At 47.4% G+C, this 144,179-nt stretch overlaps 1 protein-coding gene across 1 annotated transcript; it reads right to left on the reverse strand.

The window, feature by feature from the left end:
* Positions 1–1,668: 1,668 nt before the first annotated feature.
* CCDC24 (coiled-coil domain containing 24) lies at positions 1,669–119,622 on the reverse strand. Its single transcript, XM_069227726.1, has 9 exons — positions 119,531–119,622; positions 94,212–94,457; positions 81,485–81,663; positions 77,196–77,375; positions 67,577–67,681; positions 29,518–29,572; positions 17,391–17,460; positions 8,261–8,375; positions 1,669–3,371 (listed from the first exon to the last, which is right to left on the reverse strand). The coding sequence occupies exons 2-9, from the start codon at positions 94,377–94,379 to the stop codon at positions 2,714–2,716; spliced, it is 1,530 nt and encodes a 509-aa protein (XP_069083827.1). The 5' UTR covers positions 94,380–94,457; positions 119,531–119,622; the 3' UTR covers positions 1,669–2,713.
* Between the last annotated feature and the right edge of the window lie 24,557 nt (positions 119,623–144,179).

Raw genomic sequence — 144,179 nt, forward strand, 5'->3', positions numbered from 1 at the left:
ACTCTGGCACACCCAGGTGGCCTGCCACTACTTCATTAGGGTAGCCACAGTTCTCCCTCAGGTAAAACAAAAGTCTTCTGGCACCAGTCCTAATCAGTCTTGAGTAAAAGAAGGACAGGAGTTTCAGTAGATGCAGTGGAAGCATTTCACCAGGTCAAATATATACCGAACCCCAAAACAAAAGTCACTGCTTTGAGGTTAGTTAATCTCACAAGAAGAACAAATTATCTTTCCCCCAAGATGTCAAATGGAAATTCAGTGCAAATCAAAGTACCCACTACAAAACCACAGCCGCTCAACTCGTCTAATCTGTGACACAACTAGAAGGCTTTTCAATTAGTAGGTGAAAGAGTGAGAGATCCTTCTCTTGTGGTCAGTGGCTACACAGGTGCTGATCTGAGGCCAGCAAATCAGATGAGGGAGTAAACCAGCCCAGCACAGCAAGGGATACATCTGCCAGAAGCAAGCTATGCTACACCCAGGGGAAAGGAGCATCTCTTCCCACAGAGGTGGAGCTGTAAAGTACCTTGGGGACCAAGTATGCTCTCTGGTCAGAACTCTGTTTCCTGCAGTGTCACAGCAACTGAACCCATCAGCACCCATTAGATAAGAGCTTTTTCGGTCTTCCACATCTACTATTGTTGTGAGTGGCAGGGTATCGTACAATACATGGCATGTTACAGAAAAGGCAGCCTGAATGTATACAAACATGACTGCAATGTAATTTACCGTGTAATAAGTACAAGACATAGAAAACAGGCTGTTTGATTCAAAATGCTAACAAGCGTGTGCTTGATCGATATGTGCTCAGTTACTCTTCATACAAATCAAATACCAAAACTCTCAACTTCTCAGGTGCATGTGTTGTAATCGTGCCTGAAAAGGTAGATGACCTTGTAGGGATCAGATTGGAAGGCAGAAGGGAATAAGTCTGGTTCTGAAGAGGTGTGTTTCCACAGTTTAGGAAGAAAACAGAAGCTGAGCAGAAGTAACCCCAGCGTGCTCCAGATAGCATTATTGGAGATAAAGGGGTATAAGGCAATGGTGCAGGACGGGCTTAGACACAAGCACCTTTTGGTGAGGGAAAATGCTCCGACCTTCAGTTCCAACCGGCGACCCCAGGACAGCATAAGGTATGCAGGCAAATTATACATGGTTTGGTAAAATAACACAGCCATATAAGCTAGATGGTAGACAACACTTAGAGAAACAATCTGGGTCAAAAATATACTACTAGTCTAGGAATGTATGGTCCAACTCAGCATAACTCACTGGAGATAAAGTGAGACACCTGCCTCCATTTCTCTGAAAGGGCACATTTCCTTCTGGGGCGAAGGAGAACTACCAGGTGTGACCCCAATAATATTGGGATGAATGTGACAATATACCATTTTTTAAATAAACCAATGCATGAGCTGAATCACGCTTAGCATGGACAGGACAACCCTCTACTAGTTCCATGAAAACCTATAAATATTGTCTTTACCACAGGCTAACCACAAATCATACATCACTGGTAGCACAAGTGATGGGCGGTGTTCGGTGCAGATATTTCTGATTTCCAGCACTCAGGATAATCTTGATTGGTTCTCAATTCCTGCCCTGGATCAATGGCTTTAGACTCTGGAAAGACTCAGCACACTAAAGGAAGCACAACTGGAAGAGGTCTATACAGAAATACGTATATTGTGTCAATCATGGTGCAGCAGTGGGCTTGGTACACTTGAAGTGAGCCGAGTACTCTCCATAGTACCTGGCGCGTTCGGGAGGGGGGCTAGCCTCTGCAGATGAATCTACCTTGCCAACACTCTTCCACCATTGTCTCTGGGTCACGCAGAAGAAGATGCATGAAAAAGACTGAGTTGAATGTAGATGGTGGTTCACTACATATTGCAGAAAGTGAAGACTTTGGGGAACTAATACCAGTTATGGCCCTAACATATTCTCTCATTAATTCAGGACTGCCTCTTATGGCATCCAAGCTCCTCCTATGCCTTGAAGGTGTCATAATACCAGTGTAAGAAGAGATTGGAGTGTAATAGGAGTGTAAGATGAGATTGCAGTGTAATAGGAGAGTAACATGAGATTGGAGTGTAAGAGGAGAGTAAGATGAGATCAGAGTGTAATAGGAGTCTAAGATGAGATCAAAGTGTAATAGGAGTGTAATGGGATCGGAATGTAAGATTAGATCAGAGCGTAATAGGGGTGTAAGATGAAAACAGAATGTAATAGGAGTGTAAGATGATATCAGAGTGTAATAGGAGTGTAAAATTAGATCAGAGTGTATTAGGAATGTAAGATGAGATAGCAGTGTAATAGGAGAGTAAGATGAGATAGGAGTGTAATAGCAGATAAAGATGAGAGTTACAAGGGCCAAACCTCAATCAGCAGCCATCCACTGTGGGAAGAGATTCAGTAGGAAAAGTGGAGAGGTGGTTTGGACATGATGTAAAGTATTAATATCCTACCACAGGATTTTAATTCATGGGAAACGTTGGTGGTGAACTGGGAAAGGTTTAAAAAAGGCCTTCAACACATCGGCCAGTCCTGCAGCAACAGTCTAGTTTCCCGCTCATCAAAAAGGGCTCGATTTGGCCAACTCCCACAGCGCATTATGTAGCCACTATTTTTGCTGTAATGTATATATTTTTCTAAATTCACTCTTCTGTGGACCTGCATTATATTTCAGTTTGTAAACTGAAGCAGCCTTTTTCTATGCAGGCTGGTTTGACTTCAGCATCTTCACCCTACGGTTCGGAGACGGAGCAGGGACTGAGGATAAGGCTGATTTACCCACTGGACGATGATTAGGTGGCTTAGGCGGAGGTGTGGGTATAAAAACCAGGCCCAGGTTTTCTGATGCGAGTGTGGCACTTTGGAGTCCCTGGACTCCACCAACAGGCGCTAACAGAGTTGAGCTAGCTGGCATGACATGGGAGAGCCTGGCTTTCAGGAAAGGTGTCGAGGACACTGTAAGAACTCCCAGTGGACCTGTAGGGACTTGCGTGATGCAGTGCTCTACACCTGGAGGGACCACAGAGTCCACTTTTGGGATGCTGGAAGAACGATGGACTTTGCTTCCAGTCTGTAGATGTGCTAGTTCAGAAGTAGCCACCTCTGGTCTCCTCATCTTAGCTGTTCCAGGAGGTGGTATCTTAGGATGTGACATTGTTGACCCATCTCCAGAGTCTTGTGTGGTAATAGGAGTCCTTGCAGAGCTGCTCACTCTGTGAAGTGTCTCACTTTTGGTCCTGGCACCCCTTGGACATGGAGGAGTTCTGTTGTCAAATAAAGAAAGAGCAGATGAGGTTGTTGAGGGCCTTGGACACTTGGCTGTCTTTGCTGGTATTCTTCCTGATGATTCCAGTGGCCTGTGAATAAATAAAGATATGGTGAACTGCCACGGAGTGACATTGTGTGAAAGCCCCCCCACATTGAAAGTCCAGCAACAGCTCTTCTCAGGTTTATGCTTTTTTGTAGGATGTACACAAATCATTGATTCATTAATGCTTTCTGTAGCACAAAATAACACAACAAATAATATTCGTAGGGCAAACGCCTTAACAACAGGTGTAACACCAGAATAAGGAAGAGCAGCAAACATCATAAACCTGATGCTTGCCAACAGTAACCCCAAAAGAAGGAAGAACTGCAAACATCCTAAACCTGACACTTTCCCACAGTAACATGATGATAAGGAAGGGCACCAAACATCATAATAATGACACTTTCCTACAGTAACATGATAATAAGGAAGAGCAGCAAACATCCTGAACCTGACACTTTCCCACAGTAACATGATGATAAGGAAGGGCATCAAACATCATAATAATGACACTTTCCTACAGTAACATGATAATAAGGAAGAGCAGCAAACATCCTAAACCTGACACTTTCCCACAGTAACACCAGAATAAAGAAGGGCAGCAAACATCATAAACCTGGCACTTTCCCTCAGTCACACCAGAATAAGGAAGCACAGCAAACATAAACCTAACACTTTCTCACAGTAACACCAGAATAAAGAAGGGCAGCAAACATCATAAACCTAACACTTTCCCACAGTATCACCAGAATAAGGAAGTGCAACAAACATAAACCTGACACTTTCCCACATTAACACCAGAATAAGGAAGCGCAGCAAACATAAACCTGACACTTTCCCGCAGTCACACCAGAATAAGGAAGCGCAGCAAACATAAACCTGACACTCTTCCACAGTAACACCAGAATAAGGAAGCGCAGCAAACATAAACCTAACACTTTCTCACAGTACCACCAGAATAAAGAAGGGCAGCAAACATCATAAACGTAGCACTTTCCCACAATAACACCAGAATAAGGAAGTGCAGCAAACATAAACCTGACACTTTCCCGCAGTCACACCAGAATAAGGAAGCGCAGCAAACATAAACCTGACACTTTTCCACAGTAACACCAGAATAAAGAAGGGCAGCAAACATCATAAACTTGACACTTTCCCACAGTCACACCTGAACAAGGAAGCGCAGCAAACATAAACCTAACACTTTCCCACAGTTACACCAGAATAAAGAAGGGCAACAAACATCATAAACCTGACACTTTCCTGCAGTCACACCAGAATAAGGAAGCGGAACAACCACTTTAACACAGTTACACCAGACGAAGGAAAGGCAGCACACATAAACCTGACACTTTCCCACAATAACACCAGAATAAGGAAGCGCAGCAAACATAAACCTGACACTTTCCCGTAGTCACACCAGAATAAGAAAGCGCAACAAACATAAACCTGACACTTTCCCGCAGTCACACCAGAATAAGGAAGCTCAGCAAACATAAACCTGACACTTTCCCGCAGTCACACGAGAATAAGGAAGCGCAGCAAATGTAAACCTGACACTGTTCCACAGTAACACCAGAATAAAGAAGGGCAGCAAATATCATAAACCTAACACTTTCCCACAGTAACGCCAGAAGAAGGCAGAGCAGCAAACACTACAGAAGGAAAGCAACATTTTTCTTTCTTTTTGGAGACACCTGGTAGCAGAAGTGTTTGCACATCTAGTAGGCTTGCTGTAGGATAACATGTGAGACAGGGTCAGAGGGAAAGGAAAAGAAAAATATAGGTAGGAGAAGATGGGAAACGGAGGGGTGAAGTTTGGAAAAAAACAGGGATTAACAAGGTAACAGCCGACTTAATAGGTGGGTCTTTTTGTATTTCTTCTGATACATTTCTATTTCCTAATGACAGGCTGGTGATTGATTCATCTGTGAGGCTCGTGCCCCTCCCCATAGGTATTTTGTACTTTTGAAAAAAAAATACCTTCCAGTATAAGCAAGTCTACATTACGGGATGTTAAATACATTCCACTAACATTACGTTATCTATGCACATAGGCGGGATCCTGGGAAACCACAACAGTGAGAACCCATCTTTCTCTAAAGCTCTCCAACCATAAACGAGCAATGTTTATGGAAAGGCAGTTTTTCCTTTTTACAACAAAATGAACACAGACTTTAAAAAAACAACAGAAAATCAAAAAGTCGTAAACTTATAAAAGAAGCTGAACTGCAGTTCATACCTTTTTCAGATTATTTTATATATAAGTGAGGGGAAAAAAGCAAACTTTTTCATAGGCACGAGGAAAGGGTCTGTGGCAGCAACTCACCATTTAAGTTAATGATCAATATTTCAGAAGCTGACTCCTCTAGAAACTCAAATTAGCCCTACTGTTATTGAGATGAATTTCATATGTCATCTTTTTTCCAAAGTGAAACCAGTCTTGGGTTGTTTGGGTTCAGGGAGGACCTGGCCTGGCAGTTTGGGCTGCACTGTTCCCATTGGAGAAGAGTCAAGACTGATTTGCATATGGCTGGGTCTAAACTGAGGTGGCATGGTGGCAAGAATAACAATGGATTGGGATACGGCCCGAGATTAATTTAAGCATTCCATCCATCACTTTTGGTAGACATCTGTAATCAGCTGGCACGTTTTGCTAATGTTTTTATGAGGTGTGTATGTATGAAATGAGGTGTGTATGTATGTGGTATTTTTTTAGCGCAAACCTAGCCAAAAGGCAGGCAGAGCACTGTACAGGGCAAAAATATATTTTCGTCACTAACCCTGACTTTTCTTTTGTCCCATAGGCATGGCCTTTCAAAGGAAAGATGGCGGTGTGACCCTCCACAATCTCAGTATGCATCAATGTGGGAGTCCTGACCTCGATTGGATTTGAGGATCTCCCCAAGGAAGCAGGAAACTTTCAACTTGTTTATAATCCTTTGCCTGTACTACGTAGAAGAGTGGATTGTTTCTGAATTTAATGAAGACACATATGATGGAGAGCTGGCATTATTTTGTCCTCTTCATCATGGGGTCCCCAATAACATTTATGGACAGCAGAATACAAAACCCCTTTACAAGTAGAGGGCGCATGAGGAAGGGACGGGACCAACACATTTGACTTATATTTTCAGAGGAACCAGGACTCGATGGAACTCGCCTTTGGAGCCCTGGTTAAAGCAATGAGCCTGCTTGAGAGCTTGATGGACAGGGAACACAGCAACACTGATAGTCCGCCTGCTTTATTTAGAGTCAGACATACTGCAATGTTTGTCTCCTCATGGGCCGACGGCTCAATGGACATGGGGCAGTCAGTGTATGTACATCAGAATGTCTGCCCTATTTAGGTCTGATGTACGTTTTTCCTGGGTGGGACCTCCAGGAAAAGCCTGGTAGTCCTGAAGGAAAAAAAGAAAATGATCCTCACGTCCTGGAAGAAAATTCTCAATTTTTTGGTTTTACAAAAATAAGCTTCCCCTTTGAGAGTTTATTAAAGTTCAGCCCAAAAAGTTTCCTGAGCAGCTGCATGAAACATGGCATCCACTCAGCAAACATTTGATGCCTTCAGGCTCCTCTGAAGGCACAGAAATCTCTGCCAGGGAGGCAGGGGAGTACTTTACTTCTCTACCCTGATAAAAAGAGCATAGTGTGCCAGGGTCTAAATGACCCCCCACCAAAAGTGCTTCTTTGTTGTTTACAGTGCTAGATGTTAGCCATCTGCAGCCTATGATTTCTCACAACTAAAGGTCTACACTGCTGATTTCTGCACTTAAACTCCAAGGTATTCTAATTCATCCTCCCCACACATTACTGGAAGGCATAGAGGTGGTCTAACAACGAGGACCCCCTTGCACACAGGTACAATTGCTGGTAATGAATAACCACTGAGGTACATCAGTAATTCATGAATAAAATATGTTTTTAGCTCAAGAGGGAGACATAATTGTCTGTCAATGGCTGACAGACTTCGAACCACGTACTCCAGCACTCCAATCACTATCCAATGTACAACAGGTTACATTAGAAACATTGAAGACAAGTAAAAAGAAGGAACCCTACACCACCCCAAAGATTAAACAGTAACTGAGGCCAGGCAAAGAAGCTACAAGTGAGGCATATGAAAGAGGGGAAGACTTGACCACCCTAAGGCAATTGTTATGTAGCACACTAGACCAGTGGCGTCAGTGAGCTGTAAACTTAAATACCTAAAGCAGAGCATTTTACAAGAAACAGATTAAACTATCCAACAAAATTCTTATGACAGAGGTAAACTTGAAATATTTAAAAGAGGATACAAGACAAATATGGAAAGGTGAGAGACTGGGTGAAGAGTCTGAAGTGAGAAGAGAGTTAATTAAAGAGAGAGAAGCTAGGGAAGAGACTGCAGCAAGGCAAGAAAAAAGGAAGACACGTCAACCACTCCCAGAGATCATGAACATAAATGAAGATCCCATGATTGAGTGGAGAAGACTGTTTTGAGGCACGACCAACAGTGAGGAATCATCAATGTCTATGTATCTTGAAAGCTGAGGCAGTCCAGTGGAGAGAGACATTGCTACATCTTCAAAAAGCCCATTAACTGAAAACCACTATGGCAGGCCATAGTGTTTCAAGGGATAATCAGGCACATTCAGGACTGTAAGTTTAACCTAGGCTGTGAACATGGTCATGGACGGAAGCTCTCACCAACTACTGTAGAGTGAGTGTGCTGCAAAGGACAAAATCAAAAGTATGACCTGCCTCTCGCTCATGTGGATGTTGGATTTTAATGCCTACTTTGCAGCATTGAAGACAAGCCTAAAACAGAAATCAAGCCCCAAAACATCCTGTCTATATCAACACCTCATAGTAGATTTACAGTTAATAAAGGACTACTTTCAGCACTGTTCACTTCGATGGATCGCCCAAGGTTTAGGGATAAATATGATTTACCTTGAACACTGCTCCAAAGGCTTCTGGGATAACTTCTTACTAGCTGGGAAGGCATTGGGCTCTGATTGGCCAAGCTGCAGGTCCCGTTCAAGAGCCCTTCGCTCCTCTTTCAGCTCTGCACAGGGAAAGGCCAAAAACGAGGTTAGGACATAAGAGAGTTGTAGGAAGCTGGCCTGGTGTGTGGTGGGTACCTAAGGCACTTACACCTAATACCAGGTCCAGGTATCCCCTATTTGTGTTGTGTAGGCAGTGTCTAGAAGCCATGCTCTCTAGAGGTAGCTCTGGATGAGCAGTCAAAACTTGAAGACACGCAAAGCTCACGCAATACCACTGTAGTCACACTGCACATGCACACATGAAAGAATACATTCAGTTTTACACAAATGAAGGTACTTAATTATGGTAACACAGCACCAGAAATACTATAGAGGCAATACTCTCTTAGAAGATACGTAATAAACCAGATATATACACTAGTTGTCAGAAATAGGCATTAGAATAGTTAGAAAACAGTGCAAAACACAATAGAGAATAGTGACCATAGGGGGAGCACAAACCATATGCTAAAAAAATGGAATGCGAGAGTTCGACCCCTACCTAGGTAAGTGGAGTGTGTAGAGGGGCACTGGGGGTACCAGGAAAGCACAAAGGTAAGTACCACAACACCTCCCAGCGACCAGGAAAGCAGGAGTAAATCATTAGAATTTCCCCAAAACACTCACTTAGAAGAAAAGAAGAGAATTTCAAAACCCAGAGGTGACTGCAAGAAACCAATGATGGATTCCTGAGAGGAAGAGGAAGACCTGTGGAAAGAGGGGACCAAGTCCAGAAGACACAGCAGAGTCCAGTGGGGGCAGGAGCCCCTCCCACCAAGCTGAGGATGCAGGAGTTGGTCGACGGTGGGGAAGGAAAGTCAGCACTGCAGCCTGGGAGTCGGAGTCGAGTTCCTGGAGGATGCAGGTGATGTCCCACGCCGGGAGGAAGATTGCAGTCGGGTTTGCTTGTTAGGATTCCACCAACAAGCCTTGGACAGACAAAATTCACGGTTGGCAGACAGTGGTGCTGCTGGGGACCAGCAAGGCCCAGGAGGACTAACCCCAGGAGGGGGAATCAGAGGGTGCCCTCAGCGTCGCAGAGAGCCCACAGAAGCACAAGGAGCACGCACAGGAGTCCCTCAGGACAGGGACACAGCAGTTGAAAATGGAGCCCACGAAGCACTACGAAAAAGAGTCCCACACCGCAGGAGAGCCACTCAGGGAGCTGTGCTTCACAGGAAAGAGCAGTGGGCCCTGGAGCTACACAATGCATGAAGACCCCTTGGAAGAAGTGCCAACAGGCCTTGGCAGCTGCAAAAGATGCGGTGCACAGGGGTACTGTCCTACATAGGAAGGCAAGGGCTTACCTCCACCCTAGTTGGAGAGCTGGTAGAGAGGACCGACGGGACCACTTCTGACCACCACCCGTGATGCAGGATCCATGCAGCTCAGCAGGAGAGGGGAACCACGCAGCCGGTGGTCATTGCTGTTGGTGCCTGCAGATGCAGGTGAGTGACTCCTTTACTCCAAGGGAGATTCCTTCTTCTTTCCTGTGCAGACTAAAGACAGGCTGTCCTCAGAGGATGCACGACCGGGGAAATGTTGCAGAAGCTGGAAGGAGCCTTGGAAACAATGTTGCAGGCAAAGTCTTTGTTGCAGATTGTCGGGTTCTGGAGAGTCCAGATGCAGTTTCTTTGGTCAAAAGTCAAAGTGGAGGTTGCAGAGGAATCCTGCTGGAATATTGCAAGCTAAATCTGAGGAACCACCCAAAAGAGAGACCCTGAATGGCCCTGAAAGGGGGATTTGTCACCTAGCTGGGTGACCACCTATCAGGAGGGGGCTCTAATGTTACCTGCCTGACCTGGCCACTCAGATGCCCCCAGAGTTACCTGCCAACCTTGGATCCAAGATGGCAAAACCCAGGAGCCCTCTGGAGGAGCTCTGGCCACCGATCCTGGAGTGGGGATGGACAGGGGAGTGATCACTCCCCTTTCCATTGTCCAGTTTCACGCCAGAGCAGGGACCAGAGGTCCCTGAACTGGTGTAGACTGGTTTATGCACAGAGGGCACCAAATGTGCCCTCCAAAGCATACCAGTGGCTAGGGGTCGCTACCCCTCCCAACTCCAATAACACCTATTTCCAAATGGAGAGGGTGAAACACCCCTCTCCCAAAGGAAATCCTTTGTTCTGCCTTCCTGGGCTTGAGCTGGTCAAGCAACAGGAGGGCAGAAACCTGGCTGTGAGGTGGCAGCAGCTTGGTCTGCCTGGAACACGTCAGAAGGCTGTAGGAGCAATGTTGGGGGTCCTCTAAGGAGCCCCCAGAGTGCATGAAATCACACAACCAATACTTGCAAAAGTATTGGGGTATGATTCCAACATGTTTGATACCAAACATGCCTAGGTTTGGAGTTACCATTATGTAGCTGGACACAGGTAGTGACCTATGTCCAGTACACGCATAAAATGGCGTCCCGCACTCACAAAGTCCAGGAAAATGGATCTGGAGTTTGTAGGGGCACCTATGCTATTGTAGGGGTGCCCTCACACACTGGTACTTGCACCCTGCCCTCTGGGCTGAGAGGGCCTACCATAAGGGTGAGTTATAGTGACCTGGTGCAGGCAGTGAATTGGCAGTGAAAGAGTGCATGCACCTTTTCATGCAGGCTGCAATGGCAGGCCTGCAGAACACTTTGCATGGGCTCCCTATGGGTGGCATAATATATGCTGCAGCCATAGGGATCCCCCTGGTACCCAATGCCCTGGGTACCTATGTACCTTATACTAGGGACTTACATGGGGGTACCAATATGTGGGGTGACTAATGTTCCAGCAACCACATTTAAAGGAGAGAGCATAATCACTGGGGTCCTGGTTAGCACACACTGACAAACAGGTCAAAAGTGGGGGTAACCATGCTAGAATGAGGCTACTTTCCTACAAGAGTGTGGGTACAGGTTTCAGAAAGTGTGAGTTGGCGGAAAGAAGGTAAAGAACATGTGGAGACTCTAAGAGCAAGATAAGTATAATACAGGAAGGTGCAGGGGATGATGCTGAATACCCATGGGTAAGATGCAAGTAAGTGTAGAGTAGGGATATACCATGAGTAAGGTGAGGGTGGAATGCAAAACGTAAGATGTGGGAACCCTGTGATTATGATTAGAGTACAATGTAACGGAGTGCAGAAGAGAGTGTGGAAGCCCTATGAGTAAGATTGGCATTGCTTAATTTGAGCCAGTGGTTTCCAGTGCTCAGCACTGGTATATAATTCTCAACACCAACACTAAAGATAGTCTACCAAATGGTGGCCACTGTCTGTCCAATATTGTGATGAATACAACAACATTGTTTAATAATTCATTGCTCATTAGAAAATAATAATACCTGCCATGCAAGGCATTCTTATAGCTTTGGAGCCTGACGTAGTACAATTTGTCACACTTGTAGGAATACAATGGTTTGTAGTTATGTTGATACTGTCTGTGGAAGCGCTGGTGTGGCAATGGGTGGTGCAAGCTGCAGTGTCCTCCTGAGAAGGGCCCTAACACTTACTGTTTAACAAATTAAGCACTGAACACAGGCTTTGCCCTATCAGTGGTTTTTCTCACTGCCTGTCCTAGAGCTGGTACTATTAAAGCTCTTCTCTCTGTCCTAGCATTGGTTCCATCTGCAGCTTCTCACTTCACAATCTTCACGGGAGATTGTTCACTATATTCATATTTCCTTTTATTCATATATGTTTGAATGTTACTCCTGATCCTACTCACACCAGCCCAGGAAACACCAGCCCTGGAAACACCTGCCAGATCGCTCTGCTGGGTGTTTTTAAATACCAGACACCGGGCAATAGACATCCTGGCTCCTGATCTTACTTAGTATTAAAAGCCACCAGATATGGGTATGAGAAGGAGCCTAGATGGTTTTAAAAGGAGTAACAAAGTGTGTAAAGCACATTTGTGGTCCTACTCTAGTGGTTGCAGTCACTGACTCCTTGGAACAACCTCTCACACTCCCAGTAGTTGCCGCCTCTGCATGGCAGCAGCAGCCATTTGGGCCTGGGTCCTGCTGATGCTGTCAATCATAAGACATAAGCATAACTGTATAAGGAAGGGCAAGGAAGCATTGAGTCTCCTCAGCCCAGCCCGGAGTGCTGGGAATAGAGTCACGTTATTACAGTTAGTGCCCAAATTCTAAGCATTATGATTGGCTGCAGAGACACTACTGTTCTCCAGAGTTCTAATATAACACTATGGCCCAAGCTGAAGGGCTACATTAGAATTTTCTAGCCACTATTACTGAAAATATGGAAAAAGGAGAAGGCCCACTTTTGCTAATGCATGGATAAGAAGAAAAATGTGCAGAATCGTACATGGTCAGAAAAAAATACAGGCCTAGAATGTTCATGATGTCCAAATAGAGAGCCCAGGATAGAGAGGATGCAGGGGTGCAGGGACAGGGACAAGCAGAAACATTTATTCATAATGCAGCTGGAAGAAGAAGGCCAAAGAAAGCTTGAGCCATAACTAGATAACACACGCAGAGGGAGGGTGCACATTCTGATCCTCGTTCACAAGGGAAGTGTACACCCTGGTGGTTTTGGAAAGGGAACACGATAAGCTTTGATGCTTTAAGGCCAGCAGCTGTGCAAGGGAGGACAGACAGAAATGTTTCCAAGCGTTAAGTTAGCTGAGGAAGGACGTACTGCTAGGCTTCAGAACATGAGATCAAAAGGCACTGTGGTTATTAGCAAATGTGTCGATGACAGATATGTAACCTTGGCCTTTCTGTAAATGCGTAATTAGATGCTTTCTCAAGGAGAAACGTGGCTTTGTGCTAACGTAAGTAGAGATAACAGTGTACCAAGCAAGCGCTTAAATAAAAATGCATGACAAGTGATAAGATGCATTCAAGGTATCGTGAGGATATAAAAGAAGCTGTTTGTACTGACAAGTTTGAGTGCGGTATCAGTCACAGAGCTGTGCTGCCCTCCCGGACGTTATTCATAAATGCTCATATTATTTGCCAGAGTTGTGTCGTTCTTTCACTTCCTTACCCTACACCACCAACAAGGGTAGGATGTTCTAAAGTAAAAAGTGTAGGAAAATAGCCTCTTTCTAGCAGTTACCCCCACTTTTGGCCTGTTTGTCAGTGTGTGTGACTGTGTCTAGTGGGATCCTGCTAATCAGGACCCCAGCAGTTATGCTCTCTCCCTTAAATTATGGTTATTGCATACTGGTAATCCAGTATTTCACCCATAATTGCCATACTGGTGCCTCCTTATAAGTCCTTAGTATATGGTACTGATGTACCCAAGGCATTGGCATTCCAGAGGATCCCTATGGGCTGCAGCATTTCTTTTGCCATCCATAGGGAGCCCATGCAAAGGCTTCTGCAAAACTACCATTGCAGCATTTGTGAAAAGGTGCATGCACCCTTTCACTGCCATTTACACTGCACCAGGTCACTTATAAGTCACCCATATACCAGGCCTTCCAACCCTGAAGGCTGGGTGCAGAGTACCTGTGTGTGAGGGCACCCCTGCACTAGCAGAGGTGACCCATGTCGTCCAGGACCATTTTCCCAGACTCCGTGAGTGCGGGGACGCCATTTTATGCATGTACTGGACATAGGTTACTACCTGTGTCCATCTACATAATGGTAATTCCGAACGTAGGCATGTTTGGTATCAATCATGTTGGAATCATACCCCAAGGCTTTTGCAAGCATTGGTTGTATGATTTCATTCACTCTGGGGCTCCTTAGAGGGCCCCCAGTATTGCCATTGCAGCCTTCCAAGGTTTTCCAGGCAGCCCTAGCTGCTGCCACCTCTGACAGGTCTCTGCCCTCCTGTTGCTCAAGAAGCTCGAGCCCAGGAAGGCAGAACAAAGGATTTCATTTGGGAGAGGGGTGTTACAGACTCAGGAGGGGTAGCTTCCCACAGCCTCTGGAAATGCTTTGAAGGGTACATTTGGTGCCCTCTTTGCATAATCCACTCTACAGTGGTTTAGGGATCCCCAGTCCCTGCCCTGGCGTGAAACTGGACAAAGAAAAGGGGAGTGACCACTCCCCTGTCCACCACCACCTCAGGGGTGGTGCTCAGGGCTCCGCCAGAAGGTCCTGGCTATCTTGGATTCCAAGTTGGCAGGGAGCTCTGGGAGCATCTGAGTGGCCAGTGCCAGCAAGTGACGTCAGAGCCCTCCCTTGATAGGTGCTAACCTGTGTAGCTGACTAATCCCCCTTTCGGGGCTATTTAGGGTCTCTCTCTTTGGTGGTTCTTCAGATTTGGATTGCCAGACTCCAGCAGAAATCCTCTGCATTGTTTACTTCACCTTCTTACCGAAGAAACTGCATCTGGACCCTCCAGGAACTTTACAAACTGCAACAAAGAAGCAAATACGAATTCAGCAACATTGTATCTTCAGCTCCTGCCAGCAACTGCAACTGTTTCCGGGTTGTGCATCCTCTGAGGACTGCATGTCTTCAGCCTGCACCAGAAGAACGAAGGAATCTCCCTTGAAGTGAAGGAGTCACCCCTCTGCAGCAACGATCGGTGGCGTGGGTCCACTCTCCTGACGAAGTGCGGGGATCCAGCAACACGGGTGGTGGACTGAAGTGGTCCTGACGTCCAACTTTGGTGGAGGAAAGAGCTTGCCTCCCCACACAAGACAGTACCTCTGTGCAGTACTGACTGTTGTTCTTCATCGTTGGTTCTTCTTTTGCACCATCCTCTGGGTTAGCAGGGGCTCCTGTTCTCCCTGAACTCTTCACTGCTTCTTGGACTTGCTCCCCTTCTTCCACAGGTCTTCAGGTCCAGGAATCCACTGTTGGTGTCTTTCAGTCTCTTCTGGTTCTTGCATAATCTTCTTTCTTGTGTTCTTGTGTGTTCTAGGAAAGTTATTATGATTTACTCCTGCTTTTCTGGGCTCTGAGTTGGGTTCTATTACTTACCTTTGGTGTTTTCTAATACTCCCAGTGCCCCTCTACACACTACACTTGCCTAGGTGGGAACCTGACTTTTGCATTCCACTTTCTTAGTATACAGTATGTGTTCCCCCTAGACCCATTTGTAACTATTGTGATTTTCACTATTTGCACTGTTTTTGAACTGTTTTTACAGCTATTTCTGCATACTAGTGTATATAATAAGTGTATTACTGACCTCCTAAGGGAGTATAGTCTCTCTGGTATTTTTGGCATTTGTGTCAGCAAAATAAAGTACCTTTATGTTTGTAACACTCAGTATTTTATTCATGTGTGTGGGTAATGTGGGTCTACAGTGGTATTGCATTAGCAAAGCTAGATAGCCTGGCTTCTAGACACTGACTACATTTCACTAATAAGGGACAACTGGACCTAGGATAAGGTAAGTGCCTTAGGTACCCACTACAAACCAGGCCAGCCTCCTACAAAAAGGAAGACCCAGAAAGACAAACATTAGAAGATCTACACCAGCAATTAATGGTACTGATTCCATTGTCCTCAATAGAGGTCTCAACATCCCAATGTCACAACATAAATTGTGAAACATCATGTACTTTATAATGCATTCAGTTTCCATGAGGGATTTACCTACTTGCAGAGCGAGTAGGGGCAGTTCTAGCACACATTTGATTGAAAGGATGGAAGTTACAGAGATTCAAGTGTCTTCTAACAGCGTAGAACAGATGCAAGAAGCATACTGATGGAAATGATTTCAGAATGGGCTCAAGGGAAGTATTTAGATCACCTCGGGGTATTCCAGGTAAGATGATGAGGTCATTTATTGATTATTTGTATTCTGAAGTTTAATTTAGAACAAATCAGGCCTCAGAACGCATTTGAGCGCTGCACTATTCCCTGCATGGGGACAGGTTTTGAGGAGGAGTGTTAAATAGTGAAGAACCCTTGACAACATATTCAACAAATAGGGGTAATTACCACCTAGCACGGCAGATGGGCCACAACCGAATGACAGAACAATTAACATTAGATGCGGTGTCAGTGTTTACACAGAAGTCATTGTCAGGCAGTATACAACAGTATGACAGGGCAATTATCAGAAATAGGTGAGAATGTTAACACCTAAATAATCATCAGGCAGTATAGAACAGCTTAACCGGACAATTATCAGATGTAGGTGCAAATGTTTATGCTGAAATAATTGACAGGCAGAGTAGGCAATATATGACAGAATAATTATGTACTTTAAAGCAAGTAGAAATGATTATACAAGGACTGACAAATGATCATCACAAATTTTACATGCTCCATCATAAATTCCATAACATGGGGTCGAAACTAAATTCAGCGTTTCGGAGGAGGATAATTCCCCACCCAACTATACAAATTTCTCAAGTGCATCAACACCTAAGTGGATTGTTGCCCTGCATCCCTCCTCCCCGTGATAAATGGAAGCGGATTGGTCCCTGGAGTGGTGCTGTCGTGCGATTTGGACTAGGTAGTTCTAGGTCTGCAAGTTATTCTCCATTCTAGGTGGCAATAGTTGAAACAGCCTGGTTTATGTGTGGGGATACAGGCCAAAAACATGTTTGGCCACACAATATCTACACACAGAAATTTGGTGACCACTTTTCTGGGCCCACGTATGTATGTAGGTCTGTGGCATTTGTATAGCATGAGCCTGTCCAAAAAGCAGCAGAGCACGGTACAGGATTAAAGGCAGAGATACAGTTAAATTGTAATTGTAGGGGTTGTTGGTTTCTCCTTGCTACACCGTGATGTAGTGTTCTTCAAACTGATGTGCCTCCAGATCTTTCCTAAATTGGAGCCGGGTGGGTAATTCCGATGGATACGGACAAGTTGTAAAAGATCCTCTGTGGATACATGGAAAAGGCCTGTAGCTCTGTTCATTTAGTTTTTTGCAACTATTTGCCTCCATTCTGATGCTGCTCTGCCTGCAGGTAGGTTGAGTGCATCTGGTGATGATGAGCTTGTCAGTAAGGTAGGGATGAGTTCTGGTTGCATTAGAGAGATGTGTTATGTATCGAAGACTAGTGAGAAGAACATTCTTCTGAAAAACTGAAGCCGCTTCCGAATCCCACTGTACTCTCTGCTGATGTTCCACAAAGCACTGCACTTTCTTAAGATTTTCACTCACCTGCAAGTGTCGGCTCTGGTGTCGGGGCCATGAGTTCAGCAGCAAAACAGTGTTCATCCTCCAGGCAGTTCTGCAGAGACAAAGAAGTTGTTCACACAGAAAGCTGCTGTGCTTGGCCATACATAAGATACACATTATTACTTACTTGTAGTCCTGGTCCAGCATCATAGTGGTCTTCATTGAAATCTTAAACTGTAGAATAATTCCCCATTTTATGCGGGCAATCTGTAAGATTTTTTTTTCCCAATTTAATCCAAGGCGGGTGGAAATTTACCATGCCCCGAGTGGAAATGACACCATCTACATAGCCAAGAAAATAAACGGGTACCCCACAGAAACTGATAAGGAGCAAGACAGGGACAATCTCACAGTAGAAACGCAAAACCCATCTCCTATAAAGGTTCCAAGAGGAATCCAACCAATAATTAAGTTAACTTTGAGCCTGAAAAGTAACTATCAATATATATATTTGATCCAATACACATATCTATTTATTACAATAGTTAAAAAAAATATATATCACAAATATAATTATATAACCAAACATTTTAAGACAAACTGGACAGCTCTCTTACGATAAACACTCATATTCATTTATACCCCATTCAACCATAAAGAAAATAAAACAATAAATAATAGTGGCATATTATTGAATATGTGTCAACCCTGATTATTATTTCCAGAAAAATAATGTTATCAAACATGTTTTTCTAACTACACTCGATCTGATTGTATCGTCGGGACCGATTAAACGCCCTTTTGGACAACCGTGCCCTTCTCGGACCTACTGCATCAGAGGCGTACGGATCGGACTCCGTTTCGATTCTGCCATCGGTACCACACTGAGTTCCCCTACACCGACCAACACTTGGTGTGCAGTTGCTGCCTCTCTCCCGATCATAAGGAAGAAACCTGTGAGGACTGCCAATCCTTCCGTCCCAAGAAATCTCTGCGGGATCGTAGGGCGCATCGGCTCGAGATGGCATCAAAGTCGACCGAGCAAATGCCCGACATTTTCTATGAGGAACAACCGCAGACTGCAGTTTCCATCGCAGACTCTGATTCCAACCGTGACTCCAGTAGGGACAGCCAAGTGATTCCTGCGACGCAGTACATGAGTACGCCAGTCCCTTCCCATCAACAAAAACATTCCAAAAAGTCATCACATTTGGTCTTGGGTCCACCACCGCTTGCCGGCCAGGGTCGGACCCGAAAGTTACATCCCGACGACCGGCCCTCGGGTTCGGCATCAAGGAAGACCAAAATGCATTCGACCGAACAGACTGCCACGCCTGTTTCGGGATTGAGTCGGAGCGTGGCGGCTTCCACTTCGGAACGAAGCATTCGTCTGCCATTTCGGAGCCAAAGCAACCAAGCTCCTCTTCGGAGCCGAAAAAAACTTCCATCTGCTTCAGAGTCAACATTTTCGGCCCGATAAAAGCAGTCAGTCACCAAGCTTTCGGAGCTCAAAACTGTGGGAAAGAAATATGCTTCATCTGTAGAAGAATCAACAGACATTAGGTCCATACTTGAAGTGATGGACCATAAACAACGAAAGATCCAAATCCATAAGGATACTTGAAAAATTATTGTCTCTCCTCCTTTTATAACCAAAAGGAAACTATCTTTCCAAGAGAGTTTGGAACCTGGGCCTTCACCTGCCAAAATGTTCAAACAAAAGGAGAAACCAAAGGCAGCACATCAGCCTTCACCACTTCATTTTCCTTTGGTTCCCACTTCTCCAACACCTGATACTCCACCACCACCACTTTCACCTACAGTTTTCTATGCAATCTCCTGCCTCCTCACAGGGGGATTACATGGGTGACAATACTTATAGTGTAGACTCATGGGATTTGTATGACCCAGGTCCTATACCATCTAATGACCCTGATATATATCCCACTAGGCCATCTACACCTGAAGACACCACGGTCTATAATCAGGTAATTGCAAGAGTAGCCACATACCACAATGTGCAGCTGCACTCAGATCCTATAGGGGATGATTTTTAGTTAACACGCTATCCTCTACACACAAAGAGTACCAATGCATCCAGGCATGCTAAAACATGCTGAGGACATCTAGTAAAGGCTAGGGTACTGACACCAAGAGTGGATAAAAAATATAAAGCTGCACCATCAGATCCACTCTTCATCACTCAACAATTGTCACCTGATTCTATTGTTGTGAGTGCAGCGAGTAAGAGGGCAAATTGTCAGTCCATCGGGGATGCTGCTCCCCTGATGAGGAAAGCAGGACATTTGATGCAGCAGGCAAAAGAGTGGCAACTCTAGCTGCAAATCAATGGATAATTGGGACGAGATGCAGGAGTTCCTGCAATATCTCCCACCGGAACCCCAAAAAAGGGCACAGCAGTTAGTTGAAGAAGGACAGGCTATCTCCAACAACCAAATTAGATCTGCCTTAGATGCAGCAGACACCGCAGCTTGGAATATAAACACTAGTGTAATAATCAGGAGGCATGCTTGGTTACGATCCTTAGGATTCAAACCTGAGATACAGCAAGCGGTCCTTAATATGCCATTTAACAAACGGCAGTTATTTAGACCAGAGGTGGATACCACCATCGAAAAATTAAAAAAGGACTCGGACACAGCTAAGGCCATGGGTGCCCTTTACGCAACACCTGTTTGGGGTACTTTTCGCAGGCCCCACTTCAGAGGGGGTTTAAACCCGAAACATCAGAGGCCTCTACGTCACAACAAAAGCAGGAACAACAATAATCTTCTAGAGGATTTTTCAAATGATCCTATAGAGGACACAACGTTATAGGTAGGGGGAAATCTACTGCCACAAGAGGTGCCTCCAGCTCATCAAAGCAGTGACGTTCTGAGCATCCCCACACAGCACACATCTCATGTGGGAGGAAGACTGCAATATTTATACCATCAATGGCACAACATTACATCAGATCAATGGGTACTGTAAATTATCCACAATGGTTATTGCCTAGAACTCATCTCCACTCCACCAAATAGTCCCCCTCACTCACACAGCACTACATGCCACAAACAGATGTACACTGGGTAAGTGACATTTTCCTTATCTGATGTGATAAAAAGCACCAGGATTCTGATAAACTGGGTATCAAGGCTGGTGTGGGGTATGTTTGGGAATCCTGGGTGCCACTATCTCGGATGACCTCCCATCATAGTCATAAGATGTAGCTAATCTGTATCCACTGGTGGCGGAATAATTTTTAGAGAGGATGAGTGGGCCGTTGACACCACTTAAATAAAGGCAGAGGGCATATTTGTCAGGTTGTCTCTGAAAAACAAATGCTACCAACAGCAAAACATTTGAAGGGCCCCTTTATTGTTCATTCTCCATCTGCAGCCCTTGTTCCAGCGCCTTTGCCTTTATGTTGCCTAAAATGCAATTTTTAGACAGGTCTGGTTTAAATTGTCCTTGTCCACAAGTCACGCCTCGGTTCACCACCTAGAACTCCCTTTATTTAACGTAGATACAACATGTGTACAGTGCACATTACAGCCTGTGAGTGAAACACTGGCCTCTATATATTAAAGAGAAGCACCATCGACATTAGTGCCACGTTAAAAAAAAAAAAGATTAGTATAGCATAGAGCATTGAAGAGTACTGGGGACAGACTACCCTCAGAAGTTAGCAAAGGGTTATGGACCTCTTTTAGAAAGTCTAAGCACACTGAAACAAGTTTAGTGCAGAAAAATGATGCTTGAGTTGCTGTTAACCTTAAACTCTTCTGTTATCTTTGTGTACGTCGTGTGATTCCCTCAATGAGGCTAGGGGCACTGGCATTCCTAGGGAACTAGGGGCTCTCTATCAAAGGGAGGGAGGAATACAGCAAGTATTGGTGAGAACTACCTGCCACAGGATAAAGAAATACTAAGGGGACAATGTCACTCAGCAGCAAAGTACATTCCCAAATGTGATCAATTTGTGGTTGATTTACCACTATTAATCCAACTTACATAAAATACATCTGGCCAAAAATAGTGTTTTCTAAAACAAGATTAGCTCTGAAAGGTTTTTGAAAGGGAGAGCACTGGTAACAGCTGGCAAATTCCGAACCAGAGTCTTGTGTGGCCACAAAACTCAGGAGAAGATAGAGTACAATATCCTGAACCCGAACCATTAATACTCTATGGTTGTAGGCATCATCTCAACTCTGGCTGCACTATTCCAGCCTTGCGTCATTAGTACCAGTAAAAACACCCACTCCACACCCACATGTTCATCTTCCAGCAGAACATGGAAGCCTGATGGGAGCCACAGGTTTCAACACACCCCTATCGCAAGCTCAGGTTGTATCCTGTCCTTGTTTTCCCACACCAGCAGCACATTTTATTTTTATTATTATTTACAGCAGTAAGCATGGGATCCGCTTGGTGAACTAGACAGCGGTATCCAGAGTGGAACCCATCAAAACACATCCATTTTTTATAATCATATAGTGATGACATTCAGTGACTACATTTTACATTTGTAGATACTATGCTAATGCTTTCGACTTATTATGAGTTGTAAATAAGGGTTTGGAAATGCAGACAAATTCAAACAATGTATAAATGTCCATATGGATTTATACATTGGATAAAGTACCACTTACCACACATTATATGGATGTTGCAAGTCACTTAGGAGTTTCTCTATAAAGTAACAGATGGTGGAGGGATATTCCGACTTCCAGATGTGACTTGCAATATCCTTTTTAGGCAAGGTGGAGTTATTTTATTAATTATAATACATAGTCATACATTTACTCCACCTTATCCATCCCCCAATTACTCCTGATGAAGAGAGTAATACCCTTGACTCGAAAAGCATTGAGTTACTTGTTGGAAACATTGTTAGATGGAAAACAACACTGAAATGTTGATTCCAAAGAAGCTGGCATAACAAACATAGCATGTTTTGGATTCATTAATAAGCAGATTAATTGTTAGTCCATGATAAAGTTAAGACCACATTAAATTGTCACTTAAACCTTTCTGTAAATGAATCAAGAAAGAAAAACTCAGGTGGACTTGGTTAGTTTGAGGAGGAGCTGCCTTTTTCCAGGTACCGCACATGTTGCACCTGGCCCTTTTTGCAGGGTCATCCCCAATCTTTTTGCCTCCTTTCTCCTAATTTTTCTGACCAGTTTTTGTTGGCTTTAGGACTCTGGGCACTTTACCACTGCTAAAACAGTGCTAAAGTGCATATGCTCTCTGTGTAAATTGTACTGTTGATTGATTTATCCATGATTGGCATATTTGATTTACTGCTAAGTCCCTAGTAAAGTGCACTAGAGGTGCCCAGGACCTGTAAATCAAATGCTTCTAGTGGGCCTGCAGCACTGGTTGTGCCACCCACATTAGTAGCCCTGTAAACATGGCTCAGACCTGCCACTGCAGTGTCTGTGTGTGCAGTTTTAAACTGCCAATTCGACTTGGCAAGTGTACCCACTTGCCAGGCCTAAACCTTCCTTTCGACTACATGTCAGGTACTCCTAAGGTAGGCCCTAGGTAGCCCCAGGGGCAGGGTGCAGTGTATGTTTAAGGTAGGACATATACTAGTGTGTTTTATATGTGCCAATAGTGAAATACTGCCAAATTCGGCTTTCACTGTGCAAGGCCTATATCTCCCAGAGATTAACATGGGGGCTGCCTTTAAATAGCCTTAAAGCATAGATTCCCTTTGAGAGCAGATACAAAGGTGGAGTTTAGGGTCTCTGAACTCACAATTTAAAAAAACATCTTTTAGTGAAGTTGGTTTTTAAATTGTCTGTTTGAAAATGCCACTTTTAGAAAGTAGCCATTTTCTTGCTTAAGCCATTCTGTGACTCTGCCTGTTTGTGGATTGTATGTCTGGGTCAGTTTGACAGTTGGGCTGTTTTTCACCTCTCTAGACAGTGACACAAGGGGGGCGGGGGTGTAGCCTGCATATCATGATGAGCCATCTGAGCTGGAGGGGAGGGAGGAGTGGTCATTCACACCTGAAAGGACTGTGCCTGCCCTCACACAATGCAGTCTCCAACCCCCTGGTGTGTGTCGGGGGCCTGGCCTGGACAAGGAACGATCTCACAAACACTTGAGACTTTGCTTTGAAGTTTGCCAACTTCAAAGGCAGAAAGGGGTATAAGAAGAAGATCCAAAACCCCAGACTTTTAGAATCTTTCTGGAATCAAGAGGAACCTCTGCCCAGGAGAAGAGCTGGAGGAGGAGTACTGTCCCTTTGCTGTTTTGCTTTGCTGGACTGGCCTGCAGTTGCTGCTTCTGCCTGAAAAGAGTGCAAAGGGTGAACTTTGCTGTGTGTCCTGCTTGAGAAAGTTATCTAAGGGCTTGGAGTAGAGCTTGCCTCCTGTAGAAAGTCTCGGATATCAAAGATTTCAGTTTCCCCCTCCTACAGCATTGGGAACTGTGTTTTGTGCTGTTCAAGGAAAAAAAACATTGTGACACCGGCGCCGCTGCCTGCACCGTGGCCTGTGGACACCACTCGCGAGGTACACAAAGCACCGTCCCGTCGGACACCGCAGACCCGGTCCACCGATGCCAGCACCATCGGCTCCACTCCAGTGTCGTCACCAGTCCTCCCTTCCTGCACCGTGGCCTGTGGACACCGCTCGTGAGGGTCACAAAGCACTGTCCCGTACCGCTCTGGCGGTTTGAGCCTACCGACGACAGCGCTTCAGCAACGTCGCCGCCACTGCCTGCACCGTGACCTGTGGGCACCGCACATCGCATCATCCCACTTCGCACCGCAGCCCCAACGCCATCCACGCCAGCGCTCCTGACTTCATCAGCCTGGAGTTTGATCTGCAACGCGTGTGACTTCAAGGGCCTGACAACTCCCGCACCGACTCTGGAACCGACACCGCTACGCCAGCGACACCGCTCTCCGGAGCTCACTGCGAGGATCAGGGCGCCCTGCAATTCCAAAGGTACTGTTGGTGGGTCTCCTCGATACCGTAGCTGGCCTGCGACCCCACGGCCGGCCTGAACTGTTGGTTTTGTTGATCACGATGCCATGATAGCCACAGGTGGAGCTATCGACTTCAAGGAACTGTATTTTTGAGTAAATCTTCCAAAATTCATATCGTTAGCACTGTATGTTGTATTTTTATTGTTTTGGTCTTGTTTTACTCAGATAAATATTAGTTATTTTTCTAAAACTGGTGTGGTGTCCTTTTGTAGTGTTTTCACTTATTACTGTGAGTTATGTGCAAAAGCTTTACACTTTGCTTCTGAGATAAGCCTGACTGCTCGTGCCAAGCTACCAAGGGGGTGACCAGGGATTATCTGAGCAGGTATCTCCCTTATACTGACTAGAGTGAGGGTGCCTACTTGGCAGGGGTGCAAACAGACTGACAACTAGAGACCCCATTTCTAACATGCCCCCTAAGACCACTCTCCTAGCTGTGCCAAGATACCTAGGAAGGACAGTTTTTAGAAACTACAGAAACCCAAGGCCCCGCCCCCTTACATTATGTTCCTGCAGCTGCCTTCCTGGTCCTAGAGATTGGCAATGCCAAGGCTATTGGTTACTGTCATTGGCCTCTCCAGATCGATATCTGTGGTTCTACTCTCCTCGTGCCAAGCACCTGAACTGCAGTACAACTGGTGGGCTAAAAATCTATCACCGTTCCATACTGCCAGCCTGGCATCTGAAGCTTCACCTAAAAAAGCAAACTAAACCATTCGAAGCAATCCTGTCCTCTGCTGGAAGCTGATAAGACCAATCTACTTGCTGCACCTGGCAAATCATAGAGGACTTCTCTAACATGTCTTATTCCAGCCAAATTCTGGAGAAGGTAACAGGGCAACTTCAAGAATACTTGGAGGATTACCATCTGCTGCACAACTTGTAACTGAGTGTAGGAAAGTACCATCTTGCCTGGCATGTTACCCCCATATTTCACTGTATATATGTTGTTTTAGTTGTATGTGTCACTGGGACCCTGCCAGCCAGGGCCCCAGTGCTCATAAGTGTGCCCTGTATGTGTTCCCTGTGTTATGACTAACTGTCTCACTGAGGCTCTGCTAACCAGAACCTCAGTGGTTATGCTCTCTCTTTGCTTTCCAAATTGTCACTAACATGCTAGTGACCAATTTCACCAATTCACATTGGCATACTGGAACACCCTTATAATCCCCTAGTATTATGGTACTGAGGTACCCAGGGTATTGGGGTTCCAGGAGATCCCTATGGGCTGCAGCATTTCTTTTGCCACCCATAGGGAGCTCTGACAATTCTTACACAGGCCTGCTACTGCAGCCTGAGTGAAATAACGTCCACGTTATTTCACAGCCATTTACCACTGCACTTAAGTAACTTATAAGTCACCTATATGTCTAACCTTTACCTGGTAAAGGTTGGGTGCTAAGTTACTTAGTGTGTGGACACCCTGGCACTAGCCAAGGTGCTCCCACATTGTTCAGGGCAAATTCCCCGGACTTTGTGAGTGCGGGGACACCATTACACGCATGCACTATACATAGGTCACCACCTATGTATAGCATCACAATGGTAACTCCGAACATGGCCATGTAACATGTCTAAGATCATGGAATTGTCACCCCAATGCCATCCTGGCATTGGGGAGACAATTCCATGATCCCCCGAGTCTCTAGCACAGACCCGGGTACTGCCAAACTACCTTTCCTGGGGTTTCACTGCAGCTGCTGCCAACCCCTCAGACAGGTTTCTGCCCTCCTGGGGTCCAGCCAGGCTAGGCCCAGGAAGGCAGAACAAAGGACTTCCTCAGAGAGAGGGTGTTACACCCTCTCCCTTTGGAAAAAGGTGTCAGGGCTGGGGAGGAGTAGTCTCCCCCAGCCTCTGGAAATGCTTTGATGGGCACAGATGGTGCCCATCTCTGCATAAGCCAGTCTACACCGGTTCAGGGATCCCCCAGCCCTGCTCTGGGGCGAAACGGGACAAAGGAAAGGGGAGTGACCACTCCCCTGACCTGCACCTCCCCTGGGAGGTGCCCAGAACTCCTCCAGTGTGCTCCAGACCTCTGCCATCTTGGAAACAGAGGTGCTGCTGGCACACTGGACTGCTCTGAGTGGCCAGGGCCAGCAGGTGACGTCATAGACACCTTCTGATAGGCTCTTACCTGTGTTGCTAGCCTATCCTCCTTCCTAAGTAGCCAAACCTCCTTTTCTGGCTATTTAGGGTCTCTGCTTTGGGGAATTCTTTAGATAACGAATGCAAGAGCTCATCAGAGTTCCTCTGCATATCTCTCTTCACCTTCTGCCACGGAATCGATCGCTGACTGCTCAGGACTCCTGCAAAACCGCAACAAAGTAGCAAAAACGACTACTGCAACCGTGTATCACTGATCCTGCCGCCTTCTCAACTGTTTTCCTGGTGGTGCATGCTGTGGGGGTAGTCTGCCTCCTCTCTGCACTAGAAGCTCCGAAGAAATCTCCCGTGGGTTGACGGAATCTTCCCCCTGCAACCACAGGCAACAAAAGACTGCATCACCGGTCCTTGGGGTCCCCTCTCAGCACGACGAGCGTGGTCCCTGGAACTCAGCAACTCTGTCCAAGTGACTCCCACAGTCCAGTGACTCTTCAGTCCAAGTTTGGTGGAGGTAAGTCCTTGCCTCACCATGCTAGACTGCATTGCTGGGTACCGCGTGATTTGCAGCTGCTCCGGCTCCTGTGCACTCTTCCAGGATTTCCTTTGTGCACAGCCAAGCCTGGGTCCCGACACTCTAACCTGCAGTGCACAACCTCCTGAGTTGTCCTCCGGCGTCGTGGGATCTTCTTTTGTGACTTTGGGTGAGCTCCAGTTCACTCCTCTTCATAGTGCCTGTTCCGGCACTTCTGCGGGTGCTGCCGGCTTCTGAGTGGGCTCCTTGTCTTGCTGGGCGCCCCCTCTGTCTCCTCACGCAATTGGCGACATCCTGGTCCCTCCTGGGCCACAGCAGCATCCAAAAACCCTAACTGCGACCCTTGCAGCTAGCAAGGCTTGTTTGCGGTCTTTCTGCGTGGGAACACCTCTGCAAGCTTCTACACGACGTGGGACATCCATCCTCCAAAGGGGAAGTTTCTAGCCCTCTTCGTTCTTGCAGAATCCACAGCTTCTACCATCCGGTGGCAGCTTCCATGCACCCTCAGCTGGCATTTCCTGGGCATCTGCCCAATCTCGACTTTGTCGCGACTCTTGGACTTGGTCCCCTTGTTCCACAGGTACTCTCGTCCGGAAATCCACTTTGGTTGCATTGCTGGTGTTGTTCTTTCTTGCAGAATTCCCCTATCACGACTTCTGTGCTCTCTGGGGAATATAGGTGCACTTTACACCTACTTTTCAGGGTCTTGAGGTGGGCTATTTTTCTAACCCTCACTGTTTTCTTACAGTCCCAGCGACCCTCTACAAGCTCACATAGGTTTGGGGTCCATACGTTATTCGCATTCCACTTTTGGAGTATATGGTTTGTGTTGCCCCTATACCTATGTGTTCTCATTGCAATCTATTGTGACTGTACATTGCTTGCATTGGTTTCTATTGCTATTACTGCATATTTTTGGTATTGTGTACATATATCTTGTGTATATTTGCTATCCTCATACTGAGGGTACTCACTGAGATACTTTTGGCATATTGTCATAAAAATAAAGTACCTTTATTTTTAGTATATCTGTGTATTGTGTTTTCTTATGATATTGTGCATATGACACCAGTGGTATAGTGGGAGCTTTGCATGTCTCCTAGTTCAGCCTAAGCTGCTCTGCTAAGCTACCCTTTTCTATCAGCCTAAGCTGCTAGACACCTCTTCTACACTAATAAGGGATAACTGGACCTGGTGCAGAGTGTAAGTACCCCTTGGTACTCACTACAAACCAGGCCAGCCTCCTACACTGAGCTTCTACGAAGACTACACTGGTTAATGTCAAGGAAGACCTCATCTTCATCACCCTAGGTAAAAGGAAAGCAGGCCAAGGTAATACTCCTCAGCTTGTTCACAACTTGCAAGCGAGCTCCAAGGAAGATTGCATTGGCCAAGGCAGGGGAAGACCTCATCTTTCTCACCCTGGGTGAAGGCAAGTAGGTGTCATTAATATTCCTAGCACTGTTCACGGCCTGGCATCACATGAGCCACAGGTTTCTACTGAAAGACTTGATGAACGGACCCGCGTAGCTGACACAGCCCTAACATGAATCTGTTCCTTCCTTGTAAATATGGGTCACCATGCATGATGTGTCTTCGAGGTCCACCCAGTGGCATATGCTGTGAAAATGTTTGTCTTAAACTCAACAATGAAGCATGGAACCAGGCTGATATTATAGAATGCTTAGCTCATACATATACATGAATCATATCCATACACCACCCTCCCCTATATGCACACTGGAAGAAACACCTACAGTCTTCTTGTGCCCATTGGAAGAAACTAAACAGTTTTTGTCTCATTGGAGCCAAACTAGAAACCCTGGTATATTGGAGATCTGGCCAAAACACACTTCCTGTGAAGAGGGCTACAAGCCGGGACACTTGTTCAATGGTCCACCATGTTGTTTTTGTTACAGACCTGATATCTGCCTCAATCACAGAAGCTGCTGAGGATACGGGTTGTATATGCAGGGAGCCCATAAGGGCTCACAAGCAGATTGGCAAGGTTTCTAAATTAGGCAGCCACATTTTGTTCAAACACTCAGATATGAGGTTGTGCAAGATCACCCCTGAAAGCACTCTGCTGGCTCCCATTTAAGCAGAGGATCACATTTAAACCTCTTTGCAGCATCCACAAGGCCTACTGTACCAAAGGCCTTGGCTGCTAGCAAACGTCAGCTCATCAGTCAAACCTCATTCAGAGAATCTGCTCTAGATTCGTTACCAAGTCTTCCAACAAACTATTTAGAGACACATCAATGGTGGTTAATGCCCTAGACTGTTAAATTCTCCCATCCCACCTTGATAACAGAACCTAACTTTCTCAGTCTCAAGAAATACCACAAAACTGAACAATTTAAACAGACTTTCTGAGGAAGCCCTATGACTACAGGGTCTATATTAGCACCTTGCAGTGTGCAAATGTGAAAAAGGCCTTTTATAAAAATAGATCCATATAAATAATACAGCAAGAACGGCAAGCGCACACACACACACCCAAGACTTTGAAATCACCAGCTTACCTGCATGATGGCGATATCCTTCTCGAGCGTCCGGCATTCCTCCTCCAAGACAGATCTGGGAAGAGAAGGAGAGCCAGTGATGGGGACAGGTATAAGACTCGATCATCCTTTCACCAATACACATAATGACTAAACTAGCATAATGTGTGGTGTCAGTCGTAACCAATATAGGGAAAGAAACCTTTTCAACAGGTTGTCCTGTTTGTTTAAATGATGGAGTAACCCAACACGTGCCAGGGAGGCAATAGACAAGTGGGACAAAATCTCTTTCCATCAACACTGAACAAACAATAGTCTCAAAACCTAAGGAAACATTTCCTTTATGGTGTTTTCAAATGAAAAAAAGATTCTAAAAAAGAATGCAGTCACTTAAAAAAATGTGGAGTGTTTTATATGCTTTGTTTATGTGTGTGTGTGTGTGTGTGAGCACCACTCATATACGGATTCACCAACCAGAGCAGCCTGTTCTTCACTGTATAGGTGTGCTGGGCCAAGGACCAAAGTCAGGCAGGGGTATAGTAGATTCTATGCAAGAATTTCAAGTGTGGCAGCCTATGCCCGACATTGAGAGAGCCTGTTGTGGTGAACACACAGCATTTCTCCAGTTGCTAAGACTGTGGAGAACCTTCTGGCTGGCAGTTTGCCCAGTGCTTGAGCCTTCATCGTCATGCTATTGATGTGCGATACCTGGCGCGTAGCCTTTGTACTTAATTTAACGTATGGCTATAGATCTGCAATAGCTGGTGTACAGCCTTCGGAGTTCCTCTTACATGAGTGAGGGTGACACTGCCCAGGACTCCAAGGGATATAATGGGTAAGCAGATTCTCGCAGGCTAAAATGTATGAAAACAGCCAGCGATATGGAACTTACCTTGCCTTTAATTACAATAATGTCATTAGCTATCTGCATACCCAGAAACTAGAGATCTCCACGATTACCATAGGAGGCCATTTTCTGCCACGTCCAGCTCACGCAGGCCACCAGCTCGTCGAATGTGGAGGGGTCTGAGCATCAAACACATCAAGACCATATTTAGTGGAACAGGAGATGCAGCGTTGATCTCAACTATCAAATCCGGTAGCAATGGAATCGGGGGGTACCAATAATGCGAGAACTGAGCTTGTACAGAATAAAAATGCAATTCTAAGTCTATGATGGAGAATTCCCATCTGCAGGCCCCGCCTCTCCCTCAAATCATATGGAGAATGAAAGGTTTCCATCTAATGCGTTGCAGAAGCCCCAGCTCCAGCAACACCCAGAAACTCAACGCCCTGTAAGCAATCGGCTCAGAGAACTACATATTCGTAGCGGACCTCAACTTCTATCTCAACAACCCCAGTGACGCCAGCTCCACCAACCTCCTGGAAAGCTAAAGCAGCATCGGCCTCAAGGAGCTCATCACCGACCCTACCCACATCGCAGGACAAATGCTCTAACCCATCTTCACCTCCAGGGACATGGTCAGGTACATCCACACCACACCGCACACCTGGTCCGACCACCACAGCATACACATCACCATCTCTGGACCCACATACCCCGGCACTCTGCCCCCCAAATCCACAAGAAGAATCTGGAAAAAGGTATCTGAATACCAGTGGAACAACACTCTCCACTAACACCTCCCAGACTCTACACACAACCCTGAATAAACTGCAAAGAGCCTCTCCCAGTGGATCACATAATGCGTTGACGACATCATCCCAGCCAAGACTGCCAAGGTCAAAGAACAAAGAAACTGCACTCATCCAAATCCAACTGCCAACATCTTAAAAGGAAGTTGCGCATCACAAAAAAAAACCAGAAGACTGCACCACCTTCAGGACCGCCCTCAATCAGTACCACAGCCTCCTGAAAGAAACCAAGAAAAAAACAGTGCATCAGTGTAGGAGGCTGGACTGGCTTGTAGTGAGTACCAAGGGGTACTTGCACCTTGCACCAGGCCCAGTTATCCCTTATTAGTGTATAGGGTGTCTAGCAGCATAGGCTGATAGATAATGGTAGCTTAGCAGAGCAGCTTAGGCTGAACTAGGAGACGAGTGAAGCTCCTACAGTACCACTTAGTGTCATATGCACAATATCATAAGAAAACACAATACACAGTTATACTAAAAATAAAGGTACTTTATTTTTATGACAATATGCCAAAGTATCTCAGAGTGTACCCTCAGTGAGAGGATAGGAAATACACACAAGATATATGTACACAATACCAAAAATATGCAGTATAGTCTTAGAAAACAGTGCAAACAATGTATAGTTACAATAGGATGCAATGGGGACACATAGGGATAGGGGCAACACAAACCATATACTCCAAAAGTGGAATGCGAACCACGAATGGACCCCAAACCTATGTGACCTTGTAGAGGGTCGCTGGGACTATTAGAAAATAGTGAGGGTTAGAAAATTAGCCCACCCCAAGACCCTGAAAAGTGAGTGCAAAGTGCACTAAAGTTCCCCAAAGGACATAGAAGTCGTGATAGGGGAATACTGCAGGAAAGACACAAACCAGCAATGCAACAACGATGGATTTCCAGTCGAGGGTACCTGTGGAACAAGGGGACCAAGTCCAAAAGTCACAAGCAAGTCGGAGATGGGCAGATGCCCAGGAAATGCCAGCTGTGGGTGCAAAGAAGCTTCTACTGGACAGAAGAAGCTAAGGTTTCTGCAGGAACGACAAGGGCTAGAGACTTTCCCTTTGGAGGACGGATCCCTCACGCCGTGGAGAGTCGTGCAGAAGTGTTTCCAGCCGAAAGACCGCCAACAAGCCTTGCTAGCTGCAAATCGTGCGGTAAGCATTTTTGGATGCTGCTGTGGCCCAGGAGGGACCAGGATGTCGCAAATTGCGCCAGGAGATAGAGGGGATGTCGAGCAAGACAAGGAGCCCTCTCAGTAGCAGGTAGCACCCGGAGAAGTGCCAGAAACAGGCACTACGAGGATGCGTGAAACGGTGCTCACCCGAAGTTGCACAAAGGAGTCCCACGTCGCCGGAGACCAACTTAGAAAGTCGTGCAATGCAGGTTAGAGTGCCGTGGCCCAGGCTTGGCTGTGCACAAAGGATTTCCGCCGGAAGTGCACAGGGGCCGGAGTAGCTGCAAAAGTCGCAGTTCCCAGCAATGCAGTCTGGCGTGGGGAGGCAAGGACTTACCTCCACCAAACTTGGACTGAAGAGTCACTGGACTCTGGGGGTCACTTGGACACAGTTGCTGGATTCGAGGGACCTCGCTCGTCGTGCTGAGAGGAGACCCAAGGGACCGGTAATGCAGCTTTTTGGTGCCTGCGGTTTCAGGGGGAAGATTCTGTCGACCCACGGGAGATTTCTTCGGAGCTTCTAGTGCAGAGAGGAGGCAGACTACCCCCACAGCATGCACCACCAGGAAAACAGTCGAGAAGGCGGCAGGATCAGCGTTACAGAGTTGCAGTAGTCGTCTTTGCTACTATGTTGCAGTTTTGCAGGCTTCCAGCGCGGTCAGCAGTCGATTCCTTGGCAGAAGGTGAAGAGAGAGATGCAGAGGAACTCAGATGAGCTCTTGCATTAGTTATCTAAAGTTTCCCCAGAGACAGAGACCCTAAATAGCCAGAAAAGAGGGTTTGGCTACCTAGGAGAGAGGATAGGCTAGCAACACCTGAAGGAGCCTATCAGAAGGAGTCTCTGACGTCACCTGGTGGCACTGGCCACTCAGAGCAGTCCAGTGTGCCAGCAGCACCTCTGTTTCCAAGATGGCAGAGGTCTGGAGCACACTGGAGGAGCTCTGGACACCTCCCAGGGGAGGTGCAGGTCAGGGGAGTGGTCACTCCCCTTTCCTTTGTCCTGTTTCGCGCCAGAGCAGGGCTAAGGGGTCCCTGAACCGGTGTAGACTGGCTTATGCAGAAATGGGCACCAAAAGTGCCCATGAAAGCATTTCCAGAGGCTGGGGGAGGCTACTCCTCCCCTGCCTTCACACCATTTTCCAAAGGGAGAGGGTGTAATACCCTCTCTCAGAGGAAGTCCTTTGTTCTGCCATCCTGGGACAAGCCTGGCTTGACCCCAGGAGGGCAGAAACCTGTCTGAGGGGTTGGCAGCAGCAGCAGCTGCAGTGAAACCCCAGGAAAGGCAGTTTGGCAGTACCAGGGTCTGTGCTACAGACCACTGGGATCATGGGATTGTGCCAACTATGCCAGGATGGCATAGAGGGGGCAATTCCATGATCATAGACATGTTACATGGCCATATTCGGAGTTACCATTGTGAAGCTACATATAGGTAGTGACCTATATGTAGTGCACGCGTGTAATGGTGTCCCCGCACTCACAAAGTCCGGGGAATTGGCCCTGAACAATGTGGGGGCACCTTGGCTAGTGCCAGGGTGCCCTCACACTAAGTAACTTTGCACCTAACCTTTACCAGGTAAAGGTTAGACATATAGGTGACTTATAAGTTACTTAAATGCAGTGTAAAATGGCTGTGAAATAACGTGGACGTTATTTCACTCAGGCTGCAGTGGCAGGCCTGTGTAAGAATTGTCAGAGCTCCCTATGGGTGGCAAAAGAAATGCTGCAGCCCATAGGGATCTCCTGGAACCCCAATACCCTGGGTACCTCAGTACCATATACTAGGGAATTATAAGGGTGTTCCAGTAAGCCAATGTAAATTGGTACAATTGGTCACTAGCCTGTTAGTGACAATTTGAAAGAAATGAGAGAGCATAACCACTGAGGTTCTGATTAGCAGAGCCTCAGTGAGACAGTTAGTCACTACACAGGTAACACATTCAGGCACACTTATGAGCACTGGGGCCCTGGATGACAGGGTCCCAGTGACACATACAACTAAAACAACATATATATACAGTGAAAAATGGGGGTAACATGCCAGGCAAGATGGTACTTTCCTACACAACCCCCCCCAAACGAAGGACAATAAGACTAGCCATGACCTGATGAGTCTTCATTGTCTAAGTGGAAATATCTGGAGAGTCCATCTGCATTGGAGTGGCTACTCCCAGGTCTATGTTCCATTGTACAGTCCATTCCCTGTAGGGATATGGACCACCTCAACAATTTAGGATTTTCACCTTTCATTTGTTTTAGCCAAAGTAGAGGTTTGTGGTCTGTCTGAACAATGAAGTGAGTGCCAAACAGGTATGGCCTCAACTTCTTCAGTGCCCAGACCACAGCAAAGGCCTCCCTCTCAATGGCAGACCAACGCTTTTCTCTAGGGGTCAACCTCCTACTAATAAAAGCAACAGGTTTATCCTGGCCCTCAGAATTAAGTTGTGATAGGACTGCCCCTACTCCTAATTCAGATGCATCAGTTTGGACATAGAATTTTTTAGAGTAACAAGGGCTTTTCAAGACAGGTGCAGAGCACATGGCCTGCTTCAGCTCCTCAAAAGCTTTCTGACAGTTTGCTGTCCATAATACCTTTTTAGACATTTTCTTGGATGTGAGGTCATTAAGAGGGGCTGCAATGGAGCCATAGTTCTTAATGAACCTCCTGTAATACCCAGTGAGGCCTAGGAAGGCTCTCACCTGAGTCTGAGTGGTAGGGGGAACCCAATCAATAATTGTTTGGATTTTCCCCTGTAGTGGTGCAATCTGTTCCCCACCAACAAGGTGTCCCAGATAAACCACCTTACCCTGCCCTATCTGGCACTTTGAAGCCTTGATAGTGAGGCCTGCCTTTTGCAGGGCCTCCAAAACTTTCCATAGGTGGACCAGGTGATCATCCCAGCTGGAGCTAAAGACAGCTATATCGTCCAAATATGCTGCACTGAAAGCCTCCAGCCCTTGCAGGACTGTGTTCACCAACCTCTGAAAAGTGGCAGGTGCATTTTTCAATCCAAAAGGCATTACTGTAAATTGGTAATGGCCTCCAATGGTTGAAAATGCAGTTTTAGGTTTAGCATCTTCTGATACATTGATCTGCCAATACCCTGCAGTCAAATCAAAAGTGCTTAGATACTTGGCAGATGCCAGTGTATCTATGAGCTCATCTGCCCTGGGTATAGGGTGAGCATCAGTTTTGGTTACCTGGTTGAGACCTCTGTAGTCTACACAAAACCGCATTTCCTTCTTTCCATCCTTGGAATGAGGTTTTGGTACAAGTACCACAGGAGAAGCCCATGGACTTTCAGAGTGCTCAACCACTCCCAGTTCTAACATTTTCTGCACCTCTTGCTTTATGCAGTCCCTGACATGGTCAGGCTGCCTAAAGATCTTACTTTTGACAGGCAAGATGTCTCCAGTATCTATAGTGTGCTCACACCAAGAAGTGGTACCTGGCACAGTAGAGAAGAGTTCAGAAAACTGACCCAGGAGATTTATGCAATGGTCTTTCTGCTCAGCAGTAAGACAATCAGCCAAAACTACACCTTCCACAAGAGCATCTTGTTCTGTGGAAGAGAAGAGATCAGGTAGAGGATCACTGTCTTCTACCTGTCCCTCATCAGTTGCCATGAGCAGGGTGAGATCAACCCTGTCATAGTAGGGTTTCAGGCGGTTGACATGGAGCACCCTAAGGGGACTCCTGGCAGTGCCTACGTCAACTAAATAGGTGACTTCACCCTTTTTCTCAACAATTGTGTGGGGTCCACTCCATTTATCTTGGAGTGCTCTTGGGGCCACAGGCTCCAAGACCCACGCTTTCTGCCCTGGTTGGTACTGAACCAAAACAGCCTTCTGGTCATGCCATTGCTTCTGGAGCTCTTGGCTGGCCTGAAGGTTTTTACTGGCCTTTTTCATATACTCAGCCATCCTTGATCTGAGGCCAAGTACATAATCCACAATATCTTGTTTTGGAGCTTTTAAAGGTTGTTCCCAACCCTCCTTGACAAGTGTTAGTGGACCCCTAACAGGGTGTCCAAAGAGGAGTTCAAAGGAGCTGAAGCCCACTCCTTTCTGGGGTACCTCCCTGTAGGCAAAAAGGAGGCATGGTAACAGAATATCCCATCTCCTGCGGAGTTTTTCAGGGAGACCCATAATCATGCCTTTGAGAGTTTTGTTAAATCTCTCCACCAGTCCATTTGTTTGTGGATGATAGGGTGTAGTGAACTTGTAAGTCACACCACACTCCTTCCACATGGCCTTTAAGTATGCAGACATGAAATTGCTTCCCCTGTCTGATACTACTTCCTTTGGGAAGCCCACCCTAGAAAATATTCCCAGGAGGGCCTTTGCCACTGCAGGTCCTGTAGTGGTCCTTAAAGGAATTGCTTCAGGATATCTTGTGGCATGGTCCACTACCACCAAGATAAACATATTGCCTGAAGCAGTAGGAGGGTCAAGGGGGCCAACCATGTCAACTCCTACCCTTTCAAAGGGAACCCCAACCACAGGCAGTGGAATAAGGGGTGCCTTTGGAGTGCCACCTGTCTTGCCACTGGCTTGACAGGTTTCACAGGACTTACAAAATTCCTTTGTGTCCTCAGACATTCTAGGCCAATGAAACAAGGGAACAAGCCTGTCCCAAGTTTTCATTTGTCCCAGATGTCCAGCTAGGGGAATGTTGTGGGCTAGAGTTAGGAGGAACTTTCTGTACTCCTGAGGAATTACTAACCTCCTGGCAGTTCCAGGTTTAGGATCCCTTGCTTCAGTGTACAAGAGGTTGTCCTCCCAGTAAACTCTGTGAGAGTCACTGACATCCCCATTAGCCTGTTTGACAGCTTGCTGTCTTAGACCCTCTAGTGTGGGACAGGTTTGCTGAGCCACACTCAGCTCCTCCCTGGCAGGCCCCCCTTCACCCAAAAGCTCAGCAGTGTCTGCTTCCAGCTCCTCTGGTGTAGGTTCTGCACAGGGTGGAAATTCTTCTTCCTCAGAAGTAGAATCCACTGTAGAGGGAGGGATAGTAGGAAGTGCTTTACTTCTACTAGCCCTAGCTTTAGGGAGCACTTGGTCCATTGTTCCAGCATCCAAGTTTCCCTGTCCTTTTTGCTTTTTGGCCTGAGCTCTGGTTAAACCACAAATATGCCCTGGGATGCCCAGCATTGCTGCATGGGCCTCCAACTCCACATCTGACCAAGCTGATGTCTCCAAATCATTTCCTAGTAGACAGTCTACAGGTAAATCTGTGGCTACCACAACTTTCTTTGGACCAGTAACCCCCCCCCCAGTTGAGATTTACAACAGCCATGGGGTGGCTAAGTGTGTTGTTGTGAGCATCGGTTACTTGGTACTGGTGACCAAGTAGGTGTTGTTCAGGGTGGACCAGTTTCTCTATGACCATAGTCACACTGGCTCCAGTGTCACTGTAGGCCTGAACCTCAACACCATTTATTAGGGGTAGCTGCTTGTACTTATCCATATTAAGGGGACAAGCAACTAAGGTGGCTAAATCAATAGCCCCCTCAGAGACTAACACAGCCTCTGTGGTCTCCCTAACCAGACCAACCCCAACTAAGTTACCAAAAGTGAGCCCAGCTACTCCCTTGGATTGGCTATTAGTAGGTTTGCTCCCACCACCACTGCTATTAGTAGGGACACTAGGTGTAGCAGTAGGGGTTGTAGTGGTAGGAGGCTTGGTGCTTTTCTTTGGACAACTGGGATCTGTTGTCCAATGGACTTTTATTTTACATAAATAGCACCATGGTTTCTTTTCTTTGTTTTTATTAGAAGAGGATTTGGGCCCACCACCCCCACCAGAGTGTTTTTGTGGGCCTGATGAAGACTCATTTTTAGATTTGTCCCCACCCTTGTCAGAAGACTTACCATCCTTCTTCTTGCCATCTTTGTCACCCCCTGTATGAACTTTTCTGTTCACCCTTGTTCTGACCCATTTGTCTGCCTTCTTTCCCAATTCTTGGGGAGAGGTCAGATCAGAATCCACCAAGTACTGGTGCAACAAATCAGACACACAATTATTAAGAATATGCTCTCTCAGGATCAAGTTATACAGGCTGTCATAATCAGTAACTTTACTGCCATGTAGCCACCCCTCCAAGGCCTTCACTGAATGGTCAATGAAATCAACCCAGTCTTGTGAAGACTCCTTTTTGGTCTCTCTGAACTTTATCCTGTATTGTTCAGTGGTTAAGCCATAACCATCCAGGAGTGCATTCTTAAGAACTGTAAAATTATTGGCATCACTTTCTTTCACAGTAAGGAGCCTATCCCTACCTTTTCCACTAAATGATAGCCACAGGATAGCAGCCCACTGCCTTTGAGGGACATCCTGAACAACACAGGCCCTCTCAAGTGCAGCAAACCACTTGTTAATGTCATCCCCCTCCTTATAAGGGGGAACTAACTTATGCAGATTCCTGGAATCATGCTCTTTTGCAGGATGACTATGTGGAATACTGCTGCTGCCACCATGGGTTTCAAAACCCAACTTCTGTCTTTCCTTCTCTAGTTCTAAAGACTGTCAATCCAAATCCAGCTGTTGCTTTTTAAGCTTCAGTCTGGTTTGTTCCACCCTCAACCTATTGAGTTCCCTCTCTAACAATCTGTCATCAGGGTTGGTGGGAGGGACATTCCTAGACACAGAAGTATGATGGGAATGAACAGAAGGAGACCTGTCCCTTACAGAGGGCCCCCTAACAGCTTGGCTGACAGTGTAATGTGAGAGCACACCATCTGTATGATGTGACTCCACCTCAGTACCAACTATGCTAGACTTTCTAGTAATGGGCAGGCTGAGAAGTTTCTTTCCTGAATCTTTTCCTGGGGGAGTCCCTGGATCAGATTGGGAACCATTAGCTACTTTTTCAACAGATGGGGCACTTTTAGCCTTATCTTGTTCTCTAAGCATGTTAAGTAACAATTCCAAGGAAGGATTCTTCCCTACACTCAAACCTCTCTCCATGCAGAGACTCCTTGCTCCTTTCCAGCTAAGGTGATCATATGCAAGTTTGGACAGATCAACATTTTGGCCTGTGCCAGACATTTTTAGAGAGAGTTAAAGTGATAGAAAAAGAGAAAAAAGTTTGTCAGAGCTTTTTAGAAAGACAGAAAAAAACTTTTTAAACTTTTAAGAACTTTTTGAAAGTTTAGAAGTACTTTTCAGCACTTTAGAAAAGAGTGAAAAGAGGAAATGCAAAACTTTTTAGTTATGTGTACACACACTGAACTTGTTTTGTATATTTTTCTCTTATGAAAAGTACAATGACAAGAGTGGTAAGTAGTCTCAAAGCACTTATCCCACCGCTGCACAACCAATGTAGGAGGCTGGACTGGCTTGTAGTGAGTACCAAGGGGTACTTGCACCTTGCACCAGGCCCAGTTATCCCTTATTAGTGTATAGGGTGTCTAGCAGCATAGGCTGATAGATAATGGTAGTTTAGCAGAGCAGCTTAGGCTGAACTAGGAGACGAGTGAAGCTCCTACAGTACCACTTAGTGTCATATGCACAATATCATAAGAAAACACAATACACAGTTCTACTAAAAATAAAGGTACTTTATTTTTATGACAATATGCCAAAGTATCTCAGAGTGTACCCTCAGTGAGAGGATAGGAAATACACACAAGATATATGTACACAATACCAAAAATATGCAGTATAGTCTTAGAAAACAGTGCAAACAATGTATAGTTACAATAGGATGCAATGGGGACACATAGGGATAGGGGCAACACAAACCATATACTCCAAAAGTGGAATGCGAACCACGAATGGACCCCAAACCTATGTGACCTTGTAGAGGGTCGCTGGGACTATTAGAAAATAGTGAGGGTTAGAAAATTAGCCCACCCCAAGACCCTGAAAAGTGAGTGCACTAAAGTTCCCCAAAGGACATAGAAGTCGTGATAGGGGAATACTGCAGGAAAGACACAAACCAGCAATGCAACAACGATGGATTTCCAGTCGAGGGTACCTGTGGAACAAGGGGACCAAGTCCAAAAGTCACAAGCAAGTCGGAGATGGGCAGATGCCCAGGAAATGCCAGCTGTGGGTGCAAAGAAGCTTCTACTGGACAGAAGAAGCTAAGGTTTCTGCAGGAACGACAAGGGCTAGAGACTTTCCCTTTGGAGGACGGATCCCTCACGCCGTGGAGAGTCGTGCAGAAGTGTTTCCAGCCGAAAGACCGCCAACAAGCCTTGTTAGCTGCAAATCGTGCGGTAAGCATTTTTGGATGCTGCTGTGGCCCAGGAGGGACCAGGATCTTGCAAATTGCGCCAGGAGATAGAGGGGACGTCGAGCAAGACAAGGAGCCCTCTCAGTAGCAGGTAGCACCCGGAGAAGTGCCAGAAACAGGCACTACGAGGATGCGTGAAACGGTGCTCACCCGAAGTTGCACAAAGGAGTCCCACGTCGCCGGAGACCAACTTAGAAAGTCGTGCAATGCAGGTTAGAGTGCCGTGGCCCAGGCTTGGCTGTGCACAAAGGATTTCTGCCGGAAGTGCACAGGGGCCGGAGTAGCTGCAAAAGTCGCGGTTCCCAGCAATGCAGTCTGGCGTGGGGAGGCAAGGACTTACCTCCACCAAACTTGGACTGAAGAGTCACTGGACTCTGGGGGTCACTTGGACACAGTTGCTGGATTCGAGGGACCTCGCTCGTCGTGCTGAGAGGAGACCCAAGGGACCGGTAATGCAGCTTTTTGGTGCCTGCGGTTTCAGGGGGAAGATTCTGTCGACCCACGGGAGATTTCTTCGGAGCTTCTAGTGCAGAGAGGAGGCAGACTACCCCCACAGCATGCACCACCAGGAAAACAGTCGAGAAGGCGGCAGGATCAGCGTTACAGAGTTGCAGTAGTCGTCTTTGCTACTATGTTGCAGTTTTGCAGGCTTCCAGCGCGGTCAGCAGTCGATTCCTTGGCAGAAGGTGAAGAGAGAGATGCAGAGGAACTCAGATGAGCTCTTGCATTCGTTATCTAAAGTTTCCCCAGAGACAGAGACCCTAAATAGCCAGAAAAGAGGGTTTGGCTACCTAGGAGAGAGGATAGGCTAGCAACACCTGAAGGAGCCTATCAGAAGGAGTCTCTGACGTCACCTGGTGGCACTGGCCACTCAGAGCAGTCCAGTGTGCCAGCAGCACCTCTGTTTCCAAGATGGCAGAGGTCTGGAGCACACTGGAGGAGCTCTGGACACCTCCCAGGGGAGGTGCAGGTCAGGGGAGTGGTCACTCCCCTTTCCTTTGTCCTGTTTCGCGCCAGAGCAGGGCTAAGGGGTCCCTGAACCGGTGTAGACTGGCTTATGCAGAAATGGGCACCAAAAGTGCCCATGAAAGCATTTCCAGAGGCTGGGGGAGGCTACTCCTCCCCTGCCTTCACACCATTTTCCAAAGGGAGAGGGTTTAACACCCTCTCTCAGAGGAAGTCCTTTGTTCTGCCATCCTGGGACAAGCCTGGCTTGACCCCAGGAGGGCAGAAACCTGTCTGAGGGGTTGGCAGCAGCAGCAGCTGCAGTGAAACCCCAGGAAAGGCAGTTTGGCAGTACCAGGGTCTGTGCTACAGACCACTGGGATCATGGGATTGTGCCAACTATGCCAGGATGGCATAGAGGGGGCAATTCCATGATCATAGACATGTTACATGGCCATATTCGGAGTTACCATTGTGAAGCTACATACAGGTAGTGACCTATATGTAGTGCACACGTGTAATGGTGTCCCCGCACTCACAAAGTCCGGGGAATTGGCCCTGAACAATGTGGGGGCACCTTGGCTAGTGCCAGGGTGCCCTCACACTAAGTAACTTTGCACCTAACCTTTACCAGGTAAAGGTTAGACATATAGTTGACTTATAAGTTACTTAAGTGCAGTGTAAAATGGCTGTGAAATAACGTGGACGTTATTTCACTGAGGCTGCAGTGGCAGGCCTGTGTAAGAATTGTCAGAGCTCCCTATGGGTGGCAAAAGAAATGCTGCAGCCCATAGGGATCTCCTGGAACCCCAATACCCTGGGTACCTCAGTATCATATACTAGGGAATTATAAGGGTGTTCCAGTAAGCCAATGTAAATTGGTACATTTGGTCACTAGCCTGTTAGTGACAATTTGAAAGAAATGAGAGAGCATAACCACTGAGGTTCTGATTAGCAGAGCCTCAGTGAGACAGTTAGTCACTACACAGGTAACACATTCAGGCACACTTATGAGCACTGGGGCCCTGGATGACAGGGTCCCAGTGACACATACAACTAAAACAACATATATACAGTGAAAAATGGGGGTAACATGCCAGGCAAGATGGTACTTTCCTACAATCAGCGCCAGCACAAACCTCAGCAAATAACTCTCCGCCATTGTGAAGAAGTTCACCAATCCTGCAGCCACTGAGAACTACATCATTCCCTCCCTGAAACTGTGCAACAACCTTGCTAAGTTCTTCTATGACAAGATCTCAGCTACCTACAAACACTTCCAACGCCAACCCTCCACCACAGACAGCATCAACCAGCTCACATGCACAAACACGAACCCCAAACACCTTCTCACCCACTGGGAACTCCTCACCACGCAAGGCACTATCTCCATCAAGAACTCCGTACCCTTGGGAATACCCATGGACCCTTGCCCCCACCACATCTTCAACCTCGGAAGCCAGACAATCGGTGACGAGCTCAGGAGGGTCCTAAATACCTCTATCACTGCAGCCTTCGTGGAGGTCTGTAAACACGCTGAAGTGAGGCCCCTCTCGAGAAAAAAAACACCTGCTGAATTAAAGAACTACCAGCCCATTTCTCTGCTCCCCTATCAGGCAAAAGTCCTTGAGAAAGCCATCAACCAGCAACTCACCCAACACATAGAAGACCACAAGGATTGTGAGCTAACCACCACACTGTGACAGCCCCGATTGTGGCCAGAGATGACATCAGAGACCTCCTAGATCGTGGGGAAACAGCAGCCCTCATCCTCCTGGACCTCTCCACCTCATTTGCCACCATCTCCCACCAACTCCTAATGAACAGACTCTACCATATTGGGATTCAAGGAAATGCCCTCAAATGAATGGCTTTGTACCTTACCAGCAGAACCCAAAGGTTCAGTCTCGTCTCCTATGCCGACAACACACAGCTCATCTCGTTCGAAGATCCCGCCACCATAAGCTAACTTCCACAGATGCATGATGAACGTAGCAGACTGGATGAAAGACAACTGTTTCAAACTCAACACCGAAAAAACAGATCTCCTCATCTTTAGGAACAACACCTTACCATGGACTGACACATAGTGGCCCGCAGAGCCCGGCACAACCCCCGCACCAACAGACCATGTTTGCAACCACGGCATCATCCTGGATAGTTAGCTATCCATGAAGAAACGTGTGAACGCAGCCTGCTTCCACACCCTTCGCATGCTCCGTAACATCTTCAGGTGGCTCCGAGCAGACACCAGAAGGACTGTCACGCAGGCCCTCATCAACAGCAGACTGGACTGCGGAAATACGCTTTCTGCAGGAATCACGGCACGCCTCCTGAAGAGACTCCAGACAATACAGAACTCAGCAGCAAGACTCATACTCTACCGCCTCAGAAGGACCCACATCACATTCCAGCTAAAAAACTACACTGGCTCCCAATGCAGAAGAGATGCAAGTTAAAGATGCTGACCCATGCCTACAAGGCCCTGCAGAACAAAGGACCAGCATACATCAACAAATGCCTGGCCTTCCACCAACTGACCAGACACCTCCGATCACCTTCCCTCACCCTCACAGACACCCCACGAATCCATTGAGTATCCAGTGGACAAGTGACCTAGGCGAGATCTGCTAACATAGATTTAAGGTTATGAAAAAAGGAGAGCGACAGGAGTCTTGATGTTTGTAAAAAGGTAGAGGAATTTCAGACAAATACCCATAGTTATCAGGGCAATTCACCCCTCCTCCCAGCATTGACAATGGAAGGGAGATCCAGTGGTCGACCTTTTTTTTCTACAGCGTACTATAGTTCTTGGGTAGAAGAACCTGATTGTCACAGTAGACACTAATGTAAAGTGTGAGGACAGTGGGTTATTATATGCCAACCTATCAGAACAAAAGAGCAGCCTCTCTTGTGTGTTTCCAGCATTCGCCCTTGAAAGGTGGCTTACCCAATGAAGCTCGCCTTTTAGGCTCCCATCATGTTTGGCCTTCATGTCAGGGAGAGTTAACACCTCTTACAACTGCAGGCCCTTTGTGTTCCTTCCTGAGAGTTGTTCACACCACCTCCCAGGAGGGCAGAAGGCTGTCTTGTGGCCAGCAACCATAAACTGTCACTGAAAAACGTTCTGCGACAAAGTGACAACTTTTATAAGTTGCCATTTACTTAAAACTTACACTAAATTCAACTTGAGTATCAGGTCAGGTATAATACAATGATTCTTTTGACAACTTCAAGTACCAACTTTAGTAGTCCCATTCAGACGTTAGCACAGCAGAGTGGTCAGCTTGTAACCCTGTACTCACCAATGCGGCTCCTAGCCTTTCTACAATAAAAACGACAATTTGTGGTTATGGTTGCTGAAACATGTAAAAACACATGTTCCACTTTTTAAAATGCAGCACCCTTTCCTAGAGCTTGATACGCCTGCCTTAGGGATGACCTAAGGTTTGGATTTTGTTGTCATTTTAAATGTCAGCACCGAGTTAGCAGTTTGAAAACTGTTCTGCCAGCCAGCAATCGCAGACTGGGAGTCATGAGTTGCTTTGTCACACTCGTGGTGGCAACATAAGTGCTGCACTCTACCAGGGACACTTTAACTTACAGACCCTGGGTAACCAGGACCATATTCTAGGGACTTACAAGTAAGGTAGCTTTTGCCACTTGTAGGTGAACCAATCAGACAAACATGTTTTCAGGCTAAGAGCATGGGCACTGAGGCCTGTGTGGAAGGACTCCGAGCAGCTTCAGAGTCAAAAAAAGAATCTAAACATTGCGAGTGATCATGCACAGGGGAGGCTGGTGCCTAGGAGGCACTACAGCGCCGCCCCTCCAGCACTTGCACAGCACAAGAAGAGAAGCTGCTCAGCTTCGGGAAGCAGAAGACAAACACACGAGCTGCCAGTTCTGTCTGCTTTGGTGTTTCCATTTCTGAGGCATGTGCTGCTGACAGCATAAAGGCCACATGTCAGATGCACAGGAGAGGAGACGTCAGCAGGGCTCCATGGATTGTGCAGGTTTGAAAGGCCTATTTCATGTGCGCATTCAGACATTCATAATCCATAGGCATGGTTTGCATGCCTTGTGCAGTGCAGCGTGCCTACGGATAGGTGCTTGCAGGGGAAGTGATGCAAACACACCCTTAAAACACAACCTAAACCCTATCAGGATTTAGGATAAGCAGGGGTGACAAATAAGGGTAAGTCCACCTCTCTATACTGAACTCTGACAGGCTGTCAGTAGATTCCTCGTGCTCCGATGGAGAAATGTGTGGAAACCGCCACTTGAGATACAATCCTATTAATTCTACATTTTCATTTTCATGATGGGGCATTTTAGTGATCTCAGTTTCTAATTGAGATTAAGGAAGGTAAACAAACCATGGTGTTGAGAGAGATCTAGGGGTGGGAAGGGAATTGGCTGTTGACTTACGACTTTTTCTACAAAGGTATTTGTTTGCTTAGTTTGGAAGAGGTCACAGTGTTAATTGTAGTTAGACCCCCACCTGCCCCCTCTCTCATATTTAGGTCTTGATGACAAGTAAACACTCTTGTCTTTCACAACAAACTTTGCTCTTATGGCTGCCAGCTGAGAACTGGATGCTGCTCTGGGAGAGGCCTGGACCACATTCTTGGATGGGGGGTGGACGAGGGGCTCCAAACCGGGTGCCGGTCTTAGCTTTGGATGGGAATTAGTAAAACATGTCAAAATAGCACAGTGGGGAAATGAGTCTGCGGTGAGGGGGTCCACCTAGCCACCCGTCTTCACAAGATCAGTGCACTGAGGAATGTTGTTGTTTGGCAAATGGTGGAAAGCACATGGTAGATGGCAAGTCTAATTAGGAGAGACCTCTTACATGTTCAGAGGTTGCTAAAAGAAAATATGTTTTTTATATTATCACTACTGCTGTCTGAGGCCCTGGTGTGACCTGCATCATCCTCTAAACTGTTTACTTCAGCTGTGCTGTATTATGGTATGGGCCATAGGCCTTTGTGTGACCCTAGCTTATGATCATGAGACTTTTATAAATGTTAATATTTCCACCCTTCTAAGAAGACATTTAGTTATAACATATTACTGAAAATCTACACTTAAGACACAGGGAAGAAAAGTGAAGCCAGGAACGATGCTATGTACATTTTGAAAAGTGGTTTTACAGGGGCGGGCAAGTCCAACACCCCTGTGGATGAAAAAGCTTGCCTGTCAAACTACAAGAATATTGGAATAGGTTATTTAAATTCTCTGGATTTTGAGCCATTGTAACTGAATACTGTACTGTGATATTTACCACCTGGCTGTGAGTTATAAGGCCTCTGGCTTACTCACTCACTTTGATCAGTCCCATACAAGGTAGGTATTTACTCCCTACCACTTTTAAAGTTCACCAGTCGCCGATGACCATGCAACAATTAGGCATTTCCTTACAGAACAACATCAAACTAAAGAGCTTTGTCATGTCAATGGAAAATCTAGAGAGCACTGGGCCATGCCTACTGTCAAAAGGGAACATCTCAGATTTATGCCAGTTTATCAGACGGTCAACTAAATGGCTGTAAACAATCACTGGGTCCCATACATACAATACCATGCCATGATTTAGAGTTTGGCAGCCAAGTTACTCCATCACAAATGTGACAGATATACTGTCTGCCTTATTACAAATGCATTACATCCGTTGGCACGAAGGCAAACATTTGTGATGGAGTAAATCATCTGCCAAACTCTAAATCAGGCCCTATGCAATCAGCAAAGAGGTAGTGTGGGGAAATGCGGTTTATTATATGGTGTGGTTGTGTGACATCACTGTGTAATAAACTCACAAACTTGTCTTCGGTCCAGTCAGGTTTGTCTGTAAACCCTTAGCAGCAGCCACTCCTCAGAATCCTTCCATAGGTCCAGTAGGGAAATGAAGAGTAGGTCTGAAGGTCAATTTTTTATACCATGGCACTTTTTTCCTGGGAAATGTTAGAGGCTTATGGAAAGGTTCTTTGAAGTGCATGGGCTTCCCTGTCTCTCTGCCCTGGCTCCAAGCTGGTTGCAGTTATAATACAGCCTTTTGTGTGGAGACAGGACATAGCCTATTCAGGAACAAGTGGGGCTGTGCTCAGTTCTGCCCATCCCAATCTGGCCAGTTGATGGTCCATTGAGGCACACCTAATCCTACTATTGTGTGACTGTGTGGGAAGAATTCAGAAAGTCTGTCAGCTACACCCAGTTATGTGACCCAAGAAAGGCTGCAGGCACCAAGGGCCAGATGTACTAAATGCAATTTTGCATTTCCTAAATAGCGACTTCCTAGAAATCGCTATTTGGGGAATGCAAAACCAAGGGTGGCTATGGGCAAAAGGTCTTTGCACATGGTTACCATTGACTTGAAGTCGATGTAAATGCATTTCCTAAATGCCCAATTTGCATTTAGGAAATGCTTTGTACACCTGAATAGGAATCGCAAAATGAGATTTCTACTGGGTAGAAATCGCAATTTGTGATTCCCTAAAGGGCTTTATACATCAGAAGAGACCATTTGCATTTCTTAACGACCCGAAATAGTGATTTGGACCATTAAGAAATGCAAACTAGCTTTGTACATCTGGCATTTTCATAATTGTATGGAAAAATCTGACTTTACTATTAAAGAGGATTTATCATTACAATTCCACTGGTACCAAACATGACATTTCTACCTCCTCTCAATTCGGAATTACACTTTATTGAATGAAATAAATAATCCCCAATTTTATCATATTGGAGGGGTAGGCCTCATGGTACTGAAAAATTAATTTGGGAATTTTACACTACCAGGACATGTAAAACTTAAAAGTACATGTCCCACCTTTAAATTACACAACACTCTGTTACACAACACCCTGCCCTATGGGCTACCCAGTGCCTACCTTAGGGGTAACTTAAATGTAATAAAAGGAGAGTTTAAATCTTGGCAAGGGGGTTTAAATGGCAAGTCGACATGGCAGTGTGACACTGAATTCAGGCTACATTGGCAGTTCTGGGATACGTTTTAGAGGGCTACTTAGCTGGGTGGCACAATAAGTGTTGCGAGCCCACTGGTAGCATTTAATTTGCAGGACCTGGTATGTAGTATACCACTCTAAAAGGAGGGACTCACAAGTAAATTCAATATACCAATTGGATGTAAGCCAATTTGACCATGTTTTAGGGTAGAGGGCACAAGCACTTTAGCACTAGTTAGCAGTGGTAATGTGCACAGAGCCCTATGGCCAACAAAAAAGGAATTCACCAAAAGGTAGGGAGTGACCCTGTAGAGAGGGCTAGGTCCAACACCACCAAAATTAACCAAATCAACTGGAAGGTTCCGGGGATATGAATTTTTAAGTGAATTGTACATCACTGGTTTTCACTCAAAAGTTAAACAAGCACTGGAAGCTACCTCGGGTACTTAGAAATCTTTTGAAAGGGGGCGTGGTCTGGCCACGCTACGAGGTGGCCACCTGAGCAAAGAGCTCTGCGCCTTGGGAGGCCCCAGACAGAGACTGGGGCGCCCTGGGGGGCAGTGGATGCCCTGAATGCTGGTCTGGTGTGCAACCCTGGAGGTGTGCCCCGGCCGGTAAGCTGAGACGCCGCACTCCAGCTACCGAGGTCGGCAACACACTGCGATAGAGGCAGTGGGCCTCGTAATGCAGTGAAGCAGTGGCCTCGTGCTGGGGCCAAGCGGCGGCAGCAGCAAGTCCGGGAATCGTAGGACATACCTGCCCTGTCTTGCCTTGTGGGGGGTGCGCTTGGAGAGCGGCACCCTCCCCCACACCTGCTGTTACCTCAGACACCGGGGGCCTCCTTTTTAGAAGCGCACCTCCCCCCGACAGCTTGCCTTTCATCTCCCCTCCCCCTTCCACCAATAAACAACGCAGAGGGGGTGGAAGAAGAGGAGAGACACAACAACAACGGTGGGCTCTACCCCACAGAAGGTGGTGAGCCTTGCTCCTGCGTCGCGACTCGATGCCAGCAGGACAAAACATCATTATCTGCCCAATCTGGGGGGCTGAATATAAAAATATAGGGCTGCCTACATGACATTCCTTTGCCCCCTTCTACACGAAGGTTAGAGGTAGCGGACCTGTAGAAGTACGACCAACGACTCTCTTCCTCCCGTCCAGATGTGAGGACCGCTACGTGGCGAATCTGGCTATTTCTACCTGGACAAAAGATGCAAAAGTGGTAAAGTCCCAACCTTTAATACCTGGACAGCGCCTAAATTAATATTGGGTACACCCCACAGCAGCTTGAACCTTGGGGGTACAGCCTGGAAATGCCCAACTGTAAATCCTCAGGAAAAATGCCCGGCAAGCCAGCAAGGCAGCTCATTTTTTCTGAAATCCTTCATCATTTGCGTTCAGCGGCCTCAGCTCCAGATCCGCAGATGGCGGACAGGCCCACCCTTGTAGCGGACACGGAGCAGGATAACACAATGGAGTGTATTCTGCAAGAAATCAGAAAAGTGGGCCACTGACTAAAAGGGATGGACTCTGCCATCTCTACGTTAGGGACTGAAACTAAATCCATTTGTTCGGACATTGCGAGTTTTCAGTCCAGAATGAGAGGGCTAGAGCAACAGGCCGGGATCAGGAACTCTTCTTTCTCCGTAGCAAACTCATTAATTTGGAGAATAGAAGCTGTAGGGATGATGTCCATTTCTTTAGTTTCTCAGAACGCATAGAGGGGCCGAACATCCAGGCCTTCCTCCAGAAGATACTTCCCGCCCTTACCGGCCTAACCTTTGATCCACCGCTAGAATTCCAATGGGAACATCGCCTGGGATCGAAAAGACCCATGTTCTGTTCCATCACAAAGACTATGAGATCCGCATGGCGGCAGACTTCTCAAAAGAGACGAAGTTAAATATGGCCTATTTGAACTGGCACGCATGTGGATCGCCAAAAATGTACAGTCAAATGACTTTTACAATCTGGATGACCTACGTCTCTTCCTGGACAGTCTAACAACCACAGCCTTGGATATGGCCCCATCGATACCACCCTCCAACCTACGTGAGGACTGTCTTTGCGACACTGTCTCCATATACCCCAGTGGATGGACGTAACAGCAGTGATGGCAGGTCCAGACAGAGGCAGAGACCTGGAGAGACTGACGAGACCCCATGGTGACAGAGGCCGGTGCTTTTAGCTGTGGCGCACCATAACCAACAAACAGACAGGGACAAGTCCATACCCCATACTGTTAGAAGGCACGCATCATGCTGCATGTCCGTATAACCTATGGGTCAAACTGAGCGGACTCTGAACTCATAATGAGGGGTGCATGTACGCTAAACTCTCTCTCACTGTATGTTAGACTGTTTAATCACTGGCTCATACTCTAATATTTCCCCTGCTCTAATGCTCTCTACGCCATCACCCATCTCCCAACTCACTTGTCTCTCCAGTGGCGGGTATGAGCCGGGATAAGGGCGGGTCTAAGTTTGTTTCACGTTATGTTCATTGTTGCAGGTTATGTTGTTGTATATGCAAGGATGTCCCACCGTTCCTGCTGCTGCTCTCGGAGAGAACAGGGACTGGTATCGTTATCGCTGTCAGTGCCTGCGCATCTCCCCCTCGCCTTCCACCCCCCCCCCCCAGTAGGTGAGCTGGGGGCTCAGGCCTCTACTTTTGATGTGGGTGTTCTTCATCCTCCAGATGCACAAAGGCCTCTCAATACTGTGCTTGTTTGTTGTCGTTTGTCCTTTGTCTTATGGATCTCGTCCACACCCAAACGTCCCATCCCCCACTCCTCCCCCTGACGGTCCCTTACCCTTCCTCGCCTCCACTTGCCCCCTTGGCGCCCTCTCCCTTGGTCTCCAAGCAGGGACCCTCCTGCAGGTGCGTTGTCTCCAAAGACTCAGACCCGCAGTCTACAGTACGAGTATCTGTTTTTTTTTTCCCACTAGAACCAGTTCCCGTTGTCACCTCAGTCAACTTTTTCTTTGCCTCACTGTTTCTCTCCCTTTTCCCCTCCACACTCCCTTCTTCCTCCCTCTCAATGTGGATCTTCTCCCTCTCTCCCCTCTAGTCTCTATCCCTTAGGCACTTCACTCTACTCCCCATACTCTAACTCACCCTATCTTCTTAGGACCACTACTCTATGATTGTCCTACAGCGCAGGTTAATTGCGGCGGCCTCATATCCGATCCTTTCCCGATCCACAGAGGAACGAGACAGGGATACCCGCTTTCACCTCTCCCGTTTCTCTTAGCCATGGAACCATTGGGGGGCACCATTCGGCAATCTCAGCTCATCAATGGGCTCTGCATACAGGGGGTGGAGGCCAAGATATACCTTTATGCAGACGATATTCTACTTCTGCTAACAAACCTAGATCGCTCTATTCCGGCCTTGCAAGAAAGCATTGACAGATTTGCGTCTATATCAGGGCACCGAGTGAACTGGGACAAAAGTGAGGCACTACCCCTTTTCACTTACACCACAAGGGCGGCGATTCATGGTTTCCCCTTCCATTGGATGCCATACCATCTTAAGTATTTATGGATCCTTTTTAACCGGGGACTGGATTGCATGGTGCTGGATAATCTGGACTCCCTTATGGCGCTTATGTCTCGCGATTTTGAGAAATGGGTCCACTTAGGACTTTCTATGTGGGGCAGAGTCCAGGCAGTGAGAATGGTTACACTGCCGCACTTCACCTACATGTTGGGCATGTTACCCATGCAAGTACCCCTATTGACCCGTAGACGAATTGGTGCAAAGATTTAAGCTTTCGTATGGGGCTCCTCCCGTCCCTGCCTGTCACCTGCTAAACTCATGGCCCGTTGCTCATGCGGAGGTACGGGATTCCCATCAGTGGAACAATACGCTCTAGCTCTTCACTTTTCCCAGCTGGCACCTTTGGTACCTGAAGCGCCGGACCTGGCACAATGGGTCCTTGTAGAACGTAAGAGCTCGCCAGCCAGGGCGGTTTCAGCTCCCTCTACAGAACCAGTGCCTCTAAGCTCAACACCAACAATCCGGTGATGGGGGCAACACATGCAGCCTGGTGCCGGGCACATTGTCTTCTCGGTTCCCACCCTTAGCTCCACAAAAAGGCCCCTATATGGGATAATGGAAGCATACGCATAGGTGGAGATACCATCCATTGGGCACAATGGAAGGTAGCTGGCATTAGACACCTAGACCAGGTTATTATAAATGGCAAACTTAAATTGTTTGCGATATTACATGAGGAATACGGCTTACAACCAGACCAAGCGTGGAGATACTTACAATTTCAGCACTGTCTTCAGCGCATAATGGGAGCCCATTCATGGAATCTCAAAACCTCTCCTGTTCTGTCCTACCTAGTGACATGGGGCAGATTTAACGGTGTGATGTCAGGTCTCTTTGAAGTGCTTACACATCACCTATACTCACGGCCCCTCCTGGATAGCTTACACTCTAGGTGGCAACTCAGCCTCCGAACGGAAATCGAAGAGGAGGACTGGACTGATATCATGACGGACCTAGGCAGGGGACCTCGGAAAGGCCGCCTGAAGTTCTGTCTCTTTAAAATAATTCAGGACTAGTAGTGGACCCCAGTGAAACTGCACAGAATAGGTCTCCTACCTCACGCGAACTGCTGGAGGTGTGCAGAGACGCGGTGCGATCTAACCATTATCCTTTGTGACTGTTCCTCAATACAGCCCTTGTGGGAGGAGGTGGGAAACACCCTTGGTGGCTCTATTGACATCAGCCAGCCGCTCTCCCCTTCTGTTATCCTTCTTCATGACCTAAGAGATCTACCCGACTTGTCTAGACCGCAGCGCCGACTGCTACACACTGCGTTGGTGACAGCTAAGATCTGCATCCTCCGTCGCGCTGTTTGGAGGCAGGAAGGAGGAGGCGGCAGTGGGAATCCCTTGAGGGCAGGAGCCCTTTAAAACATTTCATAGCGCTCCCGCCCCGCGAGATGCGCTGTTTGGAGGCAGGAAGGAGGAGGCGGCAGTGGGAATCCCTTGAGGGCAGGAGCCCTTTAAAACATTTCATAGCGCTCCCGCCCCGCGAGACGCGCTGTTTGGAGGCAAGAAGGAGGAGGCGGCAGTGGGAATCCCTTGAGGGCAGGAGCCCTTTAAAACATTTTATAGCGCTCCCGGCCTGCGGGACGCGCGCGGGCAGCGCCCGGGCAAAGCCCGGGCCAAGGGCGGGCCCGTCCTTCGCCCGTCCTTCGCCCGTCCTCGACCGGAAGAGGCTGGGCTGGGCCCCCCCTCTAACGTCTACTCCTCCCGCCTGCAGTAACTTCATCTGGGAGCAGTGTCAGGTACTGTGTGAGTCCATTTATTTTTAATGGGGAAGAGAAAGATTAATGTACAAAAGGGGGAAGGCGGGCCCACCTCCCTTCAGTCCTCCATTACTAGTTATTTATCTTCGGTGATGGGGGCCATCGAATCTGAACTTGAACATGTAGAAGAAAGGATTGGGGCTGTCCAAAGTACTGTACAACACCCCCCTTTGGATCCTATCGTCCACATATCAACTTTTCCAAGAACTGGTCCTTCATTACCGATCCCGCCTTCGAATACTAGACAATTGGGCGAAGATATACCTCCTACCTCTGATCGAATTAATTCTCCTCCTCTATTAGTTATTCCTCCTCTCGAAAGCTCTTGTTCTCAGGACGATTCTCCTCCCTTGAAGAAGTGGAGAGCCGGCAAAAGGCCCAAAAATACAAAAAAGGCCTTCGGCTCCAAAAATAGACTATCATCCCTCCTGGCTCAAAGTGCCTTGGTTTCCTCCCCTGAACGTCCTTTGAGCAAGGATGCTCCTGAAGACTTTTCTAGTATTATTGACTTGACACTCAAATCCTTTTGAACAACTTTAGAGGCAAAACTTATCACTTTGATCACTAGGAAGCTTGATTGCTTTTGTAACGATGTGACCAGTTCTCTATCTAATTTTTTTAAACCAGGTCCATTAAGTACGGGTATACACCATAGCCCAGAATCAGCCTATCAACCCACCCCTCCTTCTACCTTGGTACCTCAAGGAGTAAGTAATCCTCCGCTTGATCCACAAGCCGTCTCTGGTCAAGAAATTTTAGTTGACAATCCAGCATTAGGGCTGACAAGGGAAGTTTACTCCTCTAGGATGCGAGTCAATGGTCCAAAGAAATTCACTAACCACGCAGACTCTTTACATTTACCACCTGACTGCAACCCGTATGTTTTGGTTCTTTCAAATGTTCCTCCTTTGGAGTGTTCTAAACAAGAAGATACTAACTCCCTAATTAGAAAAGCTGGTCACTGGTTGAATTCTAATTATAAACCTAATTTCTCTCACAATAATAAGATTCTTATGGCACGTAGAGTGAGGAGGGTTGGATATTCAAAGGAAATGGAGGAGGGAGATTATGTTGTTTTACATTTTGCTAATCCTTGTTCAGTTGACTATCTTTTGTCCAACTTGGATCATTGCAGTATGTCAAGTAACAGGATTCAAATACATCCCCTGAGTCATTTCTACGACCCTGTGCTTTTACCAAATCGCATTGTTACTAATCCAAGTATTCATAGTACAGACCTAGAAAGGTTTCATTTACAGGTAAATGTACCCTCTAGCAATCGGTTTTCGACTCTTAACCACCTTGACGAGAACGATTGACTAATGGCGTTGGTCCACCCCTGTTCTTCTATCATGGAGAGACCGAAAGCTGTGAACGTCCATGTTGAATGTACCAGGGTCACAGAAATGCCTGCAATGGATTTGCCAGTTTCGATAAATACTAAAATGTTAATGTTATGTCCTGTGTCCAGACCACTAACCCTGCTTAGCTGGAATATAGCAGGGCTGAGATCTAAAATTGACAACTCGTATTGGAAGAGCTTTATTTCCTCCTACGACATAATTTGCTTACAGGAGACTTGGTCCAAAGATACGTTCCTTCTGAACGGCTTTACCTCTCTGTGTCAGCCAGCACTAACCTCCCAAATGGGGAGAGCGCGAGGCGGCCTTCTAGTTCTTGTTTCTTTACATCTTCCACTTTTAAATGTGTCCTTAATCTGGTCTTCCCCTTATTTCATGGTTGTTTTAGTTTCTATTAGCGGACAAAAGGACATCCTAATTTTAAACTTTTATAATAATATTCCTCGGGGCCTTCTTATGGGTCATTTGGAGGAGGTAACGGACCTCATAGACTCATCTCATGTTTTGCAGAATAGTGACCTAATCATTCTATGGGTGGGCGATTTCAATACTCCTCTGTGTAGCAAGGAACACATGGATCTGTGTGCCTTCCCTGCTGAGGGCAGAGAATCATTAATTCATTTCAATCATACTATTTGGTACACGTGATAGAGAAATTGGCTCCTGATGCCTGTAATACACCAACCTTTACAGGGAATTTGAAGGGGAGTATTATTGACTTTATACTTATTGGCTCCTCTGATTTTTATTTAATTCAAGATTTTAAGATTACGCCTCATTGTGCGAGCGATCATAACCCCCTTAGTATTATTTTGGACCTAAAAATTAACCAGGCACCTAAGAACAAAAGCCTGAGAGCTGCTACTGTCTATAACCCAAATTGTGGGCTACGTTTAAAATGGGACAAAATAGATCCTAAATTTTTTAACCAGGAAATTGTAAGTAGTAGGTCTGACTCCATTCATATGTGTTTGTCCCAGCAGTTAGATCCTGACCGTATAGTCCGTGAATTTGAATCTTTAAGTACTAATATTTCACGTGCCCTGGTGGTGGACAGGCCTTTGAAGGGGCTGGTGGCCCACAGATGGTTTGATTCTGTGTGCTCATCCGCCCCCCAAAAAATTAAAGACCCTCTTAAAGCAGTTCCTCTCTCCCGTCAATTAGTCAAATTAGCCAGAGCTGTCTATAAGGCCGCCCTTGAAAAACGGAAAACAGAAATTAGGTCTAAGGCCTGGGACGAACTTTTGGCTGCGTCTGAGCTGAAGGATACTTCTAAATTCTGGAAAGTGATAAATCACTCCTACTTCTCTGATAACCACTCCAAGGTCGATGATTGTCTTATTGCTGAGGACGTCTGGGTAACTCATTTTAGGAAAGTCTTTTGTTCAGGTATTCATGCACATTCTATTTTAGATTTTAGTACTAAGGCCCCAAATATTACCTTTGATCTCCATGAGGTCTTAAGCGCTATTAACAGATCAAGGCAGGGAAAGGCTACTGGCCCTGATGGGGTTCCCGTTGATCTTTTAAAATCAGAAATTGACCTTTGGGGCCCGCTAGTTACCAATGTGTTGAATAGTGTGGCAAATAGTAACGTGCCCATCTCATGGAAATCGGCTATTATTGTCCCCATCTTCAAAAAAGGAAACAGACAAGATCCTTCTTGTTACAGACCAATCTCTCTCATCGATTCGACTGCAAAGATTTTAGGCAGTGTGATCTTGTCCCGGTTAGAAGATTGGGTGACCGAGGCCCAGATTTTATCTCCTATTCAATTTGGTTTTTGACCCGGTATAGGCACAGTTGAGCAAGTTTTAAACCTGCAGCTGATACTCAGTAAATATGTGATAGTTAAAAAAGAGTCCATTCACATGGCTTTTATCGATCTAACTAGTGCCTTTGATATGGTCAACAGGTCAAAGCTATGGCAAATTTTGGGAGCTTTAGGCTGTGATCCGTCCCTATTGGAGCTCATCAAACGCCTACACAAACCTAATGGTTTCTGTTCAGGTCGGCCCACATGGGCAGAGAACCTCTCCCATTCCATCATCAAGGGGAGTAAGACAGGGATGTATCTTAGCACCCTTTCTTTTTCTGATATACATAAATGGGCTCTATGACTCACTGGTAAAACATGCAAAGGACATACCGAAGATGGGCCAGAGACTACTGCCAGTTTTATTATATGCTGGTGATGCAGTTTTGATTGCTCGTACTGCTAATGGTTTACAGGGACTATTGGATGCATTTTATAATTTTATGTTGAACCTTGACTTGAAAGTAAATTACCCCAAGACTTTTGTTATGACCTGTGGCCCATGTAACACAAAGTCTAAACAATTTATCATGGGAGGACATATTTTAAACAAGGTTAATAATTTTTTTTATTTAGGCATGTATTTGAGTTCTTCTCTGTCCTGGAAGACACACATTAATTTTAAGCTCCAACAGTTGATAAGGAATAATGAAGCGATATTTCGCTTTTCAAACAAATTAGGCCACAGACCCCCTGCACATATGAAAACCCTTTACAACTCTAAGTGCGTTGCAGCAGTCCTTTACGGGGCTGGTGTCTGGGGCTATAACAAAATACCCTCTCTCCAGAGCGTTGAAAATAAATTCCTGCGCAGATTATTGTTGGTTCCAAAATGTATCGCAAACATCATCTGCCATGAAGAACTTGGCCAGCGCTTTTTGGAGGACAGGGTCTCTATGGCCCCCCTACTGCTCTGGATCAGATGTTGGTCAAACCCTACGACAAAACTTGTCCAAGACTGTATCTCTGATTGTTTACAACTGGAAAATTCAAATAGGATCCCTTGGCTTATGTTTCTGTGAAATTCCTTTGTGAACCTAGGGCTTAGGTACATGTTTGACGAACCACATTTGTTAACTACAAACTCTAGGTCTGTTTTGAAGTCTACTTATTCCAACCATATATCAGAGCTGAGATTTTATAGTTCCCTGAAACTGAAATCTTTCGATCCCTATTCTCGGATTGTGACTGTTCCATGCCTTGAACCCTATTTGACCTGGTTCTCAAGTTTTAGAATAATTTCTCTTTTAACATTTTTTAGACTTAATCTAATTCATTTTAAGGTAGCTTTCCCTGTACCATGTCTTTGGAAAAAGGATTTACCACTTTGTCCCTGTGATTCCAAATCAACTCAGAGTACCTCGCATTTTCTTCTTTTTTGCCCTTTATATGCTGCTCCCAGAGGGGCTTTCATTCTACCCATTTTATGTCCTCTTAGACCCATTCATTACAAGGAAGCTCTACTATATCTTCAGAGATTGCCAGATATTCAAACTTGTCATCATGTATTAAATTTTGTTACAGCTTCTTTAAGTATCAGGAAAAGGCTTATTCCATTTTAAATTTGTTATATGTATGTATAGTTTATCATTTTAAGCAAATATTTGTATTTTTCTGATTTTGTGATTTTATTCATGTTTAGTATATTTATCTGTTTATGTTAAGGTGTTTTAGATTGAATGTTTATGCAGTGTTTCTAGTAATGGTTTTTAAGTTTTATCTGTGTTTTATAATATTTCTAGATCGGCAAATGCGTTCTGGTTCACACTTTTATGGCAATCGCCGAATAAAGTTATTTGACTGACTGACTGACTGCATCCTCCGTCACTGGAGATCTACTACTCCACCTACCCCAGAGGAGTGGCTAGTGGCAATGATACGTACGGCTGCCCATGAACGTGTCATCTATAACCTACATGATCAGTCTGCCCTGTTCACTCAGATTTGGGCACCCTTCCTTCCTGGGGAACCACTGAATGCTCCAATGAACGTTCTGGTACTCTCAGCGTAATCCTGCCGGCTAACGTCAATGCTAAGACTGCTTACGCTACTGTACCATAAACCTTTCCACGCGCATCCCTCACCTTACCCCCATTTTTTTTTCTCCTGCTGAGCCATTTGCAGATCAACAAGATTACAGGTTTGCCTTGCTATATCAGTCTCTGCTCCCCCCTTACCCACCCTCTTTATACTTTCCCCCATTCTCTACCCCTCCAAAACACCATCTATCGCTGGGTGCAACACCATACCTCCCCGCCCAACTTCCTTCCTCTCTTACACCCCCCCTAATTCATCTCCATCATTCTTCTATTTCTCGCACAGATTCTCTATATCTAATCTTGTAATAGGCTGTTCCATTCTGGTGTCATAGAAACTACTCTACTCAACCTGCTCACCCCCTACCTCCCATTCTCCTTCCATATTCTCTTCCAACCGATGCCCACAGAGATAGACGCGAGGTCTGGCAAAGTGGGAGGTGAATACGCTCTTTCACCCCACCCCCACCAGTTATTAGCGATGGGACGGATGCCTCAGAGACCGGAACGATACCCGGGGGGTAACTGCCATGAACCAGGATATTCTCCCCTTCATCGGTCAAGGTTACCTTCCGACTCCCAGCCCACACCGGTTAAGTACCCCTCCCCTGCTGCTCCTCGCTCCCTCTCTTCTTTTTTTTATTTTCTCTTTCTTCATATTCCGGATTCCCAGGGATAATTCCCCTTTACCAATGTTTACTCTATCTCTTTTTGCTAAATGTACAGGTATAAGGTGTTCTGTACTCATCTATGGTTATTATCTCTTAATAAAATTGTTTTTAAAAAAAAAGAAATCTTTTGGAAAACTATTTATAAAGCTGTGTAAAACTACTCTGGCCAACTTTGGGCAACCAGCTCCAGTAGGGAGCAAGTCAGGGGGGGGCAGTAAAGCTTAGCAGGACAGTTACCTTGCAGTCAAAAAAGTTTCCAGTTCAGTTTCAGGCTCTATGGGTAAACCACCACAGACATCAATGGAATGCTCCTGATGCAAGGGATACAAGATGGTGAAGATGCCGATCGGGTTGAAGAGGGCTTCATGGAGCCACCCCTCGGTCCACAAACATGGTATGGTGACTTTTGCCACTGAGGTCGATGTCCCTTGAAATCCAGCCAAATATTAGTTACCACTGAACTGCTGGTCTTCGGTCACAGCAAAACCAGCGATCACCTTTGACTGTGGCTAATGTCCTTCTTCTACCCCTAAACTGCACTTTGACAACTCTCCTGGGGTCAGTAGGCTTAGGTGCAACCTTGGAGTGCCAGGGTTCGGTCTCCTGGAATGTGTTTTGGCTGTCAGTGGTGAACCCATAACGTAACTTTATAAAGTTGCCTTTTACTCAAAAGTTATATTAAATTCGACTTGGGCGTCAAGTTGGGTTTCATGTAACAACTCTTTTAATATCTTGTTGTACAAACTTTAGTAGTCTCTTTCAGGAGCTAGCACTGCTGAGTTGTCAGCGTATAACCCTGTACTTGCCAATGGGGTTACTGGCCATTCTATTGTAAGCACAATAATTTGGGGGTTTTACTGTTAGGACATATGAAAATATACATTCTACTATTCAATGTACAGCAGCCTGCCTTAGGACTTGGTAGACCTGCTGTAGAGTTGACTTATATACATTAAAAAGGTAAGTCTGGACTTCATCATTAGTTTAAATGACAAAGTCGAGTTAGCAGTGTAAGACTGCTCTATCAGTCTGCTGTGACAGACTGGGAAGCAGCTTTTATTTTGTCACACTCACGGTGGCACAATAAGTGCTTCAGCCCATGAGAGACATTTTCACTTACAGGCCCTGGGTACTACTGGTACCGCATAATAGGTTAACTTTCTTACAATTCCCTATGTAAATTTTCTATAAGCATATCAAACATACACTTTTGAGGGGTTGAGCACTGGCACGGAGGTCTGATTAGCAGGCCTCAGTGCACTTTTTAAGTTGAAAAATCAGCAGCATCAGTCCAAAACATTCAGAATGATCATAAAAAGTAGGCATTTCCTTACATGTAGATAAGGATGCATTTGTTGATGATATTAAATTGGTCATCCTGGAAATCATGCCACACCATTTCCTGGCTTGAGATCGGCTGCAATAGCAGCCACTCTCTAGTCATCTAGCCAATCTATGGATTTGGGAAAGTACACGTCCAAAAAGTATATTCCTTGAATTAAAAATCATATTACAGAGGTAAAATGGAGCAGCCTTCCGGAGTTTAGTGACCTATGGGTCAGTCTGTATACTTTTTAGACAGTTCTCAGCAAAGGCAGTGCCCCAGATCTTCCTCTGTGGCGGTCACTAGAGCAGGCACACTGGTGAGTTGTAGGTTCACATTGGCTTAGCTTGTATAGGGATGGAGGCTTGGGGTCTTTTGGGCACAATGTGGCCAACTCCAAGAACACTCCCACTGTGACGGGCTTCCCCTGGTCTGCTCCTCTCTCCAGATTCAGCAGCTGGGCTTCACCTCCTCGGGTATACAGCTCCTGCAGGACAAGTCACATCTCAGCTCTCCCTTAGCATATGCAGACTTGATGTGGTGTCCCTTCATCCCCAGGAGACTGCCTCTCAGTGATATGTGCCCTGGATCACAGCAGCTCTCAGAGTACTCTCCTAAGCACCCCCATCCTCTGTCAGTAAAGAAGTCTGACAAAGTTTGGTCCCACTTTTATACACTTTTTACAGACAGGGGATGGGAATCCAGTGTCTGTCTCCAGGGACTGGTTTAGTGTGGTGATGGCTCTCCCAGCAGGTGGTGATGAGGCGGGCTCCAAGTAGGATTACTCATAACATGAGCACAATGGCCCTCATTATGACAGTGGCGGTAAAAACTGCCTACTGCCGCGGCGATGGCCAGCAAAAGACCGCTGCCACGGATACCAGCCGTCCACTATATTATGACCGTAGCCGGAATTCCGCCAGAAGGATGGTGGAATTCCGGCTGCGGTCATGGCGGTGGATGTCGGTAAGGTGGCACTGCTGCCAGCAGCAGCGCCACGCCAGTAGACCGCCACAGACCGTATCATGACACATGATATGGCCTGGCGGACGCTGCTGCTGGCAGCAGTGCCCCGTCCCGTCTCCTGCCGGAGGACCCCCTGAAATCAGGTAAGATGGGTGCTCCGACAGGGGAGGGGGGTGGGGGGTGTTGTGTGTGTGTGTGTGTGTGTGTGGATGGTAGGTGGGTGGGTGTGTGTGGGTGTGAATGCGGGTGTGCGCTGCGTGTGGTATGTGTGCATGTGTGGATGTGTGATTGTGTGTATTGTGAATGCGTGTATGCTTGTATGTATGTATGTGTGTTTGGATGTGTGTGTGAATGGATGAATGCATGCGTGGGTGCATGTGGGTATGAGTGTGTGTATAAGTGTGTGTGATGGTGCGTGAAGGTGCGTGTATGTTGGGGAGTGCGTCTGTAGTAGGAGGGGGGAAATCTGGGGTGAGGGAGGGGGCGGGGAAGACCCCTATCAGTGACAGGAAAGGAATTCCCTGTCACTGATAGTGCCTACCGCCATGGTTTTCGTGGCAGTAAGCATGCCACCAAAACCATGGCGGTAGGCGGGGTCATTATCCCGCGGGCAGGCTAGTGACGGCCGCCTGGCTGGAGACTGAAGTCTCCGGCCCGGCGGCTGTTACCGCCGTGGCGGACGGAGTGGTACATTGGCGGTTTGGCTTGAGCCAAACCGCCAATGTCATATTGTGGGGAAAAGTACCGCCAGCCTGATGGCAGTACTTTTCTCCATAATACCGCCGTCCGCCAGGGTCGTAATGAGGGCCAATGAGTGCAAAGCTTTGTATCCGGCTACCATCAAACTTCTTGAATGGGTCACTCAAGACAAATTGACCAGGACCTTGACAGAACCTTCTCTCCCTCCAAAACTGGACCCGACGGCTCATTTCCCATTCGCCGCACCATCAACCAGAGAGGAGGGCTGAGGAAGAACTAACCAGCACGCCCTCCACCCTTAATAAAAAAGGCTACTATAGAATTTCTAAGGGCAGCTGAAACTCAGTCATTCCACACTTCAGTGTCTAGGTCTACACCCCCCAGCTCAAGAATGCAGGCAACACACTGCCCATGTCTGGCTGCATTTCAGCTTCCGTCTTGTGTCAATCTAAGGGCAATCCCAAATGGATCCCACTGGCTTTAGGATTGACACACTCAGAAACTTCTAATCAGTCTACCTTTCAAAATACATACACATGCACACTAGAAATACATGCAAGGGTATCACTGCAATCTCTGACCATGACAAGTAAGCAGATTTTTAAGCGAACAGTATTGTAGGCACCAGTTTCACATTCAGTTGGATCACTCGAGGTAGCTGTGAACATCAATTTACCATGTAGGGTACATTGCCATCCCGACAGGTAGCATGTAATAGCACAGTAGCCAGTTAGCGACTCCAATGTACACTAGGTGATGTACCAGAATCTATTAGCATGTATTCAAAAATGGATCACCCCACCCATTCACCGTACAAACAGCTGACAAAAACAAGATGAGTGCCATTAAATCCCAAGGCACCCAGTGCCAGCCGCCCGCCCGATATCGCTCTAGTCAGGCCAAAGCACCACACAGCCACTAAATCAAGTGGTAAGTCCAGGAGGTCCCCTCCTCCCCCCAATATGTGCAAGAAGGCAGGGACAGATGAAGATGCCTACCCCATCAAGACAGGTAAATAGACCACCCCTGTAATATCACACAAACATATGCCCCCTCTGCCCCCCTAACATCAGTCACCAAAGGAGCAGCAACTGTAGCAAACATGCCACTAACATTGTAGATTATTAACATTTAGCAAGTGTCCAGTTCCAGCTATTCACTAGACAGCAACATTCCCTTCCAGTTATTTTCAGCCCAACTAAATTCCAAAATACCCTGTTAAGTCACAGAAGTGAAGAAGTATCGTAATGCAAATGAGTACAGCTGTGCACATGCTAGCACTGCGAATGAGGTAATTGTTGTTGTCCATGGTAGCACCTGATCTGCTTGTGGTTGAGGGGAGGATACTAAGGTGGGTTACCCCATAGAGACAAGGCCACACCACCAGCCCATTCCCTGCATCCAGTTCAATTAATCCACCAGCCATTCCAAGGGCAGCACAAAGAGATGACTCCCCAGCAGGAGGCTGAGAATCTCTAAGGTTTTCCCCATGGGGTCTCAGAGGTCCACTGGAATGTCAGCAAAGACAAGCCATTTTCTCAGGAGGCAGCACAGTCTGTTGGAGAAGAAGGCTCCAGAGAGGATACCCAAGTTTAAACCAGTGTAGATGGACAATCTCTACCTTAGGATTAAATGCATAAGTGGCTTTTCCACATCTCACAGAAGGACCCATGGATCTGCAGACCTTCCCACAAATCCATTTAAATCAAGAGAACCCACTTCTAATGCTCCCTGGTCCGCGAGCCTCATCTGTGCCATAGGCACCGTTGTGGTCTGAGGTCCCATTCAGGCCTTTCAAGCCTCAGTGTTGCCAGCCAACTCCAGTGCAGCTACAAGCAGGCCACGCTGGCCCTCTTCAGAAGTGACATTGCCCCACTGGCTTCCACTGACCTCAAAGCATATGGATGTGCAATCCATAGTTTCAGGCCGGTCCACTGAGTTGGCCATGCGGCTCACTGGCTCACCAGCAGCCTCAGTGCTGCCTGTCTGCCCACGTCACAGAGGAACGCCACTGATTCAAAAGTCTCCTGCTACTAAGTGCTTGGATCGGGTGGTAGTTTGATATTTCCACTGAAAAAGAACATTTTCAGCTCTTTGTTAAGTACAGAAAAGGAGAAGGGAAAGGGCCATCCATTTGCCATGAGCAGCAGGAACACCTGCATACTGAGTTAACAAACTTACCATTACCATAAACTGTTCTTCTTTGGGAAACGTGTACTTAGAATCAAAGCCTTCAATGGGGCACTTTAGATCATAAGCCTCAACCTCTAGATGACCACGGTGTTCCTAGGTTATATGGTACTGCGCATCATTCTCAGGACCTCAGGGTACTGGTGATATTGTACAAGGGACCTATTAATAACAGGAACTTAAAGTGAGTCAAGCCAAATCCAGTTTCAGAGGCTTAGCCCAAAGACTATGTAGTATTTGGCTTATATAAGCATACAAAGAAGGCAGAATCATCTGTCTGTGGTACCACTTAGATGAGCCAGGATTCAAACATGTCCCCCCCCCCAAAGTGCTTTCCCACCAAAAGGTACTACCAGGAGCATGTCCCCGAAGACTCTGGCTCTTATTTGGTAGTACAACTTCCCAGGGAGGGTGAGCAACCTTCTGACAGGTACTGACAGCGTTGCAGAATCAAAAACAATGTTTTGTACCGCACAGACATCCTCCTACCGAGGTGAGATAGCTTCCATCCTATGACCATTTCTCAGTGATTTCAGAAGTGTTCCAGTACAGACTTCGATAGATGCCAGGTACCCAGACATGAAATGCAATCCTGCAGACTTAGTTGTTGAGGTTGGAGGCAGCAATATAATGGCAAAACTCAAACACATAGATGTATGCTCACACACTGAGTGCTCTAAAATTCCTTTGAAGTTACAGAATTCTTATTTTAAGATTTTTGTCAGTTTTGCACATGGCACTGGGAAGAATGGGAAAGGAAAAAACCATGGAGCATGGATTCTGATGTTGGTTTTACACTACACTAGTTCTGTAACACACAAAACAAATAGCCCACCAACCTCACAACGAAAGACTCTTTTTTTGGTCCCCATATCAGACGATATCAGCTTAAGATCCTTCTTCTGCCGACTTAAGACCATGGTAAAATGGACATTTGCGGAGACAGCAGTGATCAAGGTCCAGCACGTAGTAACGACTATATCTCTGCTGATAAATTAGTCCAGAAAAAAGATGTCTAAAGATGTTTAAAGATATCTTTAAAATGGGAATGTAAATATGTCAGGAGGAAGTGGTTCTTATTGCTTTGCCCTCTTCTTTTCTGGGATTTTTGCTATGTAGGCAGAGGACAGGCTGATCTCAACAGGCCAAGGTGTTTTGTGCCAAGATAGACTTGGTCAAGTTTCCCAGTTGCTAGGTGACAGCCAGCACAGCACAGGAACACTTGGCATCAGGTACACAAAAACAAAAAGGGAGGAGGAGGTTGTGGGGCTTAGTGATGAAGCATGCCACCAAGGGGGTAACCCTGGTGGATGAGGGTTTGTCTAACAGGAAAATCATTTTTCCTATCCATCCTGTTATATTTCTTTTAGCTGGGCCTCTTTTGGCTTCAGGTGCAGTCAAGAATCCCCTGTAGGATGGAATGAGGAGACACTCGCCACAATGAGCCCGCTGGGTGTAGGCAATAAACAGAGCCAGGCCTTACAGTCTGACACTAGGCAAAAACATAGAGTGTACTTGCAGACTGCATAGTAAGGTATGCAAAGCAAAAAACAAACAGGCCCAGAAAAACAAACAGGGCAGGGTGGCACAGCTCTTGAAAGGGGTACGTTTCTGCCCCTACAACATCTCACAAGTCAGGATGTGAGCTTGTGAGCTGCTTCTGGTACCAGTGCCTCACAACTTGTGGTGTGGGCCTGGAACACAGCAGAAGTATAATGCGCTGACATGATGTCTGGGAGCAGAGGAAGGGACACAGGCAAGCAATGGAGGTGGGCGGATCTAGGTGTCTTCATTAGTACAGCTGCAGATGCTCAATTTTCTGCCCTCTTTCCAAGAGCCACTTAGCAACTGGGACACAAATATGAACACTTGACTATAACTCCATACACTCAAAACAATTTCTGATACTCCACTCCCAGAGTACCAGGTCTCAAGAATGTATATGGTGAAGGTGGATCCAAAACCAGGCAGGCTTGAGCACCCCCCTCCAAAAAATATTTTAATATACTATTTAAAGTGCTAATAAACAGAGGAAAAACAATGAATTAGACTGGAATGAGTTGGAATGATCCTTAAGGTAGCCTTTGAAAGGCTTATAAGGAGATATCATGACAATCCTGGATGTATCTGACCTTTGACTCTGTAGCTATTCACACACTTTTGAGCAAGGTGGCATGGATGGTAGGGGTCTCAAGAAACATGTTCAAATGATGCCAGAACATCATTAAAGGCAGGTCCCTCAACTTAAAGTGTCCTTCTTTCTCTCCAAACTAGTTGTTTTGTGCTATGGAATCACCCTAAGAGTCTCAACATTGTGATAGGACAATTCAGATCCTGTGCGGGAGTTGCCAGAAGTAGATCAGTATGCAGGGGAGCTTTAAATTATTCAATCTGAGTGAGAAGTGAAAGTCTAAACCACCCCATGTTCACGTCCTGGTCCATACTAGACAAACATTTAAAACAGATATGTCACAAATGTTATTCTGCATAAAACTTACTTAGGTTTTCCGTATGTATTTAGAGCACTTACAGAAAGCTTTGTCGTGTTGAAAATAACACCGGGCTAAAGTTTAAAACAGAATAAAGTCATACTGAGTCACAAAATTAGATAACCATTCCTGAAAGAGTCTGGGTAGAAAGAACAAGGGTGCACACTACTTAAAAAGCATTTAGTACATATTAAATCAGCTCCTTACTGTAGATGTGCCACAACTTCATCAATGTCAGATATGTTGAACTTTTCCTTCAGATCTTCTAGGTCACCTGCCAGACTGGAGCCTGAAGAGAGGGAGGACACAGACCTGGAAGAGCAGAAAGAGCAGAAGAGCTTTCATTGCTGCTACCTAGGAGAGTACAAAGGGCTTGGAGAAGTGGAACTGGACTGTGACAGCCACATCAAGTATCGCTTATATTCTAATGCACAAGGCATAGCCTGTTCATATACTTCTTCACAATGTTTGTATTTGTGAAAACAAGGCTCTAATGGACATCTTATGCCAGGCATCCTATGGGTTCATGCAACCACTTCACTATAGAATGTCAATGTAAAGGGAATAACCCAGAAAATACAACAGCAGCAACGTAACTCCAAAGGGCTTATTCCGGCGACCGCTTAACTATAGAATGATAAGATGTAGAGGGAATCACTGGACCTCTTCAGGAGACCTCTTCAATATTTCAGGATCCCCCTAAATCCAGACAACAAGATGCTGCACAATAAATCCTATTCTAAAAAGCCTGTCCAGGGATCTTCTGGTCTGTGATCTAGCCAAGCTCTTCAAGAACACAATCTTCCTACTTGATAGAAACCAACTACCCCCAGTTGTCTGCCTCATTGTACATCCCATAAATCATAACTTAGGACTTAAGCCCTTTGTCAGCACCGTATAGCGCTTAAGCTTGGGACATGCTATAGATATATGACTGCATGCACAGATACAACAATATCAGATGTGAGAATGGCTAATCTCCTCTCCCAGTAAGTGTGTATGTACCTATGTATGCATACCAGTGAGTACATTGACTGGGCTGCAAACGTCTACCACATAAAACACCACAGGCCTGTATAGGGTATTGACAACTTTGTTTAAAAGCCCCAGTGCATGAGACATGGTCCCATAAGACCTCAGAAGGTGAGGGCTTCTCTGCCTGCTGAAAGTACCTTTAGTGAAAACATGGTTTAAAGGTGAGTTAAACCTAGCAATCGCTAGTCATAAAATTGCCAATATGGACAAAATCATTGCTGGCAAAACTATATACAGCTACCTCTCAACAAGGCCTAACTAGGATTATCACAATACAAATGTTCAACCCCAGTGGTTCACCACCAGAGGTCACCAACTCCAAAACCCTTGCCTAATACAATAATCTCTGAGATTCCATGTAATAAAACATGTTTTAACAAAGCGTAATTACAATACACTCTTACTAGAAAATTTCTTTAACATATGCTTCTCATAATAAATAGGCCAGACCTACTGCCTTTGCCATAGCGGATTATGATAAACAGATCTGAGATCTAATATATATTTTCAAGTGACCCAAAGTGGCCTACTGCCTTTATCATTGGCTTTTCACTGTAACCAGGCCCCCTATACCGAGCTCAAGTGTTACTGCGTGGCACAACTCCAATTCCAGATTTTGGAGGTGGTACCCCAAAACAATCACTTGTACTAAAAGATTTCAAGCCTTCATTGGCCCATAGTTTGGTGCCAGGCCTCACGGTAAATAACAAAAGGGTGGAGAACATGTAGAAAAAAAAGCCTCCTCACACGGCAACCACAAGGCATACAGTCATAAAATGTCAAGTGTTGGAAATGTCCCTTTCTGCAGGATTTTCTCTCTCTTTTTGCTTCTGACCTCCTGTTTTTGATCCTGTGCTGAATTTTTACTGGCTTTAGGACTCTGGGCACTTTACCACTGCTGACCAGTGCTAAAGTGCCAGGTCTAATGTCTAAATGGTACTGGTGTTTGGTTTATCCATGATTGTTATATTTGATTCACTATTAAATCTCTAGTAAAGTGCATTATGTGTGTCCTGGGCTTGTAAATCAAATGCCTCTAGGGGGCCTCCAGCACGGATTGTGCCACCCACAGGAGTAGCCCTGTAAACATATCTCAGGCATGTTACTGCAGTGGCTTTGTGTGTAGTTTTAAACTGTCAGTTGTACCTGGCAAGTGCACCCACTTGCCAGGCTCAACCCGTCCCTTTTACCTCATGTAAGTCACCCCTATGGTAGGCCCCAAGGCAGCCCCATGGGCAGGCTGCAGTGTATTTAAGAAGATTTGACATGTACTGGTGTGTATTACATGTCCTGATAGTGAAAAACTGCTACATTTGTTTTTCACTATTGCAAGGCCTATCTCTCCTATCGGTTAACATGGGGATTGCCTTGAAATATCTATCAAGTATAATTTCCCATTGGGAACAGATAGAGATTTGGAGTTTGGGGTCTCTGAACTCACAATTTAAAAATACATCTTTTGGTGAAGTTGTTTTTTAAATTGTAAGTTTCAAAATGCCACTTTTAGAAAGTGGGCATTTTCTTGCTTAACCATTCTGTGCTTTTGCCTGACTGTGGAACACACGTCTAGGTCAGGATGACGGTTGGACATTTAGACAGTCAAACAAAGGGAGCTGAGGTGTGCCCTGCATATTCTGATTGGTATTCCTGAGCTAGAGTGGTGGGAGGAGCTGACACTTGCACCTGAATAGGGATGTGCCTGTCTTTACGCAAAGCAGTCTACAACCCCCTGGAGTATATCTGGGGCCAAGGCAGGAAAGACAGGATCCTGTGCATTACAAAGACTTTCCTTGGAAATTTGCCTACTTCAAAGGCAGAAATGAGTATAAGTACTGGATCTCTGAGACCACAACTTTAGAACACTTCTGGACTGAGGACATTCTGCCAGGAAGAAGAGCTAGATGCCGTAGGAGGGACTGCCACTCTGCCTGTTGCTTTGTTGTGCTGGCCTGCTGCTTGCTGCTTCTGTCCTGGGAGTGAAAGGACTAGCTTTGCTTTCTACATCCTGCTGTCCAAGGTTCTCCAAGGGCTTAAACTGAGCTTGCCTCCTGTTAGAAGTCTCAGGGCCATCAAAGACTTCATCTGTTAGAGTCTGGACTCTTCTGTTGAGAGTCCTGCCTTGCCAAGTAGTGCCATCTCCAGTCCCTGGGCCCTTGGAAGTGTAAACTGGTAACCTGAAGAAGAAAATCCACGCACCGACACGTGTCAGAAAAATCGATGCAGCGCTGGTCCCACAGCTGCAGAACTGATGCAGCACCTGTCTCATGGCTACAGAATCAGTGTGGCGCGGCAGCGTAGCGCATCTGGATTTTCCACGTATCGTCCCCAGGGTGTCAACTTCTCATTGACCCCGCACCGCAGTAAGGAAATGAGGCTGCATATCAGGAAATCAATGCATCCCCTTTCCTGTGAGGAAAGAATCAATGCATCACTGCCCCTGCCAGTAAGGAACAGACACATCACCTCTCCTGTAAGGAACTGTTAGAAATGAGGTCTCTATTTGGCAGAGGTATAACACCGTTGTCCAAGCAGGGACCACAATCCTAGTCAGGGTAAGTCACACACAATCCAAATTATCCTGTGACCACCCTCTGGTAGCTTGGCACTGAGCAGTCAGGCTTAACTTAGAAGGCAATGTGTAAGGTATTTGTGCAATAGATCATGCAATAACACAGTGAGAACACCACAAAAAGACACCACACATGTTTAGAAAAATATAGGATATTTAGCTGATTAAATTAAGGTCAAAATTATCAAGATCTGATAATCACAAATTGAAAGATCACTTCTGTAATGATAAGAAGAGCCTTAAGTTCTTAAAAGCAACAATTGTCTCTTGCAAGCACAAAGTCCCTGGTTTGCGTCAAAATTACACACACGAGGACCGCAGAGGAGGAGATGTGTGGAAAAAGGTGCATCGCTTTTCCGGGCCCACACAGAAGATGCATCGATTCTTTTCCACATGGCAAGGGCTTTGCGTCGATTTCCGGCACGCAGGCTTGAATCCTTTTGCGATGCAGGGTCTTTTGACGCCCAGGGACGATGCGTGGAAATCCTGGGCGTGTGGGGCAAAGTCACAGTTGTTGCATCGACCCGGCAGGTGGTGATGCAGCGGAATTTCTGCTGCACGGCTGGCGCTGCGTCGATTCCTCTCGCAGGAAGTCAGCCTGCGCCGTTCCGTCTCAGCGATGCGTTGATCCGGTGGGCTGCGCGTCCAAGTACCGGTTGCATTGTTGGTGCTGCGTTAATCTCCACTCGGTGAGCCGGGCTGCGTCATTCTAGGTTCGGCGATGTGGTGATTTTCTCACCGCTGGACAGGCTGGGCGCCGATTCATGGCAGGCTGTGCGGTGATTTTCGTCGCACAAGGAGTTTCTTTGCAAAGATGAAGTCTTTTTGGCCCTGAAACTTCAGGAAACAGGAGGCAAGCTCAATCCAAGCCCTTGGAGCACTTCTCAGCAGTGTCTGTCCCAAGAAGTGTCTAGTTTGGTAGGGTCAAGGACCCAGTTCATATACCCAAAAGTGCCTTTGAAGTGGGAGAGACTTCAAAGAGTGGTTTTGAAGTGCACAAGGTCCCCTTTCAGTACAACCCTGCCTGCCAGGGTCCCAGTAGGGGGTTGGCAGTCCTTTGTGTGAGGGCAGGCCACTGTCGTTTGGAATGTAAGTGTCAGGCCCTCCACCTGTCTAGCCCAGGAAGACCCATTCAGTATGCAGATGTGTGTAGGTGTGACTGAGCATCCTGTGTTTGTGGTTGTCTGGGTATTGTGATGTAGTGTTCTTTAAAGTGGTGAGCCTTCAACTTTTTTCAGAACTGGAGCAGAGTTGGGGCTGTCCTGATAGATACAGGGACGTTGTTCCAGATGCTGGTTGCATAGATGGAAAAGGGCTGTTTACTTGTGTTTTTTTTAAATATACTTCTTAATCTGCTGGTGTCCTGGCTGAGTGTGCAGAGAACCACCAGAGGTGGTGAGAGTGTCGGTAAGATAAGCTGCAGTGCTGGTTGTGATGGCATTGTAGATGATACAGGAGACAGTATGGAACCCTTATGAAATCCGCACATGAAAGGGATCTTTTGTGACCTGGATGTGCCCCTGTGAACAAACTGGTGTCAGCTGGATAGGAAGAGGGAGAACCAGTGATGGACATTATCGGTGAATCCCCTTTGTGACTCGGGGGTGTATGAGGGTGATATGGTTGACTATGTTGAAGGCTGTTGAAAGAGCCAACAATATCAGGAGGCATGGCTCATCTTCATCTGTGGTCAAGAGGTCATAATCTACAATGTGTATGGTGGTGTTCTCAATGCTGCAGCGTGATCGGAAGCCTGACTGATAATCATGCAGGTGATGATGAGAGCTGATGTGATCTTTGTTTTATACAAAGGTAGGTAGGTAGACGACTACCTCATCCATTTTTCTGACCTCGTTTTTGCTGGTATTAGGACTCTGTGCACTTTACCAAGGCTAACCAGTGCTAAAGTACTTGTGCTCTCTCCCCTAAACATGGTAACATTGGCTTATCCCAAATTGGCACATTTAATTTACTTATAAGTCCCTACTTGAGTACACTATATGTGCCCAGGAACTGTAAATTAAATGCCCATAGTGGGTCTGCCGCACTGATTAAGTAGCTCTTTAAAACATGTCGCAGGCCTGCCATTGCAGCGTCTCTGTGTGCAGTTTTACACTGCCATGTCCCAAAGTAATTTTTCACTACAGCAAGGCCTATTGTTTCCATAGGATAAACATTGGGATTACCTTACTACATCTTATAAGTGTAATTCACAATCTGGAAGGGCTAAATGTTTGGTGTCTGTGGAATCACAATGTAAAATGCCAACTTATGGTGAAGTCACATTTTAAATTGCAATTCTGAAACATCCACTTTTAGAAGATGGCATTTTATGACTTTAGCTATTTGGTGCCTACTTCCTGTCTCTGATCCCTCGTCTGGGATAGGTGACAGCTAGGCCAGGCAATGGGATGGCATGAAGAGTTGATTTAAGTCAGGAGAAGACAGGAAGTAATGTTACTTCCTGTGTAGATGGATGATGGGAAAAATCATCCATGTAGCAAGATAACTTTCTAGAGGCTTCGACACAGTGCATTAACAATCCATTAATAAATGCCTATTGTCCTTGACATATGGTTTTCACAATATATACACCAGGCTTACTGCCTTTGCTGTAACTTTAAATAAGAAACTGGTCTAACTGTATTGAGCATAAGCTTTCCGAAAAGGATAAAATGCAATACAAACACCATTTCCCACTGGAAGGACTCACCTTCTGCCCACACAAATGCTGCACTTATGGCATTCAACACGTGGGTGCAGCCTAAGCCCTTTGTCACATTTTACAACTGTATGTCAGGCATAGGCCAATGGATTAAACTGAACTCAGGAAAAACCGAGGTCATTCTGTTTGTCAACATCTCTTTTTGGTCCCAAAGTGGTTGTGGCAGGAATTGGGCACTCTGTCAATACCTGCTACAAAAGTGAAGAACATAGGGATTCTTTTCAGCAACAAATTGTCTTTTGAAAATCAAATCAATGCTGTGACTACATCCTCTTTCCTTACCCTGACAATTCTCAGGAAAGTGCTTCCTTTTATCCCGGGAATTGCAGTAGACTGTTTTCGCTGCTCTCGTGCTATCCAAATTGGATAACTGCAATGATCTGTAGACAAATATGCAGCAAAGACTTTTAAACAAATTGCAGATCCTGCAGCACGCTACAACTCGTTTGCTGCTAGGGATCCCTTGGCATCAGCCAGCCTCACAGGGCCTAACTCAGTTACACTGGCTGCCTGTAAGGAAACAAACTGATTTTAAATCCCTGTGCATTGCTTTTAAAGCACTTCATGATTCTGGCCCAAATTACCTTACACAAAAATGTTCATGGTATATCCCATCTAGGACATTGCGTTCTTCCTTGACCAACAATGTTGTTGTTACAAAGTTCAAAAGGTCACACTGGGGCAGCAAAAGCTTTGTAATTTGCACTGCCAACTCTCGATAGTCTGAAGAGCATGACAGGCCTTCTCTCTTCCAGGAAAGCATTAAAAACATGGCTTTTTAATCAGTTGTTTTTCATCTTGATATTCCTCCTGTTTTTCTTTAATAAGGTCTTTTTCTTATTTTTCCTTCTGTAGTGATAGCACCAAGACGCCTCCTGGTATTAGCTCACTTTACAAAATACATTTTCTTTTCATTTCAGTTTAAATTCTCTTAGTTGTGTTTTTAAATCCTCTTTATCTGTTGATCACAGATAGATCTGTGACTGGCGGTGAGTGTTTGCATTGTTCAGCACTCGGTCCTTCATCCTTTTGTGTTGTTAAAGTTGCCCTAAGTGGGACGGGTATGCCCAGACATGGGTCCCTTGCTCACTGTGCCACTGGATTCAAGCTAGCCTGGCTGATGAAGGGTGAAACCCTGAAACCGGTCCCAGGATGCTTGTTTCCGGTCCAGGCTAGATTGGCAGTTTGGGCTGGATTGTTCCCACAAGGAACAGGGCCAAGACTGATTTGCATATGGCTGGTTCCAAACAGGGGTGGCATGGTGAGCAAAAGAACGATGGATTAAACCTTGATCTGTGACTGGAGGTGAGTGTTTGCATTGTTCAGCACTCCGTCCATCATCCTTTTGTGTTGGATCACATAAGGTCAGGCCAAATCTAAAAATGAGCAATGCCAGTCTGTACACAATGAAATGGAGACATTGCAGATCAGGTGGCCCTTCATACATTTCCAAAAGACAAACTCTCAAAGCCGAAACCTTTAGATAATATAAAATCTAGGTTAATAATGACCTAGGATGATGCACTGATGAACACAATTGCATCCACACTCCCCAGGGTCAAAGCGTATAGATTTACTCAAGGAGGACCACATACTCTTTGCATTCATTAGATACAGAGAGAAAAAAAATTACTTTGACAAGTGCACCAGTTTTCTCTCCTAAATGGTCCTCTTCATGGACTGACTGGCCCTCAAAGACTTTTTCTAACAAGGCCAATGTAAATATCATTAGAATCCAACTCTGGATCTGATCTCCCCTACACACCCTAGAGGGTCCATACTGACTACCACTGAAGAATAGATTTCAATGTGTTGTCTCTGAACACTTAGGGCCTGATTACCACCTTGTTGGAGAGGATTACTCCGTCCCAAATGTGATGGATATCCCGTTCGCCTTATTAAAAGTTCCATTATGTCATATGGAACTTGTAACACAGCGGACGGGATACCCGTCACATTTAGGATGGGATAATCCCCTCCGCCAAAGTCATAATCAGGCCCTAAACTCTTGACCACAAGTGTGCATTATGTGTTCGCTCTAAGCACTGTGTAAGAGTACATTTCACTAGCACTTGCAATTTACACTTACATTGTTTTAAAAGGAATGTGAACTCAGGTTAGCCTTACGTTATATGATAAAACACATCAGATCTGGATTTTATAAAGTCATGTAAGCTGTGACAAGGTCATAACTTATCCTTAGAGAAAGTGTATCTATTATTTTTATGCAATCCATGGTCATAGGGTTCTTCCTGTTTGTGCATATATGTAATCTGAGCTAAAATAACCCCTTTTTAGTGATAATATCACCAGAGATGGAGCAACAGACTGAGCTCAGTTCACCATTGAACCATTTTAAGTGCTCTACATCAGGGCTCTCCAACCTGTTCTGCCATGAGAGGTACTTATGATCAGTAAAAATCATAACCATTGTGAGCTACCAAAGGCTAAACAATGCGTGCATTATTAGCAGACACTCCCACGTCCAGCTTCCTTGACTTTAAGCCTAATGTCCACAGATCCAGATACTATAGTTTGAACAAAATACTTTGACTAGGGACATTACGATGGGGCTGCCATGTATGCAAGAGCGTGGTCTTTGGGGATGAATGAACATGTGAAATGTGTGCATATGAACAGGATATCTGTATATGGGTAACTAAGAGCTGGTGTCATGTGTACTTGTGGCACAGGACATTCCTTTCCCTATATGTGGCACTGTTACATGTATAACACAAATATACCACCATTTTTTTAAGTGAGAGAAATTTAAAGTGCAAAAATATTCATAATGTGGAACATTTTTCTGCACTTTAAATTTGTCACAGTGTTGTACTGGCCACTGGTAGCAAAAGGCCTACTTTTTGTAAATACAACACTTTCAAAACAAAGTGGGAAAATTAAAATGAAAAAGTTAATTTAATCCTAAGGTAATGTTTCATTTTAATTTTCTACGATTTAGCATAGAGAAACATAATTTTTCTCTCACCTCCAATACTGAGTTAACAAGGCCTTTTTTTTTTAAAGAGTTAAAGACCTCAGTGTGTGCTTTAGTTCTTCACCTCTGTGCCCTGGGTCATAACTCTGACTCCAGCACTGTTCCTGCCCCTAATAATAATGTAAAATAGACACAGCCTTCCCTTAACTTTAAAATGAGAACTGTGACCTTGTGCTTATTTAAGACATGAACTGCAGGGTGTGAGCTACTCTGAAGGGGTGTGGGAGATACTGGTAGCTAGCGATCGACTGGTTGGAGACACCTGCTCTACATGGACTAATGTGACATGTTCTTTCTCACGGAGACGATTCTTAGCGGACACAGCCCCGTCCTAAAGATGGTGACTTAAATTGTGGTCCTATGAAGTCAGCAAAGTAACAGAGACACTGCAGCTCACTCTTAATTCATTTGGGGTTATGCTGAGAAGAGTTCCCCTGCCAGTGTACTTGCAGAACGAGGGATCAGTCAAAGAATGTCACCAACCACTCTTCTTACTCACCTCTCATCATCACCAGCAACGCTACTGCGACCTGCAGTCCAAGGTCTGTTGGGTCTTTCTTGTCCACCATTTCGTCCTCGGGTACTGCTGGGCCGGCAAACTCCACTACCAGCACGGCCGGCCCCCATCACAAAGCTTACAACATGGGGATTGTATTTGGCAAGAGCTTGGTTTTCATCCCTGAAAAAGAAAGCCAGAGGCTTTAGAACAGCAGATCACCATTCTCGCACTTCCATAACCTTCTCAATCTAATGTATTTCTGTGCGTTTAGCATGGAGACCAGAACTGTACTTAGTTTATAACACAGGACATACAACTCTTGAATAAAGCAAAGTGGGTATGGGACTAGAGACAGGACATTACAATCTCTATCCACATCTTTAACATATATACGTTTTACAATGATTTTCTGGAAGTACTGGGCACCCCGGAGAATGAGCTCATGTGGGGTAGTGTACAAGTACACCTTATTTTCCTGTTCTATTAGGTATGCTTTAGAAGGGACACTGGGAGATCTTGAAGGAGGAGGAGGCCATAAGTTCACATTGGAGACTATTCCACTGAAGGTGTCCGAATGAGTCAAATCCTCAGGGCCTGAAGGTGGCAGAAGGCAGCTCTGGGAATCTGAGGAGGCAGAGGGCAGTGCTAAGACACTTAAGTTGCACAAGGCAGCACAGGGGCACAGACAACAAGAGAGAGTGCAGGGACCCGGAGGTGGCACAGGGCAGTACAGGGACCACAAGTCACCACAAGACAGTGCTAGGACCCCCATGGGGGAACAACACAGATGTGTGGCTAACTAGCTCCACCGCTACCTTTGTAATAGTTGATTTTTTAGAGGGAGTTCGGGCAGCAGGTTGAAAGTATGCTGCGGGGTGTTTTTGAGCATCTTTTTAATATATTATTCTGCTTACATTTGTGTGAACTACAGCTGAAATGGAGGAAGCAGCTCAGAGATATCCTCCAGTTTTCTATTTAGTAGCACCATTTGTCTGCCAAATAATCAGATTATTCATAGATATGCTAAAAGTGCTGCAGGATCCTCTTCGTGCTTGAGGCAAATCTAATGTTTATGACCATCAATGAATATCCTGTGATGCAGAACTAAGATCACAAATAAATAACTTTCCCTTCTTCAATAGGGTGACTCGTGCTCAGGCAGTCAGTCAAGAATGATAAAGGCTCCTGTTTGAAGTGACACAACATGGCTAACCCATGCCAGACATTAGCAACAACACAGGACTGGAAACAGTAACTTGTTGCAGGGCTTGTCTGCCCAGTTTCTACATAGAATCAAGACCATTTATTTGCTTGGAATTGTTGTGATTGGCTTTGTGGATCCCATATTTTGCCACATGCAACCACGCTCCTCTTTGTGCAGTTTTCATGTGTCATCAGAAACGCTCCACTGTAATGCTGTGATATGCTCTAGAAAAGCCAGGTTGACTGCCTTTTGGCACCCAGAAGCTCCTGGAACATGATCTGTGTAGGAGGCTGGCTCTCTATGTAGTATGCAATACCAGGCACACTGTGCAGAAAGTCTGGGCAACCACACGTTGGTTTACAGAGGTAAAAACTAGACCACCTAATGCTCTAATTTTTATGGTAGCTTGGTCGAGCAGTTAGGTAAATCTTGGAGAAGTGCAAAGCATTTGTTGCACTCACAGAATCAATAAAGAAAGACACAAACTCAAAGGAATAAATTGAGACCAAAAATACTTCAGATTTTCATACATTTTTTAAGACTAAGATCATCGAAATTGGGTAAGTACTTTTTAAGCTATGCTTTTTCAAAGTTTAGCAAAAATAGTATTTTTGTGCATGATTATGCCCCATAGGAATCAATAGGAGAAAATTGTAAAATGCATATAAAATCAAGCAATGCATTTACCAAGGCCTCTTCTTGTTCTTAGGTAGAGGTCATCAAGACGTCCTGTGGGCCAGCTGGAGAAGTTTGGGCAGTTCTCTGCTTTGGCGTGAAGGGCTGCTGAAAAGTCCTTGAAGCTGGTGCAGGACCACTGCAAGCGACCACTTGGAAAAGCAATGCACAGGCGGACTTCAAGTTGAGTCCAGTATGTCCCCTTGGAGTGTAGAGGTCACAAGGGGTGGGGGACCCTTAGAGCACAGCTGGTTCTCTGGTGCAGGGCCCAAGGAGGCCGGGTGCAGAGCAGATAGGTGAGCCAAGAGCTGTGCTCAAAACTACCCTTGGGAGCAGGAGGGAGGTCACTTTGAGGGTTGCTTGAAGGTCAGCAGGGCCACTCTGGTGTGTGGTTCTGGTGGGTTCTGAAGTCCACTGGAGTCCGGTGTGGACTTTTTTTCTGGGTGTACGACTTTGAGTGACCAGTAGTCCGGGCTATTGCACGGTTCAGCCAGCGGAGGGCACAGTACCACCAAACATGGCACACTTGCAGGGTTTGTCCTCTGGGTCCGTTGGGTGAAATCTGGTCTAACTGCAACATCTGGTTCCTTGGTCAGCAGCTGGTCAGTGAACTGGACTTCACTGGTCATTGTGTCTTGGTTGCAAAAGTGTGATACCTGCACTCTGGAGGGAGATCTTCTGTGAATATTTAGAAGAGTGAAGGTCCTCTGGGGATTTTGAGTTTGTCCAATGTCCGAGCAACTGCTCAGTGGCGATTGTAGATTCCTGGGTGCAGCAGGCAGGGTTTGGTGCCTTTTTCTTTGTGGAGCAGGAATGCAGTTCTCGTGCCTTGGGTCTTCTTTGTTGCTGGTCTTCTTGTGTCCCTGGAATCTGATTTGCAGGTCTAGGGGTGACCACTAAATACTGCAATTAGTTGGTGGTTAGGGGAGTATTTAGTAGTGACCAATGGGTCATGTACCTTTGGGTGGCTACATCCACTAAGTGACCACTTCCTGTGGGCAGAGGTCACTTGTCCTATACTGGACAGGCTGTTTTCCTACCATGCAGGATGGAGGAAAATGAAATGCATAGGTCACTTTGCATGCAACACCTTAGGGATGGTGAAAGCTGCGGGTGGCCACTCCTCCTGTCCTTTGTGCATGTTCCCACCATTGCTCTCGCCAAAGGTGGGGGTTGCAATGGGGGCACCATATGCTGCTAGCAGCAGGGCTGAGGGTCAAATTTCAAGGAGGTAAGCCCTTTGGACCTCATCGGCAGGGCTGTGCACATTCCTGGTGGAGGAGGTGTAACACCTCTGCCCAGGAAGGGCTTTGTTCTCTTGGCTGAGAGAGCACAGGCTCTCACCCAAGGGTTCCAGAATCTTGTCTGGTGGTGGCAGGCTGGTTGTGACCGGCAAGCAACCATGCCAGGGTAGTCAGCTTTTGCAGGGGTCACCTCTAAGATGCCCCTTGGGTACATTTTGCAATATATCCAATACTGGTACCAGTTTGGATTTATCATTCAGAGTTGTTTGATACCAAACAACCCAGGTTGCAGAGTGGCCACAATGTAGCTGTGAAACTTGTACTGACCAGTGTCCAGCACATGCATGTAAAATGGCTGCTTTATTCATTTACTATGTCCTAAATTTGGCAGGGACACAGTAGGGGCATATTGTTCATGCATCAATGCCCACACATGCACCCTGCTTTAGGCCTGGAAGGCCTGCCGGAGTGGTGACTTACCTATATTGCAGCCTGTGTGCCCTGTGTAGTGGGCAGGGAACACAGGCTGTGTACTATGTCAGTTTTGCATTTTAGGATTGCACAAGGACAATCATCCTGCAATGGCAGTGCTGGGTGCACTTGGATATATAGTCCCTGAAGGTGGCATAATCTGTGCTGCTGCCCTCGGGGCCTACCCTTAGAACCTCATACCCTGGGTACCTTAGTACCATTTACTGGGGACTTATAGGGACACCTAAAGGTGTTTCCAATTGTGCCACTGCATCCCAACAGTTCTGGGAAAGAGATCTGGCCCAGGGAACCTGGTTAGCAGGGGCCCTTGGCACTAACAACTTTGAAACCGCATCAAATACTAGGCAAAACGTGAGGGCTAACCATGTAAAAAAGAAAAGCCCTTTCTCACACTCTGCATACCCAGACGATGCCTAGAACACGTTTATTGGTTAAGGCACCTCTGCTAATCCAGTGAACCTCTCACTCACTCGCTACACTAGACTAATACAAGCAAATAGGTGTCCAGCACAACAGGAAGCTGCTTTCCACTGTAGAAGAGCTGCAACACTCTGTATGTTGAAAAAACATGAGTTTTACTTCTCATAGCCGAATCCGGAAAAACACTAAGAAACCAGTATGGAAGGAAACACACAATCAAAATTAAGAGGCCTTCATAGACCAGACACTCATACCTGCCTTCCTTACGTGCCCTCTGCCGTATGCTGAACAACAGCATGCAGATCTCCTGCTTCACCATGTTTTTGATGGCCGGCGGGTCGGCCAGGACAGGACAGCTGCTGGTTGGAAGGCGCTGGGTTGGAGAGAATCCAGTCAAGCGCACCTCCCTCCACAGATCCAAGAGGGTGTCCACCTGAAAGGTAAAACATTAACGTGAGTATCCGGTTTCAACCAATTCAGAATACCAGGGTCACCTGGTTTCCAAGAGCTCCCAAATGTTGATACATTAGGAAACTGGGAATAAACTGATACGATCGGGTACAGCTGAGTTTGGTCAAGTGGTTCTACAGCTGTTACATCACTTCTACTCTCTACAGGTCACTGTGTGCAGCTCTATGTGCAACATATGTTTCCATTGTTTCTGCACCAAAATAGGGGGCTACGGATGGAAAAAAGGAAATACACTTTCAGGATTGCAACAAATTGAAGATTTTGCAGGCTTACAGTTTTTGGAATATTAAGACTTTTGGGGAGACAGAGGATCAGATAACATGCAATCATCACTGTCCCAGAAGCAACGAGTAGAAATGACAAATGAAACAGAACAGCACCTTTTGTATAAATCCTGGAATGCTGCCTGTTGCACCCTATAATGATCAAATGCTCAACATGAAAATATTTTTGCAAACAATAAGAAGTAATAAGTAATTATCTGGTTGAGAATGGATGGAAGCAATCATAAGTTCAAGCTCAAGCATTTGAACTCTGAATGTGGGACGCAGAACTTTACTCAGATCATATTGCAGCTTGCTCTTGCCTCCCTGCTGGGGGTCGCTTATCACCCACAGCACTACCTCTAGAATTCTCAATTTTCTTATTTTACTAGGAGTCCAGCAGTGTCCTGTGGACCCTCCAGGATCATCGACCAGGAACCTCGCAGACACATGCCCCGATGGTCAGTACTGATGGCCAGTTACCAACTGGTGCCCACGGTCCCTGCTAGAAAATCCAAGATCCTTGGGGTGCGCTGACCGTGCAGCAGCAGTAGCATGAGGACAGCCAGGTGACTGCTAAAAGCTGCAACTGGTGTCAGGTTGTGGTGCGCCACGAGATCAGCATTGAAGGAGGAGAACGGGCAAGTGAGCAGTTAGACCGGTAGCAGGTAGTGGCGTTGGTGAAAAGATGGTGGTGCAGCAGGGTGAAAGTGTGGAAAGGATGTCAGCCTGATTTCTGTGCTCTCAGTATTGTCCTTGTTGTTCTGATTGATTACGATTGTCCTGGAAAGATCAGCAAGTGAAGAAACAAGGATGGACAGAAAGAGGTCAGTGATGTTTGTTTGGCCACAGTTCCCGTATGTTCATTTTAGAGTCCCCGACCAACTACTTTAAGCATAAATAAAAGTGTCTAAAATTAGGGCACAAGGCATGATACCAAAGGCCATAAGTCTGGAATTTGCTGTTCATGGCTCAAACAGTGAAATATTTGGAGCATACGTCAATTGTACTGTGCAATAAGACATACAGCACCAGTGGGCAATGCTGGGCACTAATGGCTTCAGGGCAACCATCCAAACACACACAGGGCATTGATTGAATCAGCAGTTTCAAGTTGCTATGACAGAGTACTTCTACAATGTCCCAAGTCAAATTGATTGACATCAAAAAGAGTGGAAAATCAGAGCCCAGAAATGTCTACTGTAGAAGGAGAAGTACTATCAGATGACTGGGATCCCTGGAGTGGTTGAAATGGTTAGTTCCACCTAGAAATATCTAACAATTACCTCCGCTCCTGCCACACTAAGTGGTGCGCCCTTACAGGCTGAATCTCAGGAATTGTCTCTGGTGGACATAGGAAAACACATGGACAGGTGTCCTGTCTACAGGCATCCAGTTAGGAAAAGGGGTGGCCATAAGAGGAGTGACAAACCCTTCGGTAATCAGAGTAAGTAGATCGACAAGTAGAGACCTCCATCTGGGACAAGTTCTACTGCTTCAATTTGCAAACCGTATGATAGACCTGCAACAGGCTTTCCATGCAAGTAGCACTGACAACCTCTTTAGTGGCTTTGCTTATGACACTGCAACTAGAGAGGCCTAGTATGAGCTGGAAGGTCATACCCTTCTCTTTTTTGCCTTTGAGAAAGTAGATAATGCCACACTCTTGACGGGTGTCACTTTCCAAAAGGTATGAGGGGATGTGGTGGAAGAGTCACCATGAGTCAGTGGAGGGAGCAAGCAGACCACTCTCCCTGGCTTCCCCCCTCTCCTGTCAGCTAAGAGACCACGTGATGGCAAGAAAAGCTCAAGAAAGCCAACATCAAGGGTTCACAGGCTGATTAGTGTTTATCACCGGATTGTCACAATCCTCTCAAATAGGGATAAACAGCAAAATATTATGTTTGCAATAAAAGAGGCGGAATCTCCAGTCACAAATTATCACCCTATACGGACACAAACTAGTGGGATTATTTAATTTTCACTAATTGAGAGCACACAGTCTGAGGTACAGCTTGGAAACAGAAGTTCCACTATAGTGCAGCGTAACTGGAGATAGATAAAGGTGGATTACCAGTGCAATGTTGATACAGGAAATAAAGAAAAAATAAAAAATAAAAACACTGCATATAATGGAAAGCAGACCAAGCAAAAATTGGCTTCTACAGTTTCACTATTACACGAACAGCAGGAATCACAGGAAAACCACTGGTAATCTCCCCAGCTTGCTCTTGGAGAAGGAGAAAGCTAGTACCATCACACTGATGTGGGATGTCCTGGTCTGGCTGCCGTTAATGGAAGGAAACCAGTCCAGATGAGAAGCAGCCTAAGTTAGTGAGAAATGATCACCATCTTATTCACCCACAAGCCAATATTTATCAAAGAATAAGTGTGTGAAGTTGCCATCAACACTGCTATCAAAATTAGCCTTGGAAGCCTCGGTGGTTCAAAAACAAAACACAATCAAGAACTCAAAGCAACAAAGTGAAGGAAATTAAGAAAAATCCCCCTCCACATTGTAACTCAGATGGTAGCAGAAAGGAAAAGCAGGTGAAACATTCGCTAAAAAGTTTGCAGAGAATTATTAACTGTTTAAGAGGTCATATTCTACAAATAAAAGAAGAAACCAAAGAACTGAAAGTTGTGGTTATTATGGGAAATGGGAAACAGGATTCGGAAAGCTGAAGATTCAGCTGTAGCTTGGAGCAGACAGATACCAGTCCAGAAACAGTAACTATAAGGAATCCATGTTGCTCCACCCCTGTGGACCAAATGTCAGGAAAAAACTCTCACCACCTAAAAGTGGGAAAGGGAAGCCTCAAAACTCTCAGCGGTCTAGAAGTCTAGAAGTCTCCAAGTGCCAAGCACCACTAACCAAAGCAGGAAGAAGGTGGGGACCGCCCATCCAAAAGCCACAGTAACAGCATCAATCAGTGGCAAGGAGATGACTTTCTAATCTTAGAGACCTTTAGGGAGTTTGAGTGGGGGAAGGGAGATGAACACTTGCAGATTTGATAAAAGAGGACGACCAGAAGTATCCTTTGCTCAACACATGGAACTGAAGAAATTATGCAATCGCCGAAACCTCCTCCTTACAAATGTCAGAGCAACATCTGATCCAGAGCCACTGGTCCTCCAGACCTGGTTGCAGGAAATGTTTGCAGGAACAGGTACAGGAATATTAATACAAAAAGACCCAGGTTTTGTAAAATAAAACTAACCTGCAAGAAGGGCATATCGCCAAGATACTATTTACAGCACAACCAGCCAAGCAATCGGTAATAAGAGGTACCACTCGCCATCAAAAGTAGACTCATTAAATCACACGGAGTTATGACAAAACAAGTCGCCCTCACATGGAAAGCTGATCTGAGTCAGAGTCAAGAATACAATTTAGTTAACCCTAAAGAAAATGTGTGGCCAGGAAAAAGAGATTGGTATTTGTATTTAGGACTTATAAAGTGCATTAGACCAATAGGCATCAAGGCGCTAGGAGGAGGAGACCCCGGGAAACATAACTGCCTAAACCCCAAACACCCTGCAGAGTAAGTACCATCCCAGGCATCTATTCTAATGCAAGGAGCCATGTGTTAACCTAGTTTTGGAACAGCAGGTGTGAGCTCAGGCACCTAATATGACTAGGAGGGGAGTTCCAGTGGCTGGCCGCCACCACTGTAAAGGCGTGTTCACCCAATCTAGTTTTCCTACAATGAGGCACTATCCCCTTAAACGTCCTCGCAGATTTTAGAGTTCTCGTAGGTACATACCAGCTCAGGGTCGTCCTAAGATAGTGCAATCCCTGCACGTAAAGAGCATTGTCCGTGAGGAAAAGCGCTTTAAACAGCTCCCACTTCATGGCAGGCAACCAATGCAAAGATTTCAACCCCTCTCTAGCCAAACAATGTCTGGGAAGACCTAACACCAAGCGAGCAGCCAAGTTCTGTATGATTTGGAGCTACTTTAAAGAGGGTTTTCATTCAAGTTAAAGTACAGGGCACTGCAGTAATCTAGACATGAAGTGATCAAGGCAATGATCACTGTTGCCCTGAGATCTTTAGGAAGAAGAAGCAATATTTTTTTCAACATGCCAATCAGCCAAAAACATGAACTCACAGTTCTGTTAACCTGAGAGTCAAAGGACAAGCTGTTGTCAAACATGTTTTTGGCTGCACTAACCGGCACAGGAAGCACATCACAGTTATTTGTACACCAGTGATTATTCCACATGGAACTATCCCCACCAGTTTGCATAATGTCTGTGTTCTCCCCATTCGTTTTCAGCCAATTGTCTCGCATCCATCTGCTGATCTCAACCATGCATATCCTAAACCTGTCTGCCACTTCTTCCCGGCCTTCTGAGATAGGCACCATAATCTGGGTATCATCCGCGTAGGATAAGACCTGGAGACAAATGACCACACCAATTTCGCCAAAGGGGCGACATACAAATTAAATAAGGTGGGGCTTAACGAGGACCCTTGTGGGACCCCACATGGCAACTGAAAAGGTGTTGCTCTGAAATCTCCACAGCTAACAATAAGAGTCCTGTCTTTCAAAAACGTCTCCAGCAGCTTAAGGGCAGTGTCCTTCAGCTCGACTTGTCACAGCCTCCGCACCAGCAAAGATGGAGGACTGGTGATGAAGGCTGCCAACAGGTCTAGGAGTACCAATATGGCTGCCCCACCACCAATAAACCTGCCTACAAAATAAGATCCGTGGTAGAAATTAGGGATGATTCTGTGCTAGGATGCTTTCGGAATCCATTCTGAGATGGATCCAAGGCATTAGAATCATACAGGTAGTCAGACATTTCCTTCTTAATATGCTTCTCCAAAATCTTAGCTGGCAGAGGCAAACAAGAAATGGGGCGAAGATTTTTCAGATCAGATCAAGATAAATACAGATCTTGTGGAATCTAAAATGTCAGCAACATGAAGAAAACAATCAACAATTTAAGATCAAATTCTAATTAAGACTATTTAGAGACAAGTATGGCGCATCTGGAGAATGGAGGCAAGAAATACCAGTGGCTTCTGCAACACACTAGCATGGACTGCCAGAATATCCACAAAATTCTCTCTGAGTTGCATGCCTCTAAAAAATAAAAAACACAAAAACAGATTATCTTCAATAATCCAATCCAGGTTGGATCTTAAATGATTCTATAATAATGTGGTATATAGTAGGTCTTGTGAAGAAGACTTCAGACCCAGAGTTAAAAAATAAAGTCAATTAAAGTGACACACTATTGCAGAAACCATGGTGGCTACGCCCCTCAAAACTAAGTGGTATGTGTAAGGAAATGCCTCCTTGGCATGGTTACCCCCTGACTTTTTGCCTTTGCTGATGCCAAGTTATGATTTGAAAGCGTGCTGAGGCCCGCTAACCAGGCCCCAGCACCAGTGTTCTTTCCCTAACCTGTACCTTTGTCTCCGCAATTGGCACACCCTGGCATCCAGGTAAGTCCCTTGTAACTGGTACCCCTGGTACCAAGGGCCCTGATGCCAGGGAAGGTCTCTAAGGGCTGCAGCATGTCTTATGCCACCCTGGGGACCCCTCACTCAGCACAGACACACTGCTTGCCAGCTTATGTGTGCTGGTGGGGAGAAAATGACTAAGTCGACATGGCAGTCCCCTCAGGGTGCCATGCCAACCTCACACTGCCCATGGCATAGATAAGTCACCCCTCTATCAGGCCTTACAGCCCTAAGGCAGGGTGCACTATACCATAGGTGAGGGCATAGGTGCATGAGCACTATGCCCCTACAGTGTCTAAGCAAAACCTTAGACATTGTAAGTGCAGGGTAGCCATAAGAGTATATGATCTGGGAGTCTGTAAAACACGAACTCCACAGCACCATAATGGCTACACTGAAAACTGGGAAGTTTGGTATCAAACTTCTCAGCACAATAAATGCACACTGATGCCAGTGTACATTTTATTGTGAAATACATCCAGAGGGCATCTTAGAGATGCCCCCTGAAAACATACCCGACTTCCAGTGTGGGCTGACTAGTTTTGCCAGCCTGCCACACAACAGACATGTTGCTGGCCATATGGGGAGAGTGCCTTTGTCACTCTGTGGCTAGTAACAAAGCCTGTACTGGGTGGAGGTGCTTCTCACCTTCCCCTGCAGGAACTGTAACACCTGGCGGTGAGCCTAAAAGGCTCACCCCCTTTGTTACAGCGCCACAGGGGATCCCAGCTAGTGGAGATGCCCACCCCCTCCGGCCACGGCCCCACTTTTGGTGGCAAGGCCGGAGGAGATAATGAGAAAAACAAGGCGGAGTCACTGGCCAGTCAGGACAACCCCTAAGGTGTCCTGAGCTGAGGTGACTCTGACTTTTAGAAATCCTCCATCTTGCAGATGGAGGATTCCCCCAATAGGATTAGGGATGTGCCCACCTCCCCTCAGGGAGGAGGCACAAAGAGGGTGTAGCCACCCTCAGGGCTAGTAGCCATTGGCTACTAACTCCCCAGACCTAAACACACCCCTAAATTGAGTATTTAGGGGCCACCAGAACCAAGCAAGATAGATTCCTGCAACCTGAAGACGAAGAAGGAGTGCTGACCTGAAGCCCTGCAGAGAAGACGGAGACACCAACTGCTTTGGCCCCAGCCCTACCGGTGTGTCTCCCCACTTCCAGAAAAACTGCAACAGCGATGCGTCCCCCAGAGTCCAGCGACCTCTGAAGTCTCAGAGGACTACCCTGCATCTAAAAGGACCAAGAACTCCTGAGGACAGTGGCCCTGTTCCACAAAGACTGAAATTTGCAACAAAGAAACAACTGTTAAAGGACTCCACGTTTCCCGCCGGAAGCGTGAGACTTTCCACTCTGCACCCGACGCCCCCGGCTCGACCTGCGGAAAAACAACACTACAGGGAGGACTCCCCGGCGACTGCGAGCCCGTGAGTAGCCAGAATTGACCCCCCTGAGCCCCCACAGCGACGCCTGCAGAGGGAATCCAGAGGCTCCCCCTGACCGCGACTGCCTGCTTCAAAGAACCTGACGCCTGGTAAAGACACTGCACCCGCAGCCCCCAGGACCTGAAGGATCCGACCTCCAGTGCAGAAGCGACCCCCAGGTGGCCCTCTCCCTTGCCCAGGTGGTGGCTACCCCGAGGAGCCCCCCCTTGCCTGCCTGCTTCGCTGAAGAGACCCCTGGGTCTCCTATTGAAACCAATTGCAAACCCGACGCCTGTTTGCACTCTGCACCCGGCCGCCCCTGTGCCGCTGAGGGTGTACTTTTTGTGCTGACTTGTGTCCCCCCCCGGTGCCCTACAAAACCCCCCTGGTCTGCCCTCCGAAGTCGCGGGTACTTACCTGCTGGCAGACTGGAACCGGGGCACCCCCTTCTCCATTGAAGTCTATGCGTTTTGGGCACCACTTTGACCTATGCCCCTGACCGTCCCGAGCTGCTGGTGTGGTAACTTTGGGGTTGCCCTGAACCCCCAACGGTGGGCTACCTTGGACCCAACTTTGAACCCTGTAGGTGTTTTACTTACCTGCAGAACTAACCAAAACTTACCTCCCCCAGGAACTGTTAAAAATTGCACTGTCTAGTTTTAAAATAGCTTATTGCCATTTTTGCTAAAACTGTACATGATATTGTGTTGATTCAAAGTTCCTAAGATACCCGAGTGAAATACCTTTCATTTAAAGTATTGTTTGTAAATCTTGAACCTGTGGTTCTTAAAATAAACTAAGAAAATATATTTTTCTATATAAAAACCTATTGGCCTGGAATTGTCTTTGAGTGTGTGTTCCTCATTTATTGCCTGTGTGTGTACAACAAATACTTAACACTACCCTCTGATAAGCCTACTGCTCGACCACACTACCACAAAATAGAGCATTAGAATGATCTCTTTTTGCCACTATCTTACCTCTAAGGGGAACACTTGGACTCTGTGCATGGTATTTCTTACTTTGAAATAGTACATACAGACCCAACTTCCTACAGTATGAAAACATATAAAAACAGGGTTTGACTCTGGAGGCATTCCTGTAGAGATAATAGAATACACATAGGGGGTCATTACGACCTCGGCGGTCTTTTCGCAAGACCGCCGAGGTACCGCCATGCTGAAGACCGCCAGTGGTGGCGGTCTTCCGCACCGCGTATTATGACCGCTGGCAGGCCGCTGTCCTTTTTCGTACGGAAAGCCGCCAGCAGCCATACTGGCGGACGGCGGGAAAGTGGAGGTTGCTCAACCTCCACCGCCACGTCAACAGAACACCGCCCACTAAATCACGTCCCATGATTCGGTGTGGCGGTGTTTTAGTGACGGTGTTCTGGTGGCGGAGCTGCCCCCATGGATCTCGTCCCCTCCCAGAGGATCAACGGACAAGGTAAGTTTATCGTTCGTTAGGGAAGGGGGTGTTGTGTGTTGTGTGTTGTGTGTTGTGTGTTGTGTGCGTGCATGGGGGTGTGCGTGTGAGAGTGTAGAGGGGGTGAGTGAGTGAGTGTATGCGTGCGGGGGTGTTGTGTGTATGGGAAAGTGTGCGGGTCAGACGGTGTGCATGTCTGTTTGTATGTGTGCGGGTATGTGTTGTCGGGGTGTATGTGTGCGTGTAGGGGTATGTGCATGTTGGGGGTGTGTGCGTGTATATGTGCATGTTGGGGGTGTGTGCGAGTAGGGGTATGTATATGTGCAAGTTCGGGGTGGAGCGGGGTTTTGCCACCTTTGGGGGTGGCAGGAGGGTAGGAGGTGTGGGGGGAGGATTCGTGGGGGGTAGCGGGGGTGGGGGAGACCCCTATCAGTGCCAGGGAAGGAATTCCCTGGCACTGATAGTGCCTACCGCCATGGATCTCATGGCGGTTCCCAACCACCCGAGATCCATGGCGGTATGCAGGGTCCTGATACCGTCGGCGGTCTAGTGACGACCGCCGGGCTGGAGACCGCAATCTCCAGCCCAGCGGTCTTCACCACCATGGCGGTCGGAATGGTGAAGTGGCGGATGACCTCATAATTCCATTTTATTTTTCCTCCGGCCTGTTTGCAGTCTTACCACCGCTTTACCACCGACTGCCAGGGTCGTAATGACCCCCTTAATCTCAAAGACTGAGGGTCTACTGTAGATTACTCACATTCTAATTTAAACAGAAGTGATCCGGTATTAAACTCAAAGGAAATTGACTCATTGGTCTCAACTTCATTCTACACCATGATTCACCTCAAAAGATAAAAACAAAAAAACGTATTCTTTCACATCATGGTTTAATTCGAAATTGAAAGCCATGAAGCATGATTTTAAAGTGCATGAAAAAAATGGAGGAAAAATATCTGGCAGGGATACATCACTATATAAAAAATTCGAACCTGAAGTACATCATAGAGTAAATAAATCGCCAAAAGCAGAATATGCTCAAAAAGGATTCAGGTCTCCCAACAGTAGACAAGGCAGTTGTTTAAGATACATAAAGGTATGGCCGTGTTGAAAGCAGAGGATAACACAATCAGTCTTCCTCAAAGGTTATGTGACAGAATATCGCATGTTTCCACAATAAAGATCACTAAGCGTGTAAAAACATTCTCCCAAAACTCTGACAGCCTACCCTCTGATGTAAAGCTCCCAGCGGTTTCTGGGCTTCGTTTACCACCGAAGAAATATTTATCACTTTAATAGCAATGGCTCCTTCTTCCCCGGTGGATGTTTGTTCCATCCAACAACTGAAGAAGGTCCCCGAGATTGTTCTCCTGTCTCTGACAACACTCTGTAATTCTTGCTTGCGCTTTGGAGTGGTTCCCAAGAAGTGGAAACCAGCTACTGTCACGCTACTGCTAAAGAAACCATATCTAGACCCTAAAGCTCTTTTGAGTTATCGCCCCATCTCACTTCTGGCTCTCGATTCCAGACTGACAGAGACCTTGGTGAACAAGCAGCTAACTAATCCTGTAGAATCTAATTTACTCATACATAAGGCACAGTCAGGTTTTAGAAAGATCTGTGCACACAAACAGTACTGGCCAAAGTAACCAATGAACTCAACAGATTGAGGATGAAGGTGGAGTGATGGCCCTGATTTTATTAAATCTGTCTTCTGCCTTAGATACCATCTCCCACTCCATCCTTCATCAGAATCGGGGAATTCTCGCAAAGTTCATGATTGGCGTTCATCATTTTTGGAGGATGGTACCCAGATGGTGACACTGGCTGAGTACAGTTCTACTGTTACGCCCATTACTTTTCAGGTCTTGGTTTTGAGCCCTAGTCTTTTTAATCTGTATGTGCCCCCCCCTCACCTAGTTGACATCACATGCCCATCTATGGCCCTAAACTGCAGATCTTAGATCGTTGGCACTTACTCAAAATCTATGTACAGTAGCAAACCACTGCTGCAGAACAACTACAGATGCAAAACGTCTGCTTTTTCAAGTGATAGGAGCATCCAGTGGATATCAAAAGTTCTCGAGAGGAGCCAACCTTAAAGGCACAAGCATTACTGCAGCCCAGCCCTGGCAATAACAAGGTCTTAACAACAAGTGTCCCTTATTAAAAAAAAAGCTGCTGTGTCATCCAAAAACCAGCAAGGCACCTCAGTGATAAGAAACCCATGGAAAGAATATTAGACCCTGATAGAAAGAAATTTGATTTTTTTCACAGCATGGAAAAAATTCCAAAAGTTGGCACAGATTATTTACACCAAATGCTTCTAGGTGATGGTTTCTTGTGGCACATCAGAAAGAACGACAATCCTAATGTCCAATATTTCACAAGGCAACTAGGTACATCACTTTCAGAATGAAGTCCAAAAAGAACAAAAATGGGTTTGATAACATTAGTCTTAGAGCCCTTTAGAACCAATGCACAGGAGAGGCACACTGTAAAAATCAAACACTGCTTCTGAGAAAAGGGAAAAGCAAAAGCCCTTTTGAATAATCTCATCTGGAACAATAAATTCAGACTGGTGGGTGAAAACGTTTAATGGAAGCAGGGCTTATGTGCATTTCAAAAGAAGCTGATGTAACACATTAAGGGGGTGATTCTAAGCTTGGCGGGCGGCGGTAGCCGCCCGCCAAGCGGGAACCGCCAGAAGACCGTACCGCGGTCAAAAGACCGCGGCGGTCATTCTGGGTTTCCCACTGGGCTGGCGGGCGACCGCCGAAAAGTCCGCCCGCCAGCCCAGCGGGAAACACCCTTCCCACGAGGACGCCGGCTCAGAATGGAGCCGGCGGAGTGGGAAGGTGCGACGGGTGCAGTTGCACCCGTCACGAATTTCAGTGTCTGCAAAGCAGACACTGAAATTCTTCGTGGGGCCCTCTTACGGGGGCCCCTGCAGTGCCCATGCCATTGCCATTGGCATGGGCACTGCAGGGGCCCCCAGGGGCCCCGCGGCACCCCCTACCGCCATCCTGTTCCTGGCGGGAGACCCGCCAGGAACAGGATGGCGGTAGGGGGTGTCAGAATCCCCATGGCGGCGGAGCGCGCTCCGCCGCCATGGAGGATTCTCAAGGGCAGCGGGAAGTCGGCAGTACACCGCCGACTTTCCGTTTCTGGCCGCGGCTGAACCGCCGCGGTCAGAATGCCCAGCGGTGCACCGCCAGCCTGTTGGCGGTGCTACCGCCGACCTCCGCCATGGCGGTAATTACCGCCAGGGTCAGAATGACCCCCCTAAGTAACACCATTACATTCAGGATCACAACATGTGAATGATAATTCTGAAATGTTAATACTGATTGAATGGCAGGCACAAGAAGATCACTGTAGCAGTAGTAACATTAGCGTTTGTTTGAAAAGGCAATGACCAGTTGCCTGGCCCTCTCCTCTGCTCCGATTTGATTGTTTGGTGTTAATCCAAGACTTGCTTCTAGAGCGCGGTGGGCACAATAGTGGTACCCTCAGCAGAGAGGCAAACAATAAGGCACACATATCACACACCGCAAGAAAAAAAGCACATAAATTGTACCTATGATAAATAGCTACCTGGAAACTTAACACTAAGGTATGAGGTATAGTGACTACAAAGTATAGATGGAAGAAATGTGTTTCTCAAACTGCACAGTGCGGAAACTAAGGGCCCGATTTAGAGTCTGGTGGAGGGGTTACTCGGTCACCAATGTGATGGTTATTCTATCTGCTGTATTACAAGTTCCATGCATATGCTATAATGGAATCGTAATACGGCGGAGCGGATATCCGTTACGTTGTGACGGAGTGACCCATCCACCAAACTCTAAATCAGGCCCTCAATCTTCTATTATTCCAGCGACTGTACTGCTACAATATGTCGCACAGCTCACCTCTGCATGCAGTTCAAGGCTCAAGTCCACGGCTGCCTCGCCAAGAATCTTCTTGATCTCAGATCTCTCGCTCTGCGGCACATATTCTTCCACAAGTCGCCAGAGGGAGGGTGGTGGCTCCAGAGCCTCCCCAAAGCCACTGTCCCGGTCATCGGCATGGCGAATCATGGTGAGGGTGCATCTATGCTTTGCCCACAGCACAGGGCCTCAGCCCTTCAAATCTGAATGAATACCCTAGAGTGCAGCCTGCGAATAGGCAATGACAGTGGAAGGAAATGTTTAAGAAAAAGTAACTTAAATACTAAAACAAGAACAGCCAACTAAAAGATAAGCGTAGAAACATGCACAGAAAAACAAGTATTGCCAGAATCAGGGGCTAAAGCCGTGCCCTGTAAGGGATTCTACAAACATACAGCAACGCACAGGTTAGTCTCTAATCACGTTAATGTGAGATGTTTTACATATGGTGGCCCATCACAATCTATCAATGAATAATGCTGCTCATAATCAATATAGGAAACAGGACTGGTGAAGTATGCAAAAGAGAGGCTTCAGTCTTGATGAGATCTGAGATCCCACTAAGTCACAATAATCGAATTCCTTTTTTTTTTTTAAAACACATTTTTTTTATTTTACAGTTTATAAGAAGAACGGAGCCTATTAGGCCAACATATAACCATACAATGATTAATAATAGTACAAAGGAGAATCAAAGACATGCACGCACACACCCTCACCCCACATCCAGCAATAAATCACAGAATTAATCCACAGAAGACTATCACTATCCTACACCCATCCAGCCTGCTCTCATCCCACGAATGTCTGGACTTCATCATGAACCAATTGAGACCCGGGACGGACAGGGTCTAACTCTATGTCCCAGTAATCCAGCCATTTCTGCCATATCTTAGGGTGTTTCTGGGGGCAGCCCCTTACCTTATAAACTGCTATTTCCAAATCCATACTGTAGGAGGCTGGCCTGGTTTGTAGTGGGTACCTATGGTACTTACACCTTATAGCAGTTCCAGTTATCCGTTATTAGTGTAGTGTAGTCAGTGTCTAGAAGCCAGGCTCTCTAGGGGTAGTGTGGATGAGCAGCCAAGGCTTATCTAGAAGACATGCAAAGCTCTTGCAATACCACTGTAGTCACACAGTACTCACACACATGAAAGAAAATACTCAGGGTAAAAAAAATAAAGGTACTTTATTTTGGTGACACAAATGCCAAAAATACCATAGAGACTATACTATTAGGTAAGTAATACACAAATTATATACACTAATATACAGAAACAGGTGTAGAAACTGTTAGAAAACAGTGCAAATTGTGAAAATCACAATAGTTAGAAATGGGCCTGGGGAAATGCAAACCATATACTAAGAAAGTGGAATGCGAATGTCAGTTTCCCACCTCAGCAAGTGTATTGTGTAGAGGGGCGCTGGGAGTATTAGAAAACACCATAGGTAAGTGATAGAACCCACCCCAGAGCCCAGGAAAGCAGGAGTAAATCACAGTAACTTTCCTAGAACACACAAGAACATGAGAAAGAAAATAATGCAAGAACCAGAAGAGACTGCACAGTGGATTCCTCGACCTGAAGACCTGTGGAAAAAGGGGACCTAGTTCAAGAAGCACAGAAGAGTTCAGGGAGAACAGGAGCCCCTGCTAACCCGGATGAAGGTGCAAAAGAAGAGGCAAATGGAAGAAAATTTACTATGTTTCTAAGACACTTCATTTGGGAAATGTAAATACATTAAGTCCAGCTGATCTGAGTGGTACTTGAGAGACCCTGGTAAAAGCGGACCCCAGGCTGCCAGCAGAAATTATGCACTTTAGGACACAGGGCAAGATCCTGCAGCAAATATCCTTGTTTACAAATAGACAATAAATACATTTCCAGCTTTGCACAATGGTTCTCCAAGCCCTAGTCTGCGGTTTCCAGTTGCATAGATTTGATAGATTTGCCAGAACTTGTTCCCTGGATCTCCGAAAGAACAGGTCTTTAGGGAAGACTTCTTTGAGACAAATTCATAGGTTCAAGTGGGGGGGGGGAAGGTATACCCATGTCCAAGAATTGGGATCTCAGACTAAGCTATTGACTGCTATCAGTTAAAAGCCCAATGACAAATATGTGGGTGCTTCGCTTTAGACACGCTTTTAACCCCTTCCCCGCCACGGACGTAATGGTTACGTCCATGGCAGCGCCCGTGTGGCGCCATGGACGTAACCATTACGTCCAGGGACTGGCAGTCGGGGGAAGCGCTAGCGCTTCCCCCGAGGGCCGCCCCCCAACACCCCCAGGCCAGGGCTGAAAGGGGAATCCCTTCCCCTTTCACGCCCACCCCCCCCCCCCACCCCCCCCCCATGACGTCAGCGCGCGATCGCGCACTGATTTCATGGAAAGGGGGAATGACGCGCTGGAAGCCATTTGCTTCCAGCGCGTCAAGGGAGAAGGTGAGTATTTCACCTTCCTGCGGGGTGGGGGTGCTCTCAGAGAGGCATCGAGGGAAGGGAAAGGGTTTTCCTTTCCCTCGATGTCTCTTTGAGCATTCCTGCTGCCCGATCGCGATGCGATCGGGCAGCAGGAATGCCCACTAGACACCAGGGATTTCTGTATGTGTTTGTGTGTGAATATTAGTGTAGGGGAGCGACCCCTTGGGCAAGGGTCGCTCCCCTTTGGGGGCACATGCATTTTACATCGTTTCTGCCCCCCCTGGGGGCAGATTGGCCCTATTTTTAGGCCGATCTGCCCCCAAGGGGGGCAGAAAGCCACTAGACACCAGGGATTTTATTGTTGCTTTGTATTTTTTGTGTTGGGGGGCGGCCCCTTGGGCAAGGGTCGCTCCCCTTTGGGGGCACATGTATTTTACGTCGTTTCTGCCCCCCCTGGGGGCAGATTGGCCCTATTTTTAGGCCGATCTGCCCCCAAGGGGGGCAGAAAGCCACTAGACACCAGGGATTTTATTGTTGATTTGTATTTTTTGTGTTGGGGGGCGGCCCCTTGGGCAAGGGTCGCTCCCCTTTGGGGGCAAATGTATTTTACGTCGTTTCTGCCCCCCCTGGGGGCAGATTGGCCCTATTTTTAGGCCGATCTGCCCCCAAGGGGGGCAGAAAGCCACTAGACACCAGGGATTTTATTGTTGATGTGTATTTTTTGTGTTGGGGGGCGGCCCCTTGGGCAAGGGTCGCCCCCAGGGGCCCTCATGTATTTTTGGGCAGTTCTGCCCCCCTTGGGGGCAGAGAGGCCTATTTTTTTTAGGCCTTTCTGCCCCCAAGGGGGGCAGAATCCCAATAGCGCCAGAAATAGTATGTATGTATGTGTGCTTTGTGTTGGGGGGTGGCCCCTTGGGCAAGGGTCGCTCCCCCCAGGGGCGCAATGTATTTATTGTCGTTTCTGCCCCCCTTGGGGGCAGATTGGCCCTATTTTTAGGCCGATCTGCCCCCAAGGGGGGCAGAAAGCCACTAGACACCAGGGATTTTATTGTTGATTTTTATTTTTTTGTGTTGGGGGGTGGCCCCTTGGGCAACGGTCACCCCCAGGGGCCCACATGTATTTTTGGGCAGTTCTGCCCCCCTAGGGGGCAGATATGCCTATTTTTTAGGCCTTTCTGTCCCCAAGGGGGGCAGAATCCCCATAGCGCCAGGGATACTATGTATGTGTGTGTGTGCTTTGTGTGGGGGTGTGGCACCTTGGGCAAGGGTCGCCCCCCCCCAAAGGGTGCAATGTAATCTGGGCGATTTCTGCCCCCTCCCCTTGGGGGTAGATTGGCCTATTTTTTTTTAGGCCCATCTTCCCCCAAGCAGAGAAGACTAGACACGGGAAAATGAAAAAATGGTTAGTGGCGGAGTGTTTGTCAACTGGCGAAGTATTTACTTTTATGATAATAACAGTTTTTCTCCTTTTTGTTTTAGTTCAAAGCTTTTGCTGACTTTGCTGTGGCTTGTTGCAGTTTTGGCAGTAGTTGTCCTGCGGTTTGCGTAGTTGCATGTTTTAGGTAAGTAAATAAATTTACTCCAAGTGAGTATTGTTGCAATGCATGAATGACATGTTTGTAGGTGGTGTACTGAATGCAGGATTGTGTGTGAAATTGTCCTTAGAGTTATGCACAATGATTATTGTGTTGTCTTATGTCTAATTTGCTTTTTTTTTTCTCTTTTTAGTGGGATATCGTTGGTGATTGCTGTGGCTGTGCAGAGTAGTTGCTGGTGAGTCAAGCTTTTTCAGGCAAGTGAGCAGTATAGTTTTTGAGTTTATAATTCTTAGTGATAAACCTATACTTTGTTACTTATCTTACACAGTGCTGGTTGTTGGTGGTGTATTTGTCCAGTTAATTTTAGTAGGAAGGATCATGGCCAGCCGTAGGATGACCGCTCAGCAGGTTGTTAGTGTGCTTTTTGAGTCATCTTCTGACCATGAATATGAGACTGACTCTGCATCTGAGGCAGAGGAGGAAGTGCAGGATTCTGGAAGTGAATTTTCTGTCAGAGATGAATCATCTGATGATGAAGCCACTCTCAGTGCTGATGAAGGGCCTGTTTTAGAGGAGGACAGTGATGTGCCAATGGTGCAGGAGCCAGCGGCTGAAAGGCTTCCCATTGGAAGACCTGACGCATGGGTTGCACCAAACATGGAGCAGCCACAGTTGCCTGCGTTTATTGGTTTTCCAGGGTGTCGAGTTAATACGGAAAACTTTTTGCCCGTCAACTTTTTTGAGTTGTTTATGGACGATATATTTTTGGAAGAGATTGTTGAGCAGACTAATTTGTATGCAGAGCAGTTTTTGAGGGACAACGCTGCCAGACTTAGGCCACACTCTAGAGCTAGCCGGTGGATTCCCACAAATCTGGAAGAGTTGAAAAAGTTCTTGGGTTTAACTTTTTTGATGGGGCTGATAAGGAAGCCGTCGCTGTCTTCATATTGGTCTACTAGTCCCTTGATGGCAACTGCTATATTTCCTGCCATCATGAGTCGTAACCGGTATGAGCTTCTTCTTCGGATGTTGCATTTTGTAGATAATGCTTTAGCCTTGCCACGAGATCATCCTGATTCTGACCGTCTTTTTAAGATTAGACCTGTCCTTAATCATTTGGTAGATCGGTTTTCAGAGATCTATGTTCCAGGGAAAGAAATATCTGTAGATGAGTCTTTGGTCCTGTTCAAGGGTCGTTTGGTTTTTAGGCACTACATTCCTAGCAAGAGGGCACGGTATGGAATTAAATTGTATATGCTGTCAGAAAGTAGTACAGGATATGTTTATAATTTCCGGGTCTACACTGGTAGGGATTCCAATATTGACCCCCCTGGTTGTCCTCCCACTTTTGGAGTTAGTGAGAAAATTGTGTGGGAACTTGGTAGACGACTGTTTAACAAAGGTCACCATTTATATGTAGATAACTTCTACACTGGAGTTCGGTTGTTCAAGGAGTTGTTCAGAGTGGACACTGTTGCTTGTGGCACAATCCGCTCTAATCGGAAAGGCTATCCAAAAGAGCTTGTCTGTAAAAAACTTGAGAAGGGACAGTGCAGTGCCTTGCGGAATGATGAGCTGCTAGCTCTGAAATTTGTAGACAAGAGGGATGTATACATGCTAAGCACCATCCATGATGAGAGTACTTCACCTGTGGCTGTTTGGGGTCAGGTTGCCGAAGTGCGCAAACCTGTGTGCATCTTAGACTATAATAAGCACATGGGTGGTGTTGATAGAGTAGATCAGAGGTTAGAACCTTACACTGCTGCTCGTAAGTCTTATGTGTGGTATAAGAAATTAGCGCTTCACTTGTTCCACTTGGCAACTTTTAATGCTTTTGTTGTGTTTAAGGATAGTTCTCCAGAGTCAAGGATGACATTTGTGAAATTTCAGGAGTCTATCATAGCTAGCCTTGTTGTGCTGGAACAGGCAAGAGTTCCTAGAGAAGCAGTGGTGAAGGATGTGGCTAGATTGAAAGATCGTCACTTTGCTGAGCACATTCCTCCCACGGCCAAAAAAAACTTTCCTGCTAAGAGATGTAGAGTCTGTGCTCGAAGAGGTATCAGGAAGGAGACTAGGATGTACTGCCCTGATTGTCCTTCAAAGCCTGGGCTGTGTGTGGGTGGCTGTTTCAGGAGCTACCACACACAGAAGAATTATTGGGAAATTCCGTGAGCGTAAACTGGTGTTTTATATTTTTATATGTTCGGTTTCACGGTTGGCATTAGTCATGTATTCAGTTAGAGCTTTTGTGTTTGTAGTTTTGTACTAATTTATGATTAGTGGTTTCTTTGTTGTTTAAAAACAAAAAAAAGGGGATGGCATGTGTAGAGTGGCGCTTGGCTGGCAGCGTGGGTGTGGGGTGGCGCTTGGCTGGCGGTGTGTGTGGGGTGGCGCTTGGCTGGCGGTGTGTGTGGGGTGGCGCTGGGCTGGCGGTGTGTGTGGGGTGGCGCTTGGCTGGTGGTGTGGGTGGGGTGGCGCTTGGCTGGTGGTGTGGCGCTTGGCTGGCAGTGCCGGCCAAACGCCAGTCCACACACTCATCAGCTGGTGTGATTGCTGTATCAGGCATGTGGGCGTATGAAAGTGATGGGCCCTTGACTGGCGCTGTCTGTGGATGCGAGTCTTGTAATGTGCTGGGCCCGTGGCTGGCGGCGTGAATGGTCTAGTGCATGTCATGTATGAAAGGTGTGTGAATGGACTGTAAAGCGGTTGGTGCCTTGTCGTGGCTTTACAGCTCACGAGCTGTGAGTCATTGGTTCAGTTTTTTGGCCTTTCAGTTATTACCAGTGCATTTCACTTTTGTGAAATCTCTTGTTAATAAAATTTGATCTACTGAACCATCACTCACCCTCGTGCCAAATCCAACCAGTATGTGTGGTACAAATGACAAAACCTGCTCCGCTGTAATCAGGCGTCGCAGCACACTTGAGACACGCTAGGTGCCTCAGGTGGGACCCCGATGATGAAGCATGCCACCAACTTGGTTGGTGGGTGAGGGGTCTTCTTCACATAACCTAAGTGTGTTTCTTTTCACAATTTTAGTGTTTGGCACATCACGGACGTATGTGCACACATCAAAGTGATATATTCCAAAAATACCTGTGTTTGGGGGGGAGGGCCCACCTATGTTTTTGGTCCTGGGTGCGGCCGTCATGTAGGGAAACCTACAAAACCCAGAAACTTTTTAAAACTAGGCACCCCAAGGAGTCTAGGGAGGTGTGGCTTGTGTGGCTCCCCCAACATTTTCTTACCCAGACTCCTCTGTAAACCTCACAATTTGCATAAAAAAGCATATTTTCCTGATTTTTCTTAGTAGGATCACCGCTCCAGCACAAAATTCCTACTCCCCAGTTTTCCCCTCAGTCTCCCAAGTAAAATGACACCTCACTTATGTGGGTCCCCAAAGCAGAGTCCGTCTAAAGATGTATAAAAGAATATGCCCTTATAAACTTGCTGTGCTATCCCTTCTATCCCTTCAGGTTTTGGGCCTTATTATGTTGCAGGCACCTGGGCCACCCACACAAGTGAGGTATCATTTTTATCGGGAGACTTGGGGGAACGCTGGGTGGAAGGAAATTTGTGGCTCCTATCAGATTCCAGAACTTTCTGCCACAGAAATGTGAGGAACATGTGTTTTTTAGCCAAATTTTGAGGTTTGCAAAGGATTCTGGGTAACAGAACCTGGTCCGAGCCCCGCAAGTCACCCCTCCTTGGATTCCCCTAGGTCTCTAGTTTTCAGAAATGCACTGGTTTGGTAGGTTTCCCTAGGCGCCGGGTGAGCTACAGGCCAAAATCCGCAGGTAGGCACTGTTTTCTCCCAAAATTGTGGATGTGTCCACGTTGCGCTTTGGGGTGTTTCCTGTCGCAGGCGCTAGGCCTACCCACGCAAGTGAGGTATCATTTTTATCGGGAGACTTGGGGGAACGCTGGGTGGAAGGAAATTTGTAGCTCCTCTCAGATTCCAGAACTTTCTGCCACAGAAATGTGAGGAACATGTGTTTTTTTAGCCAAATTTTGAGGTTTGCAAAGGATTCTGGGTAACAGAACCTCGTCCGAGCCACACAAGTCACCCCTCCTTGGATTCCCCTAGGTCTCTAGTTTTCAGAAATGCATAGGTTCGGTAGGTTTCCCTAGGTGGCGGCTGAGCTAGAGGCCAAAATCTACAGGTAGTCACTTTGCTAAAAACAGCTCTGTTTTCTGTGATATGTCCACGTTGTGTTTTGGGGCATATCCTGTCGCGGGCGCTAGGCCTACCCACACAAGTGAGGTATCATTTTTATCGGGAGACGTGGGGGAACGCTGGGTGGAAGGAAATTTGTAGCTCCTCTCAGATTCCAGAACTTTCTGCCACAGAAATGTGAGGAACATGTGTTTTTTTATCCAAATTTTGAGGTTTGCAAAGGATTCTGGGTAACAGAACCTGGTCCGAGCCCCGCAAGTCACCCCTCCTTGGATTCCCCTAGGTCTCTAGTTTTCAGAAATGCACAGGTTTGGTAGGTTTCCCTAGGTGCCGGCTGAGCTAGAGGCCAAAATCTACAGGTAGGCACTTCGCAAAAAACACCTCTGTTTTTTCCCAAAATTTAGGATGTGTCCACGTTGCGCTTTGGGGTGTTTCCTGTCGCCGGCGCTAGGCCTACCCACGCAAGTGAGGTATCATTTTTATCGGGAGACTTGGGGGAACGCTGGGTGGAAGGAAATTTGTAGCTCCTCTCAGATTCCAGAACTTTCTGCCACAGAAATGTGAGGGACATGTGTTTTTTTAGCCAAATTTTGAGGTTTGCAAAGGATTCTGGGTAACAGAACCTCGTCCGAGCCACACAAGTCACCCCTCCTTGGATTCCCCTAGGTCTCTAGTTTGCAGAAATGCATAGGTTTGGTAGGTTTCCCTAGGTGGCGGCTGAGCTAGGGGCCAAAATCTACAGGTAGTCACTTTGCTAAAAACAGCTCTGTTTTCTGTGATATGTCCACGTTGTGTTTTGGGGCATATCCTGTCGCGGGCGCTAGGCCTACCCACACAAGTGAGGTATCATTTTTATCGGGAGACGTGGGGGAACGCTGGGTGGAAGGAAATGTGTAGCTCCTCTCAGATTCCAGAACTTTCTGCCACAGAAATGTGAGGAACATGTGTTTTTTTATCCAAATTTTGAGGTTTGCAAAGGATTCTGGGTAACAGAACCTGGTCCGAGCCCCGCAAGTCACCCCTCCTTGGATTCCCCTAGGTCTCTAGTTTTCAGAAATGCACAGGTTTGGTAGGTTTCCCTAGGTGCCGGCTGAGCTAGAGGCCAAAATCTACAGGTAGGCACTTCGCAAAAAACACCTCTGTTTTTTCCCAAAATTTAGGATGTGTCCACGTTGCGCTTTGGGGTGTTTCCTGTCGCCGGCGCTAGGCCTACCCACGCAAGTGAGGTATCATTTTTATCGGGAGACTTGGGGGAACGCTGGGTGGAAGGAAATTTGTAGCTCCTCTCAGATTCCAGAACTTTCTGCCACAGAAATGTGAGGGACATGTGTTTTTTTAGCCAAATTTTGAGGTTTGCAAAGGATTCTGGGTAACAGAACCTCGTCCGAGCCACACAAGTCACCCCTCCTTGGATTCCCCTAGGTCTCTAGTTTTCAGAAATGCATAGGTTTGGTAGGTTTCCCTAGGTGGCGGCTGAGCTAGAGGCCAAAATCTACAGGTAGTCACTTTGCTAAAAACAGCTCTGTTTTCTGTGATATGTCCACGTTGTGTTTTGGGGCATATCCTGTCGCGGGCGCTAGGCCTACCCACACAAGTGAGGTATCATTTTTATCGGGAGACGTGGGGGAACGCTGGGTGGAAGGAAATTTGTAGCTCCTCTCAGATTCCAGAACTTTCTGCCACAGAAATGTGAGGAACATGTGTTTTTTTATCCAAATTTTGAGGTTTGCAAAGGATTCTGGGTAACAGAACCTGGTCCGAGCCCCGCAAGTCACCCCTCCTTGGATTCCCCTAGGTCTCTAGTTTTCAGAAATGCACAGGTTTGGTAAGTTTCCCTAGGTGCCGGCTGAGCTAGAGGCCAAAATCTACAGGTAGGCACTTCGCAAAAAACACCTCTGTTTTTTCCCAAAATTTAGGATGTGTCCACGTTGCGCTTTGGGGTGTTTCCTGTCGCCGGCGCTAGGCCTACCCACGCAAGTGAGGTATCATTTTTATCGGGAGACTTGGGGGAACGCTGGGTGGAAGGAAATTTGTAGCTCCTCTCAGATTCCAGAACTTTCTGCCACAGAAATGTGAGGGACATGTGTTTTTTTAGCCAAATTTTGAGGTTTGCAAAGGATTCTGGGTAACAGAACCTCGTCCGAGCCACACAAGTCACCCCTCCTTGGATTCCCCTAGGTCTCTAGTTTGCAGAAATGCATAGGTTTGGTAGGTTTCCCTAGGTGGCGGCTGAGCTAGAGGCCAAAATCTACAGGTAGTCACTTTGCTAAAAACAGCTCTGTTTTCTGTGATATGTCCACGTTGTGTTTTGGGGCATATCCTGTCGCGGGCGCTAGGCCTACCCACACAAGTGAGGTATCATTTTTATCGGGAGACGTGGGGGAACGCTGGGTGGAAGGAAATGTGTAGCTCCTCTCAGATTCCAGAACTTTCTGCCACAGAAATGTGAGGAACATGTGTTTTTTTATCCAAATTTTGAGGTTTGCAAAGGATTCTGGGTAACAGAACCTGGTCCGAGCCCCGCAAGTCACCCCTCCTTGGATTCCCCTAGGTCTCTAGTTTTCAGAAATGCACAGGTTTGGTAGGTTTCCCTAGGTGCCGGCTGAGCTAGAGGCCAAAATCTACAGGTAGGCACTTCGCAAAAAACACCTCTGTTTTTTCCCAAAATTTAGGATGTGTCCACGTTGCGCTTTGGGGTGTTTCCTGTCGCCGGCGCTAGGCCTACCCACGCAAGTGAGGTATCATTTTTATCGGGAGACTTGGGGGAACGCTGGGTGGAAGGAAATTTGTAGCTCCTCTCAGATTCCAGAACTTTCTGCCACAGAAATGTGAGGGACATGTGTTTTTTTAGCCAAATTTTGAGGTTTGCAAAGGATTCTGGGTAACAGAACCTCGTCCGAGCCACACAAGTCACCCCTCCTTGGATTCCCCTAGGTCTCTAGTTTTCAGAAATGCATAGGTTTGGTAGGTTTCCCTAGGTGGCGGCTGAGCTAGAGGCCAAAATCTACAGGTAGTCACTTTGCTAAAAACAGCTCTGTTTTCAGTGATATGTCCACGTTGTGTTTTGGGGCATATCCTGTCGCGGGCGCTAGGCCTACCCACACAAGTGAGGTATCATTTTTATCGGGAGACGTGGGGGAACGCTGGGTGGAAGGAAATTTGTAGCTCCTCTCAGATTCCAGAACTTTCTGCCACAGAAATGTGAGGAACATGTGTTTTTTTATCCAAATTTTGAGGTTTGCAAAGGATTCTGGGTAACAGAACCTGGTCCGAGCCCCGCAAGTCACCCCTCCTTGGATTCCCCTAGGTCTCTAGTTTTCAGAAATGCACAGGTTTGGTAGGTTTCCCTAGGTGCCGGCTGAGCTAGAGGCCAAAATCTACAGGTAGGCACTTCGCAAAAAACACCTCTGTTTTTTCCCAAAATTTAGGATGTGTCCACGTTGCGCTTTGGGGTGTTTCCTGTCGCCGGCGCTAGGCCTACCCACGCAAGTGAGGTATCATTTTTATCGGGAGACTTGGGGGAACGCTGGGTGGAAGGAAATTTGTAGCTCCTCTCAGATTCCAGAACTTTCTGCCACAGAAATGTGAGGGACATGTGTTTTTTTAGCCAAATTTTGAGGTTTGCAAAGGATTCTGGGTAACAGAACCTCGTCCGAGCCACACAAGTCACCCCTCCTTGGATTCCCCTAGGTCTCTAGTTTGCAGAAATGCATAGGTTTGATAGGTTTCCCTAGGTGGCGGCTGAGCTAGGGGCCAAAATCTACAGGTAGTCACTTTGCTAAAAACAGCTCTGTTTTCTGTGATATGTCCACGTTGTGTTTTGGGGCATATCCTGTCGCGGGCGCTAGGCCTACCCACACAAGTGAGGTATCATTTTTATCGGGAGACGTGGGGGAACGCTGGGTGGAAGGAAATGTGTAGCTCCTCTCAGATTCCAGAACTTTCTGCCACAGAAATGTGAGGAACATGTGTTTTTTTATCCAAATTTTGAGGTTTGCAAAGGATTCTGGGTAACAGAACCTGGTCCGAGCCCCGCAAGTCACCCCTCCTTGGATTCCCCTAGGTCTCTAGTTTTCAGAAATGCACAGGTTTGGTAGGTTTCCCTAGGTGCCGGCTGAGCTAGAGGCCAAAATCTACAGGTAGGCACTTCGCAAAAAACACCTCTGTTTTTTCCCAAAATTTAGGATGTGTCCACGTTGCGCTTTGGGGTGTTTCCTGTCGCCGGCGCTAGGCCTACCCACGCAAGTGAGGTATCATTTTTATCGGGAGACTTGGGGGAACGCTGGGTGGAAGGAAATTTGTAGCTCCTCTCAGATTCCAGAACTTTCTGCCACAGAAATGTGAGGGACATGTGTTTTTTTAGCCAAATTTTGAGGTTTGCAAAGGATTCTGGGTAACAGAACCTCGTCCGAGCCACACAAGTCACCCCTCCTTGGATTCCCCTAGGTCTCTAGTTTTCAGAAATGCATAGGTTTGGTAGGTTTCCCTAGGTGGCGGCTGAGCTAGAGGCCAAAATCTACAGGTAGTCACTTTGCTAAAAACAGCTCTGTTTTCTGTGATATGTCCACGTTGTGTTTTGGGGCATATCCTGTCGCGGGCGCTAGGCCTACCCACACAAGTGAGGTATCATTTTTATCGGGAGACGTGGGGGAACGCTGGGTGGAAGGAAATTTGTAGCTCCTCTCAGATTCCAGAACTTTCTGCCACAGAAATGTGAGGAACATGTGTTTTTTTATCCAAATTTTGAGGTTTGCAAAGGATTCTGGGTAACAGAACCTGGTCCGAGCCCCGCAAGTCACCCCTCCTTGGATTCCCCTAGGTCTCTAGTTTTCAGAAATGCACAGGTTTGGTAAGTTTCCCTAGGTGCCGGCTGAGCTAGAGGCCAAAATCTACAGGTAGGCACTTCGCAAAAAACACCTCTGTTTTTTCCCAAAATTTAGGATGTGTCCACGTTGCGCTTTGGGGTGTTTCCTGTCGCCGGCGCTAGGCCTACCCACGCAAGTGAGGTATCATTTTTATCGGGAGACTTGGGGGAACGCTGGGTGGAAGGAAATTTGTAGCTCCTCTCAGATTCCAGAACTTTCTGCCACAGAAATGTGAGGGACATGTGTTTTTTTAGCCAAATTTTGAGGTTTGCAAAGGATTCTGGGTAACAGAACCTCGTCCGAGCCACACAAGTCACCCCTCCTTGGATTCCCCTAGGTCTCTAGTTTGCAGAAATGCATAGGTTTGGTAGGTTTCCCTAGGTGGCGGCTGAGCTAGAGGCCAAAATCTACAGGTAGTCACTTTGCTAAAAACAGCTCTGTTTTCTGTGATATGTCCACGTTGTGTTTTGGGGCATATCCTGTCGCAGGCGCTAGGCCTACCCACACAAGTGAGGTATCATTTTTATCGGGAGACGTGGGGGAACGCTGGGTGGAAGGAAATGTGTAGCTCCTCTCAGATTCCAGAACTTTCTGCCACAGAAATGTGAGGAACATGTGTTTTTTTATCCAAATTTTGAGGTTTGCAAAGGATTCTGGGTAACAGAACCTGGTCCGAGCCCCGCAAGTCACCCCTCCTTGGATTCCCCTAGGTCTCTAGTTTTCAGAAATGCACAGGTTTGGTAGGTTTCCCTAGGTGCCGGCTGAGCTAGAGGCCAAAATCTACAGGTAGGCACTTCGCAAAAAACACCTCTGTTTTTTCCCAAAATTTAGGATGTGTCCACGTTGCGCTTTGGGGTGTTTCCTGTCGCCGGCGCTAGGCCTACCCACGCAAGTGAGGTATCATTTTTATCGGGAGACTTGGGGGAACGCTGGGTGGAAGGAAATTTGTAGCTCCTCTCAGATTCCAGAACTTTCTGCCACAGAAATGTGAGGGACATGTGTTTTTTTAGCCAAATTTTGAGGTTTGCAAAGGATTCTGGGTAACCGAACCTGGTCCGAGCCACACAAGTAACCCCTCCTTGGATTCCCCTAGGTCTCTAGTTTTCAGAAATGCACAGGTTTGGTAGGTTTCCCTAGGTGGCGGCTGAGCTAGAGGCCAAAATCTACAGGTAGTCACTATGCTAAAAACAGCTCTGTTTTCTGTGATGTGTCCAGGTTGTGTTTTGGGGCATATCCTGTCGCGGGCGCTAGGCCTACCCACACAAGTGAGGTATCATTTTTATCGGGAGACGTGGGGGAATGCTGGGTGGAAGGAAATTTGTCGCTCCTCTCAGATTCCAGAACTTTCTGCCACAGAAATGTGAGGAACATGTGTTTTTTTAGCCAAATTTTGAGGTTTGCAAAGGATTCTGGGTAACAGAACCTGGTCCGAGCCACACAAGTCACCCCTCCTTGGATTCCCCTAGGTCTCTAGTTTTCAGAAATGCACAGGTTTGGTAGGTTTCCCTAGGTGCCGGCTGAGCTAGAGGCCAAAATCTACAGGTAGTCACTTTGCTAAAAACAGCTCTGTTTTCTGTGATGTGTCCACGTTGTGTTTTGGGGCATATCCTGTCGCGGGCGCTAGGCCTACCCAAACAAGTGAGGTATAATTTTTATCAGGAGACTTGGGGGAACATAGAATAGCAAAACAAGTGTTATTGCCCCTTGTCTTTCTCTACATTTATTCCTTCCAAATATAGGGGTGTGTGTAAAAAAGACATCTATTTGAGAAATTCCATGTAATTCACGTGCTACTATGGTCACCCCGGAATTCAGAGATGTGCAAATAACCACTGCTCCTCAACACCTTATCTTGTGCCCCTTTTGGAAATGCAAAGGTTTTCTTGATAGCTATTTTTTACTCCTTATATTTCAGCAAATGAATTACTGTATACCCGGTATAGAATGAAAACGCACTGCAGGGTGCAGCTCATTTATTGGCTCTGGGTTCCTCGGGTTCTTGATGAACCTACAAACCCTATATATCCCCGCAACCAGAGGTGTCCAGCAGACGTAACGGTATATTGCTTTCGATAATCTGACAATGCAGGGAAAAGTTACAGAGTAAAAAGTAGAGAAAAATTGATGTTTTTTTCACCTCAATTTCAATATTTTTCTTTTTCAGCTGTTATTTTCTGTAGGAAACCCTTGTAGGATCTACACAAATGACCCCTTGCTGAATTCAGAATTTTGTCTACTTTTCAGAAATGTTTAGGTTTCTGGGATCCAGCATTGGTTTCATGACCATTCCGGTCACTGACTGGAAGGAGGCTGAAAGCACAAAAAATTGCACAAATGGGGTATGCCCCAGTAAAATGCCAAAATTGTGTTGAAAAATTGGGTTTTCGGATTCAAGTCTGCCTGTTCCTGAAAGCTGGGAAGCTGCTGAGTTTAGCACCGCAAACCCTTTGTTGATGCCATTTTCAGGGGAAAAACCACAAGCCTTCTTCTGCAGCCACTTTTTCCAATTTTTTTGAAAAAAACGAAATTTTCACTGTATTTTGGCCAATTTCTTGGCCTCCTTCAAGGGAACCCACAAAGTCTGGGTACCTCTAGAATCCCTAGGATGTTGGAAAAAAAGGACGCAAATTTGGCTTGGTTAGCTTATGTGGACAAAAAGTTATGAGGGCCTAAGCGCGAACTGCCCCAAATAGGCAAAAAAAGGCCTGGCACAGGAGGGGGAAAAGGCCTGGCAGCGAAGTGGTTAAAGATTACACAAGAATTTAGGCAGAAGTCGGTAAAACATGGACTGGAATCATGTCAGGCTCCCCAGCTGTGTCCTTACAAGATTACAAAACGATGTCACATGACCTTGAATATAACTGATATCATAATAGGTTACATTAGGTATGTCCCTAAAAAAGGCCCGCCGTGAGTGCTAGATGTGAGAAATTATTTAAAATTCACATTGGGGCATTTAGCTTGGACATGACAAATGATGATAGCCGTCGATTAAAGTTTGCAGAAATCAGATAAGCTATTGGTGCAATCACACGGGGTGGGCATTACGGTAAAAACCGCAAACAATCCAAATGTTGGGGTAGGATTTGGGGAGGCAAAAAAACAAAAATCCAGGGTAACCAGGCAGAAAAAGCGGATTTCCTGCAAATAAGATATTACATTAGTGGAAGCCGGGGAACCCGACCTAAACACTGACGATTTGAACAGCAAAACAATGCACACAAAAATACAGAAATGTATCAAACAAATACACACATGCCTCCCCAAACACATTTTACTTAATTTGCCTCCAATTTTAAATTCCTTAACATTTACAGTACGTTTAAAAAAAAATTCAATTGTACATTTAGTCACTTGATTTCTGTACACTTAATTAATCTGTTAATATTAATTTTCTAAGCGGTGGCGGACCCGCTGAGGAGGCTTTGCAGACCCCCAGGGGTCCCCAGACCACAGGTTGGAAACCATTGCTGTAGAGCTCTTTCTAGTATGTGTTATCAAAAGACCCTATATGTTGGGTACATTGGGTGGCACGCAAATTACGTTTCTTTTACTGAATTTGGCTTCCATCCGTCTCATTTTTGGGCAATCCAGCAAAATCTTGAACTGCCACACGCAGAATTTAAACCGTGGCTTTTGGATATGGCCCGGTTGAGCCGGCTCCAGGCCCAGGGAAGGTTATACAAGCTGGGCGACAAAGCGAGCAAACTGCTTTATTGGCTAGCGAGGGTGTGCAGCATTGGCAACTTCATGGCTGAGCTCCGTGCCAGCACTGGGAAATACTCTAAACGGCACCACACATCTCAGCTGAGCTGGCAGCCATTATGGAGATCTGCAAGCCTTCCGGCATCCCCCACGCCCCCAGAAATAGAAAATCCAATAGTACGGGTCTCTACGGTGTGGCCCTTATTATTAACCAACAGAGCAGAACTGGATCTTTCCCTTAATGAGGGGGATATCCATCGGACAATTGCAGAGATACCATCGTGAAGAGCCCCTGGACCCAATGGGTTTCCCTCAAACTGTTAAAACAGTACTCCTCTCTGCTTGTCCATCATTTATTGGCCCTCCACCAAGAGACCTGGACCAAAGGATCACCAGAACATGACTTAAGAGGGCATCCATAACAGTCATCTTCAAACCCGACAACAACCCTGTGGACTGTGTTTCCTTTCATCCAATATTATTAATAAAAGCAGAATCCAAAATCCTCGCCAAGGTACTGGGCACTCGCCTGGCCCAAGTGGTGTGTCCCCTAGCCCGTGCAAACCAAAGCGGCGTCATACCCATCAGAAGTACCATGCAATGCCTCCTGCGGTTGCACTTGGCTCTGGCTTGAATAGATGAGCTGGCAGAAGACAGTGCGCTTCTCCTGGTTGACATAGAGCAGGCCTTCGATACAGTGGAGTGGCCCTTCCTAATAGTCAACATGAGTTTGTTGGCAGTCATTCCCGTGGAGCAAGGCACCCAAGAGGGGTGAGCTCTGCTGTTTGCCCTGGTGGTGGAACCCTTTGCGGAAATAATCCGAGCAGACACCCGGGTGCCCTGCTTTTGGTGGAGGGGGGCTCGGAAGACAGAATCTTCCTATATGCAGGCGATGTATTTCTCTACCACCAGCAACACCATAACACAGTCCCACACTTAGTGGCACTTCTCTGCATATAAAAGGCGATGATGGGGGCTGAAGGTAAATTGGGAAAAATCCACTCTGGTTCCTATCCGAAGTAAAGTTGCAACAGTGACTGCAGGGGTTGGCCTCCGGGTGCCCAGGGATAGTTTCTGCTACTTGGGACTGACTGTCACCCTGTCCTAGCAAAAGTACTGGGAACTCAGCTTACTGCTTCTCTTGTCCAAAACAAAAAATCACTTTAAAGTATGGGTGTCATTATCACTCTTCCTGGTGGGCAGAGGGGCACTCTTCATATTGGTGACCCTCCCGCACTTTCTAGTATATCCTGCAATACCACCCCTATGAGCTGCCATATTCCTTCTTTAGGGGCCTACAGGCCAATATTTGCTTGTTCCTGCAGGCTCTCTTTAAAGTATATCAAATGGGATAGCATATAACTGCGGCAACACAGCTGTGGCATGGTAGCTAGCTAGCAGAGAAGGAACAACTCTCTGAACTCGCGAGATAGGACCTAATCCGTATCTCCACCCTAGGGGAAGTCTGGGTGGGTAGCCACATTCAGTTCTTCCAAGAGCTTGCCACAGAATTTTGCCTCCATCCTTCTCAATTCTACAGATACCTACAACTCCAACATCCCCTTGACACATACAGGACCCACTCATCGTAGTCCCGGAATACAACCCTGTTGAATGCCACTTAACACCGGATGCTGTGAGCCAAGGGGGCATTTCCAGTCCATACAAAGTAATTATAAATAATGACCTGACCCAATGAGGGTGCTCCTGGCTAGCTAAGAGGCAGACTTTGGGATCCTAGAGGATGACGACTGGGTAGAAGGGAACATGGCATCCAGATTTTTGGCTATATCCATGCACTTTCGCCTCACCCATTTCAAATGTATCCATACATTACTATGTGCCATCCTCCCTCTGGTGAATCGGCTGTGCTGGCAGCCCCAACTTTCCCAGATGTGAGACTGTGTCGTGCACGTTCTACCATATGGTCTGGCAGGGCCTGTCCATCAGCAAATATCAGCTGAAAGCCAACAGAGCTCTAAATAGAGTGATAGCCAGTTGACTTACTCTAGACCCCAAAATAATCCTGCTGGGCATTATGGAGGACCTGGGGGTCCGCAGGGTATCTGAGCCCTGACTGCCATGGGTTACCTAGTGGCAAGAGACACTGCACAACACTGGCGAGCTACACCGCCCTCCCCACCGCACACACACATTGGGAGAATGGGTCAACGGAATGACCATCTGCACAACTATGGAGAAGCTGATGTATCAAGCCCAGGGGGCCACAGGAAGTATGCAAAGACTTGGGGACCCTGGACCCAGCGGGCCATTCCATATGCTGATGTACCAAGATGTTTTCAATGTTCACATTTCTGTACATCGTGGAGGGGAGGCTTACAGAGACATGCTTGTATTCTGCATTTTTAATTCGTTTTCACTGGAAAACAATAAAAAGTGTTATAAAAAAGAAAAGGAATTCTAAAGGTATTCAGAATACACATATTTCTTCAGAAAAAAAAAGTATACACATTAGGAGATTTTGTCACAAATGTTGTTCACCCGCAAATGAGTGCCTTGCATTGACAGAAATGGACATTCTAGAACAAGGTTCCAATTCTTAGAGTAAAAACATACCTTGTAGCATGCAGCGGAAAACAAGCCTCTAACTACACCATTCTTGTATTCAAAGTCGCTTCTCTTCTATTCTGAGAGTTTTAGAACTGGGTTTCAGTGTTGTGTTATTCTGCTTTCACACCATCACACTCTTTCCAGCGCGAAAGAGCCCAGCTGAACAGCTTTGTACATTACAGACGTACAATCTGAACATCTTGCTAGGAGACTGCCACCTGCCTTAAAGCCCTTAAAACAAATATTTTGAATAATAATGTCAGAATATGGATGAACGTTATACTAAAATGGTCTTGGCCCTGTATGCTAATCCTTCAGCGAGATGAGCCATCAAGGCTTCCTGCTCCCACCGCTGCTATTTCTTCTAGCCATCCACCCTTCAATTTTTTTAGTGCGTACATTTGGAAGAGGAGTTCCGGGAGCTTTGTCCTTTACAGCAACTGTGCAAGGATGACTCCTTTTGTGTGCATTTGCTTGTCCTTCTCTCCATGCCCCTACACTCCACTCTAATCCACTCGGTGGCACTCCATGCCACTAACATTTAGCCACGCTGATCAGCAGCCACACTGGAATACAACATGGCTAAAGCACATTACCAAAGCAAACAGCTCTTGCATAAGGGAGACCTATTGGCTTTGCCAATGCTTAGAGACTTCAAAACATCTGGAGGGATCCTCACATGCAAAGACCGAAAGAGGTAGATCAGTCTAGGCATAACATTCATCTTAATGCAGTTTATTCTACCCACTCATGAAATCTCCAGCCTGTCCCATCTGTACAGACCTTTAATAGTGTATCAAGGAGCTGAAGCACATTACGTTGGAAGATATCACTCATTTAAGGCAGGATAATCACACCCAGGTAATTAGCCCCAGTCGAGGCCAACTGCAAACCATTGCTGGCAGACACAGACTGGCTCTCTTCTTGATTGTTCTCCATCCCCATTGCTTTAGATTTTCTGTGGTTAACCTTAACTCCTGCCACAGGTCATAATTGTTCCAACTCTCTCATCAACGCTGGGAGACAGCCAGAGGGGCAGTTAGAACACAGAGAGCATCGTCAAAAAAGGGCCATTTTCACCTCTCCATATATCGCTTCCAGGCCTATGATCTCCGGATTAACCATCATGTTTTACAACAATGGTTCCATTGTCAGGGCAAAAATTAAAGGTGAGAGGTGGCATCCCTGCCTGGCACAGAGTTAATTGTGTGGGTTCCGAAAGGCATAAGTGTATCCAGAGTAGAGCAGTTAGATCCTCATAATTTGCCAAGGTGAAAGATTTTATGTGGGGCCCAGATTTGTGTTATCAACAGTTTTAGTCAGACATGTCCAATCAATGCAGTCTAATGCCTTTTCAGCATCCAGCAAGAGAAGGAGGACCTGAGATCCCATATTGGAGGCTTTATTGACTGCATTGAGAGCCAACCTAATAGTGTCCCCTGTATATCTGTTCCTGATAAAACCTGCTGGTAAGGAGACACTAAACGAGGTCAGGCTACCTTCAACCTGATAGTCAAGATCTTGGTAAAGATCTTCACATCGCTATTTAAGAGGGACAATGCTGTCCTGGTATGAATTGTGTGATTATTATATGAGTATCATAATTAATGTTGAAATTAATGTTTCATTATGAAATTATAAAACATATTAAGGGCTTATTTACCTTTGGGGATAATCGTCGTAACTTGAGCCCCACAAGATTATTGTTGCTTACAATCAGATGGCCACGCCTGCGTGCAGAAGTAGAAAGTCTGGATCTAGATGCTGTAAACTTACTGAGAACATAAAGACAGCCGTGTTTCTCACTGGTCCACAATGTTATGGATGACCTTGTTCTCATGCTGACAATGGAAGCGCACCCAGTGCATGTAGCCGCTGCAGAGCTCATAATGGGTGGGACATGGTCCCTGTGACCGGACTCTCCTTACAGAAGGGCCTTCTTCTCACCAACAGGTGTCCTCTCACCACACACCACAGCCTACGAGTCAAGCCTCCCACTGAAAGCCACACATTGACCTCCTTAGCTGTAGTTTATTTGTTTTATGTGCACAGACTTCGATGCAACCCTAGTCAGCCATATGGGGGTGCACTGTGCGCCCCCAATTTCTTGTGGTTCTATAGGGCTGGGTCAACAACAGTTAAACACTCAACAATTCTTAAGATAATCTCAAGTGTGGAAGTACCTGGTGTTCAAAACATATATGGATGTTTTATGAGGACAACTGTTGAACTTCCAAAGTTTGTTATTAATAAATAAACGGGGAGTCTGGCAGTTATTATTAAGCTGGATCCGAATAACGAGCCTGACCCCAGCGAACCGTATTATGTCCTGGTGCAGGACGCGGACATCGGGATGCACACCGAACATGAGAAATAACTCAATAACTTTCTTTTACAGCCCAGTCTGATGCACTGAACGTGCAGCAAACAACCCCCTTTCTCCAACAAGGCTGGAAGTAGGTGGGGGGCCCCCAAGAGGACAAACAGATCCAGGAGTACCAGCAACAGAAGAGCCAGAACCGAGAGACCAGGGGAACTAGAAAAACCACCAGGGAAACCAGAAAAACAAGCTCCATGGGGATCAGGAACTGGACCAGAAGGATGGGCCCTGGGCTTGGAAACTGACAAAGACCGGAAGGACCAGGAATGAAAAAGTGAGGAGGACCAGGACCAAGAAGACCAAGATAACTAGCATTTCTAGAGTTTAGACTAGGAAGAGCACCAGGACACAGAACACAAGATCAGGAGCAGAAGGAGGATCAGAAGGCTGAAGAATTATAGGTAAAGGAGGAGTACAGTGGGGAGTATCAGAAGGAGAAACACTGATGTGCCGTCTACAAGAATGAGAAGGACCTTAATCAGGGGGAAAAGGATTATGAAGAGGGGATGACTAGGGGAAAGGCAGGACCAAGAGGATGGAGATTAGAGTAAAGATGCTCAACATCCAGGTGCAGCATAGGACAAGGCATAGGAGGAAGGCCAGGAGAATAGCCAATGGGTGGAGGAGGAAGACAAAGAAAAGAAGGACCAGGAGTATGAGCAAGAGACAAACAGTATCAGGAGGAGGGGGGCAAGAGAAGAAGGGCCAGGAATGTGGGCAAGAGGAGGACAGGATCAGCAAGAGCAGGGGAGCCAGAAGAAGAAGAAGCAGGAATATGGGCAAGAGGAGGACAGGATCAGCTGGAGGAAGGGGCCAGGAGAAGGGGGACCAGGAATATGAGCAAGGGATGGACACGGTCAGCAGGAGGAGCGGGGGCAGGAGAAAAAGGAGCAGGAATATGGGTAAGAGGAGGACAGGATCAGCAGGAGGAGGGGGCCAGGAGAAGAAGGAACAGGAATATGGGCAAGAGGACAGGATCAGAAGTAGGAGCGGGAGAAGGGACATGATTAAGAGAAAGAAAGATCAGGAGTGCTAGGAGAGCAGGAGGAGGATGATGAGGAAAAGCAGAAGGGACAGGAGGAGAATGAGGACCAGAAGGGGGAGGACGAGGATGAAGGAGACGCTAATATGTTAAGCCACATATATGATGTCTTGTCCTCATTCACAAATGTACCCCTGTTATAAATGATTCAATCAATATTTGTAAAGTGCGACTACTCACCTGTGAGGGTTTCAAGGCGCTGGGGGGGGAGGAGCCTCATCTGAAGAGCCACATCTTGAGGTTCTTCCTGAAGATGGTGAGCGACGGGCTTTCTCTGAGGTACAGGGGGAGGTTGTTCCAGCTTTTTGCTGCAGTGTAGGTGAAGGATCGTCCTCCAGCAGTGGTTTTGTGGATGCGAGGGATGGTGGCCAGGGCCATATGGGCGGAGTAGAGGGATCTAGCGTGGTGTGGAAGGAGACACAGTGGTTCAAGTAGGCTGGTCCTGCTTTGTGTAGGCCTTATACGTGTAGGTGAGACACTTGAAGGTGATTTGCTTCTCGACCAGTAGCCAGTGGAGGGTCCTCAGGTGTTGGGAGATGTGTCCTTTGCGAGGGAGGTCCAGAATGAGTTTGGAAGCAGCGTTCTGGATGAGTTGTAGTTTATGATCCTAGTTGAGGTACCGGCATAGATGGCATTGCCGTAGTCGAGCTTGCTAGTGACTAAGGCGTGGGTGACTGTCCTGCGACAGTCTGTTGGGATCCATCTGTTGATGGCAGCGAAAGGGGCCATGTATAAGTTGAACAGTGTGGGTCTCAGTAAGGATCCTTGGGGGACTCCGCAGTTGACTCCTATGGGTCTGGAAGTGTAGGGCGGGAGCCTGACCCTCTGCGTCCTCCCAGAGAAGGAGTGGATCCATTCCAGGGCTCCTCCGCAGATTCCTATGTCGTGGAGTCTGATGCGCAGAGTGCTGTGGGAGACTGTGTCAAATGCTGCTAAGAGGTCGAGAACTATGAGTGCTGCAGTGTGGCCACGGTCTAGGAGTAATCGGATGTCATCTGTGGCTGCCAGGAGGGCTGTCTCAGTGCTGTGGAAGCCAGACTGGGAGCTGTCCAGGGAGTTGGCCTCAATGAAATTTCATAGTTGTGCGTGGATTGCTTTCTCCATTACTTTGGCGGGGTAGGGTAGCAGCGAGATGGGTGGGATTTTTTTTTGTTCTGATGGGTCAGCCGAAGGGTTCTTCAGGAGAGGGCATATTTCAGCGTGTTTCCAGTCCTCAGGGATGGTGCCCATGTTGATGGAGCAGCTGATTGTGTTCCGGAGCTCGGGCGATGGATGCGCTGGCTCTGATGTATATGTGGTTCAGGCAGAGGTCCGAGGGGGCCCCCGGAGTGGGTGCTGTTCATGATGTTGAGTGTTTCCTCTGTGGTGAGCGTGGACCAGCTATGGATGATCTGGGTGGGTTCTAGTGGGGTGGGTCAGTCACAGGTTCCGGTGCCAGGAGTTTTGATTCTTCTTTGCTTCTCTTATGCCTTGGTCTCTTTAGGTTCCTACATCTTTTTCTGCCCTTTTAAAGCAGTGCTTAATGCCCCCCCATCTGCTATTTTAAAATGAATTCTGTTTGTGAACAATTAACTCAGAAAATGTTTCTCAAAAATAATGTATAGATGGCGTGTCATTTAAACTGCTTCTCATTATTCTGCCCCTGTTTGTTGCACCGAGTTTATGAGATCCTGAAGTATACCTTTTCCATTTCCACTAAGTTACCAATTCTGATTAATGGCTAGATGCTTACATCTGTAGTGGGCAAAATGCAAATACTGTGACTATAAGAGTATTTAAACCTTACCAGAGAGGTTAGTGACATGTGAGTGGGAAAAAGCACAACATTTTCACTTTTTTTTTTAATTACCATACAGTTCTCTTATTTTTTGTCAAAAACAACAGTTGTATTGGTACTGCTAACTGTGTTGCCACAAGTTAGATCTCCTGGGGACTCCTCCACTGTGAGTGGAGAGAAGGGACATACAGTTGAAGAATAAAGTAGCCTGCTCTCCAGGGCACTCGACAGCAACCTCGAAAAAACAAATCCAAAGGCTGCTTGGAAGTTACTTTGGGCTTTCATTGATTAAATCATTGAAAACACGGTGGTCGTTTTAGGTCATTGCAAGTTGTTGAATGCCTCCTTTAAATTGAAACCAATAAAAAGGTGTGCACTAGCTGCAGTCTGATTGCTATTAGTATTAATTTAACTTTTGCAGTTATCTTCTACTGTGACGATTCTGCACTGTGTGCAATATGTGTTTTTTAAAGAATGGTTGACATGTTCACAGTGCTTCCTGTCTCTTCCTGTGGCCTCGTAGCACTACAAACACGTCACTCTATCCCAGCGCAGATACCTGCATTCACATCAGTTATACACACACGTCTGAGGTGGTCCATTAACCAACTGAGCTTCCCTACCAAAACAATCTATTTCCCAGAGTTGTGTTTAACTTGCACTTCCGATTTTTTCATTCAAGGTGTCACATAACTTCCCTCCTCCTCCCCATCCCAGACACAGCCCCAGGTGACCCCCAGGTGCTCTCACTGCAGACCCCCTGGGTACATATCGTCCCCGCAGTGGTGAGCGCACGTGTGCTGCCCCGAGCGGCCGCCCCCTCTCACCTCCAGCCCGGACCCACCGGGGGCTGCAGCAGGAGTCGCGCTATTTCCTGTTTGAGAACGTATCATAGCAACGGAGCCGTGACGTCATCACGTAGAGCGTCGCCTGGAGGGAGGGCACACCCTGGCTACATGCTGTGAGAGAAATTACACTTGATGACGGCGCAGAGTGACGTAGGCGGAGTGTCGGCCACTCCCCCTCTGCGTCATCACTGCAGGCACCTGCACCAGCCCGCGGTGGAGGAGGAGGAGGAAGATGAAGAAGCCCTTCATGGGAGTGAGCGCAAGGGCCCTGCTCCAGGGAGTCTGAAGGAGTGCAGGCCGCAGGGAGTGCTGAGCACGCTGCAGGGAGACTCCCGGGTGCAGGGAGTGCTGCGATCCGGTGACCCCACGAGCAGGCTGCAGGGAGTCTCCTGGGTGCAGGGACTCAGGGGGCAGGCTGCAGGGAGTCACCTGGGTGCAGGGACTCAGGGGGCAGGCTGCAGGGGGTCACCTGGGTGCAGGGACTCAGGGGGCAGGCTGCAGGGAGTCACCTGGGTGCAGGGACTCAGGGGGCAGGCTGCAGGGAGTCTCCTGGGTGCAGGGACTCAGGGGGCAGGCTGCAGGGAGTCACCTGGGTGCAGGGACTCAGGGGGCAGGCTGCAAGGAGTCACCTGGGTGCAGGGACTCAGGGGGCAGGCTGCAGGGAGTCACCTGGGTGCAGGGACTCACCTGGGTGCAGGGACTCAGGGGGCAGGCTGCAGGGAGTCTCCTGGGTGCAGGGACTCAGGGGGCAGGCTGCAGGGAGTCACCTGGGTGCAGGGACTCAGGGGGCAGGCTGCAAGGAGTCACCTGGGTGCAGGGACTCAGGGGGCAGGCTGCAGGGAGTCACCTGGGTGCAGGGACTGAGGGGGCAGGCTGCAGGGAGTCACCTGGGTGCAGGGACTCAGGGGGCAGGCTGCAGGGAGTCACCTGGGTGCAGGGACTCAGGGGGCAGGCTGCAGGGAGTCTCCTGGGTGCAGGGACTCAGGGGGCAGGCTGCAGGGAGTCACCTGGGTGCAGGGACTCAGGGGGCAGGCTGCAAGGAGTCACCTGGGTGCAGGGACTCAGGGGGCAGGCTGCAGGGAGTCACCTGGGTGCAGGGACTGAGGGGGCAGGCTGCAGGGAGTCACCTGGGTGCAGGGACTCAGGGGGCAGGCTTGCAGGGGGTCACCTGGGTGCAGGGAGTGCTGATGCCAGGTGACTCCAAGAGCAGGCTGCAGGGAGTCTCCGGGGTGCAGGGAGTGCTGATGCCAGGTGACTCCAAGAGCAGGCTGCAGGGAGTCTCTGGGGTGCAGGGAGTGCTGATGCCAGGTGACTCCAAGAGCAGGCTGCAGGGAGTCTCTGGGGTGCAGGGAGTGCTGATGCCAGGTGACTCCAAGAGCAGGCTGCATGGAGTCTCCTGGGTGCTGGGTCCTTGGGACAGAGCACGGTGCATGGAGTTTAGAGGTCCTGATACTTGCAGGAAGAGTCACGAGTGCAGAGGCCTGGTGACTTGCAGGACAGGGTTCAGTGAGCCTAATGGGTGCAGGGGCCGGAGAGCAGGCTGCAGGGAGTACAGGGTTCTTGGACTCAGCAGACAGCCTCTAGCAATGTTGTGAGTGCACGGAAAGCTGTGCCCGGGTACTCGCAGGGCAGGCTGCCTGGAAGCATGGAAGGTCCAGGAGGTTGGCAGTATTCTCATGGCTCCAGAGATCAGGCTAGGGTAACCTGCTGAGGAGAATTGAAACTCCGAACACACTCCTTGCCCAGGCTGTTATGTTCTGGGTAGATATTGTAGGGAACTGGTGGGGGACACTGGGGAGGAGGGTAATTGTAACCAAGGGAAAGCGCCAGGGTGGAGAATAGCAAAAAATTGATTTCAAAGGGCGCTAAACCAGTCCCTCAGCACCCATGGAAAATAGATAAAACAAATAGGCAAGTGGTACATTTTCAGTTCAACTTCCCTTAAAATGGTCTAAGAGACAAATATTTTAGAGGCAATTCGAATCAAGTAGGTATCCAATTTCGTCTGCTCTGTAGTATTTCAGTATGTATGTAGCAGTAACGTAATCTTGCACCAAGAAATTATTTTCACTAGTAAAGGTGCACAAACCCGGTCTTAATTATCACTAAAACATCAACATAAAAGTGAAATGGAAAATAAACAATTTTGCCTCCAAACAGTGCACGAACTTTGTTCTTTAACATGAGCTTTTTATTTTGTGTAAATAAAATCAAATCTGTAACGTAAAACCTGTCAACCTTTTGTCCCTTATATACTAGCTGTTTATTAGTTTAAACTCATTGCCATTAAGTACTTATTTCTACTGTTGGATCACGCGAAAACGATTCACCTTGCAAAGGCCAAGTAGCTCAAGTGTCAACCATATGCTGTATTTCAAGGGGGCCCTTATGCCAGGATATGCATCAGAAGCCATGAGTGCCCACCCGTTGGCAGGGGTAGCATAACACGCATATACATAGTAATGTGATATAAGGTGAACTTGTAGAGTGCTGCTTGTCACCCGTGAGGGCTTCCAGGCAGTGAGTAGGTGAGTGTAGGCATTTAGTGAGACAGGGCCTGAGTACAGGCTGTCTCAATGTTCCAGCAAGAAGACTAATTCAGTAGCCATGTCTTCAGCTTCTTGCAGAATTCAAGAATTGAGGAGGAGGAGGCCTTGATATGTGGGAGGAGGTCATTCTACCTTGGTAGGAGAATGAACAACCTCCCATTCTGCTTCTGTTGATGTGGGGTGTGTGTGAGTGAGAGTGATGCTGAGCGAAGTTGTCTTGTGGATTGGTAGAAGTTAAACCGGTGATTGAGGTATGCGGGTCCTGTGTTGTGTAGTGACTTGAATGCATGTGTGTTTGAACTGGCAGTGCGTCTGGATAGGAAGCCACTGGAGCTCTCTGAGGAGTGGTGTGGGAGCAGTGCGGGAGGTCGAGGATGAGTCTGGCAGTGGTGACATAATGTTCGTAATATGCAAAGGCATGCCACCATTAGTTAGAATCCCACACGATATGGAAATCCATCATGGGGCACTACCACCATGAACCAAGCATGTGTACAACTTGCCTAGGGAAGGTGTTTTATCTTTGGGCCGCCATTATGTCTAGACCGCCCACAAGGTGTAATGGAGGGCCTCTGAAGGTCATAGACTTCATCCATGCTAAGAAAGCTGCTTTGTACCATGGACACAATCTGGCTCAATGCTTGCATCACACCAAGAAAAAGGACGCTTTATGCAGGTAGCGCCTTATTGCTGACCATGTCCGCTGCAAATCGGACTCTGCCTATAAACCTTGTATTATGCCATTGGGAGGCACCTTATGGCAGCAACATAATGCCAAAAATGCTGATAGTTCTTAATTTGTAGAAAAAAAGTGCAAGTACCAAAATATTTCCTTAGGAGTCCATTGACATTGTTGCAATACCCCAATACTGCCTGCTGTTGATTGCACCCCATGCCTCTTTTTTTCCATCACCCTGCACTTCGCATGTTGCTTACAGGTCCTTTACATCCCTGTGTTCTTCCTGTCACTATCTTCCTTCTTGTTCATGAGTTCTTCATGACCAAAATGTCTGGGCAGTTGCATTCCAAAGCAAAACAAGATGTGCACGTCTAGCCTGCCTTTCTAACGTCACCGAAATAACTAGGTCAGACATTATTGTTTTCATCCTCCAAGAAGAAGCAATTATTAAGAAACATTGGCAAAGCCAATAATCTCTCCTACTGAAAAGCAATTGGCTTTGTCAATGTTTTTTTTTTAACCATGTTGTACAGCACAGTGGCTGAAAATAAAAAAAAGCAGTATGACATCTTTGGCCACCGTGTCAAAGTATGTTTTTTTTCTTTTTTTTTTTGTTACTTTCAGCCATGCTGCACAGCAGCCGTGCTGGAGTACATGACAAAAAAAACACATTGACAAGTAAATAGCTCTTGCGTAGGCGAGACCTATTGGCTTGGGAATGTTTTTTTAGGTTGAGCGTTAGCGTTCAACCTGGTGTATACGTAAGTATACTTATACTGTGGGTTAAAGCAATTTCATTGGTCGGTTACCATGTCCTTTAAACATTCTTGCTTGCTACTTGCACACTCATTGTCAGTTCTGCCTTTTTCGCCCTCCTTTTTCTGTTTCATAGTTGTGACTTACTACTGTATAGTTCCACTTTATTTTCTCCATCTGTTGCTGTGACAGACTTTTTTTCCATTTCCTTGGTGGTCTCCTTTCACTGTGTGTGTGCTTTAGGCTAGTAGCTGCCTGCGTTTTATTGCAGCATTCCGTTCCTCCCATTTTGATTACATTTGTTTTGGCTTTATTCCAGTGCTGTCCTTGTAGGCTCCTAAAATAAGCTTACTTTACTAAACAAATGGCTCCTAAAATAAGCTTATTTTATTTAACAAACACCATATGACCTCGCATTGCATCGCAGAGAGCCTCTCTCTCCAGGGCCCCTCTCTGCCAGCATTCACAACATGGATTGCACACAGGGCATTGCTTATCTCCTCTATGGGACCATAAATCTTCTCAGGCTGCTCTGCTAACTTCATTAGAGCTTTGTTGAAATGTGAGGGAAAATTTCAAAAAGAGAAAGGAATCTTGGAGCCTGGAACAATGGCCCAAGAGGCTCCCAAAGCCAAGGGGAGGAAAGGCAAAAAATTGCCACCTACCCCACCCTCCAGTGAGGATTCCCCCTTTGAAGAGGAGGAATCTACTCCCTTGGTAGAACCTGCACCTGAAGAGCTGAACACTGGTACAGCTGAACTTGAAGGTGCGGGGGGCCTGCCTGGGAGGAGTTCAGTAGGGCACAGCACACCTGTCCCACACTGGAAGGGTTAAGACAGCAAACTGTCCTTCAAGAAGCAGAGGATGTCAGTGGCACCCACAAGGTATATTGGGAGGACAACCTCCTATACTCGGAAGCAAGGGAACCCAAACCTGTTACCACCAGGAGGTTGTAGTACCTGTGCAGGATAGAGAGTTTTTGTTGAAACTTGCACATGACGTACCCCTGGCAGGTCACTTGGGGCAAAGAAAGACTTGGGACAGGCTTGTCCCACAATTTCACTGGCCCCACATGTCTGAAGATACAAAGGAGTTTTGTCGTTCCAGTGTCAAGACAGGTGGCACCCCAAATGCCCCCCTAATTTCACTACCAGTGGTTGGGGTTCCCTTTGAAAGGATTGGGGGGGATATTGTTGGGCCCCTAGGCCCACCCACTGCCTCTGGAAACAGCTATATACTGGTGGTGGTGGACCATGCCACCAGGTATCCAGAGGCTATACCTCTAAATATTACTACAGCTCCTGCAGTGGCAAAGGCCCTCCTGGGAATCGTCTCCAGGTTGGGCTTCCCAAAAGAGGTGTTATCAGACAGAGGTACAAACTTCATCTCTGCATATCTCAAAACCATGTGGAAGGAATGTGGTGTTACTTACAAGTTCACCACTCCTTACCACCCCAACACCAATGGTTTGGTTGAGAGATTTTTATAAAACACCACACTATAGTGGGAAAAAAGGGTGAGGTCACCTATTTAGTGGACCTTGACACTCCTAGAAGCCCCCTCGGGGTGCTTCGTGTGAACCGCCTTAAGCCCTACTATGACAGGGCTGATCTGACCCTGCTCATGGCAACTGATGAGGGACAGCAAGAAGAGAGTGACCCTCTGCCTGATCTCTTCCCCACTACTGCAGCTGATGGCTCAGTGGATGGAGTGGTCCTAGCAGACTGCTTTTCTGAATCTCAGAAGGAGGACTGCAGGAACCTCCTAGGCCAGTTCTCTGAACTGTTTTCTCTGACACCTGGTCAGACTACATGGTGTGAACACACCATTGACACAGGGGGTAGTTTGCCTGTTAAAATTAAGATTTATAGGCAACCTGATCGTGTTAGGGATTGCATCAAAGCTGAAGTGCAGAAGATGCTTGACCTAGCAGTGACTGAGCAGTCTGACAGCCCCAGGGCTAGCCCAGTGGTGTTGGTACCAAAACCTCACTCACAGAATGGTAAAAAAGATATGAGGTTCTGTGTAGATTATAGAGAGCTCAACACAGCCAATAAGACTGGTGCTCATCCTATCCATGGGGCTGATGAGTTGACAGATACACAGGCATCTGCCAAGTATCTAAGCACCTTTGACTTAACTGCAGGATATTGGCAGATCAAATTGTAACAGGATTCAAAACCAAAAACTGCATTCTCAACCACTGGAGGGCATTATCAATTTACTGTTATGCTGTTTGGTTTGAAGAATGCACCTGCCACTTTCCAGAGGCTGGTGAATACAGTCCTCCAAGGTTTGAAAGCCCATAGTGCAGCTTATCTTGATGACATAGCTGTCTTTAGCTCCACCTGGTATGACCACCTGTGGAACGTTTTGGAGGCCCTGCTTAAGGCAGGCCTCACTATTAAGGCCTCTAAGTGCCAGATAGGGAAGGGGAAGGTTGTATATCTGGGCCACCTGGTAGGAGGAGGCCAGATTGAATCATTACAGGGGAAGATCCAGACTGTCATAGACTGGGCTCCCCCTACAACACAAACCCAGGTAAGAGCCTTCCTAGGCCTCACTGGGTACTACAGAAGGTTCATTAAGAATTATCGCTCCATTGTAGCCCCTCTTAATGACATCACATCTAAAAAGATGCAAACAAACGTTTTATGGACAGCTAGCTTTCAAAAAGCTTTTGAGGACCTTAAACAGGCCATGTGCTCTGCACCAGTGTTAAAAAGCCCTGATTACTCCAAGACATTAATTTTCCAATTGATGCTTCAGAGGTAGGGGTGGGGGCCAGTTCTTTCTGAGCTCAACACTGAGGGCCAGGATCAACCAGTTGCTTTTATCAGCAGAAGGTTGACCCCTAGGGAGAAGTGTTGGTCAGCTATAGAAACAGAGGCCTTTGCTGTGGTCTGGACCTTGAAGAAGCTGAGACCATACCTGTTTGGCACTCACTTCATTGTTCAAAGAGACCACAAGCCCCTTCTATGGCTCAAACAGATGAAGGGAGAAACGCCCAAATTGTTGGGGTGGTCCATATTCCTACAGGGAAAGGACTATACAGTGGAACATAGACCTGGGAGTAAGCACTCCAATGCAGATGGACTCTACAGATATTTCCACTTAGACAATGAAGACTCATCTGGGCAAGGTTAGCCTTCTTGTCCTTCGTTTGGGGGGAGGGGGGTGTAGGAAAGTGCTCTCTATTTTTGGCCTGGTTATCCCCATTTTAAGCCTGTTTTCGGTGTGTTTGACTGTGTTCACTGGGATCCTGCTAACCAGGACCCTAGTGATTATGCTTGCTCCTCTAAATTTGGTTGCTACTAAGCTTTTCTTCCCACAATTGGCATACTGCCCCCCCCCCCATGTAAGTCCCTAGGTACCCAGGGCATTGGGGTTCCAGGGGATCCCTATGGGCTGCAGCAGTTATTCTACCACCACAGAGAGCCCATGCAAAGGGTTCTGCAGGCTTGCCATTGCAACCTGTGTGAAACAGGTGCATGCGCCCGTTTTCACTACAGGTCACTACACCAGGTCACTATAAGTCACCCCTATGGTAGGCCCTCTCAGCCCAGAGGGCAGGGTGCAGGTACCTGTGTGTGAGGGCACCCCTGCACTAGCTGAGGTGCCCCCACAAACTCCAGATCCATTTTCCTGGACTTTGTGAGTGCGGGAGCACTATTTTACGCGTGTACTGGACATAGGTCACTACCTATGTCCAGGTACATAATGGTAACTCCGAACCTGGGCATGTTTGGTATCAAACATATCGGAATCATACCCCAATACTATTGCAAGTATTGGAAGTATGGTTCCATACACTCTGGGGGCTCCTTAGAGGACCCCTAGCATTGTTACCACCAGTCTTATAGGGCTTTCCAGGCAGCCCAGCTGCTGCCACCCCTCCAACAGGTTTCTGCCCTCCTGCTGCTTGATCTGATCAAGCCCAGGAAGCCAGAACAAAGGATTTCCTTTGTGAGAGGGAGGTAACACCCTCTCCCTTTGGAAATAGGTGTGACTGGCTTGAGAGGGGTAGCCTCCCCAAGTCACTGGTTTGCTTTGAAGGGCACATTTGGTGTCCTCTGTGCATAAACCAGTCCACACCGGTTCAGGGACCCCCAGGCCCTGCTCTGGCGCGAAACAGGGCAATGGAAATGGGAGTGACCACTCCCCTGTCCATCACCACCCCAGGGGTGGTGCCCAGAGCTCCTCCGGAGGGTCCCTGAGTTCTGCCATCTTGTTTCTGAGGTTGGCAGGGAACACTGGGAGCATCTGAGTGGCCAGGCTAGGCAGGTGATGTCAGAGCCCCCTCCTGATAGGTGCTTACCTGGTTAGGTGACCAATACCCCTTTCAGGGCTATTTAGGGTCTCCCTTTTGGGTGGGTCCTGAGATTCGGCTTCCAAGATTCCAGCAGGACTCCTTTGCAACCTTCACTTCAACTTCTGGCATCCGGAACTGCGACTGGAACCTCCAGGACCCGATAGGCTGCTTCCAAGAAAAAAGGACTCTTCAGCAACATTGTTTCCAGGGCTGCTGCCAGCTTTGCAACAATTTTCTCGCCATGCATCCTCGGAAGACTGCAATGTGTAAAGCATTTGTGAAACAGGGCAATGGAAATGGGAGTGACCACTCCCCTGTCCATCACCACCCCAGGGGTGGTGCCCAGAGCTCCTCCGGAGGGTCCCTGAGTTCTGCCATCTTGTTTCTGAGGTTGGCAGGGAACACTGGGAGCATCTGAGTGGCCAGGCTAGGCAGGTGATGTCAGAGCCCCCTCCTGATAGGTGCTTACCTGGTTAGGTGACCAATACCCCTTTCAGGGCTATTTAGGGTCTCCCTTTTGGGTGGGTCCTGAGATTCGGCTTCCAAGATTCCAGCAGGACTCCTTTGCAACCTTCACTTCAACTTCTGGCATCAGGAACTGCGACTGGAACCTCCAGGACCCGATAGGCTGCTTCCAAGAAAAAAGGACTCTTCAGCAACATTGTTTCCAGGGCTGCTGCCAGCTTTGCAACAATTTTCTCGCCATGCATCCTCGGAAGACTGCAATTCTTCAGCCTGCACAAGAAGAAGAAGGAATCTCCCTTAGAGTGAAGGAGTCACTCCCATGCAACCGAAGGCACCTATGACAAGCAACGACTGGTTGTGTGGATACCTTCTCCTGCTGAGCTGCTTGGATCCTGCATCACGGGTGGTGGTCCAGAGTAGTCCCCTTGGTCCTCTCTGCCAGCTGTCCAACTTTGGTGGAGGTAAGCCTTTGCCTTCCCATGTAGGACAGTACCCACGTGCGCCGCGTCTCTTGCAGCTGAGAAGACTTGTTTGTATCTCCTCCAAGGGATCTTCAGGCGATGTATAACTCCAGCTCCCAGCACTCCATCCTGAAAAGCACAGCCCCCTGCATGGTTCTCCTGCTGCGTGTGATCCTCTTTTGTAGTGCTGCGTGGGTTCCTTCAGCGACTCCTCTGTCCCCATCCTGTGGGTGATGTCTCTGCTCCTGTGGACTCTTTGCGACGCTAAGGGTCCCCTGTGACTTCCCCATCTGGGTTGAGTCCTCCTGGGCCTTGCTGGTCCTCGGCAGCACCTCTTTTCCAATAACTGCGAGTTAGTTGGTGGAAGTCCTGCACCGACACCCATCTGCAATCTTCCTTTAGGTGTGAGACACCTTCTGCATCCACCTGGAACTCTTCTCCGGCTCCAGGGCTGCAGTGCTGACCTATTCTTCCGTACCGTCGACTAACTCCTGCAGCCACAGCTGGGTGGGTAGCACCTCCTACTTCTCCTGGACTCCACTGTGACTCTTGGACGTGGTCTCCTCTCTCCTCAGGACATTTTTCTTCAGGAAACCACCGCTGATTTTCTTGCAGTCTTCTCTGGGTGTCTTCTTTTTCTTCTTTTCCTTTTGGGTGGTTCGGGGAAGATCCAGTGTTTTACTCCTGCTTTCCTGGTCGCTGGGGGATACTGTGTTACTTATGTTTGTGGTTCCCTAATACCCCCAGCTCCCCTCTACACATTTCACTTACCTAGGTGGGGGGTACCTTGTTCGCATTCCATTTTTTTTAGTATATGGTTTGTGCTCCCCCTAGGGTCACTATTGGTTATTACTGTTTGCACTGTTATCTAACCTTTTCTATGCCTATTTCTGATTGCTAGTGTATATATTTAGGGGCCTATTTATAGGCCCCTAGCGCCACCTTGTGCCACATTAAAGTCATTTATTTTGACGTTAATGTGGCCCAACGAGGCCAAAATCCTCGCGCCATATTTACAGAGTGGTGCAATGCATGCATTGCGCCACTCTGTAACCCTTTGCACTACATTATGCCTGCGCCAGGCATAATGTATGCAAGGGGGTGTTCCCCCGTTAGGGAAGCTGGAAAAATGGCGTAAGGAAATCTATGAGATTTCCTAAAGCCATTTATTACGGCACTTTTAACGCCTGCTTCAGAGCAGGCGTTAAAAGGGGGCTTCCATTCTTAAGACTGGGGCCCTTTGTACTCTGCAGGAGTAGCGCCAATTATTTGGCACCACTCCTGCAGAGTACATCAATAGCGTCATGAAAGATGACGCTATTGCCCCCCCCCCCCTCATCACCACATACACCACCTGTTAGAAATTGGGTTTTTGGTTGGCAGTTAGGTTGCCCTCTGTCCAAGCAAGAACCCTCACTCTAGTCAGGGTAAGTCACACACAATCCAAAATCAGCCTGTGCTCACCCTCCGGTAGCTTGGCACGAGCAGTCAGGCTTAACTTAGAAGGCAATGTGTAAAGCATTTGTGCAATAAATCATACAACACCATAGCATAACACCACAAAAATACACCACACAGTATTTAGAAAAATATATAATATTTATCTGGGTATCTTCAGGTCAAAACGATCAAAGTTGCAATATGAATTTGTAAATATATCACTGAAAAGTGATATAAAGTGTCTTAAGTCTTTAGAAAGTAAACAGAGTCTCTTTCAAACACAAAGTACCTGGTTTCTGGTGGAAAATCTCCTCAGAGGGCCACAAAGGAAGAGGTGCGTGGAAAAAGGGTGTGTGCGTCGATTTCTCCCCAGCACATACGGACTTGCGTCGTTATTTTCCACGCGGGGAAGTCGGGCGTCGTTTTCCGGCGCGCGGACAGTCTCTTTCTGTGGGTCGCGGGGATTACCAGATGTCCCGGGTCTGTGCGTGGATTTTCCTGCTTGTTTTCCGGCTGCGCGTCGTTCTGCGGGGCTGCGCGTCGAAGTTTCGATCTCACGGCAGGCGTCGCGTCGATTTCTCCTGCGGAGTCGAGCGGCGTTGTCCTTGCGAGGCCGTGCGTCAAAGTTTTGATCTCACGGCAGGCGTCGCGTCGATTTCTCCTGCGCAGTCGGGCGGCGTTGTCCTTGCGAGGCCGTGCGTCAAAGTTTTGATCTCACGGCAGGCGTCGCGTCGATTTCTCCCGGGAAGTCGGGCGGCGTTGTCCTTGCGAGGCCGTGCGTCAAAGTTTCGGTCGTCCCGAAGGCGTCGCGTTGATCAGCGCCGGTGTGTGGCGTTTTTCTTGCCGCGGAACAAGCTGTGCGTCGAAAAGTTCGGCGCACGGAGCGTCCAAGAGGAAGAGTGAAGTCTTTTTGGTCCTGAGACTTCAGGGAACAGGAGGCAAGCTCTATCCAAGCCCTTGGAGAGCACTTTTACAGCCAGGCAAGAGTTCAGCAAGGCAGCAGGCCAACAGCAAGGCAGCAGTCCTTTGTAGAAAAGCAGACAGGTGAGTCCTTTGAGCAGCCAGGCAGTTCTTCTTGGCAGGATGCAGTTTCTGGTTCAGGTTTCTTCTCCAGCAAGTGTCTGATGAGGTAGGGCAGAGGCCCTGTTTTATACTAAGTTGTGCCTTTGAAGTGGGGGTGACTTCAAAGAGTCTCTAAGAACTGCACCAAGTTCCCTTTCAGCTCAATCCTGTCTGCCAGAGTCCCAGTAGGGGGTGTGGCAGTCCTTTGTGTGAGGGCAGGCCCTCCACCCTCCCAGCCCAGGAAAACCCATTCAAAATGCAGATGTATGCAAGTGAGGCTGAGTACCCTGTGTTTGGGGTGTGTCTGAGTGAATGCACAAGGAGCTGTCAACTAAACCTAGCCAGACGTGGATTGAAGGGCACAACAAGATTTTAGTGCAAAGAAATGCTCACTTTCTAAAAGTGGCATTTCTAGAATAGTAATATTAAATCCGACTTCACCAGTCAGCAGGATTTTGTATTACCATTCTGGCCATACTAAATATGACCTTCCTGCTCCTTTCAGATCAGCAGCTGCCACTTCAACAGTGTATGAGGGCAGCCCCAATGTTAGCCTATGAAAGGAGCAGGCCTCACAGTAGTGTAAAAGCGAATTTAGGAGTTTCACACTACCAGGACATATAACTACACAGGTACATGTCCTGCCTTTTACCTACACATCACCCTGCTCTAGGGGTTACCTAGGGCACACATTAGGGATGACTTATATGTAGTAAAAGGGGAGTTCTAGGCTTGGCAAGTACTTTTAAATGCCAAGTCGAAGTGGCAGTGAAACTGCACACACAGGCCTTGCAATGGCAGGCCTGAGACAGGGTTAAGGGGCTACTGAGGTGGGTGGCACAACCAGTGCTGCAGGCCCACTAGTAGCATTTAATCTACCTGCCCTAGGCACATGTAGTGCACTCTACCAGGGACTTACAAGTAAATTAAATAGTCAATCATGGATAAACCAATCAGTAGTACAATTTACCCAGAGAGCATATGCACTTTAGCACTGGTTAGCAGTGGTAAAGTGCCCAGGGGTCAAAAGCCAACAACAACAGGTCAGAAAAAATAGGAGGAAGGAGGCAAAAAGTTTGGGGATGTCCCTGTCAAAAAGCCAGGTCCAACACCACCCCACACATCACCCACACCACCCCATGTCACGCCAAAGACACCCCCGCTTCTCCGAGGAGGAGCTGAGGGTCATGGTGGAGGAAATCGTCCGGGTAGAGCCACAGCTATTTGGCTCACAGGTACAGCACACATCAATAACCAGAAAGATGGAGTTATGGCGCAGAATAGTGGACAGGGTGAATGCCGTGGGACAGCACCCAAGAAATAGGGAGGACATCAGGAAGAGGTGGAACGACCTACGGGGGAAGGTGCGTTCAACGGTCTCCAGGCACAACATCGCGGTACACCGGACTGGCGGCGGACCCCCACCTCCTCCCCCACAACTAACAACATGGGAGGAGCAAGTCTTGACCATCTTGCATCCTGAGGGCCTCGGAGGAGTCGGTGGAGGATGGGACACTGGTAAGTCAAATCTTAACTACCATATCCCCCACCCTACCTGCATGCTATCACACACCCCCACCCTCACACCCTCCCCTATCACTCCAAATCCTCACTAATCTACCCATAACACAAACCACCCATCCCAACACCAAGCCCTGCATGACACAACTAAGCATGGACACCCCTCACTAAAGCATGCCCACTGCACATACCCAGAACACCCCCCCAACCATCATCACACAAACTCACACACAGGAATGCTTGCACTGGGGTACACAAACACCCACCCATTGCACACCATTACACACACACATGCAATAATCATGCTCTTATGCCCCTGCAGGAACACGAAGGACCGTCACCACACCAGGGGGTCCAGATAAAACCACTCCACCCCCCAGAAGAGACCCACAGTGACGAGAGCAGCTCTGTCCTACTGGATCCTGATGACCAGCCCGGACCATCGCGGGCCTCGGGACAGTTGGTTCCCCTTGCACAGGCACAGCCCAACACCGACCTTCCACCCTCTGGTAACACCAGCACAGCACCCACCCAGCGGGCCCAAATCTCCCTACCCAGGACAGGTCAATCAGCCGTGTGTCCACCACTACAGGGAACCCAGGATAACCCGCCACCCCAACAACAACAGGGACCTGGGGGCAGTGGTAGTGGGCACACGGTCCAGGGGACGGAGGCACAGGAACACAGGGGAACTGGGAGGGCTGCTGTGTGACAGGGGGCGGACAGGCCAAGGGAACCCACTCTCCACGAGGCCCTATCCTCCATCATGGGAGCATACCACCACTCCCAGGAGACGATGGCGACGGTCCTGGACAAGTTGCAGGAGACCCTGCGCCTGCAGGACAAACTGTATTTGGGGTTCAGGGAGGAGCTCAGGACCATCAGCTCTGCCCTGGGCACCATCGTAGGGGTGCTGAAGGACATACAGCAGACCTTGAGGGACACCGTGAGACTCCAAGGGGCCCCTGACACTAGCCAGGACGATGAACTGCCCACCACCTCCGCCGGCGCTAGTGGACAGGACGCCCGCCACAGGACCAACACACCAACACCCCACCCCCTGCAGACGGACAACCACCACGCAAGCGGTCCCTGAGATCCAGGAACAGGACAGAGCAAGATGGCAAGACCACCGCCAGGAAATGAGACCACCCTGATTGTCCTCCCACTGTCCCACTTTGTTACCCTGTCCATACTTAAACTGCACCAGCTCCACTTCCTATGCCCAGATGGGCAGTGCACCTGTGAGACTAATCGACTGGACTCTGCCATGGACATTCCTCCGCCATCACCCATCCTCATTTTACAAACCCCTCACATTTCAGAGCACTTCAATAAACACCCTTGAAACACAAAACAATCTGGAGTCAGTCTATGATTTCGTACTTTGTATTATCAATGACAGTGTCATAATGGCTGTACCATTGTAAGGCTAACATACCTATGTCACACATCACAAGCCCTTGAAGGATGCAAGCAGTTGACACATAGGTAACCACACCTGTGAAACCGTAATGGAATGGTACAACTCAGTTACCAAATAGTGATTTAAATCGAGAAACAGGATAGAGGTAGACGTGTGAAAGTTAATGTAATGCTAAAAATGAAAATGTTCACACCTGTGTCTCACTGGAAATATTGCTGTATGACTGACTCCCTGTTGTCGTTGTCTTCTTCCTCAGCTTCATCCTCATCACTGTCCACAGGCTCCACAGACTCCACAGCTGCTACAACACCGTCATCTGGATCATCCTCCTGCAGAAAAGGCACCTGGCGTCGCAAAGCCAAATTATGGAGCATGGAGCAGGCGATGATGATGTCGCACACCTTCTTCGGTGAGTAGAATAGGGATCCACCTATCATATGGAGGCACCTGAACCTGGCCTTCAGGAGGCCGAAGGTGCGTTCGATCACCCTCCTAGTCCACCCATGGGCCTCATTGTACCATTCCTCTGCCCTGGTCCTGGGATTCCTCACTGGGGTCAATAGCCAGGAAAGGTTGGGGTAACCAGAGTCCCCCAATAGCCATACAAGGTGCCTGTGGAGTTGAGCCATCATATCAGGGATGCTGCTATTCCGCAGGATGTAGGCGTCATGCACTGAGCCAGGGAACATAGCATTTACCTGCGAGATGTACTGGTCTGCCAAACAGACCATCTGGACATTCATTGAATGATAACTCTTCCTGTTCCTGTACACCTGTTCACGCCTGTGGGGGGGGACCAGAGCTACATGGGTCCCATCAATGGCACCTATGACGTTGGGGATATGTCCAAGGGCATAGAAGTCACCTTTCACTGTAGGCAAATCCTCCACCTGAGGGAAAATGATGTATCTCCTTACGTGTTTCAGCAGGGCAGACAACACTCTGGACAACACGTTGGAAAACATAGGCTGAGACATCTCTGATGTCATGGCCACAGTTGTCTGAAAAGACCCACTTGCAAGGAAATGGAGCACTGACAGCACCTGCACGTCAGGGGGGATTCCAGTCGGATGGCGGATTGGTGACATCAGGTCTGGCTCCAACTGGGTACATAGTTCCTGGATTGTGGCACGGTCAAACCGGTAGGTGACAATGACATGTCTCTCTTCCATTGTCAACAGGTCCACCAGCGGTCGGTACACCGGAGGATTCCGCCATCTTCTCATATGTCCCAGCTGACGGTGCCTACGAAGGACAACAGCGAGGAACCAGTCATTATTCCTCCAGGTATGTACCCACAGTTACACACAAGACTACACCACTCACAAAACCCTTCCTGTATGTGTGTTGAGTGTAGGCCTAGCTATGTGTGACGCAGTAGTAAATGAAGCCATGTGGGCCCCTGATATGGCGGCTGCCTGACCTCTAAACTGGGACAATGGGATTGGGGGGTAACTGCGCTGGCGTTGCACACTGTCGCGGTAGGCGGTCGTAGACCGCAGCGCAATGCTGCATTGGTTAACATTGGACCCTATGGGTCTCAGGAGCCAATGAACAGGTGCGCCGGCGGTGATGATGCGCACCGCCTCGGACGTCACCGCCGCGGACGTCACCGCCATTTTCTATCTGTTCAATCACTAGATACCTGACCTTCGACAGGAGAGGACCTACACTGCAAGTGCTGCTGTGACCTCGGTCTGGAAGCGACAATGGCTGCTGCGTCTGGGGAAAGGGCCCCTGCCTTCACTGCACAGGAGTTGGAGAAACTGGTAGACGGGGTCCTCCCCCAGTACACGCTACTCTACGGTCCTCCAGACCAACAGGTTAGTACACAGGGAGCACGTTGAATGGGCTAGGCCTGGGTGGAGAGGGCTGGTTGGAAGAGGGAAGGGGGCAGAGTTCATAGCACAACAATGCATGGGAATGAATGGGCCACATGGCCAGAGTAGGGAGGGGGCCACTCACAACGACGGTGCAGTTGGTAATAACTGTTCCTCTTCCCTTGTGCATGTCATGTGGGTCAACGCCCACCAGAAGAGGGACATGTGGCGTGCCATCGCCAAGGAGGTCCGGACCCTGGGGGCCCACCAGAGACGGGGCAACCACTGCCGTAAGAGATGGGAGGACATTCGCCGCTGCAGCAAGAAGACGGCGGAGGCTTAGCTGGGGATGGACTACCAACGTGGGAGGGGTGCCCGTCGTACCATGACCCCCCTGATGTTCCGGATCCTGGCAGTGGCCTACCCGGAGTTGGATGGGCGCTTGAGGGCATCACAGCAGACACAAGGGGGTGAGTACAACCTCATTCTGCTGACTTTGCGTGCAGTGGAGGTGTCTGGGTGGGGGAGGTGGGTTGTGGGTGTCCCTAGGCCAGGGCGAGTTAGGTAGGCAAGGCCCCTCCGTAATGTAGGCACTCTACCCCACCTCAGCAGAGTGCCAAGTCGAGGTACAGTTGTCCCTGTGGCATACATGTGCGCAGATGTCCGCCATTGCCATGTAGGCCATATACCAGAAATTGCATGTGCAGAGGGCAGGAGCACGGCGTAATGCAGGGGGCTGCTGCGTCTGTCGTGTCCGCCAACGGTAGCGGTAATCCATGCACTAATACTCTCTTTCTTCTGTCTCCCCCCCCTTTTTCCGCTCTCCCTGTCCTTTTGTACATCAGCATCAACAGGCGGAGGTACAGTGGCACCGGAGCATGAGGGAGCTGCATCCCACATGGCCATGGAGGGCCACACCACGGACTCTGAATGCACCAGTGGGACGGAGGGCGAGGGGAGCTTCACGTCGGCCACTGGATCACCAAGCAGCGACACGGACTCGTTCGCCGATGGGGGCTCCCTTGTGGTGGCGGCACCATCTGTGCCCCCCACCTCTACAGGTACAGCTGCCACCTCCCCTACCAGCCCCGCCCTCCCAGCAGCCCCTCAGCGTTCGCCCCGTGCCCGCTCACCCAGGAGGGTGGGCATCACCTTCACCCCAGGCACCTCAGGCCCTGCCCCAGTCACCCCTGCTGCCCTCAGTGAGGAGGCCATTGATCTCTTCAGGTCACTCACTGTTGGGCAGTCTACCATTGTGAAATCCATCCAGGGTGTAGAACGAGAGTTGCAACATGGTAATGCATTCCTGGAGGGCATTCATTCTGGTCAGGCTGTCCTTCAGCGAACCCTGCAATCTCTGGCCTCAGCACTGATGGCAGCCATTGTCCCTGTGTCTAGCCTCCCCCTCCAACTTCCTCCACCCAGACCCAATCTCCTGTACCCCAGCCCATCCCAAGCACACCTACAGACCGTCATGCACACAAGTCAACACACACAAGTAGCTCAAGCAAACATAGGCACCACATACACCACAGGCACTCACGCAAGCCTCACCACTTACAGACACAGCAACATCCACTGCCTCCACTGTGTCCCCCTCCTCCTCTTCTCCCTCCTCCCTCCCAGTCTCATCTACACACACACCTACAGGCACCATGAATCGCACAAGGACACCCAGCACCACAAGCCGCTCACCTGCACTCACCACCTCCACTGCCATTTACACGTCCCCTGTGTCCTCTCCCAGTGTGTCTGTGACGCCCCCTCCCAAAGTACACAAACGCTGGCAATCACTCACCCAACATCCATCCACCTCACAACAGCCTCCAGTACCTGCACCTGCACCCAAAACACCTAAAGTGACAGCTCCTACAACCACCTCCTCTTCCTCCACTCCCAGACCCCCTCCAGCTACCCATCCCAGTGTTCGTCAGAAACTGTCCCTCTGTGAAGTCAACGCCGTGTCCTCCGCCTGCTTCCTCACCCTCCGCATGCTCCGCAAGATCTTCCGCTGGATCCCCACCGACACCAGAAAAACCGTGACCCACGCCCTCGTCACGAGCCGCCTGGACTACGGCAACACCCTCTACGCCGGGACCACAGCCAAACTCCAAAATCGCCTGCAACGCATTCAAAACGCCTCGGCCCGCCTCATCCTCGACATACCCCGCAGCAGCCACATCTCCGCACACCTGAGACACCTGCATTGGCTCCCAGTCAGCAAAAGGATCACCTTCCGACTTCTCACCCACGCACACAAAGCCCTCCACGACAAGGGACCGGAATACCTCAACAGACGCCTCAGCTTCTACGTCCCCACCCGCCTCCTCCGCTCCTCTGGCCTCGCACTCGCTGCTGTCCCTCGCATCCGCCGCTCCACGGCGGGTGGGAGATCCTTCTCCTTCCTGGCGGCCAAGACCTGGAACTCCCTCCCCACCAGCCTCAGGACCACCCAGGACCACTCCGCTTTCCGGAGACTCCTAAAGACCTGGCTGTTCGAGCAGCGATAACCCCCCTTTTTCCCCTAGCGCCTTGAGACCCGCACGGGTGAGTAGCGCGCTTTATAAATGTTAATGATTTGATTTGATTTGATTTGTAAAGTTGACCTTTTTACCCCCACCCCACCCCCTCCAATTCATCAGTCCCATCGTAGCGCCTCAGCCAAAAAGCCTCCAATACCAGTGGTGCCTGTTCAAGGTTTGTGGAGTGCACCGGCCACCAGGGCAGGCAGTAGGACCCGGAGCCAAGGCACTGGCAGCCCACCCCCTGTAAAGGCTCTAAAATTGGAGAGTGGACGACGGGACCGTGTTAAGACTCCTGGTGGGAAAACAACTGACATGGGTTCCAAGGGGATTGGAGAGTCAGCTGTGACTCCACCAAAGGTGGGGAAGGGCCAGAGGAATTCTGCCCAGCCTGTTGTGAGTGTCACGGCGGAGAAGTGCGCCATCATTTCCGGTGGTCGACACACAACCGCCAGCACCGTCGTCTCTGGTCCAGAGACCACCGCAAGAGTCACAGCCCAGGAGGGCCCAAGTATCGTCACTGGTCCAGAGACCACCGCCAGTGTCACAGCCCAGGAGGGCACAAGTATTGTCACTGGTCCAGAGACCACCGCCGGAGTCACAGCCCAGGAGGGCCCAAGTATCGTCACTGGTCAGGAGACCACCGCCAGAGTCACAGCCCAGGAGGGCACAAGTATCTTCACTGGTCCAGAGACCACCGCCAGAGTCACAGCCCAGGAGGGCACAAGTATTGTCACTGGTCCAGAGACCACCGCCAGAGTCACAGCCCAGGAGGGCACAAGTATCGTCACTGGTCCAGAGACCACCGCCGGAGTAACAGCCCAGGAGGGCCCAAGTATCGTCACTGGTCAGGAGACCACCGCCAGAGTCACAGCCCAGGAGGGCCAGAGTATCGTCACTGGTCCAGAGTCCAGCGCCGGAGTCAGTGCCCTGGAGGGCTGCCACAGCCCCGCTGGGCAATGATGGAACGTCATGCCACACACCAATGCCCAGTGTAGAGAACGTCATGCCACACACCAATGCCCAGTGTAGAGAACGTCATGCCACACACCAATGTCCATATCTGAACCGCCATGTCAAAGCACCGCTGAACAGGGCAAAGTCCGCCATGTCAAAGCACCGCTGAACATGGCAAAGACCGCCATGTCAAAGCACCGCTGAACAGGGCAAAGCACTGCCATGTCAAAGCACCGCTGAACAGGGCAAAGCACCGCCATGTCAAAGCACCGCTGAACAGGGCAAAGACCGCCATGTCAAAGCACTGCTGAACAGGGCAAAGACCGTCATGTCAAAGCACCGCTGAACAGGGCAAAGCACCGCCATGTCAAAGCACCGCTGAACAGGGCAAAGACCGCCATGTCAAAGCACCGCTGAACAGGGCAAAGACCGCCATGGCAAAGCACCGCTGAACAGGGCAAAGACCGCCATGTCAAAGCACCGCTGAACAGGGCAAAGCACCGCCATGTCAAAGCACTGCTGAACAGGGCAAAGCACCGCCATGTCAAAGCACTGCTGAACAGGGCAAAGCACCGCCATGTCAAAGCACCGCTGAACAGGGCAAAGACTGCCATGTGAAAGCACCGCTGAACAGGGCAAAGCACCGCCATGTCAAAGCACCGCTGAACAGGGCAAAGACCGCCATGTCAAAGCACTGCTGAACAGGGCAAAGAACGCCATTGCAAAGCACCGCTGAACAGGGCAAAGCACCGCCATGTCAAAGCACCGCTGAACAGGGCAAAGACCGCCATGTCAAAGCACCGCTGAACAGGGCAAAGACCGCCATGGCAAAGCACCGCTGAACTTGGCAAAGACCGCCATGTCAAAGCCCAAATCCCATGTGCAACTGGGACAGTGACAGGACAGGAACTTTCACGGGGAGACTCACCCAGTATGGGCACCAGTCCCCCCAGTACCAGTAGAGACCTGCATCTACTTGAGAGACTGTGGCTTTGCACTCCCCAGGATGGTAGAGTGGGCAACCCACCCACTGTAGAGACTTGAGAGACTGTGGCTTTGCACTCCCCGGGATGGCACAGTGGGAAAATCACCCACTGTAGAGACTTGAGAGACTGTGGCTTTGCACACCCCAGGATGGCACAGTGGGCAACCCACCCACTGTAGAGACTTGAGAGACTGTGGCTTTGCACTCCCCAGGATGGCACAGTGGGCAACCCACCCACTGTAGAGACTTGAGAGACTGTGGCTTTGCACTCCCCAGGATACATCAATGGGCATGGAGCCCCGTCGTGGATCTGGCTTTGCAGTCATCCGGCTGAGGTGCCCCCCCTTCCCTTCCCCCTGAGGTGCCTGTAGTACTTCTATCTGATGCCCCGGCAGTGTTCTCTCCGATTGTGGTCAGGTATCCTTTGTGGGCCTTGCCCATGCATTTTTGGACTGTTGGTGCACGGACATTGTTATTTACATATCTGCACTACTTCTCGTATTGTATATAATTATGACTGATTTTCGAATATATATCTGTATATTTTTTTATGACATGTATATTGCCACATTACAATGGTTGACCGAATTTCGCATTGTCTTTTCATTCTTCCGGGGGGATTGTGGGTTGTTACTGTGATTTTTGTGAATGCATTGGTGTGTACTGTATGTTGTAATATGCGAGGGTGGGGGTGTTTGGTGGGTGTCCCCCTAACTTTTGCCTCCCCCGTGTCGTAGGTGCAGTACTCACCGTTGTCTTCGGCGCCTACGTAGCTGTTGGTCGTAGAGGAGCAGAAACACAAGGGCAGGGAGTATTTGGAGTTCCGGCTCCATGGAGTCCTCGTTCCTCGTGGGATGTGTTCAGGTGAGCGTTTTCCCATAGCAAAAGCAGTTTCCGCTGTGTTTTTATCCACGGTGAATCCGCCCCGGAAAAGGTGGCGGATTGGCGGGTTGTAATACTGTGGGCGGTACATTGTCTTCCGCCTGTCTGTTGGCGGTGACCGCCGCGCTGCTTGTTTGCACCGCCGTGATGGGCGGTGTGTTAAAGTGGCTGTTTTTGTTGGCGGTTTCTGCCAGGGTCATAATTCCCTTTTTTTGTCCGCCAGCCTGTTTGCGGTATTTCCGCAGCTTTAACACCGTCCGCCAGGGATGTAATGACCACCTAAATGTTCTGCAGCACGTCCTTGGAGCGCGCAGCCCACAGTCAAGTCCCTCATCCAATCAAGACACTGTTTTCATGCTGCTTATGTCCTGATTAGCTGGAGTGGACCGGCTCCACGCTCTAAGACACTGTATGCCTGTCTCTTTTCTCCAACCCAGCTGTCTAAGACAATCGAGATGGAGAGGTTTGAAATGCACATGTTGGTTTGGCCGTAGCGAGATAGCCGGTCTAACCATCATGCGCACTTCAAACAAAGAGGCCACCCCTAACTGCTGCCAATCATTGGCAGCAGTGAGGAGTGGCCCCCGCCCTCGCACTTTGTTTGCTGGCAGAAAGCGTCAAAAATAAAATGGTGATAAAATCATTTTATCACCATTTTATTTTTAATGCTTTCTGCACACCATTGCAGGGGGGAGGCGCTCCTCCGCTCCCACATAGGAACTGCCACTGTTGTATGCGCGTGCACAATGTCTCTTGTGTCTAACATCTACAGATGCATACGTTTACAGTTATGTACACTTTCTCCAGTGCCTGATCTTGTCATTTATTCTTCCCTCCCCTCTTTCTTGCTTTATTCCTTCCTTTCCCTTCCATTTTTTCATCACACTCTCCATTTTTCAGGTCGAGGGCACAAGGGCTTTGACCCGTTCTAAGTCTTGTGGGCTTTTAACCACGCCCACATCATGCCCATCATTATCACTCCTTCTTGGGCTTTCCTTTAAAAATCATTGGCAATTGCTTTACGTTTGTGCCTCCTTGGGGAAGTTTTGTTATCACCTTGCAGCCACCTTGCAGACTGACCCTGTTACATGGATAATTACATGATTGCTGATATGTTTGACTGTGAGCGAACTTCTTTTTCATTTTGTGTCTCTCCTTCGCACTCATATTCATGGGGGCTGTGGAGCTTTAAATTAGCTCGCTTTTTCAACTGTTTTACTTTTCATTTTCAATTTATGTAGCAAGAAAAGTCCACTTAGGAATTTACAACTCCAATAGCTCTAAGTGGAGCAAATGCAAGAACACCTGAATTGCAAATGCTTGTTTTCATTACTGTGAGAAGGAGGGTGGGGAGGCAGACTGTGAGGGAAGGGAGGCAATACGGAGGGTGGCTGGGGGAGGTGAAAAGACGTTGTAACTCAGCCAGTGGTGCGTTTGTCATATTGCTTTTTTAAGGCAGGTCTTCGGGCATCGTGGACGGACAGGGGCAAAGCAACACAAACAGCTGGCAGGGAGAGTGGGGGCAAAGCAACACAGATGGCAGGAAAGGAGGGCGGGGTTAAACTAACATGGCGGGAAGGTAGGGTGGAGATAAAGCAATACAGAGGGCGAGCAGAGAAGGTGGGGGCAAGGCAGCGTAGATGGCCGGGAGGTGTGGAACACAACAAATCAATGTGGGGGGGAGGGTGAGCTGAGATATAACAATTTGGGCAAGCAACAATGTGTTGGGGGGCAAGCAGTGTAGCGGGAGGGAGCATGCAAACACACGTACTCCTATGGAATGCAGCAATCAAATAAACAAGCATGGGCAAAGCTAATAGGCTTCGCCAATACAAGATCTGTTGGCCTTGTCAGTGCTTTTCAGACATGTTGCACAGCATAGCTGCCGCTATGCAACTTGGCTGAAAGTAAAGAAAACAAGCATTGTCAAAGCCAATAGGTCTCGGAAATGCCCAAGCTACTGACATTGTCAATGTGAATATTTTCTAGCCGTATTGTTCAGCAAGGCCGAAAGTGACTGAAAAGAGCGCTATGATGCAGCCAGCGCAGGCCACGTCATATCGCTTTTTTGTGTGTCAGGAGGGGAGATCTTCTGAATCAATGGTTAGAAGAGAAGTACGTTGGAGGTATTAATGTAAAAAAAATAACATTGTTTTGCCTTTACTTTCAGCATAGCTAAAAGCAGTGATCTTCTGAAGCAATGGTTAAACCAGAAAGGTTTTCTTTGTACTGTAGATTAACTGTATAACCCTTTCTCCAAGAGCTGATTTATGGCCCAAGATGTGGGCTCCTTGTATTTCCCAAACCAGCTGAGCTTTCTGTAGAGGCCTGTGTAAAAAAAAAACACTTAAAAATGAAATGCTGTACAGCCTTGAATTCACTGGAAACAAACACACAATTGCATTTCCTCTCCTCCGTCTTCACCCAGCCATGCAATGAGAAGGCTGCTTTACAGTGAAATAGAATGCACACCTCTCTCACAACTCTGATTGGCTATTGCTAACCAATCAGTGTAAAGGTGTGTTTCACAAAACTGAAAATGTGTTGGCATGACTGAGGGATGATGGATGAGGAGTAGGGATGAGGTATGAGAAGTAGGAATGATGGAAGATGGATGAGTAGTGTGGATGAGAAGCAGGGATGAGGGATGAAAGGTAGGAATGATTGATGAGAAGCAGGGATGAGAAGTAGGGATGATGGAAGAGAAGCAGGGATGATGGATGAGAAGTAGGGATGATGGATGAGAAGTAGGGATGGTGGATGAGAAATAGGGATGATGTATGAGAAGTAG

Source organism: Pleurodeles waltl, chromosome 4_1 (genome assembly GCF_031143425.1).
Source record: "Pleurodeles waltl isolate 20211129_DDA chromosome 4_1, aPleWal1.hap1.20221129, whole genome shotgun sequence".
NCBI lineage: Eukaryota > Metazoa > Chordata > Amphibia > Caudata > Salamandridae > Pleurodeles > Pleurodeles waltl.

Bases quoted from the DNA above. Each gene is read 5' to 3' on its own strand.
- CCDC24 (XM_069227726.1), bottom strand. From the start codon at position 94,379: ATGATTCGCCATGCCGATGACCGGGACAGTGGCTTTGGGGAGGCTCTG. The intron at 67,682-77,195 runs GTGAGTAAGAAG...CTGCTCTTCCAG, and splicing joins GTTGCTGGTGATGATGAGAG to GTCTGTGTCCTCCCTCTCTT. The intron at 3,372-8,260 runs GTAAATCATATT...ATTTATTCACAG, and splicing joins CCTTTGGAGCAGTGTTCAAG to GCCACTGGAATCATCAGGAA.